Source organism: Clarias gariepinus, chromosome 10 (genome assembly GCF_024256425.1).
Source record: "Clarias gariepinus isolate MV-2021 ecotype Netherlands chromosome 10, CGAR_prim_01v2, whole genome shotgun sequence".
Lineage (NCBI taxonomy): Eukaryota > Metazoa > Chordata > Actinopteri > Siluriformes > Clariidae > Clarias > Clarias gariepinus.
Window position 1 is genome coordinate 14,235,732 of NC_071109.1, and position 144,179 is coordinate 14,379,910.

Consider the following 144,179-nt stretch of genomic DNA (forward strand, 5'->3'; position numbering starts at 1 on the left):
TGTGCAGGGATCTGAAGAAATACTAAAATGTGCATGGAAAGGAATACTTCAAAACCAGGGTTAAGAACCAATGGTTTAAGGAATAAAAAACAGGAATAAAAATTAAGCTTTGCCCTTCCCGCAATGTTTTGTGTGACTAATAGCCAACCTTACAATTATAATAAAAACACAATTGCCAGGGATTTGGACAATTCTTAGAATTTATTGTTATTTATTTAACATCTACCCAAGCAAGCAAGCCATGCAATCTAGCCATCATGTTACGATTATTTAAAAGTAAGTTAGTTATTATTTAAAGTTTAAAGATGGTAGATGATAGAGAAGGGTAATACACCTAAATAAGATATCATGATTAATATTAATTTCAAGAACTATCACAATATTTATTTTGTTTGCCCCATCCCCCAGCTCCCCAACGAACGTTGCACACAAATATTTAGTTAGACTGTATTTAGCTTTGATTGTGGCTTATATGTCATTGTTTTCACAACCCAGTGCAACATCAAATGTATTTTTATCCAGAGTTGCATTCATTTTGGGCCAGGATATTGTATTGATGGAAGAGTCAAACAACTCCATAAAAACTTCTCCAGCACATCCCAAAGACTTTCACTTTTTACCTACTTACTAGGGTTTACAGTCAGGACTCTGTGGTGCCCAGTTCATTTGGGAAAATAATTCCTCATGCTTCCACACCCACCAAGTTTGATCCTAAAGAATATTGGGATTCTTGTCTAATCCTCTCTAATATTCTAAAATATGCCTGTGCCACAATGGAAGAAAAAAAAGTCCATTAATGGGATAACGTGGTCATTTAGTACATTTAGGTATTTAGCTGACATCATTCTATTGCCACATAACTTTGCTGAGCCTAAATCTGAAGCAATGCATCTTGCATAGTAGCTACTGTACAAAGCCTTGGGAGGCAGCTCTTTTAGATCCAGATGGTCCTATATGCTTACTAATTTCCACTAGATGTGAGTACACTCACTCACTCGTCTATACCGCTTTATCCTGCATTTAGGGTTGCGCAAGGGGGCTGGAGCCTATCCCAGGAGACTTAGGGCACGAGGTGGGGTACATTTACATTTACATTTAAGCATTTGGCAGACGCTCTTATCCAGAGCGACTTACATTTTTATCTCATTACACATCTGAGCAGTTGAGGGTTAAGGGCCTTGCTCAAGGGCCCAACAGTGGCAACTTGGTGGTTGTGGGGTTTGAACCTGGAACCTTCCGAACCCTAGTCCTATGCCTTAACCACTGAGCTACCCCTGGCCCCACACACCCTGGACAGGGTGCCAATGCATCGCAGGGCACACACACATACACACACTAAGGGCAATTTGGGAACACTGATTAACCTAATCTGCATATCTTTGGACTGTGGGAGGAAACCCGGAGTACCTGGAGGAAACCCACTAAGCACAGGGAGAACATGCAAACTCCATACACACAGAGACAGGAATCAACCCTGGCCGGGGGGAAAAAAAAACAGGACCCTGGAGGTGCAAGGCGACAGTGCTAACCACTACACCACTGTGCCACCTGGTGTGAGTACAATGAACCCTTAAATAAAGCTTTATGAAATTAACCTTTTGGTGAAAATTGGCTGGAAAGCCTCGACACCTAAATAAGCTTCATCTCTCCATCACTAGCACCTGTATATCATAAAAATATCAGACGGTGATATATTCTCATATCCCTAAAGGCTTATGTAACTGAGAGGACAGGTAGAATGGCACCTATGCCGAATGAGTGAGAACTGGAAAAACGGTATTTTTGACTTGTAAGAGTGTGTGCCGAATGCCATCGCCTTACTCTTTTTTTCTCGGACTTCTGTTTGGGCAGCATTGCGTTAGGATTATGGTTGGTCTGACATACTTTGACAGTGTTTTCATGTGGAAAATTAGATGTGCTGCAGAAAACTTTACAAAGTGATTGACTTAACTGGGGGGGAATCCTAACTCTTTATAAAAAAAAATATTTTGTGACTTTGCATAAGGTTATCGTAACAATGAAACTGTAATTAAAGCTAAAAGAAGGTCGATACATTTGTGCGTGCGACTCTTTTGGACAGGCAGTGTAACGTTAACTTATGTATGACGGACAAAATGGCGTCTACACTTCTCATACAACTAGCTAGAGCTCGCCATTTAACATTAAAATGTGTTTATAGACTAACAAGAAAAATAGATACTGATCCCCACTTATCCGGCATAGACCTTAAGGTTCAAACTCGGGAATGACAGTAGGCCTTCACCCGTTAACGTCTAAAGGTTAACAGCAACGTCCTTAGCGACAGCGGACCGGCAGTCCAGGACTGCTAACACAGTTCATAGAATACATTAACTGCAGTGTTTTGTCGTTTAAAGGTAACTACTATTTCTAAATCCAGTGTATGTGTACTTAAATACTTTTAAAAAACACCTAAAGTCAAACTGCTTCTGTTCATCAAAACCAGATAACTAAATAGTTATTAATCCGTAAGACCTTGCTTGACATTCGTGTTGGTTCAATAGATTTGCAATCAAATAAGATCCATAAATATGATGTTTTTCAAAAATAAAATACCTCGTTTTCAAAATACAATGCACGTTACTAACTGTTAAGATAAATGGACCTGGAATGCAAGGAAAGGTTTTACCTTACCCTACTATTGACCGATTACGAGTCCCCTGCTTTTATCCTTGCGGCTGCTTTTTCTTCTTCCTTCGTTGTCGTCTTCTGTTTTTCTTCTTTGCAGTTTTTGGCGGCCGTCTAATATACGTATTACCGCCACCTGCTGTAATGGAGGGCAAGGCATTGGCCCAACACCCAATATTAGATTCTTCCTGTTTCGTTTAGATAATTAACCAGGCTAGAATATATTTTCAGGTCAATTTCTTCATGATGTTTTCTATTTTTATTTCTTGCATGGTTTCTTTAAGATCCTGTCTTTTCTTGTCATATCTTTTGCAGTTTATCAGTAGATGCAATTAATTCAAATTCAAATTGTATTTGTCACATACAAAGTCATACACAGTACGATATGCAGTGAAATGCTTGTACGACCGCCAGTGACCTTAAAAAGAAAATAAAAACTATATATAAGGAATAAATATTAATAAAAAGAAATACGAAAGAAAATAAATTTAATTATTAAAATAAACTGTACAAATAAGGGCATTATAAAAATATTACAAAATATAAAAATATAGGCATATGGGGGAAAGGGGGAAAAAGTATGTATAAAAATTTTAAAGTGGCAATGGCTGTGCAAATATGCATGAAAAGTGACTTAAGAACTTATCGCCTGCGGGAAGAAGCTCCTCCTCAGACTCTCTGTGTTGGCCTTCAGGGAGCGGAATCGCTTCCCAGACCGCAACAAAGAGAACAGTCCATTGCTGGGGTGGCTAAGGTCCTTCACGATCTTCCTGGCCTTGCCCACATGGAAAGAACCTATATGAGGATATATGCGCATATATGAAACCTATATGCAGTATATATATATATGCATATATATGATAATATATATGCTGCATATAGGCAAAATTGAGGTGCATATATGTGCATATACAGGCCATATAGGTCTCCTCTATTGCTTCTTTATATCCACATATAAGCCCTATATGTACATACAAGATATGTCTCCTTTATAGCTCATGGCAGGATCTGGTCATTTTAGCTCATATCTCACTTTGGCAACTGTCATACATAATGCGCTCATATTTTCTATTATCAAGGCAATAACTTAGAACTAAGTAAAAAAAATGCAAAAAACGTATGTGCGAACACGTGAAATTGGTATCACATGTAATTGTCATGTTATGGAATTTAACTATAGTTAAATTCCATAACAAATTTTTATGAATTTTTGTCCCACTTCATTATCTGCTAATAACCCGAGGCAGGACACGCTCACACGCCAATCACACGGAAATTAGTCCGGCTAATTTACATACTAGGCCACGCCCCCGGACAACCACGGGGGGCGCAATCCAGTGTCTTCTTGTGCCAGTCCCAAGTCTGAATAAATGCAGAGGGTTGTGTCAGGAAGGGCATCCGACGTAAAACATTTGCCAAATCAATGATGCGAATCAAGAATATAATTCCCATACCGGATCGGTCGTGGCCCGGGTTAACAACGACCGCCACTGGTGCTGTTGACCTACAGGGTGCTGGTGGAAATTGAGCTACTGTTGGTCGAAGAAGGAGAGGAGGAAGGCGTGTTCGTAAGCAGAGAGAGAAGAGGAAAGGCAAGAGTTTAGGAGTGATAGTAGGGACTTTGAATGTTGGGACCATGACAGGGAAGGGAAGAGAGTTAGTTGATATGATCCAGAGAAGAAAGGTGGATATACTGTGTGTACAGGAGACCAGGTGGAAAGGTAGCAAGGCTAGAAGCTTAGGATCAGGGTTCAAATTGTTTTACCATGGTGTGGATAGGAAGAGAAATGGAGTAGGAGTTATCCTAAAAGAGGAGTTTGTAAGGAATGTTCTAGAGGTGAAGAGAGTATCAGATAGGGTGATGAGTCTGAAGCTGGAAATTGAAGGGATAATGTTCAATGTTGTTAGTGGTTATGCCCCACAGGTAGGATGTGAGTTAAAAGAGAAGGAGAAATTCTGGAGTGAGTTAGATGAAGTGATGCAGAGCATCCCCAGAGGTGAAAGAGTGGTGATTGGTGCAGACTTCAATGGACATGTTGGGGAAGGGAACAGAGGTGATGAAAATGTGATGGGCAGGTTTGGTCTTCAGGACAGGAATGTGGAAGGACAGATGGTGGTGGACTTTGCAAAGAGGATGGAAATGGCAGTAGTAAATACTTTCTTCCAGAAGAGGCAGGAACATAGGGTGACATATAAGAGTGGAGGCAGAAGCACTCAGGTCGACTTCATCTTGTGTCGACGTTGTAACCTGAAAGAGACCAGTGACTGCAAAGTGTTGGTAGGGGAGAGTGTAGCCAGACAACACAGAATGGTGGTGTGTAAAATAACCCTGGTCGTGAGCAAGGCGAAGAGGACAAAGGCAGAGCAGAGGACAAAGTGGTGGAAGCTGAGAAAGGAAGAATGTTGTGAAGTCTTTAGGGAGGAGTTGAGACAGGCTATGGGTGGTCAGGAGGTGTTTTCAGTTGACTGGACAACTACAGCCAATGTGATCAGGGAGACAGGTAGGAGGGTAGTTGGTGTATCATCAGGTAAGGGGAAAGTGGACAAGGAGACTTGGTGGTGGAATGAGGAAGTCCAGGAGTGTATACAGGGAAAGAGGCTAGCTAAGAAGAAGTGGGACACTGAGAGGACTGAAGAGAGTAGACAGGAGTACAGGGAGATGCAGAGTAAGGTGAAGGTAGAGGTGGCAAAGGCCAAACAAAGAGCATACGAGGACTTGTATGCTAGGCTAGACAGTAAGGAGGGAGAGGGGGATCTGTACAGGTTGGCAAGGCAGAGAGATAGAGATGGGAAGGATGTGCAGCAGGTTAGAGTGATTAAAGATAGAGATGGAAATGTACTGACAGATGCCAGGAGGGTGATGGGAAGATGGAAGGAGTACTTTAAGGAGTTGATGAATGAGGAAAACGAAAGAGAACAAAGAGTAGAAGAGGTGACTGTTGTGCAACAGGAAGTAGCAAATATTGGTAGAAGTGAGGTGAGAAGGGCGTTGAAGAGGATGAAGAGTGGAAAGGCTGTTGGTCCTGATGACATACCTGTGGAGGTATGGAAGTGCTTAGGAGAGGTGGCAGTAGAGTTTTTGACAAGTTTGTTTAACAAGATCTTGGAGAGTGAGAGGATTCCAGAGGAATGGAGGAGAAGTGTATTGGTGCCAATTTTTAAGAACAAGGGAGATGTGCAAAGCTGTGGCAATTATAGAGGTATAAAGCTAATGAGCCAGACAATGAAGCTGTGGGAAAGAGTAGTAGAAGCTAGGTTAAGGGCAGAGGTGAGCATTTGTGAGCAGCAATATGGTTTTATGCCTAGAAAGAGTACATCAGATGCAGTATTTGCTTTGAGGATGCTGGCGGAGAAGTACAGAGAAGGTAACAGGGAGTTGCATTGTGTCTTTTTAGATTTAGAGAAAGCGTATAACAGGGTGCCAAGAGAGGAGCTGTGGTATTGTATGAGGAAGTCTGGAGTGGCAGAGAAGTATGTTAGAGTGGTGCAGGACATGTATGAGAGCTGTAAGACAGTGGTAAGATGTGCTGTAGGTGTGACAGAAGAGTTTAAGGTGGAGGTGGGTCTGCATCAAGGATCGGCTCTAAGCCCCTTTTTGTTTGCTCTGGTGATGGACAGGATGACAGATGACGTAAGACAGGAGTCCCCATGGACCATGATGTTTGCAGATGACATTGTGCTCTGTAGCGAGAGCAGGGAACAGGTGGAGGAAAATTTGGAGAGGTGGAGGTATGCTCTAGAAAGCAGAGGAATGAAGGTTAGCCGCAGCAAGACGGAATACATGTGTGTAAATGAGAGGGACCCAAGAGGATCGGTGAGGCTACAGGGAGCAGAGGTAAAGAAGGTGCAGGATTTTAAGTCCTTGGGGTCAACGGTCCAGAGCAACGAAGAGTGTGGAAAGGAGGTGAAGGGGGCGGGTACAGGCAGGTTGGAATGGGTGGAGAAAAGTGTCAGGTGTGTTGTGCGATAAAAGAGTATCAGCGAGAATGAAAGGAAAGGTATACAGGACAGTGGTGAGACCAGCGATGCTCTACAGCTTAGAGACAGTGGCGCTAAAGAAAAGCCAGAGGCAGAGTTGGAGGTAGCAGAGCTGAAGATGTTGAGGTTCTCCTTGGGAGTGACAAGGATAGATAGGATTAAGAATAAGTTTATCAGAGGGACAACCCACGTTAGATGTTTTGGAGATAAAGTCAGAGAGGCCAGATTGAGGTGGTTTGGGCATGTTCAGAGGAGAGATTGTGAATATATCGGTAGAAGGATGCTGAGGTTGGAACTGCCAGGCAGGAGGTCCAGAGGAAGACCAAAGAGAAGATTTATGGATGCAGTGAGAGAGGACATGAAGTTAGTTGGTGTGAGAGAAGAGGATGCAGAGGATAGGGTTAGATGGAGGCAGATGATTCGCTGTGGCGACCCCTGAAAGGGAACAGCCGAAAGACAAAGAAGAAGCCACGCCCCCGGACACCGGCATGAAAAACACACACACAAAGACAGGCTAGAGTTTACACACAGATTTAGTTTTCTGCACGTTTGGAAGATGACACGCGCTACTACACATCCGAGGAAACTCTTCAGAATGTTCTGGACAGTGGGAGGAGTTTACATTTACTTCAGAAGAAGACTGTGTGGCTCTGACGACGAACGGGAGCATTTTGAAGAGAGAAATCCAACAGAGGACACACTGGGTAAGCTATTAAGTCTTATATAACTCTTATCCTGATAATATTAAACTAATATTATTAAATATTTTTCTCACTTCAGCTAGCTCTTGTCAGCTTGTGTGACACATTGGCTTTCAATGCCATTTACACAGTTTAGGTAAATCATGCTAACATGCTGCCTTACTGTATGTAGCACAAACATGATATTTCCCGGTGGCTAAGCTAATGCCTTATGGAGTTTACAGATGTTTATAAATGTTCTAATGTATTTCACCTTGTTTTGGATAGTATTTAGATTATGGTTTGGTTAACTCTGTTTTGGTTAGCTTTTAACACTGTTTCATATCTTTATCATTAATCTGCATTTATACATAAAATCCTATTAACTATTGGGAAGCTAAGCAAGAATCAGTATGAAACATGAAAAAGTTTCTAAAAGTTGCCAATTAATTAATATTGTGATGTGAAATTATTTTTCAGATTGAAAGGGCTCTGGGGTGTTTTGCCAGGCAGAAGCGTGGAGAGCAGCCCGCGCTTCTGCCTGGCAGAAGCGTGGAGAGCAACCCGCCTTGCCACCTCTGCTACTGCCATGGTGCGGAATCTGCTGCTGGCACCTTCGACTCTGAGACTTTGCTGCAACCTGAATGGTACAAAACATGTCCCTACTCTCTTCTGTCCTTATTCTGTCAGTCATATTCTGTGGAATAAATTATGTTTGTGTACGGGCATACCATCGCTTTTTTACTTGGCATTTTTGTATTTTCTTGGACCTCAAGAAAACGTGATGTGTATATAAAAAAACTCTTGCTTTCTCCACCTTCATTTTACCCCCTTTTAATAATAATTTTGAAATATTACTTTAAGGTAGGAAGCCAACCAGAGGGGATGGGGAGCAGCTGGTCGCGTTTATTAGGCATCGGCGACTGCATAAGGTAGGGCACCCATTATTGTTACTGTATCTGCTTGGGACCTATATACTAATTCATCGCTTGCTCACATCTTAATCCTACCTTTCCTCTTCCAAAGTCACATTTCTGGGGTATTGCGCTGTAAGGTGTGTAGTCCTCTATTTTGTAGAACATATAGTGTTGCAAATAACCTCATGGCACTAATTGTTGTTGTCTGAAGTTTTAATAAATAATAATTTATTATTATTATACTGTCTTATTATTTTCGTCTTCTCTAGCTGCTACATTGAAGAAGTGGCCGGCAGCCACCCGTGGGCAGATAGGCACATCTATCAATTCAAAGCTCACGGAGCTGAGTAGGTCCTCAAAATATTTTTTTTTCTTCCTGTTCAGTTTTTTGTCTTATTTTTGTTCTTGTACTATATTTTTGTTCTTTTACTATTTGTTTGTTCTTAAGAAAATAAAATAATAAAATTTCTACATTTTGGGCTTTTATTTATGTTGTCTAGCAGCTATGGATTTTGATAATTTTACTAATATCTAGGTAAACATAGAGGTGCATATATGCACATAGGTACATGTATGCATGTATATGTGTGCATATATGCACCTATATGTTTACCTAGATTTTAGCAATGCGTACATATGTGTACATATATGCGTGCATACATGTACCTATATACATATAGGAAAACGGCCAATTTTATATATGTTACATATATGTCTACATAGGTACATATATGCACGCATATATGTACGCATATATGCACACATATATGTACGCATACATGTGCATATATGTACATATAATATAGAAAAAACGGCCAATTTTATATTTATATTATAGTATATAGTTTATGTCACATATATTAAAAACCTATATCAAAACCTATATTAAAACATATATGTTTATATAGGTTTTTTCCGTGTGGGCATGGTCCAGCACTGCTTGCTGTAGATCGAGTGCAGGTCGGGGAGCTCGGTGCGGATGATGCGCTCAGCTGATCGCACCACCCTCTGTAGAGCTCGTTTGTCCTGCATGGTGCTGTTTCCAAACCAGGTCGTGATGTTTCCCGTCAGGATGCTCTCTATAGTACAGGAGTAGAAATTCCTGAGCACCTTAGAGGGCAGTCTGAAGTCTCTCGAGTGTCTGCGGAGCTGCCGGGCCTTTTTCATTATGGTGTTCTTGTGACAGGACCATGACAGGTCTTGCGTGATGTGAACACCGAGGTATTTGAAGCTGTCCACTCTCTCCACTGGGCTCCTGTTGATGATGGGGGTCTGGTAGTTTCTCTCCTCCTTTGTATTAAAGTCCACTATCAGCTCCTTTGTCTTGCTGACGTTCAGGAGGAGATTGTTCCTCTGGCACCAGTTCTCCAGATTTCCAATCTCCTTTAGGTAGGCCGACTCATCATTGTTGGTGTTGGTGACAGTGTCGTCAGCAAACTTGATGATGGCGGTGGAGTTGGTAGTGGCCACGCAGTCGTGGGTGTACTAAGAGTACAGCAGGGGGCTCAGAACACAACCATGGGGGGGCTCCAGTGCTGAGAGTGAGGGAGGCTGAGACATGTCCGCCCATCCTTACTGCCTGTGGCCTGCCAGTCAGAAAATTAGAGATCCACTTACACATTGATGAGCTGAGTCCCAGGTGCTCCAGCATGGTGGTGAGTGTGGAGGGAATTATGGTATTAAATGCAGAGCTGTATTCAATGAAGAGCATTTTAACATAATTCCCTTTCCTAGTGTCCAGGTGAGTGAGCAATGTGTGAAGGAGATGTGAGATTGCATCGTCTGTGGAACGGTATGCAAACTGTAGTGGGTCGAGTGTGTCCGGTAGTGAAGAAATGATGAAGTCTCTGACCAGGCGTTCAAAGCACTTCATCACTACTGAGGTGAGGGCTACAGGGCGATAGTCATTAAGGGAAGCAGGATGAGGTTTCTTTGGGACAGAAACAATGATGGACTCTTTGAAGCATGTGGGGATCACCGACTGATCTAGTCCATTTGTTCAGAGAATTCGCATTTCCCAATTGGGTGTTTGCCCATGGCCCGGTGGTGCTGTTAGCACTGTCGCCTTGCACCTCCAGGGTCCGGGTTCGATTCCCATACAGGCTTAATTCCTGTCTCTGTGTGCTTGTTCTCCCCGTGCTTGGTGTGTTTCCTCCCACAGTCCAAAGATAGGCTAACTGACATTTTCAAATTTCCCGTAGTGTGTGAGTGTGTGTATGTGTGGAGTGCGATGGATGGGCACCCTGTCCAGGGTGTACCCCGCCTTGTGCCCTAAACCTCCTGGGATAGGCTCCAGGTCCCGATGACCCTGGATACAGGATTAAGTGGTATAATAGATGTGTGAGTGTTTGCCTATTATGCTTTAATCCAGTGTGCCCTATTTTTAAGCGTGCTATGATGATTTACTCTCTTCTGTTTCTGCTCCATACTTTCCCTTTTTGATTTGCTTCTGAATTTTATGCATCTGTCAACCTGTTTTTTTAATCCAATTTTTCTTTTTATATTTTATTCATGTGTTATTTAATTATTTTCTTGACTTCTGCTCTACTTACTGGGATTATATTTCATTTCCACTTTTGAGTGCTTGTTTAGTAAGTTTATCTGCTTCTTCATTTCCTTTTACTCTTACGTCTGCTGGTACCCATAGGAAATTGATCCTTACGCCCTTCTAGTATAATTCTGATACTATTTGTAAGATGTTAGCTAGAATGTCCTGTCTGCATGAATTTCCTGTTTATAGAGTTATGATGGCTGCCATGTTATCTGATGCTATTATCACATCTCCTTGACTATTCTTCTCCACCCATTCAAGTGCTATTTGTATACCTATGTTCAACAGTGTACAGTATACTTCTTCAGCTGCTGCAGCATCTTTTTCTTCTTTTGTATTTTTGGCAGTGTATGCAGTGCTTCTCAGAAAAAATGTACAGTGGGGCAAAAAGTATTTAGTCAGCACAAAATAAAATACATAATTTCCAAAATACAATGCACGTTACTAACTACTAAGTTAAATGGACCTGGGGTGCAAGGAAAGGTTTTACCCTACTGTTGACGATTATGAGAAAGGCCAAATAAGTAATCAAAATCTACCTCTAAAGTTTGGACTTCTCAACATTAGATCCCTTGCGCCTAAGCACTTATTGTTAATGAAATGATCTCAGGTTATTGCCTTGACGCACTCTGCCTCACTAAAACCTGGCTTAAACAAAATAAATATATTGGTCTGAATGAGTCTACTCCATCAGGATATTTCTATAAGCCTGAGCCCCGTCTAACTGGTCGCGGTGGTGGTGTCGCCACTATCTACTGTACAATGATGTGCTCACTGTTACTCAGAAAACAAGGCCCAGGTTAGACTAATTTAAAGTGCTCATAATTAATGTTGCACTTGATGAAATACATAATAAATCTTTGCTATATTTTACAATGGCCACCGTGTACAGACCCCCGGGGCCATATGTCGATTTTCTTAAAGAATTTGAACATCTGCTATCAGACCTATTGGTTAACTCTGACAAAGTGTTGATAGTAGGACACTTTAACATTCATGTAGATGATGCTAACGACGCTTTAGCCCTCGCATTTATGGATTTACTAAAATCCTTTGGGGTTAAACAAAACATAAATGGAGCAACTCTTTAATCATACGCTAGATTTAATTATATCCCATGCTATAGATGTCTCTAATATAGAGATCTTATCTCAAAGTGATGATACCACAGATCATCACTTTCTGATATATACTCTACCCATAGAACAGATTAGCTGTGTCTCCCCATGTTATCGATTTGTTAGAAATATGAATCCGACTACTAAAGACAGATTCACAAGTAATCTGCCGGATCTGTCCCAATTTCTTATTAGACCCCTAAACGCAGACGATCTACATGGAGTGACTAGCAGCATGGGCACTATTTTCACCCATACATTAGACACTGTTGCTCCCATCAGATTAAAAAAAGTCAGAGATAAAACGCTTGCACTATGGTACAACAGTCATATTCGCACCCTAAAGAGAGCAACCTGTAACCTCGAGCAAATATGGAGAAAAACTAAATTAGAAGTTTTTCGAATTGCGTATAAAGACAGTATGTGCAGCTATAGACAGGCTCTAAAAATTGCTAGGACCGAGCATCTTAGCCAACTGATGTTCTTGAAACCAAAACAATCCCAGGTTCTTATTTATTACAGTGGCTCGCATAACTAAACCTAAGATGCCCGCAGAGAGTATCCCATCACAGTTTAGAAGTGAAGACGTTATGGACTTCTTTAATGAAAAAATCGATAGTATCAGGAAGAAAATAACGGAGGTTCAACCCCTAATAGCATCTCATGATCCAGTTCAGCCTAAAGCTACACAAATAAAGGCTTTTCAGTCCTTTACAGGTATAGGACAGGAAGAGCTGTATAAACTTATCACCTCAGCTAAATCAACAACGTGCTCGTTAGATCCAATCCCAACCAGATTTTTAAAAGAAGTGATGCATATGGTTGGAGAGCCACTTCTAAATATTATTAATTCCTCATTACATCTAGGTCACGTCCCTAAACCTCTCAAGTTGGCAGTTATCAAGCCGCTTCTTAAAAAATTTTATTTGGAGCCAAATAAATAACAAATGTTCTCCCACTTAAAAAGATGAGAGAGTCCTGTAATTTTATCATAGGTATACCTCAACTATGAAAGACAAAATAAGAAAAAAAAATCCAGAAAATCACATTGTAGGATTTTTAAATAATTTGTTTGCAAATTATGGTGGAAAATAAGAATTTGGTCATTAATAAAATTTTATCTCAACACTTTGTTATATCCCCTTAGTTGGGAAAGACAGACGTCAAACGTCTTCACACACTGTTGCTGGTATTTTGGCCCATTCCTCCACGCAGATCTCCTCTAGAGCACTGAGGAGGCAGGCAACATGGACGCCAGGCAACACGGACTTTCAACTCCTTTCAAAGATTTTCTATGGGGTTGAGATCTGGAGACTGGCTACGCCACACCAGGACCTTGAAATGCTTCTTCGTTGCCCGGGCGACAGCCCCAAAGCATGATGTTTCCACCCCCATGCTTCACAGTAGGTACGGTGTTCGTTGGATGCAACTCAGCATTCTTTCTCCTCCAAATACGAAGTCCTATTTTAGTTTCATCTGACCATGTTACATTCTCCCAATCCACTTCTAGATTATACAAATACTCTCTAGCAAACTTCAGACGAGCCTTGACATGGACTGGCTTAAGCAGGGGGACACGTCTGGCACTACAGGATTTGGATTCCTGGTGGTGCAGTGTGTTACTGATGGTAGCCTTTGTTACTTTGGTCCCAGCTCTCTGCATGTCTTTCACTATAATGTGATTATTTGGATTTTTTTCTTATATTGTCTCTCATAGTTAAGGTATACCTTTGATGAAAATTACAGGCCTCTCTCATCTTTTTAAGTGGGAGAAGTTATGCATAATTGGTGGCTAACTAAATCCTTTTTTTGCCCCACTGTTGTTAGCTCAGTCTCAGTCTACTGTATATTTTTGCAAACAGCCATGTACCGTGTAATCGTTTTTGCAATCAGTTGGTAATTTCATCTTTGGCAAAGAAAGAGTTTTTGTTTGATGATTGTTTTCTTTCAATTTTGTATTTATCACATTCTAGGAAAACATGCTTGATTTTCAGGTTCGCTATACTTACACAGTCCAGTGGGATGTTTTCCAATTAGGTGTAGATACTGATTAAACCCACAGTTCTCTAGTCTCAATTTGGTTAATTTAAATGTATCTCTTCGGCTTTCTTAGACATGGCTTTATGCTGACTGTCGGATTTAATATTTTTAAACTGAGTGTTTAAATGACTGACTCATTCAAAGTAATAATGTATGTATATTGTTGCACTACTGCATTAAACATACATTCATGTCAATTACTGCACAGAGCTTTATCGGTAATCTCACAGAATTCTATGACTGGGTCATAAACTAACTCCACAAAACACAAAAAGGTGACTGAATGTTTAGAGTCTGAAACTACCCTTAACATTTGATTACAACCTGCAATAATAAAGCTGGAAAAAATGTGATGATAATAATGATAATAAATCAGCAAAATCAAAAACTTGTGCACTATATCTTGTACCTACACTTATTACCTTTAACCTATTTCAACAGCTATTGAACTGGTTTTTAAGAATAATTAATTATTCACTCTACAATGGCTATATACTGTACAGCAAGTTAATATTTTAAACTTAAAGTTATTAAAATTAATTAGTTATTAACTAATTATAAACCTGACCTAACACCTGTCATCTGTCCAGGCCAAAATCAAACCACAGATTGATCTCCAAAATCTTTGAAAATGTTGTAGCACAGCAGTTATGCTAGTACATAGGAATAACATTCATTAATGTATCAGAAAGGATTTAGGCCTCATTATAGCATAGAGACAGCACTGGTTAAAGCGGTAAATGACCTACTACTGGCCTCTGATCATGATTGTGTCTCTTGTGCTGTTGCTGCTTGACCTTAGTGCAGCTTCTGACATCATAGATTATGCTGTTCTCCGTGATAGATGAGAAAATGTTGTAGGAGCCTCTTCTGGCTCAGATCTTATTTGACTAATTGGTATAATGTTTGTAGACGTTTCAGTAAGCCCAGATGAGAAACACCAGCTTAATAAAGTCAAGGAATATGTAAAGGACAGTACTGCATGCCTAGTAACACCTTCTATTTGATTATGGCAAGGCAGATGAACTGGTACTAGTACTATATGCAGCTAGAAGCTTGTTGATCACATAGTAACTCTGGATACACTTTCTGTTTCCTCATGTGCAGCAGTGCTGATACTGTGACATACTGGTACTAGGACCATATGCAGCTAGAAGTACAGTAAGCTTTCTGATCACACAGTCAATTTGGATGGCCTTTCTGTTTCATCATGTGCAGCAATAAAAGACCTTGGTGTGATTTTTGAGTCTAATCTCTCATTTGAAGCACATTTAGATAATAATGTTTGGATAACCTTTGTTCACCTAGAAATATTGCCAAGACAAGAAATATAATGTCGCTATATGATCCAGAAGAACATACTTTTTTCTTTTACCTTACTGGGTTGGTCTTCTGTAATGTCTTACCGTCTGGGTATTCTCATTGGAGGAAACAAACAAGCTTTATTTAGTCCAGAATGCAGCAGCCAGAGTTCTTATTAGAATGAGAAGATACAGTATGAGCACATCACCCCTGTCCTATCCACACTGCATTGGGCCCCAGTGAAATTTCACTTTAATTTTAAAATACTGCTATTGACCTCAATGGTGTTGTGCCATGGTAGGTGAGAAGATATCCTTGTACTGGGGTGTTGTGGACAGTTTTACTGTGATGGCATGTGATCACAGTTGTTCAATTTACTAATAAAATAAACAAAAATAGTTTTGTACCAGAGTCTCCAACAATTAAATAAACTTCCTTGTTATACTGAACTTACAGCCTCATAGCATACAAATCAATCCCTGCTATACTTACTCTGTTTCCCTGTTGAGTCTGGTTCCTCTCAAGGTTTCTTCCTTTTGTCATCTCAGGCAGTTTTTCCTTGCTTCCATTGTCCCCGGCTTGCTAATCTGGAAGAACCTGATAATTCTATACCATTGTTCAAGGCACTATAAAACTAAAACTTTTTTTTTCTTCTTACAGAACATTTTTGAATAAACATAACATGTATGTTGCAACTAAAAACAGTCATCGCAATTAATATGATGCAGACATATAAAAGTTTTTTCCCCAAAAATGTATGCATTTGAAGATTTTGAACAAAAATGGAAGAATTGAAGAAATTGAAAGTGTATAAATATCATGTGAGCTTTCTGTAAGGTTTTCTGACATTGTGTTAATTTTTGTATGCCATGAAATAACCTTCTTGCTTTATTATTCTTTATATGGTAATATGAGGAATATTTTTGTATACAAGTGTTTCAATACAATAAGCATTGTCCTATTAGGAACTTTTGGGTGAAAGATAAATGCTTAGCAAAATCATAGATAAAGGTTTGCAGAAGGCACCAATCACTTATTGTCTATACTACTTTATCCTGTATACAGGGGGGCCGGAAACCTATCCCAGGAAACTTAGGGCATGAGGCGGAGTACACCCTGAACAGAGAACTAGTGTAAGTGAGGGAAAATAGTATAAGAACAAACTGACTTTAATTATGAGATTACAAAAAAAGAAATATACTAAAATAGTAGAGGATACTAAAAGTAACTCTCAACAAACTTGGAAAATAATTCATCACATTATTCGGGTAAGATACATCTAAATTTCCCAAATATTTTTTAAATGGTACTGATGTTATGTTCAAATGAAAGTTTTTTTTTATGACTATTTTGTTTGCTGTAGTTAGGCCAGCACTATAATAGTACCTGATTTATATATTATATAAATATATATATATATAATTAATATATATACAAATGTTTCTTTGTGGGGTAGATAAAACTGATATCACTTAATTTGTAAGAAAAAAAACTTGTAGAAACATGATTAATATGAAAATTGTAATAGAAGTAATTGAATTTATTGTCAAACATTTGATTATGTAATCATGTTTTTCCTAATGATACAGTATGAAATTAAAATATAATAATGCTAAAATTTATGTAAAATGAGTAAAATTCATTGTTGGTTTTCCAAATGATGGTCTGAAAAGCTATATTTAAGGGCTACAAATGTAAATCTATGATATGAAGAAATGTTTGTTTATGCCGTTCAACATGTTAATATTCTATTCTATTTTATTCTATTCTACTATGACTAAATAAATAAATAAACAATACTTCATATTGCTTTCTGGAACCCCCTTGTCTAACTGGAATATGCTAATGTAGCTTTTTAACTCCACTCTTATAGAAAATAACAAAAATAATCATAGATTTTTTTTAATACCGTAGCCAAAATAACCAGAAATAAGACCACTGCAAAAATCTCCACAACAACATTGTGCAGTGAGGACTCCATGAACTTTTTTTAATAATAAAATTGTAAATATTAGGCATAAAATTGAGGCTTTAAAACCAGACAATGAAATTGATGCAGATGTTAAACTAGCCATGTCAGATTGGAACCTAGAATACTTTACTTCCCTTAAAGAGAATAAGCTAATTACATTCATCTCTTCTGCAAATTTATCAACTGGTATATTAGATCCTATACCAACACGTTTTCTTAAACAGATAGTGCCAGAAATAACAGAACCTCACTCAGCATTTGGGTATGTTCCAAAATCTTTTAAATTTACAGTTATTAAACTGATAATTAAGAAGTCTGACCTCGACCCCTGTCAGATGCTTATACAGGCCTATATTCGATATATGTGTTCGAGACTCAGAAACATTCTTAGTGTTTAAGTCCAGGCTAAAAACCTATTTATTTAATCAAGCATTTTTGTAAATAGATTTGCCTTAGGTAAAGGAGCAGAACTGGGGGACGTAGAATATTATGGTGAACTGGTATGTTTGGATGCTGTCTTCCTCACTCTCATTGATCACTCGGGTTTGTTGACGGTGAGGTGATTGTTTGCTTTACATCTCAGGAAGCCCTCATGTCTGTGTTTCTTCTGGCTCTCCCTTTAAGTTATGCTGTTTTAGTTAGTCTTGCCGGAGTCTCTGCTTGTACTCTATACTAAATATACATTTACATTATACATTATATGACTGTGACCAGACCTAACTGTTATCACTTCTCTTCTGCTTTCTCTCCACCTCTTTCTCTTCCCTCTCTCCCCCTCTCTCTCCTTCCCTCTCTCTGTCAAGCTACACATGTCGTTCCTGAGCTGCCAGTGATCCAGACTCCCTCTTCCCTCCGGACCTGTCTGACCCATCCTGGTGCCCCGCTTCTGGTTGGAGATCTCATCACATGGATGCCCGATGTGTCCAGTGTCTGGGGACAGTTTCACTCTAACATGAAGAAAGTTCTGGCCTTGACTGATGTTGACAGCTGTTTTTCTGAGGACTTGACTTGGCTGCAGTTGCTCGATAGTTCAGGGCTGGAAATTCCTACAAGTCTACCTAAGCCTTCAATAACTACCTGGACTCCATATTAACATCAATTAACATCAACTGTTATACTGAACTGCCTGCCACCTAACACACTGTATGAATGCAGATCAATCCCTGCTATCCATTATCACCCAGATTAGGAGGGGTTCCCTGTTGAGTCTTGTTCCTCTCAAGGTTCCTTCCTATTGCCATCTCAGGAAGTTTGTCCTTGCCACTGTCGCCCTCGGCTTGCTCATTATGGACTATCTGACCATATCTGACCATTTTGATTTATACACATTTACATTTCATACAAAATTAAATAATTCTTTTGATTGTGTGAAGCTGCTTTGCGACAATGACAATTGTTAAAAGCGCTACAGAAATAAAAATAAAATTGAATTGAATTAATGTGCTTTCTATCATCTGTCTGTTTGCGGATCTCCAAACTCTATGTGCTTCTCAGAATATAATAATTACCTTTGTACCTTTATAATAGCTGTACATACTGTAACACAAAGCATGTAGATGTAAAACTTAAATACTTTGTCTATCCTCTTAATAAACCAGAGAGAACTTCAGACACATCATAGGTGCATGTACACATCAAGCAATAATTTTTCCTTTTATTAATTATAAATTTAACAATTGGTTTCATTTTTTTTCCTCCCAGGTAAGTGTTTCTTGCTATTTTACTCATTTCCTTGGTCATACAATTAAAATGTAAATAATACATTCGATGTTGAGAAATTATTGGAAAAAGAAGGGGAAAAAACATCTTTAATACACATATTTTGGGGGGGATTTGTTAAGATGTTGCCGCACAAGTTGAAGCTAGTTTTGTATGTTTAATGTTTATTAGTGCCTATCCATAATTGTGCAACCATGGAAGCCAATTTGGTAACATTTCTGTGGTCGGATGTGGTACTCTGCTTCAAGGTGCAATGCTCTCTCCCTCTACATATCAAACGTCAAGCACAACATAAACACCTGTCACCTCCAGAATCTTTTATGATATTCCAGTCATTGGATAGGTATCAGAGAAAAATAAATTGGAATATAGAAAGCTCCTCAACGACTTTGTGACTGGTGCTAGTGTAACCACCTGCACTTAAACACCAGTAAGATATTATTAAGGACATTTTATGACACAGTGGTGGTCTCTGCAACAGCGTGGTAAAAAAGTATTTGCCCCTTCCAGATTTTTCTTTTTACATGTGTCACACTTAAATGGCACTAACTGCAATCAAGCATAAGTGGCAATAAGTCTTTTACATCTATGTGGAGGAATTTTGGCTGTCTCTTCTCTGCAGAATTGTTTTAAATCAACCACAAGGATTTTCTAGTAGAATGCAGAATTCATTCTTCCAACAATTATAACAAGTTTTCCAGGTCTGGAAAATCCCAGCTTATTTATGATTTGGCAAGGCTGAAATAACTTTTTTGCATAGGGCCAGGTAGGTTTGGACAGCTTTTTTTTTCATGAATAAAATCGTCATTTAAAAACTGCATTTACTCGGGTTATCTTTTATGTAATATAAAAATTTGTTTGATGATCTGAATAACTTGACAAATATGCAAAAAAAAAAATTGAAAAGCTACTTTTTCACAACATTGTATCCTCTACATAGTGGTCTGCTAGGGACTGGTTAAGCGAGCCAGCTCGGTCCAGGTCTGCTCACTGGACTCCTTAATGAAGAGGGCTCAGAGAAGTATGTTGGTTAACCTGACATCAATAATGGACAATATATACCATCCTGTGCATGAGACTGTGGAGGCGTTGTAAGTTACTGTTTTCTATGTAAAATCATGTGTACACATATATTGTGTATATGTATGTATGTGTGTAGGCATGTACAGTGCTTTGCAAAAGTATTAATACCCCTTGAACTTTTCCACTTTTTGTCATGTTACAACAACAAACATAAATGTATTTTATTCAGATTTCATATAACCAACACAAAGTGGCCCATAATTGTAAAGTGGTAGGGAAATAAATGTTTTTTAATTTTTTTACAAATAAAGATCTGAAAAGTGTGGCATGCATTTATATGCTCTGATACCCCTAACTATAATCCAGTAGAAGCCTCCAGAAGCCACCTAGAAGCAGTTCCATGTGGCTTGTTGCAAACTTAAACCATGTGCAATATTATCTTTTATCCTTCTTCTATTCATTTTCTTATTTTTAATTTAAAAAAATACTTTTTTGTGTGTATTAAATATTTACTTTTACTTTTCTACCTCTATCTGTGAATTTCCCCACTGTGGGATTAATAAAGTTAATCTTTTTTATCTTAAATTGTTTTACCTATATAAACCTTTAATGATCATTTAATTGTTCAGTTGTTTAAATGATTATACAATTATTATTATTTTTAAGCAACAATATACAGTAAGCCAAATACTTTAACATATACACAGATACGCAAAGCGTATGCTATAGAATTGAGACAAATTGTGAGAAAATCCTGCACCACTGTCTGACAGTTTGAAGTTTGTCAACAGAACTGTGTTAATTAAATGGAAATATTTTTCTTTTTTTAAACTGAAATCCATTTTGGTTTCATTTAATTAAAATATGATTTTTACATACATTGTCTTTAAACTGTTTTTGGAAATATAGAAAGAAACTTTTAGATTATACAGAGAATTTTGGAAAATCATTTTAGTATTAGTATTTAGTCTATTAAAATGGTGTCCTTGTTTGGTAATGCTGTAAATGTTGATACTGTGTCTTAATTTATGTCTATAAAAATAAAAAAGCTATTATCAAAGTACATTAATAGGTATCTAACATAAATATAATATGAATATAAGTAATCATATTGGAAAATAAGTAATCATCAATTGCCTGTAAATTTCATAAAAGCAATAATGAGACATATTGGAATTAAAGTAAATTGTTATGTACTTTAAAATGTTTCTATATTGAAAATGCAGTGACACCCCAGTTAATGTTTTTCATGTGTTCTCACAGTCAGGACTGCCAAGACACTAGCATGTGCAGAAATCTCCAAATTTAGAAGAAATATGAAAATCGTCAATTGTGCCTTCCATAGCCGGAAAAACAGACCCACCTCCAGCTTGAGTGCTCCTCCCCAATAGCAGCACTCCACATCCTCTCCCACTTAAACAGTGTAGGTCAGTGCCTGGGGTCATGGAGGCTCACACACATGGAGCCAATCACAGTCATCTGGAGGATTTCCCTTTTTGCTTGCTATTAATATATGCTTGCCTCTTGCCTCATATAAGGTAAAAGAAAAGGTTTTGCTCCCCAAGTAATGCATGCTTCAAAAGAGAGGTTTTCTTGGAAAACTTTCTCAGTACAGACAGTAGACAGTAGGGTCGATTTGAAGTGAACAGCTGGCATGGTCTACTCTTTCACATACCTCCACTAATCTCACATTTGTCCAGGCAGCAGCTCCTTTCATCCTAGGCTTTGCATCGATGATAGAGCTTTATAAAATCCCTTCTCTGCCATGGAACAGTCTAAGGTAAGTTTTCTTATAAACATTACATTGTTATTACTTTTTACACAGTATGATAAATGTTGGTAAATGTATAAAATGTATATTTAAAATTTGACTTTGAGTATGTTAACAAATTGAATATGCCTCCAATCCTTTTTTAAATCTGGCATTGTGATCCATATCAGGTATGTCAAGCTTGCAAATGCACCTAAACGAAACTATTAATGCACTTGAAGTTGTGACCTCAGTTTTCTAATTTTCTAGATTTTTGTTGAAGAAATCAAAGATAAAGACATATTTAAATAAATTGTATTACAATATGAATAAAATATTAAACTTTTATAATGAAGAATTATATTAATATTATTCCCAGTTAAAACAAGGTCTCCACCCTATCTCAACCAGTCAAGGTTTAGAAAAGATTGAGGGCAACTAGTAGAGCAAAAACAGTGTTGGCATCATAGTGTGCAAACCAAAAAGGTACTGAACATTTGGAAAAGCAATTTTTTTAATAAATGGTTGCTGTCAAATAATGGGTAAATCATTGAGTGACAGTGTCATTTCTTGTATTTTATTGATAAAATATGTATTGTAAAAAGTGAGTGTTTATTTAACAGATTAATGTATTAGACAGTGAGTTGGATTTAGTTCATAAACTGAAAAGTATGAAGGAGAGAGAGGAAGCACATTATTTTTCTAGAAGTCTGGGATCCATCAGAGCCAAGTGCTTTCACATGACCCAAAAGCCCTGGTTTTCCCTGACTGTCACTTGCTTGCCCCCCCCCCCCAACCCCCTTCAGATCCCTGATCCCAGGGTCACTTTCACATGAACAAAAAGTGGGCTGGGGTTTTCATTTGGGACTTGGGATTGCCCAACATATAGCCCAAAATTTTTTTAATGGCTTATGCTTGTTCTCAGACTCTGAAGATGAGATTATGAGTGTAAGTTGTGTGTACATTTTGGAATGTTTCCACATGTATAAGTGACCCTTTTTTGTTTTGTTTTTTTTGTTTTTTTTTGGTGAATCACTGCTTACTACATAAACTTATTCTCCATATATGCATATAGAGAACAGTGACTCAAACAAATGGCTTTAGCTGGGTTTTAACAGACAGGATCACATATAGTCACAGCAAATTCTGATAATGTCCATTTAAGCAATCTTCTCAGGATTTTAACACTAACATCTTTTGTCATTTTGACATTACACCAATTACTTTGATGAAAATGTTTTACAAGCTACAGGTCTCTTATTTAAACCTAAGATACTGTGACCATATAAGTAGGGATATATAGACTTTCTAGCACTTTTAGTTAAAGACAGCTAAAGATCATTCAGAAACAGAACAGACCATAAGTGTAAATAAAGTACATTTAATAATGCAAAATAGAGTGAATAAGATCAGAACAGAACATCAGAAAACCAGCACTATGTACCCTTCATGGTTCTCATTATGACTATTTGAGGAGATGAAGAGAAATGAAAAAAATGACCTTAAAAGGCAATGTTTGCATGTGCAAGCGCTTTTGCTCTACATTATCACCACAGTGTCGGTGACTATGTAAACACTGCATTTCCCATGTTGGTGGACGTGAACCCTTTGCAGTAAATCTCATGTACTATATCTTTCATACTCTCTCTCTCTCTTGCTCACCCCCTCCCCACACACACACATATACATATATATATATATATATATATATATATATATATACATACAATATATATATATATATATATATATATATATATATATATATATATATATATATATATATATATATATTTGGATAACAGGTTGCTATGTAGATACTAGGTCTTTTATAATTATATGATTTAGCATATTCATATATTCTATTCTATATATTCTATAATCTATAAAAATTATGTGGTTATATGTGAATAAGAACTGGCTAAGTTAAATAAGATGTCATTACTAAATGGCCAGTGCTTACATACAAAATCATAATCTTTACTGCTGCATGCATGCCATGGTTTGTTAATGCTTATGGGCAAGTCACAAGTAAAACTCAGGTATAATTTTGTTTAGTAATGCCATTATATAGTATTTAGCCCTTTGTCAATGGCCATGACTTCATTTCTTGGCGTCTTCATTACCTTCGCTCCTTTTTGCCTTTTATGTCAGACTGCAGCAGACTGTGACTAGAAAAGGGAATGTATGCAGTCTGCACAAGGAGACAGAAGGGGAGGGACAGCTACGCTTAGCCGTGACAAATTATCTGCTCCCACAATCTCTAGCCATAAGAGGTTGAAAGACTGTTTATCACAACCACAGCTACATTTTCCATTATCCCAAAATAAGATTCCTTCAGAATTCCTTATATGGACTCAAAGAGACTCCAGATGTAGTAGCTGAGGCAATCAAAACCTCCTGTGTCTTGGAGAATACTCAAAAATGGCCCAGAACTTTTTTGTCCTTGTTGTTGCATTTTGCATAATTTTCTGCTCTTTAGATAGAGTAAATACTCTGCAGTTTCTACTAGGGGAGCTATGTGTATTATATAATCAAAATGTAGTTTAGGTTCATTTACAACATAAGTGAAATTACAAGTTTATGTCTTTGATATTACAAGTTTTTGAGTCCTTTTTCAATGCAGACATAAAAATTTCTTGTAGACCAATACAGGCAATGAAAAGACAAAATGATAAAATAATATGCTGCAACTGTAACCAGTCTGGGATATCAGAATATTCTCTCTCTCTCTCTCTGTTTTAAACACACACACACACACACAAATAGATTCATTTAATACATTTAACTTTATATTTTTATGGGTGACTTAAAGGTGGCAAGAAGATGTAGACCATGTCACTATAAACACGAGTATGAATAGGACAAATCAATGTAAAGTTTTCTGTTTTGTTTCACATTCTTGACTTGTGGTACTTTTGATTATGTAGCGTTGCTTGCTTGATGTTGGTTGTAATATATAACCAGCCTGGGTAAACTGTGACTACTCTCGACATGTGTTACCTGCACAGAAAATGAGTGTGAATGTGTCCTTAGGCCCAAGGTGCAGTGCTGCATCTCTGGTCAGTTGGGAGTCTGAGATGAAGCACTGTAGCACGGGAAGAGGAATACTGCTACTGTAAACACACATCAGCATTTGTAATTACTTTATAGTAGCCAGACAAAATGTAAAATTAAATTCTATTATAAAATGTAGACTGCAAAATGTAAGTAAATAAATTTTCAAAAAGATTTTAAAAGGTCGCTATGCAGTATGGAGAGGCAGTAGAAGCTTACTATTTAAGGATCTAAGCTACTAATCTGCAAATTCAGAGTTCAAATCCCAGCCTCGCCTGTTGTTATTCCATAATTAATTTTTAATAAAAAAAAAAATACAAACATTTTATAGCTATTGTATACTTATTGGTGGATTTTTTTTCTCTACTGCACACTTCCCTGTCCCCGGGGTCCAGTTTTCCCAGGAATCCCTTGGGAAATTATAAAGGGGATTCCTGGAAATACTGTTCTTGGGGGTGGGGTTAGACATCATGCGTGTCAGTTAAGTTAAATCATATATTTTACTGACTTAAAAAAAGAGAACAATAAGGTTAAATGACCCAAAATTTAAATATATGTTTTCATATGTTCTTATTGTACCCAACAAAGTATTTAATAAAACAAGTAATTATAAAATGTAATTATTTTTTATTTTATAATAATAATAATAAACATATAGTATTATGTATCTCTGAAATTGATGTCCAACCTGTCATTTTGGGGAAACTGCCCCCTTTGTAAAAATTACAATGTAATCATCAATGTCAACATCATGACCATCCTTTTGTGTTTTTTCTTAGATGGAGGTTGAAACAACTGCTGAAAGTACATTTACACTTATATTTCCTAATTTGTAACATATCATGCTTGTAGTTTAATGTTATCAAGGTTAACATGTCCACCCTATCATAGTAAATATTGAAAAATATAAAAACTTTTTAGAAATTCCAAACAGATTTAATAAACAGCACACAGTCACCTTCAAAAGTTTATCATTTCGATAACTGAGGGTCACCACTAGCTTTACACATTGATGACATGGTGGACATGTGCATTTCTATTGGTTTGATTATTATTATTATTATTATTATTATTTTTAACAGATATTTATTAAGAACAGGACAATATATATGTCTGAAAAAGCACATTTTATAATCACTAGGCTATGAAAATGTATTTAAACTATTTCTAATTTATCTATGACAGTGTGGACATATTTTGCAAATTGCTTGTCAATTGTTATTATGCAGTTAATTTATAAAAAAAAAAGTGCTGGAGCTTACAACATACATTTCTAACAGCTACAGCTGAGTTCATAATGTAAATATGAAGTTACAGTGAATGGAACGTCTTAGTTTTTAGTCAATGCATAAAGACCTTTTATAGTGATATTGATTCAAATAGTAATCGTCTATGCACATTGGCATAATTAGTAAACCCAAGAGTAAGTAGGCATTGAAGCCAAAAAAAAAATGTTATGCAGGGAGCACTATGTTGTACAATGCCTTGCAAAAGTATTCATATCCCTTGAAGTTTTGTCACGTTAACCTGAGAGCATTAATCAGAGGAGCCAAGAGGCCCATGGTAACTCTGGAGGAGCTTTAGAGATCCACAGCTCAGGTGTCCACAGGATAACTATTAGTTGTGTACTCCACAAATCTGGCCTGTTTAATAGAAGAGTGGCCATTGTTGATTGAAAGTCATAAGAAGTCCCATCTGCAGTTCCACATGGCTTCTCGCAAATTGCAAACAGAATTCTTATGGCTTTCTTTCAACAGTAAAAAGTCAGAGGGTTATGATTACTTTTGCAGGGCACTGTATATAGCAGAAGAGCCCCCAATCCATATTCCTATGGCAAAATAGAGAAGTGCTAAAAGTCTAATGGCTCTTTATATTTGTTAAATAAATAATTGGATATTTTGCCTAAAATATTTTAAAAATCAGCGTCAGTAAAAAAAAAATTGAAATCAAAGGAAAAGAACATGCATGCAATACTAAGTAACCCCTTACTTCTTCCACAGGATGTAAGAGTCTAAGTTAAAGCCAGGAGCTGCTATTCATAAGGTGTGCAGATGAGGAGACGTTTTGGCAGTTTGTTCGTCTGGAGCTTTTAAGTGTGTGTTAGCACAATGTCAAAAGGGAAAGACATAAGCAATGCTCTTAGAGAGGCAATTGTTGCTGCACATCAATCTGGAAAGAGTTATGAAAAAATTTGGAGTTCAACATTCTAAAGTGAAAACAATTATCCACAAGTGGAAATCATCCAAGACGGTCTTCCCAGGACTGGACAGCACAATCACCCCAAGGCCAGACCATAAAAAGCTAAGAAAAATACTAAAAAAGGGAAAGGTACATTTCAGATCCAGGCTACACTAAATATGTTAAAAGGTCATGGCAGCACAATTAAAACAAGTACATTTTGTTTAGAAGGGTAGCCAGTAGAAATCCTTTTCGTATAAAGAAGAACATAGAAGCATGCCTGGAAGTTTTACACACACAAAAAAAAAAATAATTAAAAGAGGGCCTCATTTTTGAACATGATTCTATTCTATTATATTCTATTTACAGGTGCAGCTGCCACAAAACCTTTTTGACAGCAACTCAAGATGAAATATACCAAAAATATATTGCAACTGTTTAATTTTCCCAAACTTAATTAAGCATTATTTATTTGCTACTTTCAATATATTTTTCAGTTGTTATGGTATTTTTAAAGTAATATCTAAGTTCTTTATACTGTATATAAGGTTTAAAACATGGTGAGCGTCCACCACTAACATGACTCTACCGAGATTACCCTTGTGGGCATCTTGTTGCTGAGAACATCTTTATCAGAAAGCTTATCTGACCCAACCATCCCCAAGAGACAAGGGCCTACATAAGAAGTTTGTTATTTGTAATTAATGATATATGACATTTATTCTGTTTTGTTGTCACCTCCATGAGACAACTCATTCATCTTCGATACAACCTGGCACACTGATTCTACAATTTTGTATTAGTGTCATGACCCATTCCTGCTCATCTCAAGCCATGTTATTCATTGCCACATTGTTTTTTTTATTATTTTTTTCTTTTTTCACTATTCCTGTGCCATCTTTGTACAACAATTAACAATAAACCTTTAAAATAATTACCTGGCGTTTCTTGCATTTGGGTCAATTCCAGCAGTTCCAAAACGGTTACATACCGTTCATACTTTTCAGATATTTGTTTTCCTTGAGAAATCATAACATATAATTTAATAACTTAATAATTTTCCAGGTACTGGTGGTGTAATCTCTCTGCTGGTACATTTAGCCATAACAGACATCAATGCACAATTCTTTTCATTGTGAATTGGGGCTGAACACAGAAATTGTTTATTTACAGGAATTTGATGGTATTTTTTTTAGCTGCACACAGAGAGGAAAGATAAAGACGGGCCTAATGGAAAGTACACCTTTTAAAAAAAGCATCTGTCAATGAATGATGTTGTTGTAATAAAACTTGCACCTTCTTTTTGACATCTAAACATTGATGTAATAAACACTGCATCTTGTTTTATGCAATGCTGGCAATTGCAGCAAGAAAAAATGTCAGTTAAACCCCACAGCATAACTAATCATTAAGATATTGTTTAGTATCGGCAAATGAATAACAACAAAAATATATCAACCTGGCTCTGTGAATATTACTGCCATTTTTGTGTTCCTATAGTACCCTGTGAAACAGCTGTGCAATATGTACATATTATTAAAAAAGGTATAAAAATTATAAACCTAATGTAGAATTAGCATACATAAGGCTGCAGATGGAAAAGACAAAAGACTGGACATATAACTTTTTGATCATCAGTTATATAATGTGCCCAGTGATTATTAATTTCACTTGTCTGGGGGCATAAACATAGTAACTACTGTACTACATTTGTACTTGGAGGATATAAAGAAGATTCTAAAAATAAAAATCTTAATTGTCTTTATTTGACACTAGGGAGGTGACGTGGAAAATACAGTGTCTCTTACTGTCCTTTATTTTATGCATCAGTAGGGTATTCAGGATCAGTATCAGTATGTTGTGGCCACTATAATGTCACAAAATCAATTGTGCAGAAACAGCAACAGTCAGATAAACACATTTAACATACAGTACATCACTCTTCTGAAAAGTTTGCAGATTTAATTGTAACAGTCTGTCTATGAAAAGGATACGCCAATGTCTGAAACTTCCTTCAATGTGCAGGTTTAGCTAGAGGGGAGGAAAAACTCAAGGTAAGTTTAAGTAAACCTATTAGCAAGTAGGTTATAGCTTCAGGACATTTGCAAACTTACTCCAGATTGATTTACTTTTCAACTACTTTTCTGCTAATTTTCATCTGGTAAGAACATTTTGCAATTTATGTAACCTGTTTTTGTGTAGCAGTTTATATTATAATGGTCTGTAGGTTTATAGACCACTGCTGCACAGCTGTGACCAAAACTGCACAATCATATCTCTATATATCTTAAGGGGCAACTCATGTTGGATGTTTTGGAGATGAAGTCAAAGAGGCCAGATTGAGGTGGTTTGAACATGTTCAGGGGAGAGATGGTGCATATACCGGCATATATCGGTAGAAAGATGTTGAGGTTGAAACTGCCAGGCAGGAGGTCTAGAGGAAGATTTATAGATGTAGTGAGAGAGGACATGAGGACGTTAGTTGGTGTGAGAGAAGAGGATGCAGAGAATAGGGTTAGAAGGAGGCAGATGATTCGCTGTGGCGACCCCTGAAAGGGAACAGCCAAAAGGGTTTATTCTAGAGTTGAACATATTAAATATACATTTTGCAATGGTATCAGTAGTGTGGAATTTCCACAGTAGCAGTAACAGATATCAGAGGTACATATATCACCAGGGTAACGGCACGGAGGAAGTGATGTCTGCGCTGATGACGTTGCAGGATGTTCCAAATGGAGAGATTTTGTCGAGGGACGTTCCCTAAACCGATTTACCCATTGAATTACACCGTGAAATGTAACACACGCTATGGCAACGTATTCCGTAAAGCTAGCCGGCTCATTAGCAGGTTTACTTAATGTTTTCCCTTTTAAAAATTAAAGATGATTTAAATAAATAAATCAGTTAAACAAATATGTTGAATTTAATCGCAGAATACAGTTTTATCATAAAGGTAGACTAAACAACAACATATTTGTTATTTTATTCTATTAGTATTTTATTAAAATATTTGAGTATTATATAGTGCTTTTTTTAAACTATACATATTTCACATCAACTGCAACAATTAATACTTCTACCGCCACTAGGGGGCAGCATAAGGGCGCGTTCCCAACGGTTTGAAGTTCCCTGCGAAGTAAATTAGATGGGGTTTTAGGCCATGTTGAGATCGATTCCAAACCACAAGAAGTGAAACTGCTAAATTCAAAGGGAATTGTGAATGGTGTAGGGAACAGGTGAACAATCTATAAGTGCGTTCCGATCGCCCTAGTAACTGTAGTAACTGTTAAACCATGTTAGGTGTGATTTCAAACCGTAAGGAGCAAAAATGCTCAGCTCAAAAGGACGAGTGAACAACAGGCCTTTACGTCACCGGAAAAAAGAATGAAAACATTTCCCTAAGTCTTTGCGGCTCGCTGGAGCGTAAAAAAAAATATGGAGCTCTAAAAAGGTTTTATATACTTATTATTATCGACATCATATTAAAAATGACAATTTTAATTTTATCAAGAAATCCTTGGTATCATACAGGCTAGTAATCGGTAAAAAAAAAAAAAAAAACTCTGTATATCTTTAATCAATTATTATTATTAATCAATATTTTATTTACAAGTTATATACATCTGAAAGTGTCTTTTTTTTTTCGGCAGGGCAAAAGGTACCCGAGGGTCTTGTGTCTAAAGCTCGGAGGAAGTGACGTCTGCGCTGGTGACTTCGCGGGGTGTTCCAAATAATGGCGTTTTGGCGACAACGACATTCCCTGCAAACGGTGCAGGGAGAACAGAGCACCATGTAGTACACTTTGAAATGGAACGCAGCTAATCTTTAACTAATCTTCACCTCCGAGGTGCTTATGTTACCAAGGTAATGCATGGTAACGTTGCAGGGTGTTTCGAATGGTTCCCTAAACTGACATTCCTGACGCAGGGAGCAGGGACCACACCTTAAAGTAGACTGTGGAATAGAACGCTGCCAGTCTAGACAGTGGCAAGTTTTCGAAGCCACACCCTTGGCCGTGGCCACACTACATGACTTTCATAATCATAAAAATTTTGAAAAGACAGGAAATATACACTGAGTGTATACACTGAGTGAGCTCTAAATGAGGGATCATAAACTATACTACACATCTCTAATCACAACTCTCGCGAGAACCACAATAAACATTCAAGAGGAGAAACAGTATAAAAAAAAATCTCTGGCTGTGTTATATTTTAGTGCACTTCGCAGGCAGCTATTAGCCAATCGGAAAGTAGCGTCTTTCTTTCTTTTGAAATATACAAGCAAGAGTAACCTACACATTACAGATATAGATAGATATAGATAGATAGAGAAAATCTAATTTTAAAACAATGACATGACGAGATTAAATATCTTTTTAATATATGGATTTAATATAATGTAAGTACAAGTTTATTTCTCCAAATAAAAAAGGAAAGGATTTGTGTCAGATTGTTGGACCATTCCAAAAGGATGCATAAAAAACTCCCAGGTCCTGTGACCACTCACAGGTCTCTAAACCACCAAGAGATGAGCGCATGAATACTCATACCAGTGTGCCAGGGCTTTCTTCACAAAAAGCGGGTTTAGGTAAAATTCAGTTACATGTGCTAGATCTCAAGAAATCTCTGGGAGAATGTAGTGCTTCTTTGGTTATCAGCACGGCTGTAATACAGTCATAGGCTGATTTGCTGGTAAGCAGCTGGTAATGAGCACTTATGCTTACGGCTGTATTACAGATGTGTGGATCCACACCAATGTTGTGTATAAGAAGGGGTTAAGCAGACTTTATTTCCAGAGAAAGCTCAGATCCTTCAACATATGGAGCAGAATGTTGGAGATGTTTTATCAATCTGTTGTGGCAAGTAACTTTTGTAGTGCTGTGGTCTGCTGGGGGAGCAGCATCAGTTCCAGGCATGCAGGCAAGTTACAGTAAATAAAATCAAGGCAATTTAAGAGGTTGGGGACAGTAAGGAACAACAGATCACTAAAAAAATGCCTGTCAATCATGAAAAAGAAAACATCCCACCCACTACATGATCCCATACAGAGATTCAGATTAAAGATTTTCATTCTTTAAGAGATCCAGCTTCACCTTTACAAATACCGGTTCAGGAAATTTTTCCTACCTTTCACAATTACACTGTACGACGACCTACATTTATGTAAAAGATGACAATAGCAGCTTATATATATATCCCATTATTTTGTCATTTAATGCACACATACATACACTGACAATTTGCATATTTAATTAATTTTTCTTATTTTTAATTGCCAGTTTGCACTCTGTTTTTACTATTGTTTGTGTAACCTGGCGCTGCTGCTGCAACAAAATCTTCCTCATGGGATCAATCAAGTCTCTCTGACTATTCATCTATTTAACCAGAACAGCAGCAGTCCCTCTCATGTGATATTGTTTAAACATCTTACATAGTAATTTGTGCTGTGGAAATAGCTGGACCCTTCCCTGTTTTTTCAGCAGAAGAAAAAAGGGCAGAAAGGTTTATTTACACCAAACGTTATGGGCATCCAACATCAGACATTATGGTACAAGCTTTACTATGGTACAACTCTATCAACCATCAAATTTACATCCCAAATAGGCCTCTCCGTCTTTCCTCTATGGAGTGATATCCCGGACAATATTCAAAAGGAACTGCAAATTGCATTTGCAATTGCGTTTCCCATATGTGGACGCACAGTGTGCCATAATTCAAATGCAATTGCAAACTTTGCATTACCGTTTGCTTTTTCGCCTTCGCGAACGCACACTGACTGCCAAATTTCAAATGAAAAGTCCATTTGCATTTCCCATGTCTTAAAACGCAATCGCTAATCCATTTGCAATTGCATTTCCAACACGTTACACGGGAACCTGTCAATCAGCGTCAGGGGCGGGTCTATACTGTTGGGCGGGATTGTGTGGGGAGTGACGTCACTCGCAGTCGCCGACCAAGAGTGGGGAAATTTGATTTTCAGTCCTATGACACTCTCCTCATGCCATCCCAGAAATCCATCTCTGGAACAAGGAAGATTCATCAAGTTGTAGCTCAAGGGAACGTCATCCATTGTAGAAACATTTCATGTTTTTGCAGTGAGCCACAGATTTGCCAGTGTTTCAGTCCTGTTACTTACACTTTGGATGGCATCCCTCAGGACCCAGATAAAGGACCCAGACAGAGTCCTCTGGCGATGCTGATGGAGGCCATGGAGAAAGAGCCTAGCAGAGAACACGAGGGCACAACAACTGGGATAAGCCCCGATGATACTCAGAGTGGAGACTGGCTTGTTGTCATGTACGAACAGAACTGGTGGTTGGCTAAAGCCTTAACAATTGACCCAGAATTTGAATTTTTTCACCCTCATGGACCAAATGTTTGTTTTAAGAAAAAACAAGGACAGCGGGATGTCTGCTTTGTGCCATTTACAGATATTCTAGTCAAGCTGAATAAGCCATCATCACCCGTCTGTACAAGCAGTACCAGGGAGATATACAGTATAACATATCATCAGAGGTCATGGATTTCATAGAAAAGGAACACTTGAATCGTCTGTTGCCTGGTGTTTAAACTCCATCGACTGCCTTGAAAAGTCAAATGTTAAGTTTTTTTTATTGACAGTTTAGCAATGTTTTAAAAGTTTAGCTGTTATTTTGACTATGGATGATTTTAATTGGTTTATATACTTTATAAGCAGCATATATTTAAAGATGCTGTGTACTTTACAAAGGGGGTTAATTTTTTTTCTATTGCCTGTAAAGTCTCTCAACTCCCATGAGATGAAAATTGGTTATATAATGTGTTTTGTTCATATCTTGCAATGTTACGATATTTGTGAGAGTTCAATGTTCCTTTTGAATTAAATATTTTTCTGTTTCTTACAAGCTTGTCACCACCGTCAGTTTAGTGTCAACACCGTTGATGCCTTGTCAACTCCGTCAGAATGATATATTGTTTTGTTTTGTTTTTTAAAGATGAGCTGTTTTGTTCCCTCAAGAATATTTGTTAATAAAATAATTTTTATGCTTCTAAGTATCACTGTTCATTATGGAAATTGAATGATAAATTGATTAGTCCATACAACCTAAACCGCAATCATTAAACATTGATTAATCTAGTGATATGATTCATTTAAAAACATTTTTATGTGATTAAGACAATAAAAAAATGCTAAGAGTCTAAATATCTGTGATAACAATTAAAAATAATTTTATAGACATTTCTATGTGTCTGTTAGTGTTGACAAAAATCCAGGGCTGATCCCACAAACCTCTAATTTATATAAAAAAAATTAAACTGGGAGATTGTTCCAAAACATGGTTACATAGCCAAACCCTCATTTAACATATATGTGTACACTGGTTTTTAAAATAATGAAGATTTTTTTTAGAAAATTAAAACCTGTTTTGTCCCTGATCTCACGAATCACTGAGTACTATAATCCACTCTATCACTGCTAATAACAACAACCTTTTTCTCATTCAGCTTGATTTCATTTTTATTTTCTTTTTTATTTTAAAAAATTAATAAAAAAATAAACTGAATTAATATCAAACTGAACATTGCAAAGAGAAGGTTGTAGTTATTAGCGAGGATAGAGTGCATTATAGTACAGTTTGTTTTTACATTTTCTAAATGCTAAATTTCTATAACAAAAAAGTTATTGAAGTTTTTTAAGCCAAGCCGTTTTGTAAATAAATTTGCCTTAGGTAAAGAAGCAGACTGGGAGACTCATGGACGTAGGGTATTATGATCAACTGTTATATTGAACTTCCAGCCTCCTAACACTCAGTACGACTGCAGACCAATCCCTGTTATCCGTTATCACCTAAATTAATCTGGGACCCCAGTTGAGTCTGATTCCTCTCAGGGAGTTTTTCCTTGCCACCATCACCCTCGGCTTGCTCATCAGGGAATATCTAATCATTTTGATTCAAACACATCTATCTTTCATACAAACTTCCATAATTCCTCGATTGTGTAAAGCTGCAAATACAAATACAGTTCTCACATTCGAATTTGCAAGCTCTCAGGTTTTGCTACTGTTTTACCTTCATAGAATTACAGCGCCCCATACTGGTCTGGCATATATACTACACCGTTTTCGGTGGTTTCATGTGTAAGCAAATATTTCTTGAGATGACGCCGTGTTCACGAAAAAAAATGATCGGATAGGGAAGGCACCGGCTTCGTGTGGACGGAGTCTTAGTTCATTTGCCCACCTCACATCCCCCACAACTAGAGAGTTCTGTTCTTTGTGTGCCAGTGTGCTCTCTGATTGCGCTTCTAACCAAGGAATCCTGTTGCCGATTCATGCAGCAAAATGCAATCAGAGGGCAATTGGCACTTTTGGCAGTGTTCCATTGCCATGGCATTGATGGCAGTATGGCAGATACTGTAATGCAATTTGGCCGGCTTTTTAAAACATATGAATGCTGTAGAGGTGGCCAAAAGGTGTGATGCTGTCCATTGTAACTGTATATGTAAGGGAGTGGCATTGCATAACTACAGCACAGTGCTGTGCATAAGGTAGACCAACCCAGGCGGTAGAATCATTTCTCAGCATTCTTTGAGAATCATTTCTCAGCATTTCTGAGAATGCACATCAGGATGGCCACTGTATCACTGCCACGCAGGAAGAACCTCTCCGCGCAGCAGGCTTTGGTCTGGCTTCAGGAAATGGACGAAGCAGACTCTGATAGAGGAGAGATTTCATTGGTCCAGCAGGCCACTGATACCTCCTCAGAAGAATCCGAAAAAAAAAAGGAACAAGAACCTAACATGCCTCCACAGAAGATGCACCATGGTACTGGGAAGCCCTGTCTGAGTCAGACGGCAAAAGACAGCACTGTGTGGGTAGAGGAGGACATTGAAGTGCCCAGTGCAGTGGCAAATCTGTGGGAATGCTGCAGACCATCAGGGAGTGTACGGCCCATCAAGCCCGCAGAACAAAGCCGGACTGGAATTTGGCAATTCATGAACTAAGGGTATTCATTTCAATTCTGTTTGTAAGAGAAATCATGTGTTCCATTGGTGCCATTGTGGATTGCAGGTCAGAAAACTTTCTGGTGCCAGTAATCAATGAGACAATGCCCCGAGATAGATTAATTTCAATTATGCAACACCTTTGATTTCATGACAAGGACACGCGGGCAGAACGGGTAAAAACAGACAAATTTGATGCAATCTTTGATATCTGGACACGCTGCAACAAGAACTGTGCTGAGAGTTTCACTCCAGGAGAACACATGACCATAGATGAACAGCGGTTCCTTTTGTCCATGTTTTGTTGTCCATTCACACAGTATATCGCAACCATGTCAGACAAATTTGGGAAGTTCTGGATGGCCACGGATTTGGAGACAAAATATGTCTCCTTCTTTGGGAAAGGACCCCAGTCATCAGAAGGGAGAGAGGCTGGCTGAGAACGTGGTCATGAATCTGATGGAGCCATTTTTGGATAATGGGAGAAATGCTACTGGACACGGTGAAAAAAGTCTGGCGTGAACTACCTCGACTTTCAAAAGATACTGCACAGCAAAAAAAAGCACATATACTCAGGACTCTCTCTCTCTCTCTGCTTTTACGGTGTGGTGAATGCCCACATTTTGTACAAGGCATGTACAGGGTGGACAGGCAAAAGAAGATTGTTTCTAAGTCTTCTAGCTAAGGAACTCCGTTGCCGATTCGTGCAGCACAAGGAAACATTGGCACAGAGGCAGGCTGTTCAAGCTGCTGCAGCTGCTGTGCCAGAGACTGTACAGACAACACAGTGCCAGGTGCAAGAGAGCTGCAACAGGAATCGCAGCAGGTTTACCTGTACAACATGTCAGAAATTCACCTGTGCCAAATGCAGGGATGATGGATACTGGGTCTGCAAACGCTGTAAAGTTTAAAACACTTTAAAATAAAACAGACTTGTGTATCCATATATTGTGAATGTGTGTTTTTGTATAAATACGGCAGGCATTTCTGAAGGTTTCCATGTCACACACAAAGGTTCGGCCTGCCTTGGTTTAAGCTAACAAATGCAAATGTGCCAGGCCTCACAGGTAATGGGTGTGTTTGCAGAACAGAAGCAAGAGAACAATGGAGCTAACGGCATGCTAAAAAACTCAGCAGGGGTGCTAGTAGGTGTGAGGTCCAGGAAATTTCGCAGGCCTAGTAAATCTAGGTTGCTGGTTTATACACGCGGATGAATGAATTTTAGATGAATTTTGAAGCATCTTTTTAGGACTTAATATTCATTTTTATTTATAACCAGGTGTATTACAAAGTGAAGACCTGTTGTTCAGTTGTTCCCTGCACGGTGTATCTGCACAGAGAGATTGTGTGTGTGTGCACGGAGAATTTGTGTGTGTGTTTGTGACGTTATCTTCTCCTTTAAACGTGTTTCCAACCAACCAACCCTGGCTTTCAAACTCTGAAGGCTACGTGGCATATCCGATAACTGCTCCTTTGATCTGCTGGTTACAGCGGGACGCCGACTGCTATACAGCGTATAATAGCCTGTACAGGCCAAACCCTTCCACCAAAAATAGTGTGAATGTCTGCAACAATGACTAACAATTAAAATGTTAAGAATGTAATTAAACACGAATATATAAATTATATTTTCTTTATACATATTTTCATTATATACTCAGCAAGAAAAAATGCTGTGTATTTCAACAATAATGTTGTAAAAATCCAAATAACTTTACAGATCTTCATTCTGAAGGGTTTAAAAAATGTTTTCCATGCATGTTCAATTAACCATAATCAATTAATTAACATGCACCTTTGGAATGGTTGTTAGGACCTTAACAGCTTACAGAAAGTAGGCATTTAAGGTCACAGTTCTAAAAACGCAGGACAATAAAGAGACCATAAATTGCCATGTCCGCACTGTGAGAGGAGACAGGAAGGACAGCTGATCCTCCTCGCAGTGGAAGACCACGTGTAACAACAACTGCACAGGATCGGTACATCCGAATATCACATCTGTGTGACAGGTACAGGATGGCCACAACAACTGCCCGAGTCACACCAGGAACTCACAATCCCTCAATCTTAGTGATTAGACTGTCCGCAATAGGCAGTCCATGAGGAGGAGATGCACTGCAGTACTTCAAGCAGCTGGTGGCCATACCAGATACTAACTGGTACTTTTGATTTTAAGCCTCCCTTCATTTAGGGACACATTGTAAAACATTTTTAGTTTATGTCTTATGGTGTTGACTCTTTTAGTGTTCATACAAATATTTACACATTAAGTTTACTGAAAGTAAAAACAGTTGAAAGTCAGAGGACGTTTATTTTTTTTGCTGAGTATATATATATATGTATTTAATTAAATTCCTAAATCGTGTTCACCCATGTGTTTACTGCATATACCCTGGAAGAAAAGGGAGGAAACAGAGAAGTTTCTTTTCCTTTTTTTGCATTGAGTTTAATAATGCAGCACTTTCAGGATTCATAGCAAAAGCAACCGAACAGTGTGAATAAAGTACCCAAAATAACACAGAATTTTGACCCAGCATAACAACCCAACGATGTGTTTACAGAAACCCAGCATTTTTTTTGTGTACTACTACAGTACTAATGAATAGAGGAAGCGCAGTCAAAGCCCAGGGATTCTGCGTGCTGTCGCGTTGTATTCAGCGAGTTGCATATATTTTTGTTTGTGTTTGATTTCATGTTTGTAGTTTTATCGATAAATCTGCTCATATCTGCGTTTATCAGCCTTTTGATCAAAAAGCCGCACGTGCAACTCACTTTCACTTTGCACCAGGCAGTGTTTATTGTTTAGTGTATATTTAAAGCGCATAAACACAATAAAACAATAATGTTTTAGGCTTACATATCATGCATCTTTGTAGTCTTTTTGCGCACATGCGCAGGTACGTTACAATAATAATAAGAATAATACCAATAATAAATTCAGAGCACTACTACTACTAATAATACTGAATAGAGAAAGCGCAGTCAAAGAAGTATCATTGAAGGATAGAAGAAAATGAAGAATAAATACATATCAGTATTTACAGTTTGAGCTTGACACGTTTATGAGCTCTGTCGCTTGCTGTCAATGGGCGCCTAAGAAACATAACACACTTTCGGTTTCAGTAGAGACACAATACTTAAGACTGAAACATGACTGCCCCCTACAGATAATGAACATTTTCACAGCTTGCCGCGCGCAGCAAGTAGCGGGATCCCTTTTTTCCATATATATATACACACACACAAATATATGTGTGTGTGTGTGTGTGTGTGTGTGTATATACATACATATCCCAAAGATGCTCTATTGAGTTGAGATCTGGTGACTGTGGGGGCCAATTCAGTACAGTGAACTCATTGTCATATTCAAGAAACCATTGACATGAAATACATGAAATTATTCAAGCTTTGTGACATGGTGCATTATCCTGCTGGAAGTAGCCATCAGAAGATGGGTACATGGTGGTCATAAAGGGATGGACATGGTCAGAAACAATGCTCAGGTAGCCCGTGGCATTTAAACGATGCCTAATTGGCACTAAGGGGCCTAAAGTGTGCCAAGAAAACATCCCCCACACCATTAAACCACCACCAGCAGCCTGCACAGTGGTAAGATGGCATAATGGTTTCATGTTCTCATTCTGTTTACGCCAAATTCTCTACTCTACCATTTGAATGTCTCAACAGAAATCAAGACTCATCAGACCAGGCAACATTTTTGAACAATTAAACTGAAACACTGTTTCCACCAAAACTGTTCGTCGGGAGCTACCACACGGTCAATGTACATAGCCAGGCTGCTATAGACAAACCTTTGGTCACTTGTGCCAATGCCAAACGTTATATAATAATGTTATATAAAAATGTTGTGTGCATTGCAATATTTTAAGTAAAACTTTGCTATTACTTTGCTAATTAAACCTTCACACACTGCTCTTAACGGCGGAATGTGCAATCAATGAAGATTGGGCACCAGGCTGGTCAAATTTAGCCATGAAATCTCCAACACTAAATTGGCCAGTGTTTTAGTTTCATTGTCCAACCCCTGTACATATATAACATTAAATTAAATAACTAACCTTTTATGTAGGCACATCTTCTGCGGTGGGGATCAGAACAATCTCCTCCTCTGCGAGTGGTGGTGGATTCACTTGCTTTTTGGGCCTCAGTCATTTTCACTTGGCTATAATAAAGGTCAAATTTGACACATCCAATAACTAGAAATGTGGAGACTTTAACATATAAAGAGCATTTAGGTGCTGCTTTCAAATAAATATACAAAAGTTACAATCATTTGTAAAAGTTAGTTCCCCGCTTTTAATTCTGTTTAAAAAAAACAAACAAAAATAAGCTCATCCTAGCACATCTTGGTATTAGACATATACAACCGCAGACGAACAATATTTAATTTTCATACCATGCCATTATTAGCCTCCAGAATACTCTGGTATTCAGAAGAATTTTTCAACTTATTGATTGCAAGGTGCCCACGACATCAACCCACTCAAATTAGAATAGGTTGTTTATGGTCTAGTTTCCCCCTCCGACACTGTCACCCTTGGCTTGGTCATCAGGGACAATGAGATAATTATGATTTATACAAATTTCACACTTTTTAAACTCAATTCTCTCTCTCTCTCTCTCTCTATATATATATATATATATATATATATATACACACACTCAACAAAAATATAAACACAACACCTTTGTTTCTGCTCCGATTTTTCATGAGATGGACTTAAAGATCTAAAATTCATTCCAGATACACAATATTACCATTTCTCTTAAACAGTGTTCACAAATCAGTCTAAATGTGTGATAGTGAGCACTTCTGCTTTGCTGAGATAATCCATCCCACCTCACAGGTGTGCCACATCAAGATACTGATCTGACATCATGAGTAGTGCACAGGTACAGGTGTACCTTATACTGCCCACAATAAAAGGCCACCCTGGAATGTGCAGTTTTTTGCTTTATTGGGGGTCTGGGGACTCAGAACTGGTCAGTATCTGGTCAGAGCTTCTTCCTGCAGGCGATAAGGTCTCTCAACCACACCACTATGCAAAACTATCACAATATTTTCACAATTCTCACAATCAATCATTGAATCATCATCTTTATACATCCATGGACACTATGGACAACTCCACGCACATCACATCTACACTACATGTTTACGTTACATTCTGGACCATTGCACAAAGACACTTTAATAACCATTGCACAAAGTCAATTTTTCTATGCATATTTGCACACCATTATAGTTCTATGTGTACAGTATATTTCTATTTTCAGGTTCTATTTTTTTCTAGTTAAATTTTATTTTAATTTTTTTATTAAAATTTTCTATCATATTTTATTGATATTTATTACTTATTATAAGTTTTAATTCTCTTTTTAAGGTCACTGGCGGTCGTGTAAGCATTTCACTACATTTCGTACTGTGTATGACTGTGTATGTGACAAATAAAATTTGAATTTGAGTATCTGGTGTGACCACCATTTGCCTCATGCAGTGCAACACATCTTCTTCGCATAGAGTTTATCAGATTGTCAATTGTGGCCTGTGGAATGTTGGTCCACTGCTCTTCAATGGCTGCGCGAAGTTGTTGGATATTTGTGGGAACTGGTACACGCTGTCGTATACGCCGGTCAAACACATCCCAAACATGCTCAACGGGTGACATGTCCGGTGAGTATGCTGGCCATGCAAGAACTGGGACATTTTCAGCTTCCAAGAACTGTGTACAGATCCTTGCAACATGGGGCCGTGCATTATCTTGCTTTAACATAAGGTGATGTTCATGGATGTATGGCACAAAAATGGGCCTCAGGATCTCATCACGGTATCTCTGTGCATTCAAAATGCCATCAATAAAATGTACCTGTGTTCTTCGTCCATAACAGATGCCTGCCCATCCCATAACCCCACCACCACCACCATGGGCCACTCGATCCACAACATTGACATCAGCAAAGCGCTCACCCACATGACGCCACACACGCTGTCTGCCATCTGCCCTGAACAATGTAAACCGAGATTCATCCGTGAAGAGAACACCTCTCCAACGTGCCAGACGCCATCGAATGTGAGCATTTGCCCACTCAAGTCTGTTACGGAGACGAGCTGGAGTCAGGTCAAGACCCCGATGAGGACGACGAGCATGCAGTTGAGCTTCCCTGAGACGGTTTCTGCAGAAATTGTTTGGTTATGCAAACCAATTGTTTCAGCAGCTGTCTGAGTGGCTGGTCTCAGATGATCTTGGAGGTGAACCTGCTGGATGTGGAGGTCCTGGGCTTGATGTGGTTACACGTGGTCTGCGGTTGTGAGGCCGGTTGGATGTACTGCCATATTCTCTGAAACGCCTTTGGAGACGGCTTATGGTGGAGAAATGAACATTCAATGCATGAGCAACAGATGTGGTTGACATTCCTGCTGTCAGCATGCCAATTGCACGCTCCCTCAATGCTTGTGGTATCTGTGGCATTTTGCTGTGAGACAAAACTGCACATTCCAGGGTGGCCTTTTATTGTGGGCAGTATAAGGTACTGTGTCAGATCAGCATCTTGATGTGGCACACCTGTGAGGTGGGATGGATTATCTCAGCAAAGCAGAAGTGCTCACTATCACACATTTAGACTGATTTGTGAACAATGTTTAAAAGAAATGGTAATATTGTGTATCTGGAATGAATTTTAGATCTTTAAGTCCATCTCATGAAAAATCGGAGCAGAAACAAAGGTGTTGTGTTGATATTTTTGTTGAGTGTATATAATAATTGTAACAATAATAGCTGCTTTGCAACAATGACCATTGTTAAAAGCGCTGTATTAATACAACTGAATATAAGTGTTTTTAGAATTATTTTTAGACAGAAGAGGCTTTCTCCTCGCAACCGTTTCAAGCAAACTGTACTTGTTCAATCATCTTCTATTTGTACAGTCATGGACTTTAACAGTAAAGCCTTAAAAATGTAACTTTTTTTCCCTATTTCTCCGAGTATTGTACTCTCACCTTATTCTGAATGTGCTTGGACATCAACTCCAGGAAAAATTGGCTTTCCAAAACCATGGCTCATGTTAAAAAACACCAGAATGCTCTAGTCTAGCCAATGGCTAATTTTATAAAGATCTGGACACCTGCTGATGATTAGTTAATCAAGTGCTGATGATTCGCTGCAAATGACCCTCTTAAAGCCTGTGGAAATAATAAGGTGGTGGGGGGAACATTTTTGGCTTCATTTGTGTTGTAATAAATAATGGCACAGGGGGAAAAAATGATGCATGTCTGAGGTTGTATTTGCCTGCGACCTGTTACAATTACTTTATTTTTCTCATGTTTTTGCATGAAAACAAAATTAAAAGAACATAAGTCTTGTGTAAAAGTTGATTCTTAAAGTTCCATCTGAGTAATCAGATTAGACGAGGTTCATTTTAGGAGTGGTGATAAACAGTGGTGATAGGCTGCAGCACTAGAATTTTTAAATTTGATTTCAACCAAAGTTATAAAAAAAAAAAAAAAAAAAAATCAAAGTTGTATATTTAAAAGTAAAGCTATGCATTCATAATTGACAGAAGACCGTTGACTCCTCTCCAAAACATGAGTCTCTTCACAAAATCTATGCCTTGTTCAATTAAACTTTATTTGAATAGCACTTTTAACAATGGGGATTGTTGCAAAACAAGTTTACAGAAACAATTCTAGATACAAATTAAAATGTATACATTTATAGCTCATCGGTTTGTCCCAAAAAAAGAAAGCCAGAAGTCATAGTGGCAAGGGAAAACTCCCTGAGACACCATAAGGTAGAAACCTTGAGAGGAGCCAGACTCATGAGAGAATCCACCCCAATTTGGGCAGTAGCAGAGGGCATGATTATACAATAAATCGCTTCTATAACTGTTTAAAAAGTGTAGCTGAATATCAGGAAATGCATTTCGGTTAACATCAATTTAACATTAACAGTTTACTGATTGAGACTTTGGTATATAAACTTGTGTCAATTACACTTAAAAAGTAGTCTAGTAACTAATTATTCTCCCATCTTGCTTTCCGTTCCCCCTTAATCATAATTAGTGACAACTATCAGTGTCAGTCTTATTCTGAATATTTGTGTTGTGCCAATTATGAACCAACCACCATGTCAGCCCTAAAATTGCAGTAGTTATTAGAATAGAATTAGAAATGTTTTCCCCCTATTACTGTTAAAGGATGGAGTTTTTTTTTTCTTCAGACCAGCTTATCCAATATTAATTATGAATTGTATTTTTATAGGTTTAGGGTTTTGAAATATATTCAATATTTACAGATTTTTGGCATTTTAACAGGTACAGAAGATTCTTGGTCATTTTTTTTGTTATTTTATTTCAACACTGTACATTTAAGCCATTTTATTTACATATATAAAACCTTAAAACATACACTACGTTGGCAAAAGTATTTGCTCACCTGCCTTTACATGCATATGAACTTGCATTACAACCGATTCTTAATCCATAGGGCTTAATATGGGTCATCCTTTTCAGCTATAACAGCTTCAACTCTTCTGGGAACGCTTTCCGCAAGATCTAGAAGTACGTTCATCAGAATTTTTAACCATTTTACCAGAAGCGCATTTGTGATGTCAGACCCAGTCATTGGACGAGAAGGTCTCGCAGTCTCCACTCTAATTTATTCCAAATGTGCTCTAATCGGGTTGAGGTCATGACTCGGGTGTGGAAGAACTTAACTGGTCTGCACAAACGGATGTTGGATCCATGTCCTTATAAATCTTGCTTTGTGCAGTCATGTTGGAACTGATGTGGGGGTGTTTTTCAGTTATTGAGCTCGACAACTTACTTCCAGTGAAAGGAATTAATGAACCTAATGTTTCAACATACCAAGACATTTTGGACAATTTCATGCTCCCAACTTTGTGGGAACAGTTAAGAGATGGCCCCTTCATATTTCAACATGACTGCACACCAGTGCACAAGTGAGGTCCATAAAGTCAAAAGAACACTTTGCTAATTAGAGTGGAGAGTGCAAGCAAGACAGTCTTGTCCAAAATCAGTGCCTGACCTCACAAATCTGCTTCTGGAAGAATGGTCAAAGATTCTCTTACCCACACTCTTAAATCTTGGGGAAAGCCTTCCCAGAAGAGTTGAAGCTGGTATAGCAGCAAAGGTTGGGCCAACATCATATTAAACTCTTTGGATTAAGAATCGGATGTTACTCAAGTTCATATGCATTTGTAGGTAGGAGAGCAAATACTTTTGGCAATATAGTGTATGAAAATTAACTAAACTAACATTGTGAAGTGGGTGTATTAAAAAATTGCAAATGACGCATTTTGAATTATAGTCTGGGTCAAAGTTTCTCAGAAGTCATTTATTCTGACATGCTAAAAGGGAATAAGTTACACTTCATAGAACATCCAGCAATAAAATACTTTAAGCTGGTCAGGAGAAAGGAAGAGTAGATTGGTGAAGAAAAACAAAAGCAGGATGTGGGGTGGGGGACAACCCTGAAAACCATATAACTGGTGCATTGTGGCTAAAATCAGAAATTCGAGCTGATCTTCCCTCAAAGGACCCAAAAATATACAAAAGAAAACCCAAAAAAAAAAAAAACCCTACAACATACTTTGAAATAAAGAAAAAAAAAAAAAGAGAGAAATACGACCACCAATATAAAAGAAATGCTGCTCATAGTCCCATGGGTGTTCTCCAACAGAATGAGCAACACCTCAAGGAGCAACAAAAACACCTTTTCCCCTAAACCAGTTTATTCAAAAGAAAGCTCTACAAAACATTTTTTTATTAAAAAAAAATAATAATAAACAAACCAAAAAAATTAACTGTGGCCATCAGTTGTTTTTAATGTAATGGAGGAAGAAAAAGGAGAAGAAAAAAAAAAAAACTTAGATCATTTATGCATACAATTTTTCTTCTAAGCACTTAACATACAAGTTTACTGAAGTGATGTCTAATTTATAATGAATATGCTTCTGTGGATTTCATTCTTTATTTTTATACTTCTGAATATCAAGTACAATAACTGTTAATGCAGCGTTCTAAAGAGAAATCTAGTAGTCACTAGAATTTTTCATCTTCACATTAGAAGCTCTTCTACAACATCACAGCAGACAGAACCTCATGTTTTCCTCATCTTTTAAAACAGATGCCTGCTTAGGTATAGCCAGGTTTCCTTTTATAACAAGAGTTAATTTTTATTTTAGGATACTGTTCAATCTGACAGTTTAAGCTCATGACAGCCAGTGATGTAAGACAAGAACATTTTCCTGAAAAAAGTTTTCCTGAACGAGAAAACTTGAGCAAACCTTCGTTTTGCACAGTTACACACTCAGAAAACCAATAATTTTCTGAAGTTTTTGAAAAGTCATTCTGGAATGAGGGAAGGCAGGGGCAGAAATACAATAGAAAAGATTACAACTTCAAAATCCATACCAAGCCTGCCCTCTTTATGGATATACTATATACATACCAATATATAGATATATGCAGAGCATGTTACCTATATATACTGATTGCATATGTAGTATATGAAACCAAGATCTTTCAAGAAGAAAAGAATGCCTGAAATGGTGAATTTGATTCTAAATGCTGGGATGTGATCTGAAGGCAAATCCTGCTAAGACCTTTCTTCTCTTCTTTGCTTTATTAAACTGCCTTAATGCTTAGAAACCTGAGAGAGAGAGAGAGAGAGAGAGAGAGAGAGAGAGAGAGAGAGAGAAAGGATTAAATTTTAAATTCAATTGCATGTGTACAGTCAAAATATCAATTCATCCTTGAAAAAAAAAGATAAAAAAAGTCATTGATAATTGAAATAAGCTTCTTTAATCCTTAACCCCTTGCTTGAGAAACGAAATGACTAGAAAAGCAAATCTTGTTTTGCCAGCCCTATGAATGCTATAAACTATTGGCCTCGACAAAGACAACCGAATTGAAAATTAAAATCTAAAAACAAGGTCTTATGAGCATTTCTGAGATATTCTATTAGTCTTAAAAGCTTAAAAGTTTTAAAAGCTATTTTGTAAAAAATATTTAAATGAACACTTTCATTTAAGATAAATTAGACCAGAACCACATTAGAAGTGCTCAAAATAGATAGCAGTTTAAGATGTACTTGGGAAAATAAATCTTCTATATAAATATACACATAACGACTGATCGTGTTTCTTGGCCCAAACAAGTCTCCTCTGTTCGTTGTTTTTGGAAGTAATGGATACTTTATGATATGACCATAAAAGCCTGAAAGAAATATATCTGCTGCTTGAACTTTAAGAAGCATCTATGTGGGCTCTAATCTAAGGTGCTATCAATCGTCAGTTTCTGACACTGGCCATTCTATTAAACTTATTCTCTGCAGCAGAGGTAGCTCGACCTTCATGAAAGCCAGTTTTATTAGAGTATTTTATGGTTTTGGCGACTGCACTTGAGTTAAGTTTTTAAAATTTTTTGGATTGAAAGGCCTTCACATTTCTTCAAGTAATACTAGACCGTTTTTTTTTCTTTACTCAAATAAGTTTTTTTTTTTTTTTTGCCATAATATGGAGTAATACAGTAGTTGTAGCATGGATTGGGCTATTGACTAGCCATCTTTCCTCTGCACAAGACAAATGATAGTCTAGAGCACAGAAAGATAAATGATTCACTAAATGATTCCATACAGGTTTTTTTTCATAGTTTGGATGTCTTCAGTATTAATGAAAATCAATAGAAAATGCAAATATAAAAAACAGTCACGCAATAGAGCTGCCAAAATAAAGAGCTTTGCTTCTTAAAATCAGTACTATATTGCAGTTAAAATCCAAGGCTCAAACCTAAAGCTGACATTCAGAGCTTATCATTGTTGAAACAATCAATCTAATAGGACAAAACTAGAAAAAAAAAAAAAAAGACCTGACAACTGACTGTTGAAATATTTGATCACTTGACAAATGTGTAGGTTTAAACAATAGGTGGCATGCTTTAACACAAGTAGATGAAAATTTCCACTAAAACAGCTTCAATCCTCAAGGAATGGACTCCGGAAGACACTCAACAATTGAACAGCAAATTGCTTAAATCAAAAGTATGACAAAGAAGAGAGTATGCCCCCACCGCCAACCAGTGGGCACAAAATTTTTCAACAATTGGTCATGTGTTGAACCAATTGTTTTTTGTCCTCAACAGGGAAAATGTGGTGCTGCAAATTGCTGTTTTGGTGTGTTGTTCCACACCACATGGTTTTGCTTTTGTTGCTAACTTGGTGTGCATTTCAATTTACCAGATTTCTTACATCAGAAAGGTTTCTGAACATCAGGAAAGCAACTACTTAAGACTTATAGCTTCATTTTCACACCACATCAGTGGTTTTATTTATTACACTGTAGAAAATTCAAATAGATACGTGTTAAATGAATTGGTCATGTATTGTTGCCCCAACTTCTTAGTGGTATTTAATGAGACAGCAGTTACTTTAAAGTAAAATACCAAATAAAATAATTAAAAAATAAATAAATCAAGTTTTCACAATAAATTTACTGTCACTGAGATGCAGTCATAGGACTTATTTAATTTGTGACGAAATGAAATAGTCACATGATTTATTTATTTAGTTTAAAGGATATAAAAACTGCCAGATTCCCTAATGCAAAGAGTTTGAATTTATTTTTGTTTTTACCAAATTAATTAAATACCCTGTTAATGTTAAACATGACTTCAAAATGTGAATAACAAAGTATAACCCTTGAAAATATTAAACCCTTCCGAAAATAAAACAATATGTAGCTTTAACACATCAGAATTCCAGTCTTTAACACACTGGTGGTATATAGCCTTATTCATATCTGATATGTACAGGGGTTAGACAGTAAAACTGAATCACTGGCAAATTTAATGTTGGAGGTTTCATGGTTAAATTTGACCAGTCTGGTGGCCAATCTTTACTGAATGCCCTTACTGGTGGAATGTGCAGAGTGTAAAGGTTTAATTAGCAAAATAATAAGCAGTTCTGCTTAAAATATTGCAATGCACAACATTATTGGTGACGTATCAAAGTTCAAAAGAGGACAAATTGTTGGTGTGCGTCTCGCTGGCGCTTCTGTGACCAAGACAGCAAGTGTTTGGAATGTATAAAGAGCCACGGTATCCTGGGTAATGTCAGCATACCACCAAGGACGAACCACATCCAACAGGAGTAACTGGACGCAAGAGGAAACTGTCTGAAAGGGATGTCCGGGCGCTAACTCTGATTGTATCCAAAAGCATAAAACCACAGCTGCCCAACTCACTGTAGAGTTAAATGTGCGCTGTGGAGGATTGGGTTAAAGCGTTGATGGGTAGCATTTAGGGGCTACTGGACTGTAGCCATGATGGGTGGCATTTAGGGGCTACTGGACTGTAGTCCATGATGTTTGGTCAGGACTGTTCTCTAAACATTGAATTCCAAAAGGACTGGACATGCATCTATGAAGCCATCCAAATGATTTCTAGAGGATCTGGACTCCCCTCAGACTCCCACATTGAGAAAAAAAATTTCATCTTTGCTAGTTAAAAAAATGGCTATGATATTGCAATAAAAAAAAATAGTTTTCAGTAAAAGAGCAGTGTCATCCAGGTATTTTATCGACCTTTAATCCAACTAGAACCTCCACCTAACCTGTTTTAGTTCTTTTCTATAGTTTTGAAAAAACAAAGGTTTTTTTTAAGTAATGTTTGAGTTCTAATTGTTAGGGCATTGGTAGGCCAAAAAAAAAAATCACTTGAACCTAATACATCAGCGGGCTACAATGCTTTTTGAGCAGATGAAAAGTTGGGCTTATGTCAACCCTAGACATATATAATTAATTGAGCCTTAATCCAACACTACTTGAGCTGCCAAAGATTTTAATTCCAATTTGAATCAACTTAAGATTTTAAAATTGGTACACATTGCGTCAATTAAACAGCAATGTGAAATATTTAGTTTGGCCAGCAAATTTCTCAGAAAGTTAAGTAAAAAAATAAAATAATTTTTTTTTTTTATGAAAATAAAAGTGTGCAACGTTAATATGGCTTATTTATTTATTTTTGCAGTGCATAATAAAAAGAAGAATAACAAGGGAAGAGGTAATTGTGCCAGTGAACTTGTATGACTCGAAAGGTAAGGTCATCAAACTCTACAGTGGTAGTATGCTGTCTCCGACTAGCAATCATTTTGCAACAAACTAGAAAAATTACCGCTTATAGGGAAAAACAGAGATGACTTCATCCTCCTTTAGTGTTTCACAGCAGCATGGCTGTGTGGAACTTTCAGATTCTGCACTGCAGATGACAAGCTTCCAATTTTTCTTACACACAACTTGTGAAGGTATTGGTTTTTACACAAACTATAACTAGTATGGCCAGGGCATTAAAGACATGGAACAGTGATGCGGTGGAGGATATTTATGAGTGCTTGGACTGTGAAGACTGATGTTTTAGAGCTTAATAAGTACACAGTGGCTAAGACATTCATCTTGTTCTGTGGTGACTGCAGTATACCAACAGATACGATAGCCCAACCATGAACTATGGTTTATACCTATAAGACAGCTAAGGTAAAAAGATGATTTCCCTGCAAAAACAGACATGTCTTAAGCCGTGAACCACTTTAACAATCTCCAATTTAAAAGATTAGAGATACGAACCAGCTGAACAGTGCTCGAGGATTAGAGGAAATGTGGTGCAGTGCGTGGTGTGATTAGAGCTGAGAGGCAAGTGGGTGCGGGCTGCCCAAGTATATTTGCCAACACTTCAAAAAAAAAAAAAAAAAAAAAAAAAAAAATCTGTCAATCTGCTGTCCACGATTGCTAAAGTAGTAGTGGACAGTCCCCTCTTGTGCTAGAAGAATAAGCAGGTAAAGGAGCGGTAGCATCCAGAACTGTGAACTGAGAGGCAGTAAATGCAGCGAATACCAGCTGCTGTAAAAAGTATAAGAATATTGAAGGTAGAACATGCTCTGCAAAGCATCTCACACCAAAACACATTATCTTATAAATCAGTGCCATTTCTGTGCCTATGCAACCCATTTTGTTCACAAGTATAAAATTAAGTCATGTTTATACACTTAGTTAAAATTAATTAAAATTCAGTTCATCATATTCCTATGTTGTGCTGGAAAAAAAAGATGCGTCACTCTGTACTGCATAATCCAAAGCCATATTTTATTTATATATATATATTATATATATACACACACACACACACACAGTTCAATAAGTATTTGATCACCCTGTGATTTTGCAAGTTCTCTTACTTAGAAATCATGGAGGGGTCTACAATTGTCAGCACATGTGCATTTTCAATGTAAGAGACAAAATCTGAAAAGAAAAATCCGGAAATCACATTGTATGATTTTTTTAACTATTTATTTGTGAATAATTAATATATAATATATTAATATTTGTGAATTAGTGTGTCAAATAAGTATTTGATCACTTGCTTGTCAGCCAGATTTCTAACCCTCAAAAGACCTGTCATTTTGCTTTTAAATAGTACAGCCACGCTCTGCTCATGATTCTAAATTAGTAGCACCTGTTTGAGGTTGTTAGCTATCATAAAGACACCTGTGCACCCCACAATTAGCCAAAGTCTAAGTAGACACATGGGGTATCAATGATGCTAATAATGGTGAAGAATTAGCCCAGAACTACACAGGAGGAGCTGGTCAATGCTGTGAAGAGAGCTGGCACCATTGTTTCCAAGACTACTATCAGTAATACACCAAGACGTCATGGTTTAAAATCTTGCATCGCACGGAAGGTTCCCCTGCTTAAGTCAGCCCATATCCACACCCGTCTATAGTTTACCATGGACCATCTGGATGATCCAGAGAAGTCATGGGAGAAAGTCCTGTGGTCAGATGAGACCAAAGTAGAACTTTTTGGTCTTAACTCCATTAGCTGTGTTTGGAGGAAGAATAATGATAAGTATCATCCCAATAATACCATACCTACAGTGAAGCACGGGGCTGGAAGCATCATGCTCTGGGGGTGTTTTTTTGCACAGGGGAGAGGACGACTGCACTGTGTGAAGGAGAGGATGAACAGGGCTATGTATTGTGACAAATTGGGCAAAAACCTCCTTCGCTCAGTCAGAGCATTAAAGATGGGTCGTGGCTGGGTCTTCCCACATGACAATGACCCAAAACACACAGCCTGGAAAACCAAGGAGTGGCTCTGTAAGAAGCATATGGACTATTTAAAAGCAAAATAACAGGTCTTTAAGGGGCAGAAATCTGGCTAATAAGCAAGTGATCAAACACTTATTAGACACAGTAATTCACAAAATTATGTGAAACAATGTGATTTCCGGATTTTTCTTTTTAGATTCTGTGTTTCACAGTGGAAATGCACCTATGCTGACAATTGTAGACCCCGCCATGATTTCTAAGTAAGAGAACTTGCAAAATCACAGGGTGATCAAATACTTATTGACCTCTTACACACACACATATACACACACGCATATAGACATTCAATTGTTAAGATATAAACAGCTAAAATAATGTAATTTTGTATAATAAAATGATATATGCATAACTAAAACTACAGTAAATTACGTTTGAAAACACATTCGCTAGTTAACAAGTTAACTTTGTAGTGGACTATAAAAAAAAAAAAAATAGAAATGCAAAAAGCTAATAGTCACAAATGTACTGTTATTTGCATTCGCTGAAAACCACAACAATCACTAAATGTAATATTCTACTGTTATTCGCACCATGTAATTTAAGATGATCTAAAGTAGCGCCATTAAATTAATCACTATTGCTCGTGAGGTGATTGCGCAATGTGATGCTAGCGATTAGCCCGTGAACAGATCTAGCGCGACTGTCCCGAAGTTAGCAAACAGTTTAAACAAAAGCACTTAAACTATACAACTTTTACACGATGAAGAGATACAGTTTTACTGACCCTGCTGAGGTTTCGCCATCCGTAACACCAACATATTTTCTTTTTAAGTGTTTGTGCATGACTGTGATACTGCCATGGCATGAAAGCTCGGTCTTGCATAGCGTGCAGGTTACCGTCTTCTTAGAGGTGTTTAATGTAAATTGCTATCAAACCTTGGAGGACTCGGGGCGTGCGCTTTTTCCTGCAGACGCCCCTGTAACATCCATTGCGCGAGCGGCTGTCTATCTTTGTGTATTTGTGCATCTTGTGGTCGCACTCCTCAGTGACGTGAGCAGCCCAACTAATCGATAACGGCATTCGTTGACGACGAATTTCATTATCAATAATTATCGATTTTATCGATTAGTTGTTGCAGCCCTATTAAGTATACATACACACACAGTGCATCCGGAAAGTATTCACAGTGCATCACTTTTTCCACATTTTATGTCATGTCACAGCCTTATTATAAAATGGATTAAATTCATTTTTTCCCCTCAGAATTCTACACAAAACACCCCATAATGACAACATGAAAACCGTTTACTTAAGGTTTTTGAAAATTTATTAAAAATAAAAACATTGAGAAAGCACATGTACATTAGTATTCACAGCCTTTGCCATAAAGCTCAAAATTAAGCTCAGGCGCATCCTGTTTCCACTGATCATCCTTTGGATGTTTCTGGCTTAATTGAAGTCCACCTGTGGTAAATTCAGTTGATTGGACATAATTTGGAAAGGCCCACAATCCAAGCATGAAGTCAAATAATTGTCTATAGACCTCCCAGACAGGATTCTCTCGAGGCACAAATCTGGGAAAGGTTACAAAAAAAATTTCTGCTGCTTAAGATCCCAATGAGCACAGTGGCTTTGATCATCCGTCAGTGGAAGAAGTTTAAAATCACTAGGACTCATCCTTGAGCTGGCCAGCCATTTAAACTGAGCGATCGGGGGAGAACGGCCTTAGTCAGGGAGGTGACCAAGAACCTGGTGGTCACTCTGTCAGAGCTCCAGAGGTCCTCTGTGGAGAGAGGATAACCTTTCAGAAGGACAACCATCTCTGCAGCAATCCACCAATCAGGCCTATATGGTAGAGTGGCCAGATGAAAGCCACTTAGTAAAAGGCACATGCCTGTCTGATGAGACAAAGATTGAACTCTCTGGTGTGAATGCCAGGTGTCACATTTGGAGGAAACCAGGCACCGCTCATTACCAGGCCAGTACCATCCCTACAGTGAAGCATAGTGATGGCAGCATCATGCTGTGAGGATGTTTTTCAGCAGCAGGAACTGGGAGACTAGTTAGGATAAAGGGGAGGATGACTGCAACAACGTACCGAGACATCCTGGATGAAAACCTGACCTCAGACTAGGGCGAGGATTCATCTTTCACCCTAAGCACACAGCCAAGATATCAAAGGAGTGGCTTCAGGACAACTCTGTGAATGTCCTTAAGTGGCCCAACCAGAGCCCAGATTTGAATCTGATCGAACATCTGTGGAGAGAGCTTCAAATGGCTGTACACCATCGCTTCCCATCCAACCTGATGGAGGTTGAGTGGTACTGCAAAGAGGAATGGACGAAACTGGCCAAGGATAGGTGTGCCAAGCTTGTGGCATCATATTCAAAAAGACTTGAGGCTGTAATTGCTGCCAAAGGAGCATCACATCGACAAAGTATTGAGCAAAGGCTGTGATACTTATGTACAGTCGGGGCCAAAAGTTTTGAGAATGACACAAATATTAGTTTTCACAAAGTTTGCTGCTAAACTGCTTTTAGATCTTTGTTTCAGTTGTTTCTGTGATGTACTGAAATATAATTACAAGCACTTCATATGATTTAAAGGCTTTTACCAACAATTACATGATATTTATGCAAAGAGTGAGTATTTGCAGTGTTGGCCCTTCTTTTTCAGGACCACTGCAATTCGACTGGGCATGCTCTCAATCAACTTCTGGGCCAAATCCTGACTGATAGCAACCCATTCTTTCATAATCACTTCTTGGAGTTTGTCAGATTTAGAGGGTTTTTGTTTGTCCACCCGCCTCTTGAGGATTGACCACAAGTTCTCAATGGGATTAAGATCTGGGAAGTTTCTAGGCCATGGACCCAAAATTTCAAAGTTTTGGTCCCTGAACCACTTAGTTATCACTTTTGCCTTATGGCACGGTGCTCCATCGTGCTGGAAAATGTATTGTTCTTCACCAAACTGTTGTTGGATTGTTGGAAGAAGTTGCTGTTGAAGGGTGTTTTGGTACCATTCTTTATTCATGGCTGTGTTTTTGGGCAAAATTGTGAGTGAGCCCACTCCCTTGGATGAGAAGCAACCCCACACATGAATGGTCTCAGGATGCTTTACTGTTGGCACTCACCTTTTCTTCTCCGGACAAGCCTTTTTCCAGATGCCCCAAACAATCAGAAAGAGGCTTCATTTGAGACTTTGCCCCAGTCCTCAGCAGTCTATTCACCATACTTTCTACAGAAGATTAATCTGTCCCTGATGTTTTGTTTGGAGAGAAGTGGCTTCTTTGCTGTCCTTCTTGACAACAGGCCATCTTCCAAAAGTCTTCGCCTTACTGTGCGTGCAGATGCGCTCACACCTGCCTGCTGCCACTCCTGAGCAAGCTCCGCACTGGTGGCACTCCGATCCCGCAGCTGAATCCTCTTTAGGAGACGATCCTGGCGCTTGCTGGACTTTCTTGGATGCCCTGAAGCCTTCTTGAGAATTGAACCTCTTTCCTTAAAAGTTCTTGATGATCCTATAAATTGTTAATTCAGGTGCAATCTTAGTAGCCACAATATCCTAGCCTGTAAAGCTATTTTTATGCAACGCAATGATGGCTGCACGCGTTTCTTTGCAGGTTACCATGGTTAACAATTAAAGAACAATGATTCTTCACAATGATTCTTCCCTTCTTTTAACATGTCAAGTCTGCCATTCTAACCCAATCAGCCTGACAATGATCTCCAGCCTTGTGCACGTCAACATTTTCACCCTATTTAACAAGACGATTACTGAAATGATCTCAGCAGGTCCTTTATTGACAGTGATGAAATGCAGTGAAAAGGTTTTTTTGGGATTAATGTAATTTTCATGGCAAAGAAGAACTATGCAATTCATCTGATTACTCTTCATAACATTCTGGAGTATATGCAAATTGCTATTATAAAAACTTAAGCAGCAACTTTTCCAATTTCCAATATTTATGTAATTCTTAAAACTTTAGGCCATGACTGTACGTAATTTCTCAGTTTTTAATTTTTTTTTAGTAAATTTGCAAAAACTTTAAGTAAACTTTTTTCACGTTGTCATTATGGGGTGTTGTGTGTAGAATTCTGAGAAAAAAAAAATAATTCAATCCATTTTGGAATAAGGATGTAACAAAATGTGGAAAAGGTGATGGGCTGTGAATACATTCCTGGATGCACTGTACATACATACACTGTAAATGCCAGAATAGTGAGGGCTACCACCACAAGTACATTTCGGACGTGAAAAACACTGAACACATTTAAATTAAATGGGGTTGCATTGAGTTATAAATTGTTTGACTGTAAGGCCTTGTTCACACGGGCGATAAGTTTTTGGATAAACGAACTTGCTCTGAACGTCCTAGACGCTTATGTTGCGTTTTGTAGTGGCGCTTGATTGACTTCTTCACCGGCGTTCATTCGTCTCTGTCTAACGTCAGCCTGCAGCCCAAATTGTTGTTTGTGTGTTAACCTGTGGGGGCAGTGTCGGGAACTGGATATGAAAGCCCGCCGCTAGCGAGTTCCCTCTGACTGTACTACGTCAGATTAAAGGAAGTTTTTTTTTGAAATGCGAACATTTCAGCGTAATTTTTTCAACAATTTTTTTTTTTTTTTTGCCCTTTTCGGCATTTCCCTATGTATAGCATGTAGGATCATGGGATATATCCGGTCCTTCAAAGCGTAAAATGAATGCAGAGAAAACATCATTGACTCCTACGTGTAGTAAACACTCGCCGCTTGATCCAACGCTCGATTTTAACGCCCATGTGAACAAGGCCTAAAACAACTGTTAAGCATTATTATAGTATTATAGGATATGGATATATATCCTATAATACTATAATAATGCTTTTGATATACACTTGCAATTAAAAATATTCAACCCCTAAAGAGTTTTAAGCATTTATAAATAAAAATTTTGTCAAAGTGTAGGATTCTGCTTTGGATGGCTTCTTAACGAGTTTAGTGATACATAAAATCAACACAGAAAATGTATGATGTAGTATTTGTGAGTAACAGTATATTTTGTTAAGATCGCCATGTCACAATTATTTAACTCCTATATAATATTGTTTTTGAAGCTTTCACAGGTTTTATGGCCTGAAGTGGAGATGTAACATCATTAAGCCTTTGGAAACTCTATAACGATCCTTCATTTGCTTCAGTTGTGATGCATATATAAACTCAGACCATGAAGGTGTTCAAGGTGAGTTGCAATCATGGGAAAGACAAAGGAGCTTCCACAAAAGCTGAGAGAGGAGATTATTTTATCACATCTGAAGGGCCTTGGGTATAAGAAGATTTCCAAAAGATTTAACATTCCAAGAGATACCATTGTGAGCATTATAAGATGGACTTAAGATGAAGCAAGATTTATGGAACAGCTGCAAACCTGCCTGGCCATAGAAGAAAATTCACAATTTTATCAAGGGCCCTTAGCAACTTAGTCAGAACAGCTAAGAAAAACCCAGTGTGACTTTAAGACAGCTACAAGATTACATGATGAAGGCTGGTACAAGTGCTTCAGTAGCAACTATAAGACATGCACTGAATAACCAAGGACTTCATGGCCGGACCCCAAGACACACTCCACTCTTGACCTCAAGGAATATCAGGAGTCGATTAGAATATGCCAGGAGGAATTTGGATAAAACTACAGAGTTCTGGGAGACAGTTCTTTGGATTGATGAAACCAAACTGAAACTTTTTGGACTTCTTTGGACCAGCAGTATGTCTGCCGTGCAAAAGGTCAGGCTTATGACCAGAAGAATACCATCCCCACGGTCAAACACGGAGGTGGGTCAATAATGATGTGGGGCTGTTTTTATGCGGCAGGAACTGGCAATCTTGATTGTGTACCTGGCATTATGGATTCCCAGAAATACCAGGTCATTTTAAAGAAGAACGTGATGCCTCCTGTTGACAAATTAAACCTTTGTGATCATTGAATTTTCCAGCAAGACAATGATCAAAAGCACACCTTCAAATCAACCAAAGCTTGGTTGGGGAAAGATGCTGGAGTGTCCTGGAGTGGCCTTCTCAGTCACCAGATTTAAATCCAATTTAAAATCTCTGATGGGATTTAAAGAAGGCAGTTGCAGCACGGAAGCCATCAAACGTCACTGAGTTAGTGACTTTTGCAATCGAAGAATGGGCCAAGATTCCAATTGAGAGATACAAGAAGCTTGTCAGCACTTATCGAAAACACTTGTTAGAAGTTATAAAAACTAAAGGGCGCGCCACAAGGTATTGAAGCTGGGAGTTGAATAATACTGTACATGCTCATGTGTTACAAGACTTAAAATTTTAATTTGAACTTCTGTCAACTTCTGTTGTCAAAATAAACATCAATAAATATTTTATTTCATGATTTTTTTTTTTTATTTATTTTCATTATCTTTCATCAACATCACATATATATATAAATAAACATATATCCTGGGAGAATAAACCAGAAAGTGGACTCAGTGGTCCATATAACCTTTTAGATGTAAATAAAAACATTTTACATAATTAAAGTCTCAGAGTCTGGAAGAAGAGGAACAGAATGGAAACTGGAGCAAAAACAAGCACAAGTCCGGCATATTTTTTCCACAGTGTGTAATGATTTGGGATGCTATTTCATCTGCTTGTGTTTTTATTAAGTCCAGTCAATACAATGCCTTCACATCGGCATCTACCAGAAGATTTTAGAGCACTTCATAGTTCCGTCTGTTGACCAGCTTCAAGTAGAAGCCCATTTCCTTCTCTAAGATAACTTTCCCAGTGCCAACTACCACTAACTGGCCTTTTGACTATGATATTACAGTGCTTAATTGGCCAGCCAACTTACCTAACCTGAACCCCATTAAGAAATTGTGGTGTATTGTCAAGAAGAATGTGAGAAACACCTCACCCAACACCACAGATGAGCTCAAGGCTGCTATCAAAGCTACCCGGTCTTCATAATTCTTCAGGTCTTTCGGTCTTCAGCAGCTCCACAGGCTGCTTGGCTTAATGCCATGACACATTAATGCAGTAATCGACACTTAATAAGCCAAATGAGCAAATCATGTATTAGTCATTATAGTCATTGATTTAAAAGGAAAAAAAAGCTTGAAATATTTCACTTAATGAGTAATGAATCTAAAATATGAGATTTTTTACTTGTGAATGAAATTGTATTAAAAGAAAAATCCATGATATTCTAATTTGTTATTTTTTCCTTATTTTTTTTGGCAGTAATGAAAAAAAATATATCAGATTTTAAACAAAGAAATCCCTGCACACACTGATCTTTAATTTACACTGGCAGTCTTAAATTAGATCATATTAAGTTTGTACACATTGATGTTCATAAGCAAATAAATACTTGTTCAGGTAGTACAAAGGAGATCTTAAAGTGAGCCAATGCTATTTCATCTACAAAAATCCAGAAACACTGAAACTACTCCATTTAAGAAAACAAAGATTATGCTTAAAAAAAAAAGGCATTTCTTTAAAATAAAATTTGGTCCCTTTATACCTTCATAATGATTTTGAAGTGACACAATTAAAATATGATTAACTAGTATGCATTCATCTTTAAGGGGTTTACCACATTATTTTATTCATAATTTATCAATTACGATTTAGAAATTAGACATTAAAGGGGTGTCTCATTTTTCTTTTGGTTGAAGGGGTAGGGGTAAGGGTAAGGGCCAGATAGCCCTCCAAACTAAGATTTTTCGGGACCTCATTCAAACGAAGGGCTAAGCGAAATTTTCAAAATGGCTGCTCACTCGAGCAAGCAGACCCATAAATCTAAATAAAAATAAAAGTAATGTAAAAAAACGTTTGCAAAAAAATCGCTAACGTTTGCTAGCGGACAGCACCGATTGCGCGATATTACAAAAATATATTTTTATGTCATACACTTTACTGCATGCTACAAACAAATATAAAAGTTCAGTAGCACGGTAGATTGCCGAGCATTTGATAACGCATTGTTTGTTTTGCTTACGGCCATATATGAACGTATAACAGTTAGTGGTGTCCCATTTCTTAGGGGAAATATTTTAACCCTTCCCCTTTCCACTTCGTTTTAAGGGACAAGGGGAAGGGGCGAGGGGTAGGGGAAGAAAATAGAATTGGGATTGGCCTCAAGTCTCCACAATTTTTACAGCCTCAAAGGTAATTGGGTAAAACTGACTAAGTGGTTTTTATAGTCAGGTTTGGCCTATTTCCTTATTTCATGATGAATTAAAAAGAGAAAAGGTCTGGCATCAATCAACTGTTAAATTTACATTTGGTAGCTGTTCATGGGACGTCTCAATATACAATTTAAAGAATTGCTGCTGAACAAAAGGAGGCCACGATAAGATTGAAAATACACATCTAATCAAAGTGAACAATCTTTAGAACTGTCCAGAATAATTTTGCACATTCTTAAAAAGAAATGCACTAACAAGCTCAGTCACAAGTACTTCAAAAGTTATAGCCAAATCAAGAATATCTTTAAGGAGCATTTCTGTGAATGCTAAGAAGAGAGGAAAAAGGGGGGGGGGCTTATGTTCCAAAGTATATCATATTATATTCCAAATACATTGGAACCTTGGATCGTAAGTAAGTTGGTGTGTGAGTGTTTTTGCAAGACAAGCCATATCTTAACTTTTTAAATGAGCAAGGTCTTGATATACATGTACTGTAGTATGTATACGCTCACACATGATCACACCTGAGCAAATAGTTCTTCTCGCTCGCGGATGTTGTAGGATTGCCTTAGCCTCCCATACTCCATTGCGGTGTCAACGTCCATGCGTACTGTTTACTATAACATTGTGACCGCAAGACTGGCCGCCGTGAAGAAAATAGTTAAAAGGCAGTATCAGTGGAAAGATGATTCTGTTTAAATGACATTGCAATGTAATTTCCGCGAAATTTTCAAAAGAAGACAATTAAAATCAGAAAGCGTTTTTGTTTACGCAAGATGATTATTCCTGTAACCAGAGACTGTCAGCACACACACACACACACACCAGTTTCCCAACAGAGACTCACTCAACCAAGTTTGGAGAGACACACACCCCCAGTAGCTTGCAGACAGCAAGCGCGCGGGGCGTCTCTATTCAGTAAACCGGTGTATCTAGGACAATTTTCTCACAGACGCGCACACAAAATAGAGGCTTTACATGTACACAGTGTTATCGTAAATGTGAGCACAGATGTTGACTATACAAGTAAGGCACGTGCACCGAGACCATGTCAATTACCCACAGTTCCGCAGCGCGCGCACGAGAGAGAGAGGAATAATTGTCTCAGTTGTGATCTCGTCCCGTCAAAACAAGAAACGCATGCTGCCACATGATACTCGATGATACTTAGTATTCGTACATCAAGACTTGCTTGTTTATTTAGTCAAAATTGATAAATTTTTGTTGTCTTGAGGAACGCTTGCAAACCGGGTTACTCGCAATCCAAAATTCCACTGTACAATGCTTCCTGGGTCCCGACTAGAACGCCGCCTCTCAGTTTATTTAGTCCATCCAGTTGACGTTTTTTTCTGAATACATGTTTAAACAACTGAACAGAAAAATTGCATAGTTTTTTGGCCTTTAATTTTTCTAAACGCAAAATAAAATTAAATTAATAATGATTAACTAAATCACTTCGACTGATGTGGCAATGATTACTTTACCATTCAAGTAAATTCTAAGATTAAGGACTAGTGATTAGGAGAAATGACAACTTAAGCATCTAAATTACAGTGAAAATTTATTTGCCCCCATCCTTTTTTCTTATTTATTTGTCATTGATTTTTTTTCACATATTTGTCATAATTTAATAGTTGAGTTCATCAAAAAGTTTTAATATTACACAAACAAAGATAACCTAAGTAAAAACAAAATGCACAGTTTTTAAATGATCATTTATTACGGGAAAAAAGCTTTCCAAACCTGCCTGGCCCTATAAATTGGAAGAATTTCCAACCTTCCCAGGTTGTGGACTGCCTACCAAAATTACTTCCAGAGCCCAATGACAACTCATCTAGGAGCTTTTAAAAGAACCCAGAACATATAAATAACTGCAGGCCTCACTTGACTGCTCATGACTTAACAATGAGAAAGAGACTGGGCAGAAATGACATTCATGGAAGAGTTCCAAGGTGAAAGCGTCTGCTGACAAACAAAAAATGGTTTATTTAAAAAAAGTTTTTTTTTTTTGTTTTTTTTTTTAAAGTCTAGATTATCCCAAAGACTTTTGGGAAATAGTTTGTGGACTGATGAAAGGTGTGCATCCTGTTATATCAGAGGTAAAACTAACAGCTTTTTAGAAGGGCATTATACCAAAAGTTAAAATTGGTGGTGGTGGTAGTAGTAGTAGTAGTAGTAGTAGTGTTATGGTCATCAGTGTATGGACCTAAATTATTTTTTCATAATAGATGGGACCATGAAATTAAGGTTTTGGAGCAGCCCCCTCAAAGTCCAGACTTAGGAATGAAATTATTTAACACTGCATTTTGTATTTACTTTGGTTATTTTCATGTAATATTAAAATTAGTTGTTTTTTTTTTTTTGTAATTTTAGTGAGGCAAATATGCCCCCAAAAATCAGGAAAGTGGCAAATACTTTTTCACAGCAGTGCATTTCATATATGATTATAATCTGACATTTACAGAAAGATAGAAGAAACCCTTAAGCCCAAAGAATAGAGACTTTGTCAAAGTTAGTAGTCAAATTTCCCAAGGACGTCTTTGCACCTGCAAGACTTTTTTTTTTTTAAAGCTGTGTGGGCCCTCCTTAAATTTACACCATATATTCATATTGGTGAATCTTTGAATGAACACAGAGTCTTCCAATTTTAATAATGTGTTTCTTTTTACACCTCCACTAAAAAAAACATGATTTAAACTATTGGTGTCTTACTTTGCACTGAAAACGTCACTTGGCTGTTTGCTACTAACCTTTCATGTTACTCTTGGGTTTGTCAGTTTGCTTGCCTGTGGGGGTCTGTGCCTGTTGCCCCTGTCCCCCTGTGGAGGCTGCTTGTTGTGCTGCTTTCTGCTTAAGCATGGTCCAGTCAAATGTGTAGTCATACTGGTGGTTCAGAGTCCTAGGGGAGAGCCAGTGACAGTGTCAAAATACCAGCTTGAAAGTAATAAGTGTAAGCGTAAAAATATAAATATTTTTTTAAAAAGTGAAATTTAAAAAAAAAATCAAATTAGGCACAACTTAACTTTGTATTTCTGAGGTAATCAACTGATTTGGGAAGAGAACCACTAAAAATTACATGCGCTCAGCATACAAATATGTAGATTGGTGTTCAAGTCGTACCCTCTGCTATTCAACGAACAGCTGGACTAGTACTGATAAGTACCTGAAAAGAATCCGGAAGAGTTGACGAAGGTACATGTAATCAGGGGCCTCCTCAAATCGTAGCCCACGACAGTAGTTCAGGTACATGGCAAACTCAGCTGGAAAACCCTAAACAAGGCAAAATGTTAACAGTAACAAAAAGGTTAACAGTGTGAATTAGCTGTTGATTTTTAAGACCAATGATGGGCCAGTTATCAAATTCACATATTCTCAGAAATCGTGTATGCATATAATTATTATTATTATTATTATTATTTTTATGTATTAGACAATACAATCAGCCCAATTGAAAACTGGAGTGTTATTTTTCTGAACTTAAAATCTCCATGAGCTCGCTCCACATACCTTACACAAGACCTCAACAGGAGTTGACATCTTTTTCTCACTAATCTTCTCATATTTCTGTTTCTTTGTGGCAGCCTGTGTAAAGTGCATGAACGTATGTGATTTATCACTAATTAAAAGCATTATAAATAAAAAAAACACATGTACCCTGGGTCAATCATGAAATTATCCAATCTGCCAGCAACGTGACAATATACATCATCCAGATACAGGAAAAGCTTAAGTTAAGATACTATAAATAGAGAGGGGGAGAGAGAGAGAGAAAACATGACTGTTGGTCTTAAATAGACTACTTTGGCCTAGTTGATCAAAGGTCAAATGGCACTATACAGACTGGTTCGGACTGACTGGATAATTACATTAATTATAACCATGGAGGTGGTGGTGATGTCATGGCCTCAACTCAACATGGGGCCAGTTATTTTGGTTTGGTTTTTACCAAAACAAACCCGATGGATTTTGATATACTCATCCTTGGCGATTTATATAATCGCCACCAAAACGGGCCGATGTGATCTAAAGACATTGTGGATGCCAAATTGTAGAGGGATTTTTGATATCTCAAATGGGCCAGCCATTACGATGCCTTAAACTTATGCCGAAAAGTTTTTTTTTTTCTCCCTAATTTAGTCATTGCCAATTCCTCCCCGTCACTATGGGGGTCCCACATTAAGGCTACTACTACCATTCAGCCGGGAGGGCCGAAGACTATCACGGGTTTCCTCCGAACCGCGTGACGCCAGCCGACCACATCTTTTCAAACACACTAACACACTAGCCGCTCCTTCCGCGTGCGCAAGCTCACAGACGCCCCTGATTGGCTGTAGAGCCGTGATTAATGTGGGTGCACAAAATACCTCTAAACCCCTTCCCTCTGAGAGAGCTCGGCCAATCAGCTCTCTTTAGACCTCCAGCTGTGAGAGGTAACAGCATCAGCCAGGGATCGAACCAGCGATCTCCGGATGACAGGGCAAGCACTTTACCACTGCGCCACTCGGACGTACTAAAAAGTAGTTAATAACTTTGTGCGACATTATATTGAGTGACACGTTTAGTGATATCACATTAAGTAACATCATAGTATGATGCTTTTTCGCCTAGCATCTGCGGCCTATTGTACACACGCACACAGTTGACGTGACAAATACTTGGGGCCCAAGCTGACATCAGCACTATTACGTATTGTGTGACATGGGCAAGTTGTGTGGTGCGCCCAGGTGGCAATGGCGCAAAATGCTTGGCCCACTCCTGCTTGCTTGCAATTTACAAGTTACAATAAAAACTATACCAATTACCACCTTTTTTGTGCATAAACAACTGTGTGCATACTAACTTTGTGGGATTTTTAAATGTGCCTGAAACAAAATCTCTTGCACTGAACAATGTCATTGCAGTTAAAGTGCATTTTAAAACTAACCAAGCACAAATCAAACTCCCACATCAAGTCTGAAAAAAATTATTTTAACCTCCAAACAGCGCATCTGTCTTTAGCTTACCTTCAGTCCCTGCCAGGGCAAACTGGTTCTGTTGAAGTACATTAGCACATAGCCTAGAGATTCCATGTCATCTCGACGACTGGTAAAAACAAAATAATTAAATTCAATGAGTGTATTTAATATGTATTGAATATAAGGATAGAATACATAAATATATATTTTAAAAGTTGCGTTTTCAAGTACAGCTAGTATGTGTCTGTAGGCTAGAAAGCCCAGAGAACCATAACCACAGTTTAAACATTTTTTGACTGAGTTATTTTAGCAAAACATAAACAGACCTATATAAACACGTGATAAAATACATAAAATCTTTAAAATCTACAAACTTTGATAAATTTCTAATTAGTTAAAGGTGCAGTAATTGATAAATAAGCAATATCAAAGCCTGTTTTGTGCACACGGGCATACAACATGCAGTCCACACACAGCAAATGAGAAACATCATTGTTCTCCTGGAACTGCAAGAGAGTGCTATCCTGTGCTAATGGACAGAATGGGAAGAAACATTTCATGTTTAGCTTTAATCCCCAAAACAGCCAGAAACAAAGGGGGAAAAATAAAATATATATATAAGGATACATAAATATAAATATGTAAACTCTCTTGACTCCACCATGTATCAACTTAAAGTACAATTTGGTGGCTGTGGCAATGTGCGTCCATGAGCTTGGGTGCAAAGCTTTTGGAAAGCACTCAAGTGTTTGGTGTGGTAAGGATTTATTTGTTTGGCCAGTGACCAACATTTATCGAGAATTAATTACACCAAATTTAAATCAAGCAGTTTTGGGGGCATATCTGCTTGCTGGCAGAAAACGCGTTCAAACTAACTAAATAACTATCCACTGTGATTAAATAATTATCTTAGAATTAACGCAATATTCAAATATTTTTCAAAAGACGAGCTAAATTCTGAAAATCCATACCTAGTAGTAAACAACTGAAGCATTTCTGTACTGCTGAGTATATTGATTTTAGATTTTCTTTTATTTTTACCCTATAATCTGGAAATTGCTAAATCGATCATCACATGTGGCACAGCCAAGACGGCCCAGAAAGCTGCTAAATATGAAGGGTTTGCAAAGGATAAAAAAAAAATAATAAATAAAACTCAAAACCTAGTATTAGTACTAAAATATTTAAGCTTGAGTAAACTATAAATACCAAGTATCTCAGTTTAGATTAGCACATGCACCATAATCACCGGGAGGACTGCTGACTTGACGGCATTCTGTAACAAGGAGGGTAAGCCACATGTCATAGCTAGCTATTCATAGAGGGCTGTAAAAAGCATATTCATGGAAAGTTGACTGGAAGGGGGGAAAATATCAGAGCAATAGGGCTAGGGTTGGGTACTGAAAACCTATATAACTTGTATGTACCGGACCGAAACAGAACGTGACTTTCGTTGCGTCATTTCGGTGCCACTTAAATGCCTGAACTGTCTATTGAAATATGTGTTCTCTGGACTTCTATATTTTTGTAGATTACTTGTTTATTAGATTAAATAAAAAAAAATTAAGTACGAATCATTAGGAAATGATACCATTCGAACGATCCACTCGCTCTGACGGGAGCAGGTGGTCTACCGCTATCTTAGCTTGTTGAATTAAACTTTCGTTAAAATGCCTAAAACTAAATGGTCAAAAGTGTGACCATATTTCTCAAGAAAGGATTCCGACACCGCGACGTGCAGCAAATGTTTACAGCAGTTGCGTGTAAAGGGGATAACGCGTTGAATCTAATGCAACATTTGAGAGCACATGGAATAAACTTAAAAGCAGATGGAGGCACCGTGTTTAACAGCCTGCAGACAACAGCTGGCACTATCAGTGTGGGTGAACCCCAGCACCCAGTCATCCCAACCATAGCAAAAAGAAGTCCACCGATTATGATGACGACAGCAGCCTTTTTGCAGGTTAGTGGTAGGGTAATGTAATGTTAATTATAAAATGCTGTTTTGCTTGTAGTACTACAACAGTGACCCCATTTATAATTGCAAAGAAGGCTGTGCATGTCCTGTGCAGGGCATGCAGTAAGTCAGGAAATATGGTGTATTTTGCCAGAAAAGGCAAATATGGTGAAATTTCTGCAAAAGAATTGCTAAAATCTGAAGCGGTTTAGTTATTGTAGTAGGGTTAGGTGGCTTATGTTTTTAATATATTGTTCAATTTTAAGCATTAAATGTTTTGTTTAATAAAAATGTATTCTAGAGTGAGCCACCATCATTTTGTGGCTTTTGTAAAGTATCGGTTCAGGCACCGTTTTGGCACCGGTACCGTTTTAAAAGTATCGATTTGGCACCGGTATTGAAAAAATATTGAAATGGGGGTGGTGGTGAAAGTGATTACTTTGTCAAAGAAGTTCAAATTAGTTAAAAGACAATTGATCAGGTGCTCAAGAAGTGAGAGGGCCCCAAAACACCACTGCAACACGGCTTGATTTTCGACCCCAAAGGGTTATCCTATTACTTTTCTCCCCCTCTTTAAATGTGTTTTTGTAAATAAAACTATATTGAATTTCTATATTGAAATTTTGTCCCAAAAAGGTAATATAAAAGGCAAATAAATGTTTGTTATTAAATTTATGTTAAAAATAAACAGATGTACATCAGATTCTCGCCTGCACACGCACACACACACACTGTGCATAGCGATCCATTCACATGCAAGATTTACGTAAATGACTCTACTGTATTCAGACATAATTAAATGCTAATTGTTTGGAGGGAGCGAGGTGCTGATACATGCCTGTGTCCAACAGAAATGGAAAATTCAATATTTTCACATAAATATTCTTAAATGCATGTAAAAAGCTTTCCCTGAAAAAATGACTTGTTGCATGAATCCACACAAAGTGCTTCTTTTTTCCTGTTTGTGTCCAGGGTTGAATAATTGGTTGACCATGAATGGCTGGAATGTGGCTGTACATGTGTATATAATAACTGAAATAAAGCTGCTCATATTGACATCGTTTTGAGTGAAGGAGAGTTAAATCCCTTACATCAAACCTAGCTAAAAGCGGCATGGACAATAAGCAGTACAGAGTCTGCTTGGCCCACCCAAGATACTTTGTTGGGTAGGACATACTGTATTCATTGTGAACATAGATTAGGTCACTAAATTGATGCATGTTTTATGCATCAATAGCCTTTACAGGTTTAATTATTTTTACAAATTCAAATAACTCTTAGGTGTCTGCGGTACTGCAGGCCGTATTTTTTTCTGGTAACCATAAAAAGGACTTAATGCATGGTTATTACTGATCTCACACACAAGTGTAATACATCAGTTTATGTACTGCACACTCACAATATCAAAACATTGTGCTGTTGTAAAATGAAAAACAGGGTGTGCTTTCAGCAGTCTTGGTCTCTGTAAACAGCTTTCTGAAACACGTCACTAAAATAAACTGAAACTCAGCGAATACTTGACACATCGCATAAGAAATAATGCATTTTACTGCATATCATACTGTGTATGACTCTGTATGTGACAAATAAAATTTTAATTTGATTTCTATAGAAAGCTTAAAGTGTCTACTATTAAATAAAGCAAGTTACACTGAAAAATATTCCCAGTTTATGTAATCTGTATGAATAGAAGGAGAGGTACAGTCTTTCTGCCATACTTCATTATCTGATAGTGCTGGGGGACGTTACTTTTTAAAGCAACTAATTACATAAAAAAAATACTGTCTTTAAAAAGTAATCAGTTACATTACAGCGTTACTTTCTGATAAAGGTAACTAGATAAAATAGAGTATTTTCCATTGCAGAAAATAAAACTCCTTTGTGATTCCTCATGCATGTTTTAATCAAAACCTTTATAATTATTCTACCATCATCACTCTGCGAAGTTTAGCCCATAAGCTGTTAACTACTAATACCCCTTCTCTCACCTACGTGGTTTCAAGCGGTGGCCGCAAGTACAGTTCTTTAAGATTCACCGCGAGTTTTGCCGCTGTGATTTGGTTTCCATCTTTCTCCGTGTCGGTCCTCGCATAGTTATACCACTATCTCACAGATTGCGGTTTAACAGGGGGGTGGTTATCGAGGTGGGGCTTGTAGGACAACTATCAATCACACACTCATACACACAATAAAAGGTTGGGAATGACTGCTGTCTGGCTCATGGATTACATAAATTGTCTAAATAATGGATTAAATTTTTGAAAAATAACAAAATAACAGTACTTAATGGCGGACCTAACGCGTTAGATTATTTGTCACAGCAAAAAAGTAATCCAAGTACTCTAACGCGTTACTTTGTAACTGATAATGACCTGAGACTGGATGTGCTCACAACACATTTGATGATCTGAAAAATTATTCGGTCTATGACTCAAAAGCCACACAATTTTGAATTGAGAGTTTTGTGATCCATTGCAAACCATTCTAAATGTCTGTTCTTGGGCAACGTTTTTAATGCAATAAAAGCATGTCTTCAAAGTCTATGAATAATTGTGTTAAATCAATTGTGTCAAATTAAGAAAGGAAATAAATGAATTAAAGAACCCATTATGACTAGTGCCCATTCTACAAGCCTGCCAGATGACGGGTAAGGACTGATCTGGCTCAAATTGTGAACTTCAGGTGCTTTAAATGTGAACAGGTGCTTGAGGGAGCATGAGACATTTTCACATATGCAATTACAGAGTCCAGATTTCAACCCCCTTTGAGAATCTATGAGATGTGCTGGAGAAGTCATTACAAAGCAGTCTACTCCCCCTTTCCCTCCCTCCATCAATAAAAGATTTTAGAGAGAAATTAATGCTGTGACATTTCATAAATTTACCAATGGAAACAAAGGGATGGAAAAACTAAAGCGGAAGTTCCACAATGAAAAGTTACAAATGTGTAACTTTTTTTTGGCCCGGCATTGCATAAGCAAAACACAGGCCAACCCTTCATTACTTAAATATACATTTATATTTTTATAAATATACATAGCTCATTACACACACATGCTCAGGCAATTGTTATTGAAACACCAAGTCTCAATCCAAAATGTTTTTAAACATGCTTTTAAAAAAACATGAATTTTTCCAGAAGTTTTGCAGGTCTGAAAGTTCCATGATTTTTATGACCATATGAACCTTGTAAAGATTTATGTCAATAATGTTTCCTAATCAATACTCTCTGACACTATATTCTCATTTAGACCATCATTGTACAATTGCTAAACAGCATGCATAGTACTAATCTCATTTAAACTGAAAATTTTACCTTACTTTTTTAATGACTACAAATGCTAATTAAAACACGGTACAACCATGTCTTTTAAAAATACGGATCTGAGTGAGTGTGTAGTGTCTTCGCACCTCTGTTCTATTCCCAAGTGTGCATTGATACTAGCATAGCGTGCTGTGCCTGTGAGGTTTTTGTCTTCTCTGTAGGGTATGTGCTGTCGTGTCCTGTTGTCCCGGTATTTTTTGGCCAGACCAAAGTCAATGAGGAACAACTGCAAAGAAACAATAAGAACAATGATGTTAAACAAACCCCTGAACATGAACTCCTATTTCACTTGCCTCTTTAAATATGAACAAGAGACACTGTAGGTAGTTTTGGGACTTGTAAAGTCTTAGGGAACATGTACAATGATTAAACAAAAACTGCGCATTAAATCAACTCCAAATTAAATAAAAGAAGGATAATACACAAAATGCCAAGTCAAAGTGTTTCAGTAAAGCAATACTCACAGGGGATATAAACAATGTTTTTCAAAAGCATGTAAAAACAATGTACAGTTAAACCTTGGACTGCGAGCATAAAATGCTTTACACGCACACACATAGCCACAATGTTGTGTAACAGTAAACAGTACATGAACATGGATGTTAACTATACGAGTGACGCACAGGCAGTAAGACTGAGCATTAGAGCAGATTATCCATAATCCTACAGCACAAGAGAGGAAAAACCATTGGCTCAGCTGTGATCAAGTGATGCTCAGCAGACAAAGCACATGCTAACTACTTGTATGTCAAGTCCTTGCTCACTTATCAAGTTAAAAATTATCATAAAATGTTGCTCATCTTGCTCATCATTTTATTCTAATATTTGCATTAGATCACCATGTACCAGAACTTTAAATTAATAAAATCTGCGTGTTCCAGTCAATTCATTAACATAGTGTAAGGGGAAATAAGATGCTTTAATTTAATATACACACTTTAAATTCACAATGTCTTTTGACTTTGTTTAAAATAAAAGTATTAACCAACATTAAACCTAGACTAAATCTGAATAAAAAAAAAATTTAAAAAAATAAATAAATACACAGCAAGGTTGTAATGCTGTTAGCAACTATTGATTTGTGAACATTTTCAACTTATTTTTCTTGACAAAGCGTCTTTAATTCCGCAACCTAACCTGCAAGACTTAATTTTAAAAGTCATCTTAAATTTTCATTGAGCTTCATCTGAAGGTCAAGGCCTACTTGTATTATTTTGTGTTTTTTATTAAGTATGTTTGGATGCCTTGCATTTTTACACCGCTCCTCTAACCTCAATTCCTGACTATTTAAAGTAAATTAATATGAACTGATAAATCTCTTAATGTAAGCTTTACAAAAAAGCAGCCTTTATTTTGATTTAATACAGGTCATAAAAATACCTTTTTTTTTATTTTTTTTTTTTAGATGAGCAGTGCTTATTTAGCAAGTTGTACATGCAACAAACTAAACATTTTACAGTTTGACTTGGAAACCTGAAAGACAAATTTACACAGCAACTGAGCATATGCAAATGCTATTATGTTGCCACAGTTTCTGAATGCACAAAGTACAAACCTGGCTACTCTTTATATCAGGTTTTAACACACCTCCCAGCACCAGAATAATTGACAAACAAGTGACTGCCTCCTTTTTTCTTGCGTTACAAATACATGTTTTTCACATATTGCAGAGTAATTCCATCTCAAATCAACCAATGAAAGAAATTTTCCACCATCACTTCAGATTTTGCTGATTTTTTTCACCAATTGTTGGTATTGCAATGAAAATTAAAACCCCCTAATTTTTTTTGTCCAACTTCCACTTGTTAAAAAAAAAATGGTAGCCATCTTAATTTTTGGCCTCAGAGTGCTTCAAGACATGCCACGCCCCTTTTTGAAATCCTCTTTTCCTTGATAACTCACTTGCTATACGTCATATGGAGATGAAACTGGGTATATTTATGTAATTTTTTATGTAGATTTAGATTCTGCAATCAGAATTTGGCTCTCTCTTGTGGTTATAAAGATATTTCTGAAAAAAAAAAATTGGGGGTACCCATTTTTGACCCCCCAGAACCCAAGGTCTGCAATGTATATATGTTACTCAAAAAAAAATGAGGGTTACTTCACATCACCTTGAAAATAAATAAAAACCAGGGGTGTGTTATGCCCTGTTTTATAGAAATCATAAAAAAATTTATTGTGCAGGTTTTGCAAATGTTTTACGATTTGATACACATTTTATATACAGAGAATGTACATGGATCTACACAATAGGCCTTATCTACCAGTAAATGTGTCATTTTATGGTGGTACATGTAAGATACATGTATCACCGTCAAACAGTATCCTGTAACTGAACCATTCAGGTTCATACTGATCAGAAAGTTGAATTCTCCAACCAACTCCATGAGTGACCTCGCACTCAAGGAACTTGGTGATGGCATCATCATCATCTTGGTACTAATTAAGTGCAGAAAAACAAAAGCAGGTGAGTGTATTTCATTTATGTTAATTTGTTAACTGAAGCTTTCCAATGTAGTTTGTTATCTTAATCACAATCTGATTACAAAGACTTTATGGCAAAGCTTGTCTGTTCTGTGCAACATATAGTCCGTTATAGAATCTAAAGGTGTGCTAATTCCACACCACTGAAGTTGCACAATTTTTACAAACCAATTCTGGTTCATCTGTTTCATTCAACGATCCGCTTTCGCCCTTCTTATTCTCCGCCGCCGCCATGCATTTTCCGCCATAAGCGTTTGGAAACAAAGGCACTGCACATGCATGTTTTACCCATATTTTATCGCGATATTTCATTTTCTTATCATTGCCCAACATTGTACCGGTATTACCGTAAAAGGTATAATATGGCCCAGCCCTAATCTTGATGGTATATTTGAAAATGCTGATTTGGACCCAGATGACATTGTTCAGTTCAAGCAGTGGATTTTATTATGAGACTTTGTGAAAAATGTGACTCCTGCACAGCTCATCACTATACAGCCAAGGCCCAAGCTGCTTATTTGAAAGAACTGAAAGAGAAACTTCCCATTGGAAAGGAGGCTGTTATCCTCATGGATTTTGCCGAATGCTATTCTTATTTGTCAGGATGCTGTCCAAGGCTTTCATTGGTATACATCCCAGGTGATTCTGCAACCCTTCGTGGTTTACTATAGGGATGGTAGTGAAAACGATGGTTCACTAAGTTGCAAAAGTTTGTGTTGTCAGTAATGAAAGGGAACACAATGCTATTGTTCACAAGTTTATTAAGGTTCTCATGAATCCACTGAAAGTTTTTCTACCAAATTTAAATTATGTGCATTACTTCTCAGATGGTGCAGCCAGCCAGTTCAAGAATTATAAATTTTTTTACAAATTTGTGGAGGCATTTCCTATCAAAATGACTTTGGTAGCTACAAAGTGCATGCCTTTCCTAGTTGATATTATTTGTGTCACTGCAACTTAACAGGTCTCGTACATGTACCTTTTTGTCTTATTCCATGAACTCATTTTTGTGAGCTTTGTTCTTCCAGAATCAGATACCCAGGGTAATGAAAAAAAACCTGTGATTAGTCCTTTCAGTGTAGAGAGATGAATAACGTCATTATCAGTCTTTGACTAGATATGCATTACAGAAGAATTTAAGGGTAACTTTTACTTTGAAAGCAGCAGATTTTATGAGTATGCATTAAGTATTCTACAGATATTGCAGTACATTTCTGTGTCAAATCATAAAATGTTGCAAAACCTGGACAATTAATTTTTTATGATTTCTATAAAACGGCATAACACACCCCTGGTTTTTATTTATTTTCAAGATGAGGTGATGTGAAGTAACCCCTATTTTTTTGAGTAACATATATACATGCAGACCTTGGGTTCTGGGGGGTCGAAAAGGGGTACCCCAAAAATGATTTTTTAGAAATATCTCCATAACCACAGGAGATAGCCAAATTCTGATTGCAGAATCTGAATCTACATAAAAATTACATAAATACCCAGTTTCATCTCCATATGACATATAGCAAGTAAGTTATCAAGGAAGGGGCGTGGCATGTCTCGAAGCGTGTCGAGACCAAAAATCAAGAAGGCTGCCATTTTTTTACGAGTGGGAGTTGAGACAAAAAAATTGGGAGGGGGGTATTTTCATGGCAATACCAACAATTGGTGAAAGAAATTTGCAAAATATGTGATCATGTGGTGGAACCCATGAGATGGAATCACCCTGCAATAACTTTACAGCATTCCGATATATTCTAAATCTGTAAAAGCTTGGGGTCAAAAAAAATCCATGAAGTCTATTTGGACATTTCAAATGAAACTAATTTTAATTAGCTGCATCATTCAGTATCATTCCACAGGAAAATGTTTGTCTATTGCACTTCCTCCACCACCGTACATGCAACAAACACTGCTTTATCGAAAAAAATTAACAAGAAATCTGACACTCAATTGTGGGACACACTAACGAAACCACTGCTGTAAAGTAAAAATAAAACAAAATTAACCTGCACTTTACTTTTGAAAAGAATTGCAATAGAGCAGAGAGAAAGTATGTGTGTATGCAAAGGCAAAAGTAGAAAGGATCTGTGTGTGGCAGGGTGTCCAATGACTGCGCGCACACAGACACAAAGAGCAGGCTGATAGAGAGAGAAAAAAAATGGATCTTTAGTTTGAGACTTGCTTTACACGTGCGCTGTACACACACATAATAAAATGTGCTTTCCACACACGGTCACAGTTTTATAGTAAACAGTACACGCATGCACGGATGTTGATTCTACCAGTAAGAGACAAGCACTAAGACCCAGCAGGGGAGACAATTACCCACAATTCCTCAGCGCAAGAGAGAGAAAATGTTGGCTCAGTTGTGATCATGTGACACGTAGTGTCAAAACAAGAAGCACATGCGTGATACATGATATTCGGTACTTGTAAACCAAGACTTGTTCGTTTTCCAAGTCAAAATTTATTAAACATCTTTGCTCGCAAACCGCGTTACTCGCAATCCGAGGTTTTACTGTATATATGTGTATGTACACACACAACATGTACGCCTTAAGGTACTAAGATCATTTATTGTATAAACACTATGCAAGTATAAACACCATGGGACCACACACTTATCATACCACTCAGGAAGTAGATGTGTACCGTCTCCTAGAGAAAATACAAATAACCCAGAGCAAAGGACCTTGTGATGACACTAGAGGTACAAAATTATCTACAAAGTAAAAATGTGTAGCCAAAGTGTTCAGCAAGGAAGAGGCCATTGCTCAAAAACTGGCCTTAAGAAAGGCACACTATGGTTTGCGGCTAAACGCAGATCTCAATTTTGGGAGAAATGTCCGCTTTGTTTCATCAAATGGTCTGATGAAACAAAAACTGAATATTTTTCTCATGTTGACCATTGCTATATATTGAGGGAAAAAAAATAAATGAAGGCTTGCAAGCCAAATAACACCATCCCTACTGTAAAGTATGGGGGTGGCAGCATAATGTTGTGATAGATAGGTGGCAAAATTAGGAACAATGATCAAGTGGCTATAGTAATTCAACCCAGAAGTTAAAGCTTGGTCATAATAAGCCAAGTGCATTAACACTGGAGTGGCATTCACATAGCCCTTACCTCAAGCCATAGCAAATTTGAGGGCAGAATTAAAAAATCGTGTGGGATTGGAGGCCAATAAAACTAACTCAGTTACAATTGTCAGAATAGGATAAAATTTCCATTCTGACAATAGTAATTGTAAGAAGCTCGTTTGACACAGGCAATGCTACCAAATACTGTGTAAACTTCTAACCCACTGGGAATGTGAATAAAAAATTAAAACCAAAAAAAAAAAAATTCTCTCTATTACTCTGACATTTTACATTCTTAAAATAGTGACCCTAACTGACCTAAGACAAAGAATGTTTACCAGGATTTAAAAACAAACAAATAAACAAGAGTTTTCCCGGCATTTAGCCAAGTTGTATTTAAATGTGTGACTTCAACTGTACAAGCTGCTCCAAAAATTAGAAAAAAATAATCATAAATTGTTGCAAGTTATTTGTAAATCAACAATGGTGAGCATTTTGCCATTTATTGTGACCTTTAGCAATGCATTCTCACTTTAATTAAGGTCGTGTGACTTGGTCATTGCAGACATTCGACTTTGTCTTGAACATTGAGTTGCTCTTCAAGTATGCTTTAGGTCATCTGCAATGAGTTGTTAAACATCTGGCTGTACAATTCTAAATTTAGCCAGCTTCTTTTCTTTCAGTAGGCAGATAATAAACACACAAAGTAACTTGTTCTTTGGCACCATATATGCCCCCTCAACATGAAATAACATGGTATACTTCGCTCACAGACAGCAAATTTGGACAAACTGCATACTTTAGTTTCCCTGTTTTTGAGGCATAATGGTTTACAGCTTGTGGAAACCACTTTTTCATCTGGCAAGCTTTCACTTGATTGCTTAGTAGCAAGATTAAGATTTTTTTATATTTTTTATTAAAGTGTGTGTAGTTGAAAAAATTTGATTACATCAGTCTAATTAGTTTAAGAGAATTCCTAAAAAACATTTTAAGATTTAAAAGACATCATAATCAAGGACTTAATTATGTCATGTAAGAATATTTTCACATTTCAGCTGTGTATTTGGTAGGAGTCTAATGTATTGGTAATCATAAGCAGTTTTTTTTTTCCCTATAAAAAAAAACAAAACAAAAAAAACATTCACAGCAGCTTGCTGGAGATGCCAAGGCTACTTATGGGTTTTGTGTGTAATTTACATGACTTAGAGGATCTACTACTCCCTTTTTCTGCAAGATACCACAGCACACCTTTAGATGCTAAGTGGAGTGCATCTCTTAACAGGTAAAAAGCATTTTGGTGACAAAATAATATGTACCATGCATGACAAAGGTTTGGACATACCTTCTAATTAAATGATTGTTTTTATCATCGTAAATGAACAATGATATTGAAATTGTGATAAAGAATGGTGTAGTTTTTTTAATATTATCGATTTTCCAAAGCCGCCACCTTTTGCTTCGATGACCTCAGTGCTTTCTTTCAGTTAGCCTACTCAAGAATCTTGAATGAATTCCCAGAGGTGTTGAGTACTTGTTGGCTGCTTTTTCTTTTTCGCTCTCATCTAATTTGTCCCAAAAATATCTCAAGATTTAGATCAGGTGATTGTGTAGGCAGGGTCATCTGACGCAGCGCTCAATCACTCTCCTTCTTGGACAAATAGCTTTCATAACCTATAGATCTGTTTGCGGTCATTGTCCTGTTGGGATCACCAAGTAAAAACCAGATGGAAGGGAATGTCACTGCAAAATGCTGTAGTAGCCATGTTGGTTAAGTGTGCCCACAATTTTGAAGTCACCAACAAAAGAACCCCACACCATCTTACACCATCAAGTCTCCTCCTCCATGCTTAACAGTAAGAACCACACATTCAGGAACCATCCGTTCACCCGTGTCTCGAACAAGGGCATGGTGGTAAGAGCCAAAAATGACAACTAATGAGACGAAAGGAAGGTTTTCTAAATGTCCATTCCTTGTGTTTGTTGGCCCAAGCAAGTCTCTTCTTTTGTTGATTTGTTGGTCATCCGAAGTAACAGCGTCTTTGACTCACAGTCTCCTCAGAACAATCGATGTTAAAATATGTCTGCAGCTTGAACTTCGAGAAGCATCTATGCGGGCTCCATTCTGAGGTGCTGTAAAGTGACAGTTTCTTAGGCTGGTCATTCCAATTAACTTATCGTACTTTCCTTGGAAAGCCCTCACAAGAGCCAGTTTCATCATAGAGTTTAATGGCTTTGATGACTACACTTGGGAGCACAATTAATATTATTAGGATTATTCAGACTGAAATACCTATATTATATTACTATACCTAATATTTCCTAAAGTAGTAATAGACTGTCTTGTCTTTACTTGTGTTTCTTGCCATAATAAGAATTTGTGCTATAGCTGTAGCAGCACTAACAGGCCTATTGACTCTGTGCCCACCCTTCCTTTTCAGAAGACAATGGAGTGGTCTGAAGCACATTAAGAAAACAAAAAAAAAGTCACAAATTAAGTCTTGAAAAGGCACATCTGTGAATTGAAAACTATTCTAAATGACTACCTTACGAATCTGATGAAAGAATGCCACGAGTATGCCAAAATCTTAAAGCTAAACATATTCTGGGTTGTATAACACTTTGTTTACGACAATTTGTTCGATACGTCTTATTTTATAGTTTAGTGGTCTTCAATAGTAATGGACAATGTTGAAAAAACAAGGGGAAAAAAAAAAATGCAAAGGTGTCCATTATGGCTGATGTGTTTTAAAGATAATAGATTTAACAACTGTCAGTGCCGACTTGCTGTGTACACACATGTATATAAAATTAATTTCAATAAAAAAAATTCTTAAAAAGCTTTGTAATTCAATTTTAAAAATGAGACTCATTTTTGATTGATTACACACAAAGCCTTTTTTGTTTTAATTGTATTACAGCTTAGAAATCATAAATCAAAAATCCAGCACCTTAAAAAAAATTAGATTTTTCCAAAGACCAATCAAAAAAAAATTACAATACAGACATGTTTAACTTCTGAAAAGTATGTGATTTATGCACATAATACTTAGTCAGCACTTCTTCCACATGAATTACGCATCCATGCCATGCTGCATTGATGCAGATCAGCCTGTGGCACTGCTAAGGCATTATTGCAGACCAGGTTGCTTTGAAGCCTTTAACCCCATCTTTATTTTTGGGTCAGACAAACAAAGTGCTCTAAAATCTCTTGGTAGATGTCAATCATGACATAAGATTTGTTAAAACTCAGTGGACCAACACCAACAGACGACATAGTATCCTTAACCATCACTAACTGTAAAAACGTCACACTGAACATTAGGCAACTTGGATTCTGTGCCTCTCCCTCTCCTTAAAGAATCTTGGCCCTTGATTTACAAATAAAAAGCAAAAACTTGATCTATAAAGATGACTTTGGATCACTTTTTGGATGTTTCTATTCTTTGCTTCCTTAGTCCAGATAAGAAGCTTCTGACATTGTCTCTGGCCGAGGAAGTGCTTGATACTAAAAAAGCAACAATTACAGCCCATTTCTGTGTGTTTGATGTGGCTCCATGTGAAGCTCACCCAAGTTCTTGACTTGGCCTTTTTGACAATCTTCTTAAGGCTGTAATTATTCCTTTTTCATTGTGCACCTTTTCATCTCATATTTTCCCTTTCCAGCCAAACATCCATAAATAAGCTTACAAATCTATGCAAAGATCCAGCATGTTCAGAAATAAACTTCTGTGAATTACCCTATTTGTTCAGGTTTTTGATCAACTTCTGGACTACAGTCAAATCAGCATTCTTCTCCATGACTGTTGTTGCATGCACCGAACTAAACCAAACAAATAGAAATTCACTAAAATTGAAGAAAAAAAAAATCTAATATTTAACTGTAGAGCCTGTAAACCATAACCTTGAAATGAAAAAGGCTCAAAATATTTCGCTTTAAATGTAAAGAGTCTAGAACATAGAAGTTGTCTTTTAAATTAATTTACAAAACAAAAATTCAACAAGTCTATTTTTTTAGATGAATTGTACACACATATGCACATACATTAACAAGTATACAACAGAAGTGAGTACACCCCTGTACAATATTAACTGCAACAGATCTATATGACTTCATCAGCATAAATTAGTCTTTTAAAAAGCCATTGTAAATTCAGTACCCAAAGTAAAAACTCAATGCAACAACAAGTGATTACACCTGTGATCACTGACACACAAGTTTAACTCTTACACAAACAGTACCCCGCAGACATCCAGTTTGCCTAGCTATAAAGTGTCATATGTCCTGAGATCACCAGAACATTCCTTAAATTTATCGTAAATTCAATGTAAAAATACATTTATTTTTATCTGCATATCAGTCATGGCTCAACAAGAGGAAAAAAGGCAGATATGTAATTAAAAAAAAGATATGGAACAAGCCATAGTACAATTTATCAAAATTATACCACAGACAGTGAGCTACAGTCACAATCTAAAAACAGATGCCAAAATGCTTTAAGCCCAGAGGTTATCAATGGAACTAAAAGCTTCAATAACAGCTCAGTGTTAAAAAAAAAAAAAAAAAAAAAAAAAAAAGGCTGACAAATATTAGGAGCACATTTTTTTTGTTAGATGTATACAATATAAACGTGGTCAGCTCAATTGAGGTCCAGCATGTTTGGGTATACCAAGACTGCCACAACAATTGCATAGTTCCAACAAAAAGCACAAAGACTAAGAGCGATGACATGGAGTGGCATAAAAGTGTGCTGACATTCATAGATGGGATTACAAACGCCTGTGAATATTTTAAAATACTGTCTGACAATAAGACTTCCTGGTTCCAGAAGCTTGGCAGAAGCGAAATGCTCAAGCATGAGAATGGTACAAAGCACCCTGAGCAACAGGCAAAAGTTTCTTAAAAAGAGAAGAAAAAAAAAAAAAAAAAAAAAAAAACGCCATGACTTGGCCAAGTATGTTGTCGTACTCAAAACCAATAACAGACCTTATGTACTTTATCCATTTCTTTAATTTGTTGCCATACGACTATAACTCTAGGAAGGAATCTAGTAAATTTTGCCAAAAAAGAAAAAGAACTAACAATCCCTGCAGCCAAAAGCAAATAAAATATTCTTTCTGAAGAATGCTAGATCATCTCTCTGGAAATTTGTCCAACACTGGTATCCTCTATACTGAGAGGGATTTAGTCTGCCGATAAAAAAAAAAAAAAAGTTGTAAATCTTAGCAATAAACGTTTTACCGACTTTGCTGATTTGAATTTGTACAACAGTATAACTAAACTAATTTTACATAGAGGCGATACCCTACTTTCCAACTAAAAAAAAAAAAAAAAAAAAAAAGGCAAATTTTAATCTTTTGACATTTAAATGATATTGCACAGGGGTGTACTCACTGCTGTTTTACACCGTATATATAAATATATATATAGGCAGCATTATTAGGCGTTTGTAGTTTCAGACCTGGTTTAATCCTGAGAAAGATGGGTCCTGAGAAGAACTAACAGCCAAGCTTCTTTTCCTCTTCCCCACTGGAGATTCTAAACACTAAACAGACAATAGAGGGTGCAGTACATCAAACAGTATTGCGGACAACCCCACATGGCCAACGCAGACAGGCAACAACAAGGCTAAGAAAAAGAACAGACGGGGAGCCTATTCCCATCCTTTATGAACCAGCAAGGCTTAGACATGAACCATTAACCTAGAAAACCGGAACAAGAGACAGCAAAACTGCGTAACAATAAAAACACATGGCGCACGGACTTCGTTTAAATAAGAAATAAATACACATAAGCCCGCAAGAGAACAAAACTAAATTTTTAACTACAAACTAAATATTTAACAAATTTTCCAAGCATAATTGTTTTGCACTGACCTTGTAAAGCTAAACTACACCAAGAATTATTAGGGGAAGCTCAGTGGATCTAAAGATGAGAACAAATCAAGCTCAGACAACTACCATTACAAAAGCAATTGCTGTGGTCATTTTTTTTTTTTTCAATTGAACATGACAAAAAAAAAATATAAAAAAAATTCTCATCATTTAAAAAAAAAGTGCAAGAAATATAAGAACCAATACCTTCAGTAAGGAAGAGGGTAGAAAACTTCTGTACTTAAATAATTTAAATGTGCAGGAAAGGTGGGTTAATGTTTAGCAGTTATGTGTAAACATTAATACATTTGCTTTAACCTGACTGAACGAATTGATTTTAGTTCAGCTAAAATTGCAGGACGATTCTACTGACCCTAGCATATATTTTTAATATCCAGTAAAAGAGACATGTAATAATCCAAACAAAAAAAAAATTAAATGAAATATAAAAACAATAAGTGTTATTTCGGTAAGAAACAAAACATGTATGCCAGAACAGGGTAAATGCTCAACATATTCATCCAACTTCTCCCAAACGCCTCCCAACGGTGCATGCAGTTTTCAGTGAGATTTATTCAAAAAATTCTTAGGTTGCTCCTGCTTAGCGAATCAGATTTCTGTATATTCTGAAATAAGTTGGCTGTATAATTGTGTAATAAAATCTTTCTACAAATAAAAGTATACAAACTCCAGCAACTACATGTGCCTCAACGGAACAAGCAAGACTACTAACTTTGGTCAAATTTGATAACGAACAATGTGGTGCACCAAAAGCAACATGACTCGGGAAGAAAATAAATAAATAAATAACAAGAAGAAGAGTAAGGATTATTATTATCATTATTATTATTATTATTCAGAAACAGGAGATGGGATTGCTATATTGCAAATCATATCACCCCATCTTTGAAAATATCTCACAATGACAAAATGTAGTGCCTGATAAAGTTTAGGGTTAAGCGCAAACATAAATAAAACTTAGGCCAGAATTAACAAAGACACACACTGGTATAAAACATTCATTTCAGAGAACATTGTCCTGGTAAAATCATTGCTAACTTAAAGTTTAGTAAAAAGGACCACCATTATGTTCGTCACTGGAACCTTTTGATCATACACTTTTAATTTGTTTAATTCACACCATGCTTTAAATTGGCCAAATGTTGCCTGTCTGCAAGGGCACAAACAATTTCAAACAGTAAACAGTCAGGCAACGTTAGGAAATCTTTTCTGCATATTTTACACACGCACATACACACCCACACACCCTGGGCAAAATGCAGTCACCATCCATATTTAATAAATATTTTATTCCACTGGTTACTTATAGCAAACAGTTTCTTAAGAAGTAAGAACTAAGATGAACACACATTTATATTCATATGAATGTAAGATCAAATGAATTACATTTCAAGGTGTTTTGAATTAAATGATTACAGCTTATAGCTTGTGAAAATCAAAAATGTAGCATCTCAATATTTCCTAAGATCACTTAAAAATTATTTGCAAAACAAATGTTAAAAATTTCTGGTTATTTATTTAAGCACAAATTATGGCATAAGTGCAACATGGCATGAAGGAAATCAGCCTGTGGTGCTGCTGAGATGCTACTGAAGATCAGGTTGATCATATTTGCTTTCAACTCCCCTGTATTGTTGGGTTGGAGGTTTCTCGTCTGCAAACCTGTTGTCAGAAGCTAGTAATTTACTCATACTATAAATAAATCAAATATTTTGAAATATTGGAATTTGATTTTCATGAGCTGTAAACACAAAAGGCTTGAAATATTTTACTTTACATATAATTACATAGACATGTACACCCAAGTGTGCGCACATGTTCAAAGATAGTTCCCTCTCTTCATTCTATATTTTTTTGTGTAAAAACAATCTGATCGTCTTGTTTTGGTATAAGGCAAACACAAGCTCAGACAATTTTTTTTCAGTGTGCCATTATTTATTAAAAATAAATGGATAAATTTTGAATGCCCATTACAACTTGACAACCAAACAAGTATGGTTTGCTTAGAAGGGTTGCCAGGAGAAATCTCTTCTATCTAAAAATAAATAAATAAATAGGCACAACTGAGGTTTGCAAAACTGCATCTAAAAGCACAAGGTTTCTGGAAGAATGTGCTCTGGAACGAAGTGGAGTTGTTCGGCCTTAATTCTCAACACACACACCTAAAAAAAAAAAAGCATTTCAGCAGCAGCATCTCAAACACTATCAAGCAGTAAATTAGGTGAAGAGATGTTTTGGGCTTGTCTTGGAGCTACAGGACTTTACAGGTAATTTGTGACCTCAATGAACTGAAGCAATGTTGTAAAGGAGAATGACTCACAAATCCTCTAATAAAAACAAATTATTTTATAAGTTTTTACTGCTAAAAGTTTTTTTTTTTTTTTGAGGGAGCTGGGGGGTTAAGAAATAATCGCATAGTGAAAAAAAAAGTAATATTTTGTTTGTCTGAGGTATGTATTTGCCTAATAAGATGATTAATATATATATTTTTTTACACAAAGAAATTTTTTTCTTTATATATACACACTTTTTTTTTCATTACATATACATATATATATATATATATATATATATATATATATATATATATATATACACACACACTTTTTTTTCATTATATATATATATATATATATATATATATATATATATACACACACACATACACACACATATACACAGACACACACAATTAATTGTATGTAAGCGTTGTCTGGCACTATCTGACACTCCTACAACACCTTCCTTAACTGAATCCGAGCACATATTTCACATGGTACTACTGCACATACCTGAGCAACTTAATTACCAAGAATTTGTGTAAGACATGCATAATACATTAATGGCTACTAAAAACCTGTACATGTTAAAACAAGTTACAAGCGCGCAAAAAAAAAAAATAATAAAAAAAATACACTTAGAAATATAAGTTAGTGTGCATGAAAATCATTTTCCAAAAATGTAAGTGTCTCTCTTAAGACAGTAAACACTTACCTTATTACAGTGCCGGCCAATGCCCATTAAAAAGTTGTCTGGCTTGATATCTCTGTGGATGAAGTTTTTTGTGTGTACATATTCGATTCTGCTGATCATCTAGAAAGATTAAAATGCTTTGATAAATATAATGCAGTGTTGAGAATACTAAATTACCTTTGTGACACAAAAAGGGAGCAGGGCATTTTCATGCAAAGGTTAAACATCCTTTAAAAAATAAATCAATAAAAGTTGTGCGCAAACAAATTACTTTTGTTAAAATGTTTACTTAGGCTTATATTTTGTTCTATGTAAAACCATTTAATTAAGTTTGCACACGATTTGTCCTATACAGAAACAACAGGTTAAGTTAAGCCTTTATTTGTGACACATACAGTCATGGTCAAAAGTTTTGAGAATTTGATAAATATTGGAAAAGTTGCTGCTTAAGTTTTTATAATAGCAATTTGCATATACTCCAAATTGAATTGCATAGTCCTTCTTTGCCATAAAAATAAACTTAATACCCAAAAAACCTTTCCACTGCATTTCATTGCTGTCATTAAAGGACCTGCTGAGATCATTTCAGAAAAAAAAAAAAAGCATTTCATCTTGTTAACTCAGACGAGAATGTTGACGAGCACAAGGCTGGAGATCATTATGTCAGGCTGATTGGGTTAGAATAGCAGACTTGACATGTTAAAAGGAGGGTGATGCTTGAAATTATTGTTCTTCCATTGTTAATTATGGTGACCAGAAAAGAAACATTGCGTTGCATAAAAATGGCTTCACAGGCAAGGATATTGTGGCTACTAAGATTGCACCTAAATCAACAATTTATAGGATCATTAAGAACTTCAGAGAAAGAGGTTTAATTCTTGTTAAGAAGGCTTCAGGGCGTCCAAGATAGTCCAGCAAGCGCCAGGATCGTCTCCTAAAGAGGATTCAGCTGCGGGATCGGAGTGCCACCAGTGCAGAGCTTGCTCAGGAATGAGCACATCTGCACGCACAGTGAGGTGTAGACTTTTGGGAGATGGCCTGATGTCAAGAAGGGCGGCAAAGAAGCCACTTCTCTCCAAAAAAAAAAAACATCAGGGACAGATTGATCTTTTGCAGAAAGTATGGTGAATGGACTGCTGAGGATTGGGGCAAGGTCATATTCTCCGATGAAGCCTCTTTCCGATTGTTTGAGGCATCTGGAAAAAAGCTTGTCCGGAGAAGAAAAAGTGAGCGCTACCATCAGTCCTGTCATGCCAACAGTAAAGCATCCTGAGACCATTCATGTGTGGGGTTGCTTTTCATCCAAAGGAATGGGCTCACTCACAATTTTGCCCAAAAACACAGCCATGAATAAAGAATGGTACCAAAAAACCAAACAGCAAATTCTTCCAACAATCCAACAATAGTTTGGTGAAGAACAATGCAATTTCCAACACGATGGAGCTCTGTGGCATAAGGCAAAAGTGATAACTAAGTGGTTCGGGGACCAAAATATTGAAATTTTGTATCCATGGCCTAGAAAGTTCCCAGATCTTAATCCCATTGAGAACTTGTGGTCAATCCTCAAGAGGCAGGTGGACAAACAAAAAAACACTAATTATGACTAACTCCAAGAAGTGATTATGAAAGAATGGGTTGCTATCAGTAGTGATTTGGCCCAGAAGTTGACAGAGCATTCCCAGTTGAATTGCAGAGGTCCTGAAAAAGAAGGGCCAACACCGCAAATACTGACTCTTTGCATAAATGTCATATAATTGTCAATAAAAGCCTTTAAAACGTATAAAGTGCTTGTAATTATATTTCAGTACATCACAGAAACAACTGAAAAAAAGATCTAAAAGCAGTTTAGCAGCAAACTTTGTAAAAACTAATATTTGTGTCATTCTCAAAACTTTTGGCCACGACTGTACATTACTACACAGTAAAGTTATTTCTTCACATATCCCAGCATAGATGGGGTCAGAGCGCAGGGTCAGTCATTAAACAGCACCCCTGGAGCAGATCAGTAACTCTGTGCCTTAACCCCAGACCCACCACTGCCACTCTGCTTCTTCCACTTGTGTGCACACACAGGCACCCGTGATTGGCTTATAGCACCCTTTGGTGTAATTGCTAGAGTGTCCCCTGTCCCTCACCTTTCAGAGAGCTCAGGGCAATTAGTTCTCTTTTAATATTACATAATATAATAGTACAGTGGAACCTCCGATTGTGAGTAATGTAATTTGTGTAATTTTGACTTGAAAAACGACCAGGTTTTGGTTTACGAGTACCGAGCATCATGCACCACGCATGCGCTTCTTGTTTTAATGCCGAGCGTCACGTGATCACAACTGAGCCAACGTTTTTTCGCTCTCTTGCACTGAAGTATTGTAGGTAACTATCTCCCCTGCTGGATCTTGGTTTGCGTCTCTCACTGGTATAATCAACATCCGTGCACGCATGTACTGTTTACTTTAACACTGATCACGTGTGTGTGTGTGGAAAACATTTTATTTTGTGCTTGTGTGCGTGTGTATGATGTGCACATACTATTTTTTTTACAAATGCAGACACATGCGTGCGTGTTAAGCGTCTCGCTCCCTCTTTGCATCAGCCTGCACTTTGTAATTGGACACTGTGCCCTTAACACATACAGCCTCCTCTTGCCTTTTCCCCTCCTCTCCTCGCTTTCTCTCTTACACACACACACACTTTCTCTCTCTCTCTCTCTCTAGTGGAAACACAGCTCTGTGGCAATTCTTTTAAAAGGTAAAGTGCAGTTTAATTTGTTGTATTTATACTTTACAGCAGTCATTCCATTAGTGTACGTGCGCAGGTGCAAGCATCATGGAACCTCTCTAATACCACTCTTGCGAGCACTAAGGGAATCTCTGCTTTCTTTAACAAGGAACCTGTCTAATGACACTGCTTTTGCTTTACATGTGCACACACTAGGGCTGCACGATTCTTGACAAAATGTGAATCACAATTCTTTCTCTCTGTTTTTTTTCTTCCAACAAAAAACATTGATTGCACTTGAAAAAAAAAAAAAAAAAGTGTTGTCGGCACAGTACTTTCAACTCGCTTGCATTAAAAAAAAAAAAAAAAAAAAAAAAAAAAAAAAAAAAATATATATATATATATATATATATATATATATATATATATCACCTGTCCCAATTTTAATATAAATAAAGTAAAAAGTTGTTAAACATGAATAAAATAACAATAGTAGATTAAGTAGCAATTATGCAGTTTGGACACTCCGACAACTACAGAACATCACGTGCGTTAGTTTATATTATTCTTTTTTTATCATCATAAGGTAAAATGTAACAGTATTCGGTAGTTTGTTATTAAATAAATAGTTTACAGTGTAGAATTTACTATTGTCAAAGGGATTTTTGCTTATTGTTTATTGGTTTATTATTATCTTCCAGTATATTCCTCTGTAGCTTTCGCTCTGTTCCCAGAGACCATGTGTAACAGCTCGAATCAACACAGCAGGTTCAAGTATCTAATACTTTAAGTTATAGCCCAATTAGAACTGCACGTCTCTGATCAGACAGTATTTTAGTTTTTAGCTAAATGTGAGGAGACATTTACCATATGCTAATAAAAATAACAGATGCATAATCAACTTATGTCATCATAAACGCAACAAGCGAAGACAGTTTAATATCACAATTCACCGCAAGTTTTGGTAGTGAATACGTTTTCAATCTTTCCGCGCAAAAAAAGTATAAAAATTTTCCAGTCCTTGTGGAAGCCCGCAGGCAGCCACTCACGGTGCCTGATGCCCAGCTCACCACGAGTAAAACTGCATAGGTGTTTGACACACACACGCATTGAGCGGACACAAAGCATTTAAAGGATTCAAACAGAAACAGGTTGTCATAATGTACAAAAACAAAGGGCTTACAATTGCTCTCTGAATTCCAGCCAGTGTTGTGATATTGAGCACATCAGGAAATACAATTTGACCACAACCCAAGTGTGGGTTTGATGGAGTAAGTAAGCGTTTAAGTAAACAAAAAGCAGTGCATAAGAGAGAAAAACCATTGGCTCAGTTGTGATCATGTGATGCTCGGCTGACAAAGCGCATGCGTACTATTCGTATATCAAGACCACGCTTGTTTATCAAGTTAAATTTTATTTTAAAAAATTGCTCATCTTGCAAAACATTTACAGACCAAGTTACTCGCAATCCATGGTTCTACTATACACATACAACATATGAATTGCAATTTTAAGAATTATATAAATAAACATTTGACATCCACATTTTTAAACAAAAGCACAGCTCAATAATGTAGGTCCAATTTATAAATCACCAAGATCCATGGCTAAGCCAAGTTTATGTAACAGTGTTGACGCAACAATGTTCATAGTATCTGTGCAAACTTGTTTGTGATAAATTGTGTTCCTTTATCATCTTTATAAATTGTAAACATGTTGCACAGTTGTGACAACACAATCCAAACGCTTTAATTTTTCCATTACAGTACGAGTTAAAAAGCTACATAAAAAAATAATACAATACTGAATTACTTCTCAGACATGATAAACTTGACAATAGAACGATATAAACGCCTATTTAATAACGATTTATAGGATTCTTACTACACCATTCTAAATGCTAAGGTAGGCCTTAAGCCAATTTATCCCATACGATTTATTGCAAAGACATTTTCAAAGGTACACAATTTTGAGTTATTCCAAAATAACAAAATTAAAATTAGCAAAAAAACACCATATTCTATCATGAAAATGTATCCATTTAAAAAAATATTTTTCCAGATTTTCTCCCTAATTTAGTAGGGCACTCCCCCATCAAGACTACCAGTCAATAAAAGGACAAAGACCAAAATTTTTTTTTTTTCTCCAAACCCCGTGATGCCAGCCAACCGCATTAACCAAACTACTTGCTCACGCACCATTGAGAGCATTGAAACACTCAATGGGTGGCTCTACCCACTCCCTTCACTTGTGTCCACTCACAGGCGCCCATGATTGGCTTAGAGCCACCTTTGGTGGAAGCGCCTCACATCCCTCCCCGAGTGCCAGGCTAATTAGCTCAATAAAATTTGCTTCTAGAACCACTTCAACTTTACTTTAGTAACCACCTCAAAATAAAAAAAAAATAGTTGAAAAGTTTTGCTCATGGTCTCTGCAGACTGAAAAAAAAAAAGAAAAAACCTGTAATAAAAATTTGAAAAGATGGAAAGTGAGAAATACATTTAGAATCTACTGCTGTGTTTTAAAAACAGAAGCAGATAACATTAATCCAACTACACATTGAGCACACTGTTTAGACGTGTTACCGCCTGTGTTAGAAGTCACAGAACAGATAACACCTGTGTGTCTATTTTGTAACCTTAATTTAATTTAAATGCTATCTAATCCAAAACCAGGCTTGAAGTAAAACTGATGAGAAATTATTTATAAACAAACAAATTAATGAATAAATAAATAGCACTAAATTCCAACATTTTAGCACCTGTACACTGAATAATATTTTGAGGAAAGGGGGATACTTTTTATGTTGCAGCTTACCTGATCTGCAAGCATAAGGACAGTTTTCATTGTAAATCTGCGGGAACAGAAGTTAAAGAGGTCCTCTAGACTGGGCCCCAGGAGATCCATGACCAGGACATTATAGTCTTTTTCTTGCCCATACCACCTACAAAACAAAGAAGTCAAAATGCCAAAGGGTTTAGGGTAACGTATATATGATGTTTTAAACAATAGCCTATCATCATACAATGCAAATCCATTCTTGGTCAAGGACACTAATATCAGTTTATTACATTGTACACTGACAAAATATGACTAATATTATATGCATTGCATGCACTGTATGCATTTACATTACCAGTCAAGAAAATTGACGCACCTTCAAGGTTTTTTTTTTTTTTTTCTCCATTGTACTTTGTAAATTAATACTGAAGACATCCAAACTATGAAGGAACACATACGGAATTATGGAGTAAACCACAAAAGGTGTTAAAAAAAAAATTCATGCTTTATATTTTAGATTGTCAACAGTGGCTACATTTAGCATTGATGAGAGCTTAGCACACTCATTGCATTCTCTCATCAGATCTGTGAGGTAATTAACTGTAATGGTTTTCAATTTACGTGTGCCTTGTGAAAAGTGAATTTTTTGGACATTTCTTGCCTTCTTAAAGTACTTTAGACATCAGTTGTCTTGGGCAGAAAGATGAAGAGTACTAACACACAATATGGAATATTTGTAAAGTAGTTGCAGGAGCACTATTAATGCTTTTTGGTGAATTAAGCTCACTCTCCAGGTTGGTCGGGGGGGTCCCTGAAGTTTGGAGAACAAAAAAAAAAAAAAAAAAAAAAAAAACTGCAAGAACGTATCACCAAGTGAAGTCGCCAAAACTATCAAACGCTATGATGAAACTAGCTTGTCCTAGAAAAGGACGACCAAGAGGTATTTCTGCTGCAAAGAATATACACAGGGAGGTGTGGCGGGGGAGGTTTACTTTACTCATGACCCTGTGTGACTGCGGGCACACTTAACCAGCATTGTGCGGTGACAGGACAATGACCCCCAAACACATACCTAGATCATATATGAGCTATTTGTACAAAAGGAGGGCAATCACCCAATCCAAATACATTTGAGATGGTTTGGGATGAGTTGAACCAGAAAGCGAAGAAAAAGCTAACAATTATACTCAATACTTAAATATTGTTAAAAAAAATCAGTCCAGGTGACCAGCTTTCTTGTTTCTTTTAGACAGAAAAGGTTTTCTACTGGCAACCCTTCAAAACAAATTGTACTTGTTCAGTCTTCTTCCAATTGTGCAGTCATAGACCAACATTTAACATGCTTAGCGAGATCTGTAGGGCTCGAGATATTTTTATTTCTCTGAGTGCTGTATGATCTAATCTTAGGGTGAATGTGCTGGGATGTCCTGGCAAGATTTGCAACTGTATAGAATGTTTGTCAAAACAGAAAGACATGAAAATTTTTTGCTGCACATCAATCTGTAAAGGGTTATAAAATTATTTCCAACCAATTTAGAGTTCAGTGTCCTACAGTACAAAAGATCATACAAAATGGTTCAGATGAAACTTCTGCTTTATAGATATCTGCACACCTTTAAAAAATTTTTTGATTATAAGCAAAACCTGGCCACAACCTGCCCTCTTAAATCCTGTGGAAGCAGTAAGAGGGTACACGCACAATATTGCAGTAACATCGAATTCTTAATTCACAGGGTTAAATTCGATGTTGGTCCATCCTTTCCGGCTAGAACAGCTTCAGGAAGGCTTTTCACAAGATTTAGGGATGCGTTTATGTGAACTTTTGACCATTCTTACAAAAGCGCAATTGTGAGCTTAGACACTGATGTTGGACAAGAAGACCTGCTCACTGTCTCCGCTCTAATTCATCACAAAAGTGTACTATCAGATTGAGGTGCAGGCCAGTCAAGTTCCTTTTTTTAACAGCCCACGAAGTTCTGCAAGGTTTACGAGTGCCGGCAAAAAAATTAAACGTTTAATTTTTCGCGCGGAAAGATGAAAAAAGTAATCACAAAACTTGCGGTAAATCATGATGAACCGTACTTACAGCCACCACGCGAAACCACGTAGGTTTGATAGGGGGTATTAGCAACTACACCAAGCTCCTGCATAAAATTTGTTTCATTATTTTTCTACAAACAAACAAACATTGATATAATGTGGTCCTAAATCATGATAAATCTAGTTTCATCAGAATGTTTTCACGGTCTTTCAAATTAGAGGTTTCAACATAGTTACCATTATTTTCTACCCTATAGAAGGCTACCGACACTTAATCTAAAAGGGACAATATTAAACAGTATCAAAATTTGAAATGGTTTTGATATTGAAAGATGTTGGCATCATAAAAAAACACTTGAGTACAGTACAATAATACAACAACATGGATATTATGTTTAACATCATAAATGGAAAACTGGTGGTTATCAATTCAAAATTAGTTTCCTGAGTGTGCTCACTGGAAAGATAAACAACTCTAAACCTTTAAAACATCTTTCAACCCAGACTATCTAAATAAATAAAGTAACAGTAGCACTGCTATCTTTTTGCTGAAATTAGGGGAAAAATAAATAAACAAAAACAGACAATTCCCAGCTAAATTGCAAAGTAAGGGTGCAACAATGCACTGCTTTTCCTGGGCAAAACATTAAAAACACTTTTTTGACCATGTGGGAGTTACAGATGTTTAAATCTTTTGTCCCTTGGTGGTGTTAGAAAAGGCAGAATGAAGAGTTCTCTCCAGCTCAAGGTGACAAGCTCATGGGGACACCAGGGCAGGGTGTTCTCCCCAGGCCCAACGCTCTACCCAACTGCAAAGTTTGTTGTTCATGGGTAGGATTGTTTAAGAATTACAAAGTTAAAAATAGGTTTTGCCTTTTAGGAGCACCAGAGTAAAAAATATGGCAACTTACTACCACGACCAAGGGATCCTACTTGGCTGCAAAGTCTGCCAATTAAAGGTCCCGTATAGGAGTTACAGAACTTTTTTCTCATTAGCGGTCAAATGAGCGGTCATTTCTCTTTAGCGGTCAAATGAGAGAGGTTTTTCTCATTTGACCGCTAAAGCTTATAATAGTAATAGAACAACTAGCATGGTGGGCAAAGACTAAGGCCTGCACTCTTAACCCAATTCTTAATTAATGAATTTGGGGGAAAAAAAAATTTTTTTTTGGAAAACTGCAGATTTTTATCCTAATAGCATTTCCAAGTTACCCACATTTTCCTCCAAATTTGGACTGATAAAATGGAACAATAACTATATATAAATTGGGAAGTAATGTTAACACCATAAACATATTATTCTGTACACTTCCTCTGATTCATGTGCGAGTCGAGAAGCTGTGACTTGGTCCACTCGCTGCAGCCACCAATCCCTCTTTCACATGAAACTCAAGAGGCAAATAATGCAACAAGCTTTAACTTCAAAGCCAATGGCACTCCAGTGATGGCAAGATCGTTTTTTATTTACTTTAGTTTGTAGCTTCACCATCCCTTTCGTAGTATATAGAATAATAAAAAAAAAAAATCACCACTTCAACAATGGTCCTGAATTTTTATATTAAACATGATTCGATAGAATTTTTGAAACACCTCGATGTGCCATGCCCCATTTTCTGCTCAGACCAAAAATGAGCAAACTAGGAAAATGCTAAGTAATGCTGTTTGCTAGGGGTAATAAACTATTGGAAATTATTTAAAAACAATGCATTCTGCACCGAGGATTCCAGATTCCAATCACAACCCTGAGAATGACACAAATTATTCGCCAAGGTGAAGTTAAGTTTTACATAAAAATAGCAGGGACGCCATCAGGGCTTTCAACCTGTACATAAATAGTTTCCATCACCTACTAACAGAAATGATAGTGGTCCATACCAACAACAACAACAACAACAGAATTCCTAGAGAAACTGTGAAGAAGGGGCAGAAAGGAAATAGCAAGATTATGAAAACAGTTAGTTTCTAGGCCATAGGTGTTTTAAGATCTGGCCATTTACCCACAGTGTGCGCGTGTGGAGGTGGCATGATTTTCCAGGTTGTCTGGGCAACAAGCGCTCTCTGCATGGCTCTCACACTCACACACAAAATGTAACCTGGCAAACTGGCCCCAGCATGAGAATTTTCTGTAACAGTGATGTTTTAGGGCCTATGAGTGGCGCAATGGTGAAGTGCTCGCCCTATCATTTGGAAAACGCAATTTCGATTCCTAGATGATGCTGTAACCTCTCGCAGCATTTTAAGGGCAACGCGAATAAGGGACTTTAAACATTTATTTTCAAATGATATTGCCCATTCATAAGGGTCTCATTCTAACACTAAAACTATAAGCAAATAATTGATAGAGCTAAAATAAAAAATATAACAGGCTATAGTTCTAGGGGTGGGCGATATACCGGTAGACACGGTTAACCGGTAGAAATTTGTCAACCGATAGAGATTTTGGTCTATCGTCTTAATCGCGGTTGAGATCACGTGACGTTGCACGTTACGTAACCACGCAATACACATTCACTTCTATGGGAAGCCAAACACATCTAAAGTGGGACGAAACCGTGGCACCCCATTGAGGTGGTGTGGGCAGACCAAATATGAAGACCCGGTGGATCACACAGCGTTGCTCGAATTACAAACCTGCGCGACTCTGATAGAAATAGACCGCACCGACTATCAAAATACATTTTACTCCAGGCATGGCAAAGCGGAAACAATATTTAACAGTCCTGACATAAAAAAAATTGTTTAAAAAAAAAAAAAAAAAAGTGGGTCGCGCAGGTTTGTGATTCGAGCAGCGCTGCTCAACTTAGTCCACAGTGCGCGATCCACCGGGCTGCGCAAATAAACCAGATAATTTCTGCGCTACCCAGATAGCCGCGCTGCGCTGTCCACTGGGCCGCGCAGATATTTGGTTCAATCAGGTGTAGCAACAGTGAGTTTCCTTACATGTGACAAAACCAACAAGGAGATTGTAAAGAAAAAAGGTGCACTGTTTTAACAAGTGGTGGAAACACGTCAAACCTTTCTATCATCTGAAATCCAAGCATCCAAACGAATATGGCCAAAGTAAAAAAAAAATTACATTATGTAAACAGTTTCTTTGTTTGAATTTTGTATTCATGCATTTTCAGATACAAATTGCTATATTTAAATATATCGTTATCAATGTAAAGAATTGCTTCTACCGTGATAGAAGCTTTTGGTTATATCGCCAACCCCTTTATAGTTAATTTGAAAAACAGACATTGACATTATATTTTGACCATTCTTATGCTTTGACTAAGACTATTTAAACAGACACTCTTTAATTTCACACTATTTACTAATCATTTTGATATGTACTTCTCTACTAATAAACATAGTTATCATTCACCAAACAGCATCTGTGATTTTTAAATACAGCCAATCATTATTTTAGCATTATTAGCAGCAGCATAAGGCAAATGTAACAGTTTGTTAGATAGCTTGAAATGTTTAATTTACAGTATTGAAATGATTGTCATCCAAAGTTTTATTGCTGAATCTGAACATATGATTATTTAACGAACAGTAAGTTATAGATAAATTAGAACTATACATTTGTCTTTGTTCAGACAGGCCTGTGTAATGTAATTATATATATTGTGTGTGTCTGTATTCATTCATTCAACTTTTGCTAGCAAAAATAACACCGATAAACTAACGCATGCGATGACAAAAGCAACATCAAGATAACGTTATGGTTTGAGCTAGTGATGGGTCGTTCATAAACGATTCGTTCTTTTTGAACGAATCTTTAACGTGACTCAGAAGAACGAGTAGTCTCGGAGAGTGATTCGTTCATTTTCTACTGGGCACGCATGCGCAAATCATCGCAAAACCCGTAGGTTATGTACAGGAAACAGAATTGAGCTATTCTTTCTCAATGACTCTTCTACTCAGAGTCGTTCGTTCTTTAGTCATGTGCCTCCCATAGACGCTTTGCAATGCAGTACACAGGAAAACAGAACAGTTGTCCTCAATGAGTCTTTAAGCCACGAGTCATTCGTTCCTTTGTCACGTGACTCTCAAACGCTATGCAGTGCAATAGACTCAAAAAAACGATTGGAAAATATGATGGTGAACTATTCTGTTTATTATAATATGTCCTTATCTGCATTGCAATATATATTTATTTAATATTTAATACTAGAACTATAGCCAAAATTAGTGTATGTATTGGGGGTCTTTTTTATTGAAAATGCAACATTTTTATTTCTGATTATTTTTAAGAACAAAATTAACTAAATGCCTCAAAAAAAGATTTGTTCATTTTGATAAACGAGATTTAAAGAACCAAGTCACTAGAATGGTTCAAACTTCCCATCACTAGTTTAAGCACTGAGGGACACAGATACCATGCAAAGCAGCCAATCAGAAACAGGTCATCAGAATGTACCCACCTCCAGCTTCTGATTGGCTGGTATTGTCCCTCCTCTAGCCTCTGACTGGCTGGAATATCGCAGCATTGTGCTATTGAGCACGTGCAGCAGAGAGTACAGAAACACAATTTAAAAGCGCAAGAGTTACAGTTCAAGCAAAAAAAAAAAGGCACACTACTACAACCCCACTAAGTAAACTGATTCAACTGTTTAGGTCTGACTTCATGTTAGACATCACAATACCGTAAATGAGGAGGACATGAGAGAAGCAATCAAGTTCTACGACTGAATTCTACACTGTGCGAGTGTGACCAATGAGCGTGAAGTATGCAGCAATGTGTCCAACGCTAGCAAGCGGGACGGTCCGGCATTCCCTGCTGGTACAAAAGTAGTGTACGATATACAACAAATACATTACCTTTAAACACAAGATCTCTATTAATTTCACATTTTAAAGATCCCACATACGAACGCTTCCCTCCATCTACCCATACGTGAAGTGTAAGAAAAAAAAAAACATGAAGTACTAAACACTCTTTGGTATTCAAAGACGGCAGTGTTTTTTCAGAGCACATAGTCTTTAAAAACCAAAGCATTTTAGCCATTTTTGCAGTACTGCATTTTAATAAATAAATATCCACGACAAGCCAGAAATTATTTATACACCTGGCAAATTCTAACAAAGTTACTTCTTTTCAACCAGCAAGTTTTTTTAAACAGAAATGAAACGGGCTTTTCCCAAAAGATAGTGAATAAGAATATGATGTACAAGAAGAATAAGAGTGAGAAAAAAATATATTTGTCAACTTTTATTCACATTTAAACAAAAAGTGGCATATCCAAAATTATTCATACCCTTTGCAAACTGTCAGAGTCTATGGAAAAATCCAAAGATCCAAAGTTGAATTTAAATTTATTTGAATTTGAAGTTCCATAGCATTTCAAATAGTCCAAGCTGTTTTAAATCCTAATAACCCTGATTCATTGGGAAAAGCTGTTTTAATCAACTCAAATGGTGAAAAACAAGCTCTTTGCTGTTCATTTGTAGGATGATAAGACGATATCTAAATGTTTTGAAGTTGGAGTGACTACAGTGCAAAGTATTATTAAAAAATATGAGACATTCTGCACTGTGAAAAATCTCAGAGGACATGGTCAGAAGCCAAAAGTGACACCTGTGCTGGCTAGGAGGACAGTAAGAGGTTAACAAAAAATAAATAAAAAAATCCAAGAATCACTACCAAGTCCATTCAGATGAATCTGGGCTCTGCTGGTGGCAACATTTTAAGGCAGACAGTTCAACGGACACTGCACACCGCTGGGTTCCACGGACGCAGGCCAAGAAAGACACTACTTTTCCAGATAAGGCACACAAAAGCCTGCTTGGCCTTTGCAAATGCTCATCTGGACAAAGAAGACTTCTGATCTTTTGTTTTATGATGAAATACAAATTTAATTGTTTGGCCACAATAATGTAGCCTTCATTTGGCGTAAAAAAGGAGAAGCCTTCAATCCTAAGAACACCATCCCTGAACACTGTCAGACATTGTGGTGGGAACCTATTGTTTTGCGGGTGTTTATCTGGTGAATCAGGGAACCTAATCACAGTAAACAGCACCATGTAAAAGGAGCAATACATCTAAGTTCTTAACAACTCCAGGCAGCCTTAAGAGAAACTTGCCTTAGGCACCAGTGGACATTTCTGCGACCCAGAACACAACGACCCAAAACACACAGCAAGAGTGGTAAAGAAAAGGTTAGCAGACAAAAACATTAACGTTTTGCAGTGGCCCAGCCAGAAATTCTAACTTAAAATCAAATAAGAATCTGTGGAGAGGGCTAAAGGTCAGGTTGATGGCAAGGACACCCTATAACCTGAAAGAGTTGGAGCTCCTTGCCAAAGATGGATGGGCAAAAATACCAGTGGAGACATGCAAAAAGCTGGTCAGCAATTATATGAAGCATTTGATTGCTGTAATGGCCAATAATCAGACTTAGAAAACTTTATTGACAATATTAAATAAAAGTAAATAAAATAGAATAAATCTAAATAAGATCTGAATAAAATCCGTAAAAAGAAAACCACAATATAATATATAGACTATGCTACACACAATATCTATCTATCTGTAAGTCCCGCAGCTGAGTGAAAAACTACTGCGTCCACATTGTGGAGTGGGTGATCTACATTGTCCATGATCGAAGTCTCGACAATGTTCTCCTTTCAGCCTCAGTTTCCATGTTGTCCAGTTCCTCATCCACCACAGAGCCAGCTTTCCTGATCAGTTTGTTAAATCTCTTCATATCTGAAACTTTCATGTTACCACTCCAGCACACCACAGAATAGAAAATGGCACTGGCCACTACAGACTCATAGAACATCCGCAACATGGTGTTACAGACTCCAAAAGATCGGAGTCTACGTAGGAAGTACAGCCAACTTTGACCCCTCTTGTATGTGACCAGAGAGTTCTTGGACTAGTCCAGCTTATTGTCAATGTGCACACCCAAGTATTTGTAATCCTGATCTTGTGATCTTCGCAAGTCCACCACCAGTTTTTTGGTCTTTTGGATGTTGAGCTTCAGCAGATTCAGCTCACACCAGTCCACAAACCTGTCCACAGCCATCCTGTATTCCAGGTCATCCCCACGTTGACAGAACAGTTCCCTGAGGTGCTCCAGTGCTACACAGTACAGTGTCAGACTTACTTCCCTGTAGCCGTACGTACTGTGGCCTATCAGTCAGGTAGTCCATAATCCACGCAACTAAGGGAGCATGAACCTGCATAGCAGACAGTTTGCTCCCCAGCGGGCTGGCTGAATAGTATTAAAGGCACTGGAGAAGTCGAAGGATGTAATCCTCAGGGATGCACTCAACTTGTCAAGATGGCTGTAGGCACGGTGTAACAGATAAATGATGGCGTCATCCACTCCAATCTTGGCCTGGTAGGCGAACTGAAGGCACTCTTGCGCTGGCCACAATAGGGGGCGGAGAGTGTCCAGGACCAGCCTCTTAAAAATACCTAATTTCCACTAGACTGGTGCCAGGTGCCGGCCCGCATTTACACTAGACAGGAGCTCTGCAGGAGCTGCCTGATAATACGTCACAGGCCACGCCCAGTAAACAGAAATGACCATGGCCAAAGTCAGTTTACTGGTTATTCTCCGCCTAGTATGAAAATGTATTCCAGTATCCATAGGCAGCTTATTCGACGTGTTATAACCTCTGAAAGTCTTTCTTCAGTTTTTTTTTTTAGCTTATTCACTATTTGGTCGGTTGTTCGTGTGAAGCCTATGACTATTTGTTCTTCTCTTATTTCCTCATACACTTTTTTTTCCCTTAAAGCACTTTTCAATTTCTGCTGAATCTCGGTGAATGTCCAAAATGCCAAAAGTGCTTGTTTCGTCCGCGCTCCACATTAACAGACTTTGGCCATTTTTTTTTAACGCTCCCTATAACTCCGCCCACCGCTTGTGACGTCACTGGTTCTCGCTAGACCAACAGAGTTTAGGGGCTGGTTCGGTGCTTATTTTAGGGCACCAGCATCAATTTTTTTCTGTGGAAAAGCACGGCACTGGATCCAAAATTGGGAACCGGCACGGGAACCAGAGCAGTGGAAAAGGGGTAAAAGACCTTCATGCTGTGTGAGGTAAGTGCAACTGGCCTTAAAGGCTTTTCTTTTGATTATTTAGAAGGGTATGAATAATTTTGGACATGCCACATTTTGTTCAAATGTAAATAAAAGACGAGTTACATTTTTTTTTTACACCGTGATGCACATCGTCTTATTATTTGCTGGGAGACACCAATGCCATTTCTAATCAAGAAAGAACTTGCTGGTTGAATAAAAATAACCAAGTCAAAATTTGCCAGGGGTATGTATATTTCGGGCTTGACTGTATATAGGTTCAAGATTGTGCAATATTGAGTGACATTTCTTTAGGGGCAAGTTTTGTGTGTTTAAAAAGCAATTACAACTTTAATTCTACATAACTCCTGAAAACCCAAATGCACCTTTTCATGACTAAAGCCTCCCTGGTTGACGCACACCGACAAGACTTCTGTGTAAACAGGTTTTTTTTTTTTTTCCGTTGTTGGTTCTTGGCCAATGCTTTGTTATTCTTTTAACAGCAGCTGGCATCCATTGGATTTACTGCCTTTCAGTAAACCACTCTCATGGAAGTAAAATGCTCAGCTAAAGGAGCAGTAGCACAAGAGGGAACTGTCCAAAAATCACCTGATATAAATTCAATGGGGATTGTTTGGGATTAGTTGAACCAGAAAGTGTATGAAAACCAGCCAACATGTACCTCCAAAAACTCTATCAAGATTGTTGGAAAACCTTTCTAAGTGATTAACTTCATGAGACTGACTGAGAGAATGCCAAGTGTGTGCAAAGCTGTCACCAACGCAAAAGGTAGCTACTTTGAAGAACCGCAATTATACTTTAGAAAATCATTTTTATAAACTTCCAGGTTCCAGGGTTGAACCCTAAATAGTGTTAAATGAAAATCTAGTGCGCCAGAGCGTACAACCAATTGTCACACACTCACTAGTATTGAAGCGATTTGGAGGCTTGTGTTAAAGAGCTAGTTACCTTCGTAGTTATAAAAACACGAATAATTCAGATATAAAGAAGAAATTAAGAAGTCAATGTAATTTTTAATGAGTCAAAGTGACACTTTTTAAGATGACAGATTTTTTTTTTCTTGCTGAAAGTGCTTGACTGCTTAAGAACATGTATTGTCAGACAATTGCTCTTTCCTCATTACTGACTCTTGTACTAACTTGTATCTACATAGAGAGGACATACCAACATACACAAACATACATAAAAGAGAATATAAAATATAACGCATTCTGAAACCATTTACGTGTGCGGTTGCTTCTCAGCTAAGAGAGTCAAAACTGGTAGCTACAGCTGTAGAATTCCTAAAGCTCTTTTTTTGAGAGGAACAATAGATTTAGTAGCTATCCTAAAAAATATTCACTAGAATAATGGTATTGTATTATAAGATACATAAAAATTTGAAAAAATCTAAGATTCCTAATTTCTTTGTTGTTTTTAAGAGGTGATTATGAGTGTTTGTTGACTGGACAGAAGCATTCTATGAGTGGGGATATCAAACTCGAAGGACATGGCTTCACATCAAATGAAACGAAGTAATTTCTTCAAAATAACTCAGGAAATATGGCCGCTAAAGATACATAGTCAACGCCTGTGAACGAAAAGTAAACAAAATTTATCAAGTTTGGGAAAACATGCACAGATTTACCACTATGACGTTGTTGCTTTCATAAGAAAAGTGGTTGTTTATTTCAAAATATAGAAAACTAAGAAATTGCTAATGAACCATATAGCCTTCTCTATAGGGAGAAAGAGCACACAGACAACCCACTCTCCTAGTGCAATATAAAGACGTGCAATAAAACAGTATACAGCCAACATTCTGTGTAAATACAATATGAGGTGACAAAACTGCGATATATGCATTTGCAGAAAGCGATTGCACCAAAACATAAACCGGGAAACATCTAAAATTGTGTCCCCATCAATACATTGTGAAAAGCTGTGTAAAAGCCAACATAGAAACTCTTAGGCCTTGTTCACACGGGCGTTAAAATCGAACGATTTTCTGGCGTTCGCAGCATCTGGTGAGCGCAGATCAAGCGTTCACACGGGCTTTGGTGACGTGCGTTTGTCCGGCCGTGCGTTTATACGGAGTCGAAAAAAGGGTGCATGCAGCTTTCTCTTGCGTTCAAATCCCAACGAACGCAAGGAAGATGGCCTTTATTGCATTTTCTTCACAAAAAAAATATTTTTTTACATTTTACGCTTCGGAGGACTGGATATATCCCCTGATTCTACATGCTATACATAGGGAAATGCGAAAAAAAGCCAAATAAAATGTCGGAGGAAGTTGATCCAGCACCAGCTACAGCAGAATCAAAATTGGAAACTGACATCCGACAGTAATTAAAATACTTGCGCGGAAATTTTCGCATTTCTTCATAAACCACAAAAAAATAACTTCTTTTAACCAGACGGTGTGCAGTCAGAGGGTGAACCCAGTAGCGGTGGCAATTTTTCTCTCCGTGCGTCGCTGTATTACAAGAATTTTTAAAACAAGAAGATTAATGTCAAATATAACAAAATAGTCCGTATTAAAATGAGGCACGCTTAAATAAAATGACAAGGGGTTTCAGATCCAGTTCCAGACACTGCCACAGGTTAACACACAAACTACAATTTGGGCTACAGGCTGGCGTTAGACAGAGGCAAATGAACGCCAGTGTAAAAGTCAATCGAGTGCTACTACAAAACGCAACAAACGTTTAGAAAGCGTTCGTTTATCCAAAAATTTAACGCCTGTGTGAACAAGGCCTTAATGCTCCTAAACCTTTAATGCATTCAGAAGGTAACCTGATTATACAGGTTAAAGCATAATTAAAAGGCTGTTACTTAGCCACTGACACTGTAGTTGACTGAAGCAGGTGGAAAAGTACAACACTGCAACCAGCTTTCTAGCCCAGCACAACTGGTTGTTAAGGAGGAAGGGCTGCATTCATTGCATCATCACATGGTATCACGTTCTAAGCGGGGGTTGGGAAGAGACCCCTTAGGAATCGGTCTGGGTCCTGTCATGAACCAGCCAGGCGTTTAAAAACAGTATGAGAGCATGTGGCTCAGACCTACACCGCTTCAACAAGCTGCAGGTTATTACACTAACCTTACATTTATAGCATTGTCAAGCAATTATATGTGCTTTATCTATCTTTAAAACATTTTCTGACCTCACAGTGATCATTTCTATCTTAGGAAATAAAAATTGTGAATTTTGCCACTCGCTCTCACATTCGCAGATGCATACACTATTTTAGAGAACATATGGAACTGCTTTGGGTTACTCTTTCAGCAACAGAGCCATTTAATTGTCTCCACATGTCCTGTTTCAATTATGCCTTGTGTATGTTTATAGGGGCAATACAAGGACAATGCTCAACAGCCCAACAGAGTGTGGACTGTGTGGGCAGAAGTACATAGTCATGCAAGATTACAAAAGGCTTGGATAGCAGTCTTCTGCATTTAATCCAAAGTTTAGGCTTAAGCTCTTCATTAGGTATCTCACTGGGACAAGCAAGTCAGCTGCGAAGTGGTTGACTGTCAAACCTTCTTCCTGATAATGTTGCAATACTGATCCTTGAGAATCTCAGAGAACTGTAAGCATCGATTTTTCAGCTGATGGTCTACTTCTGAATTAATTTTTATTTTTTGGTCAGTGAGTGAGGAATTTTCATACTCTGCCATTTACTCTCAGACTCAGTCAAATCCAAATCTCGTCACCAGTGCTGATTCTCTTTAAAGGTCCTACACATTATATTTTTCATTAAATTTTAATATGATCTTTAGGGTCCTAATGAAAAGTTTGTATTATACGTTAATTAAAAATTCAAAAGGATTGTGTAAAAAAAACACTACTTTTACCTGGTAAAAGCTAGGTCTGTTCTCAGCAACCTGTTTCAGTACATGCTAATTTAAATGCTCATGACCTCTGCTGAGCCCGCCCCCCCCGTTCTGTGGGGCGTGACACGTCGGGTATAGCGACGGAAGTGTAGTCACAACGCAGTGCTTTGTGGGTAATGCAGTCCAAACTGGAAAACTATGGATTATAGAGCCCGAGCCTGTTTTCTTCAGTCGTTTTTGGTTTGATTTAAGTACGGAACCTACGCGGAAGTTTGTAATATCGCCTGACAATGCAGAAATTAAAAGAATGGACATGCATCGACCCGTTTGTCTTTCTCATCACTGCATGTGCATGAATTAACGGGCTGTTGCGCTGCCGCGAGCAACAACAAGAAAAGCGGAGAAACTTACCGAGAGAGATACGGACGCGATGTGTTTACTGATGTGTTTACATGACTTCTTAATCTTCGGCAGACATCGTTATAAACCATCTAACGTAACAAAGGTAAGCATAATATAGTTTTCCGACTACGTACACAGTTTACAACTAGACAATCACCTCAATGCATTGTTTATTATAAACGGGCGATTAGGGATATGTACACAGAGAAGAAGCCATAACCATGTTCTATGAAAGTATAAGTTAACTTACACTCCGCATTCATCGTGATTATTTGAAAAGGCGATCTGCAAAGACTTATAGTAAAATAAATTACACTCACCGAGCCTGGTGAAGATGAAGCAGGAACACGAAGCGTTAGTACAGATCCGATTTTTAGGAGCAGCTTCCTAGTAAAACCTGCTTTATATTGACCGGCATTTATAAGGCAGTCTGGTGAAAAATGATTATCGCAAACATGAACGCATTTAGGTAAATCGGCGGGGACGTTAGCTTTAAAAACTAAATTCAGCCACTGCGTCCTCAGTGGCTCAGATACCTAACCCTAGGTAGGTACCCTAGGTCACTAACCCTAGGTAGTGAATGACGACTGCTGTGTTCGCTATTACACCCAACAACTGTACACAACACTCGCTTAGGCGTCATTTTGCTCCAGCGGCGAAAAAACAATGGCCGACAGCTTCTTCTCTCTCGGGGCGGGTCTTTGCTAAAACACCAGTGTCAATCAACTTGTGTAGGAACGCCCTCTTGTGATGTGGCGTCACAAGGCAAGGCTTTTGCGATTGGCCTGATTTCAGAAGGGGGATGTTACTGTAATAAACGAAAAGAAAACCACTGTGCGGCTCTTTATCATCGTAGAGTGGTTGTGTACGCACTCTCCTAACACACAGTTTAGTCCAAACAGCTTAAAATAGTGCATGTAGTGCTGTATGACCCCTTTAAGAAAGTTTCACCTTTCTAAGACTATCAGAATAATTTAGTTTGCAGATATCCAAACGCTTTGCACCAGATGATAAGCACTGATAAGACAATGCGACCAAGAGAAGGTTTAATATAACTGGAGCGTAGATCATTTTTGATACTACCTTGTGTTTGTACACTTTAGGAAAAGAAAAATAGTATGTATATTATATTAACATTATCATAATAATAAGATAAAGATAACATCATGGCAACATATAATGTACTATAAATAGGAATAAATTTGGTATTACAAAATTTACATTTTTACAAACATTTGTAAAACAAGGGGTCGCTCTCAGGAGCACAGTAAATTACAACATTGTACCGTGTTAGGGTGCCACCTGTCTATTCACCTGAAATTTAACAGTCGTTAAATTTCCACACTACCAAGTATTCCACAGTCAACTGCCAGCGGTGTTATGACAAAGTGGAAGCGATCGGGAATAACAGCAAGTCAGCAGCGAAGTGGTAGGCCATGTAAAATAGCAGACCAGGGTCACCAGATGCTAAGACTGGTGACCCTGGTCTGCACAGAGGTTGTCAACTTTCTGCAGAGTCAATACCTACAGACCTGCAGAGTCAATACCTACAGACCTGCAGAGTCAATACCTACAGACCTGCAGAGTCAATACCTACAGACCTGCAGAGTCAATACCTACAGACCTCCAACTTCATGTGGCCTTCAGATTAGCTCAAGAATAATGCAATGAAAGCTACATGAAATGGGTTCTTATGGCCATGCAGCCGCATCCAAAGATTACATTAAGTGCAATGCAAAGCATCGGATGCAGTGGCGTAAAGCATGCCGCCACTGGACTCTAGAGTACTTTGGAGTGATGAATCTCTGACTGGCAATCCGATGGACGAGTCTGGGTTTGGCGGTTGCCAGGAATACGGTACTTGTCTGACATACGCATGTTTGGTGGAGTGGGGATTACGATGTCGAGTTGTTTTTCAAGAGTTGGGCTCGGGCCACTCCTAATGCTTTAGCATACCAAGACATTAGGACAATTTCATTCTTCCAACTTTGTGCAACAGTTTGGGGGTGGCCCCTTCCTTTTCCATCATGACTGCACACCAGTGCACATAGACATGGATGTACAATTAATAAAATTTTAATCACAATTTTGCCTTCCTACAGTAAAACGAATATGATCTGACACTGAAAATACATGCTCCACCAAAAGAACAAAAGTATGATGCTAGAATTATGCCAAAACCCACAAAATGGTAAATTGTGCAAATAGGATACACCTGCAAGAATTATGACTGCACATGCAAACCAAACAGCTACTTGCACATTAATTTGAGAGTGCAATATTGCAGGCTGTGTTTGGCATTGCATCAAAATTAAAACACACAGGGCCCCCCGAGTGACGCAGTGGTAAAGTGCTCGCCCTATCACCCGGAGATCGCTGGTTCGGTTCCCAGTGCTGTTATCTCTCAAAGCCGGAGGTTCAGAGAGAGCTGATTGGCTGAGCTCTCTCAGAGGGGAGGGATGAGGGGTACTTTGTGTTCCCACATTAATCACGGCTCTATAGCCACTCAGCGGCGTCTGCGAGCTTGCGCACGCGGAAGAAGCGGCTAGCGCTTTCCTCAGAGTGTGTTACTCCGCCCCCAACGGTGCGTGATCAAGCAATTCGAAAAGATGCGGTCGGCTGGCGTCACGCAGTTTAGAGGAAACACGTGATAGTCTACTGCCCTCCCGGCTAAATGGTAGTAGTAGCCTTAATGTGGGAGCCCCCTATTGACGAGGAGGAATTGGCAACGACTTAATTAGGGAGAAAATCGGGAAAAAATTAAAACACAAGTGAAAAAAAAAAAAAGCACATTGTCACATTTGTCTTAAATCTTGTCAAAAACATGTACCGATGTTCATGCACATGTACATACAGTTCAACCAAATAAAAAAAAAACTTTTTTCTGCTCAAGTATACAAATATAACAGACAGTTTTGTGCTTTTAGCTCTGGTATATTGTACACATTTCTGCACATTGCAGTGTTTTTGCGCCAGGAGACTTAAGTTCCATTATCTTAACTGCAAAAATGAAGAGACTGACGCATGGCATAGGAACAGACATAAGGTTATTTAACATTAACTGGAAAAAAAAAAAAAAAAAAAAAAAACGACAGGATCAATGGCAAAAAACTAAGAAAACCACAAAAACCCACGGAGAAAGCAATAGGTTAATTGATAATTTTCTCCAGAGTCTTGCATTAGGGTTATGACTAAAACCAAACTATCAAGGTTCAAGTCTGCACTAATCCAAGAGAAGTTATATAGTGAAGAGGAGAGACTTTTTTATCAGATATGGCAATTCAAGCACAAACACTCTTATCATACTCAAATATTTTCTGTGTATCTGTACTTTAAAGTAGTATTTCTGATCCTTTATGGAAAAACCCTTTTCTTTTAAAAAGAGACTTGTTACTTTTTTTAGCTGAAGGCACAATTTTTCTACTTTTTCTTTTAGATTTTTCTACTTTAAACATATGCATTGACACTTTCACTCACATCATGACTAATCTACACGAGATATTAGGTGAAGATTTGATGAAAATAGAAGATTGGTTAGCGTCCCAAAATGATCGACAGTTATCTTGATAATGGAGCTCACAGCTTGGGTCTGTGGGTCACAGATTCTTCTGGCTTTCTTTTCAAACCTCCCGAAAGGGCACACATATGAGAAGATCATACTGGATCTGGCTAACTAGCATAGTAACTCAGTGCAAGGATCTGTTTAATGATGGAAACTTAGGGCTCTGCAATTCATTAAATTTCGATTTCGGGTCTCAACGATCACAAAAATGGTGTAATCGGAAAAAAATATTAGTTATTTTGACCTGTGTTCTGACGCGCGTGCACATCCGCACTTTCGCCCTTCCAGAAGTCTGAACTCTCTTACTCTATACTGTCAGCAAAGAAGTTGTGTATGTGGTATCTAATCGCATTTAAAAATCAACGCGAGTGAAGATGGCAGAAAAAGAGACAGAAGTCTTTGGTTAACAAAAAAGGTAGAAGCAATTCTGTTGATTGGGAACAGTTTGGATTCGAAGAAGCGGACAAGGATCAAAAACATTAAGTGCAAGATTTGCTACGCGGTTGTATCGGCACCGGTTGGTAACACCACAAATCTTTTTATCCATTTAAAATTTAAACACAGACCGATATATGACCAACTAATAAAGAAACAGAAAGAACGATGAACAACCCCCACAACATCCTCCACAGAACAAGACACGCTCTTCAGTGCAACTCCGTATCCATCCAGCTCAGAAAGGCAGAAAAAAAATAACATGCCGTTGCATACTTTTTAGCCAAAGACATGTGCCCTATTAGCACAGTTGTGAACGAAGGATTCAGGAAAATGATAAATACTCTGGACAAGCGTTATGCTTTGCCATCGACACCATTGATAATTTATTTTTTATAATTTATTAATTTTATTTAATTTATATTTTATTTATTACTTGTTTTCAAAAAAATGTGGAAGTGCACTACATTGTTGATCTTGTTTGCCTTTATCTGTTTTATCTGTCCCCACCCCCCCAACTCAGTGGACGAATTATTCACAAACCCCCATGCTTACATAAGCCTTAAAACACTGGTCACTTGAGGTATTTGGGGACATAACAGTCACCATTTCTTTATAATTCTACAGGAAGTGCACTCTGAACTATTTACACATTTTCATCTCAAATGGTAGAAGTGAATTGTTCGCTGTTTGTTTAGAAATAATTATGGTAAAAGACTGATAATATATGCTATTCGGTAAAAATATTGCTTTTTTTAAGTCGAATGTTAACCTCTTACGTTAGTTTGCATTGTTCAATGCTGTCCTTGTTTTTTTACGCGGTAACTTAATTACTTAAAACTTTTTTCAAAATCAGGAAGAAATACAATATCCAATCAGGATATTTATAAAATTGTGGTACTTATAAAACTGTCATAAACAGTGTGACAAAAGAACGAACGACTCGGAGTAGAAGAGTCGCTCAATTCTCTTTCCTGTACATAACCTACAAAGGTTTCGCAAGGATTTGCGCATGCGCGCCCAGTAGAAAATGTATGAATCACTTAGAAGCTACTCGTTCTTCTGAGTCATGTTAAAGAATTGTTTAAAAAGAACGAATCGTTCATGAACGGCCCATCACTATTAACCTCATAGAATAATAAAAATTCTGTATGCTTGCAGTATACCCATGTTTAATTGCGTAGAACGCATGCACTATATAGGACAGCAATGATAGCAACTAGTAGGATAAGCTATACCAGAGTAATGAGGCTAAAAATGCTTACCACAATTTGTTTAATTAATGGCAAATCTTAATGGAAATCAATCTTTCCTAGATTTGCATATTAATGTTATCGACAGGATTATTTTTAAATGTGTTTAAAGTACTTTTAAGTATTGTTTAGAAGCAACTCAGCTAGATAAACAAATCAGTTAACTTGGAGATCTTGTACTTTTGTACTTAAAGTACATTGTAGAGCATGTACTTTAAGACTAAAACTTTTGAGAGGTAGTTTTACTTGTAGTGGATGACATTTTGGACAAATACTTGTACACAAGCTTGTTTGTTATGTGTTCCTTCATATTCCACAATAATAACGTTATATTCTGCCTTATCCTTAAAAACCTTCTCTCTTACTGTATGCTTTTAATCTACAACATGTCATATCAGTATTTAAAAAACAAATTAAAAAAATCTACACCAGTATGGGTGTCAGTTTGAAGGAAATAATAATAATAATAATAATACATATCTAACCCAAAATTGTGTGTGTGTGTGTGCTTGTATTGTCATTATTTTCAATAGCACATACACATTTTGTAAGACCTCTTGGCTAGCTGCAAAATATGAAGACCAATGTTTAGCCAATTACATTTGTGGAGCGTCACACAGACATTTATAATTATTTATTTAAATATTTACCAGTCTATAAAAAGTGCACACACTCGCAACACAGTGAACATACCAGACACTGTGACAAACACCATTACTATATCCGGAAACTAGCTTTCGACCGCCTTCAGCCGCCATTTTCTATCCGAAAGGGAGGACATGTTGAACAAACAACAAAAGAAGGGCGGCCATTTGCAACTGGCGCAGATGTAGACTTTGTCATTTGAACATGTGCCGCATTATTTTATATTAAATTATATCTTACCTGATGTGTGGAATGCCAACTCCCCCTTGAAGTATTTTATACAGCTTGCTTTCATACAGAAGCTGAGGGTGTCTTGCTTTCTGCGACTCCAGTTTTACAGCGACCTCCTAAATAAATATAGGGCGAAGTATACATTTTAAGAGTACTGAAGAACCTTTGGTAGACGGAGCTTATATCCTATTCAGTTACTTCCTTCATTGTTTGATAGAAAACAACATTGGAAACATGAAGGGGCGATTTATGTACAAATATTTAATTAAAATTACGTATAGCTTAGCTATCGAGTTATGAAAGTGAGTCAGCACAAACATCGGGATTTCAGTTTGATTCCATGTTTACAAATGATATATGGAATTTATATTATTAGCACTGTTCGCTGATGGACTTTAACCTTACCTCTCCATTTGTGATGTTGATTGCCAAATAAATGTCACCAAATGATCCAGATCCAATTTTCCGGACAAGCTTGTATTTTCCACCGACAATAAATTCGGCTTTAGAACCGCTGCTACTCGCCATGACTTTTGTGCTTCGTAGAAACTATTCAATGATGGCGTTTTAAAACGGGATATCTGCGTCTCTTTGATCTACTAGTAGCTAACTACCTTTCGGTTCTTTTCTCTTGTCCGAATCCGATCTTTTGAAGAACGCTCGCTAGAACGCACACTAAAAGCCTATCGTCTCTCACGAAGATGAATATTTCATAATTATGATCATATATAGTTGCTCGCCCTTACGTGTTTTCCTATATATATCCAGCTTAGTGATCAATTTTCCAGCAGCGCTGTTACAACGCCGAAAACAATCTAGCTAACCTCTTACATAGGAAGGACGCTGTACGGACCCGTGTTCGACGCTTTCTCTAAACCACCTCAATTAGAGGGGCAATTTTACACTTTTAACCTTATCTTACAGTGAAACGCATACACAAACGAATTAACTTTGTCTGTTGTAATATTAACAAATTGTAGACGCTACTTTTTTCCCAAGAGCGCAACCCACTCAATCCGCCATCTTGTTCAGCCGTTCGTCTCGAGCAGATTAACTGGTTCTCTTCTAAAGAATGATAGCATACTCCTGCAGGCAGGGGAGAGGTTGTGTGATGTCACGGAAACGAATACAATGAATTCGGGAACGTACATGGGGACGTGGCCTTATACGTTTTGCCTGAGGAACTCACGTTTAAACTTTAATTATTAGTATAAAAGAATATTACCATGATGAACACATTTTTATTCCTCTCACTGCAAACATGTGTCTTTTACGAAGCGCATAACCCTTGGGGCTTTGTGTTATTTGCGTTCCTTCATGTTACGGAATAGCAAGTTTATCATTTTCTCAAATGATCAAGTATATTAACATGATAACTAATTGTGTTCCAAGTTTAAAATAAGCCCTACTTTATGTCCTAATCATACACAAAAAAAATCAGAATAGGTTTTTCAGGCAATTTTATGCCATTTCAAAACTTAACATCATAAAGTAATGGCAGACGTTTTGCACAAAGACCTTTTATATTTTACATTTGATGTTTGACTGCTAATCAGAAGGGCCGGTCTTCAACACCAGCACTGCCAAGTTCCCACTGCTGGGCCCTTGACGAAGGCCCTTAACCCTCAACTGCTCTGGGACACATTCACCATAAATGTTACTCTGGAAAATGGCAACCGCTAAATGCCATATATGTAAAAGTATTGCCAAAAATCTCTGTCACTTTAAGAAAAAACTAAATATCCAAACTGCCTGATCCGTAATTTAAGTTTCGTGAATATTGGTCACTTGGGGGTGCTAGTCAGTTTTGGTATCTGTATGTTACATAATTTGTCTGTGGTGCATTTAAAAATTTGGTAGCAAGTACTTTGACAACTGAAAAATTATGCCAACTTTGTCCAGCTTGTATTCTGAAGAAGTGATGAAACAATGGTTATAATTCATTTGCAGTATAGTTTTTTTTATTTATTTAAAGTGTTCTGACATTTTTTCACGAAGTTACATATGAGTTATGAACAAGGGGAATAATTTAAAAAGTTGTTTTGCATCAATACTGAAGCTCAAGAGTGGATCTATTCCGACAGTTAGATAAGTTCATTATAATCACTTTTGCCTAATGTATCCAGGAGTTTGTTCAAACCAGCTGTGGGATTTGACATCTATAATTATATTTTTCACTTTTTTTCTTTAAAAAAAAAACATAATAATTATGTTCATCTTCATACATTATTTAGTGTTTTTAATTTTCAATTTCATGAAGTACAAGTCAGTCATATTTTATTAAAAAATAATAATCAAACTCATCAAATAGAAGCAAAAGGAAAGCAAATATGTTCTTATAAACCTAACGATGTTTTAAATGTTGAAACTTCAAACTTATTTTTGAAAAAAATCCTCAAGAATATATGGGAAAGCAAATGTTTTAAACCCTAGCAAAATAAATAATGATTAAACTGCATCCAGCTATTGCGGATGCAGAAAAGTTAGTCCATGCATTTTTTTTTTACCTCCAGGCTGGACTTTTGCAATGCATTCCTTAGTGGGAGTTCTGGAAAAAGCATTCAAAAGCTGAAGTATATTTAAAACTGTGCTGCTAGGATCCTGATGAGAATGCCTAAATGACCATATTATGCACATTCTTAAATCTCTTCATTGGCTCCCTGTTTCATTTAGAATTGAATACAAGGTTGCCCTTCTTACCCACCAATGCATCTATGGAGATGCCCCTCCCTATCTCAAAGATCTTATTACCTCACATACATCTACACGCAACTCCGCTCTGTGTCAGGTCTTCTAAAACTTTCTAAGACCAAGCTTCATACAGTATGGGAAATCTGACTTTTTGCTTAGTTGTCCCTAGACTGTGGAATGCCCTCCCAGAGTATCTGAGGATGACACAGACTTTTGATGATTTTAAGTCTGGTCTTAAAGAGTCTTATCTTTTTGTTAGAGCTTTTGAGTTAAAATAATTTGTAGCACTTTGGAAATTTCCTTTAAATACAAAGTGCATTATAAATAAAAACATTATTATTATTTTTATTATTATTAATGACTAATACATTATTTAAGTTACAACATCAAGTTACACTTACTGTTATTTGTTTTACATACATCGTTTAAATAGATAACCATGTACATTCCTGAACAGTCCTTTCATATAGTGGTAAAAGTGTCATATGCTGTTAGTCATCTTAGAACTTGCTGTTAGAACATTAACAATTAAAATATATAAATTTATGTTAATAATTACCCATTAAAAGCAATTGACCATTTAAAAGTATTTTTCTATAGAGGACATCACAGTTTTTACTTCCAGAAAATTAAAGGTGCAATTTTTCTGGACATTGATTTTTGGTTTCCCTGTAAACAATAGATATTAATGAGTTAGTTTTGAGTGTAACTTTGTTTTCTTTGTGAATATATTGAGATATATTCACAAATCTGGTGTTTTCAAGTTTTTTTTTCAAGCTGTATTCAATATATACAAAATGTATGCAAAAACATCCTGACTTTAGATGCTGAAGCTTGAGTGTTGCAATTTTTTAAAGTAACATTAAGTTTTGCATGGTAAGTTTATTTATCTAGACTAATCTCCTAGCCTGTCTGTTTCTTAATAGCTAAAGAACTTCAGCTATCAGTTTTGTTTTCACATTAAAAATGTCACATAATCAAACACATAAGTTGCTACTAAAAAATGTTATTTTTGTCTTATTTTATAATTATTTTTCCCTGGAGTCTGTTGTGTACAGATGGTACTCAAGCGGTATACTAGTTTTACTGCTGCGCCTCACGGCGGCATTTGGGTTTGTGCGTTTGCTGGCTTTTACCACTGAGTGGCGCTATTATAACTAATATCTTCTATCTATACATATAATTAAACTGTAAAGTTGGCTTGTCTGTTTGGCCTGAAGATATTTGGGAAAAAATAAATAGGAATATGTAAAAAAGGTAATAAAATCAATCAACACATCACACCAATTTTTTTTTTGTCTGCATGTTTGTTTGTGCACGCATCACATAAAAAGTACAAAATTAATTTTAATGGGGTTTTCACAGGTGTCTTTGGTCGGCTTGAGGTAAGATATAGACTTTGTTTCATTGCAATCAGCCAACAGGAGGAAAAAATAAAAAAATTGAAATTGAAAAATGCCCAGGCTACACTCGATGCTGCGTGAAAACGCTATGGGAACATCTTGTCATGTTGCCGGTTGTGAAGCATGTGTGTACCAAACACGCCAAATTTTTGGCTTTTATAACCTCGGTCAGGTGACGTCATCTGATAGGACGCACCTGCAGGTTATAAATAGGACTGAACTGGAAACATTCCTCAGATTCTTGTCTTCACCTAGTTGTAAGCGTGTGTGTCTAACCAGCAAAATAAGTGTTTAACTCACCAATAATGGCAGAGTTTTAAACGAGATGTCCCTCCGTGTGTATAATCCATATCGGAGGGCGATCTCTACACTTTACTGCTTCGATTAAGTGCTACGCGCGCGCCTCGCATTCCGAGCCGCCGCGCATTCCTGGGGCTTAAACTCGTGCATCCGGCAGAGCAGTGAGAGACGGACTTAAAACTCCTTTCTTTCGCGTTCTCATCGGATCATGAAATCCCTCTGTCCGCTCGCAAGCGCGCACTGCGCTTCTTGTGAATGGGCAAGGATAAACATCCTGTCTTGCTTCCTTGGAGATGGAAATAGGCTCTAAGCACTTAAAAATAAATAAATAAAAATAAAAACATAGACGTCGGGTGGCCAGGGGCGGAGCCTCAACGACGCTCTCTCCCCTTTTCTTAGCAATCTCCATATAAGTTAACCCTTTCATGGAGTAAGCTGTATTCATCCCGTGTTTTCCTGCCATCAACTTATTTATTTATTTAAATATAATTGAGGTAGAAACGCGGAGTTATATGATGACACCCAGATAGAAGAGACGCTTCCAGGCTATCTCTCTTCTGGGACATCATCCTTCCTGAAAAACTATTACTTCCTTTCAAGCTGTGTAGACTTTTTATCTTCCCTGGAGGGAAAAGCTTTTCAGGCAGCAGGTCAGGTTGGCGCATTGCACACCATAGCGGTTTTGCACGCCTACCAGGCTGACCTGCTGAGAGACTTGAGTACTGGCGGGGCTCTGCAAGGTAAGGCGTATTGAATTTACGCCGGGTCACAGACTTGTCTCTTCGTGCAACAAAGCAGACGGCTTGTGCTATCGGCCGTTTTATGGCTGCTATGGTCTCCGCGGAGAGGCACTTGTGGTTGAATCTCAGGGGCATTAAGGAGAAGGATCGTGTATTCCTCCTTGATGCCCCGTCTCGCCTCCCGGCCTACTTGGCGATGTCGTTAACTCGGTCGCCACTAGGTTCATGAGGCGAAGTTATATAACAAGCCTTCGGGAAATTCCTTCCCCGCCTTGCTCAAGAGTCGGGACTGTCGGCCACCCAGTCTCGACCGGGTCTGACTGTTGCGAGGCATGAAACATACAAGGAGAGTGTTTTTGAGCTGGGCACCCCCTCACAAGATTGGGGTGCGTCACGCAATCCGCCTGAGGTTCATGTGCCCAGGACAGTGAGGGGTGGCCCCCCAATGGGGAGAGGCACGCAGAATTCCTTTTAAAGAATGAAGTGTTCTCCCTGGCACCCCCAGGAGGTTGGTGTTCTTGCTCCGCCACCACTGGTGTTTCGGGCAACTCCAGTCTCCAATAAAATGTTAGTTCTTCGGGTTTTTCCTGCCGTGTTTCAGGATGCCGAACATCTAACATCCCCCCCGTTTAACCAAGCCGCTGAGCTTTGCCCCTTTCTGAGAAACTGGCAGCGTGGAAGCTACTGCCAAGTATATCTCCTTGGGCACTAAGCACTGTACAGAGAAACTACAGGATTCAGTTCTCACATCACCCTCTGCGTTTCAATGGCGTGGTCTCCACTTCCATGAAACCGGAAAGTGCAAGAGGAACGGGGGGCTGCGTCCAATTTTTTAGATTTTGCGGGCTTTACCGCTATCTAAAAATAAATCAATGGAAATATTGCCACAACACAGGAGGTTCCTGAGGTTCGCTTTCGGGGGCGAAGCTTACCAGTATCGGGTCCTTCCATTTGGTCTAGCTTTTTTACCCGTACATACACAAAATACATGGATGTAGTTCTGGCTCTTACGACTCCAGAGCATCCGTATTGAATTACATGACTGGCTGGCCCAGTCTCAGTAGCTAGCGCTTCAACATCAGCATGTCGTTCTAGCCAATCTTTGTTTCCTAGGATTGAGATCCAATGCCATGAAAGCATGCTCTTTTCTGTTTAGAGGACAACATTTTTGGGTGTCACATGGAATTTGAGCGTAAGCGGGCACAGCTGTCTCCCGCTCGTGTCGAATCCATTCTCAACACCGTCAAGGAAATCAAGCTAGACCAGAAAGTGACCATCACTTTCAGAGATCTTGGCTCTCATGGCAGCTGTATCCACGGTGACACCTTTGGACCTTCTGCACATGAGAGCATTTCAGTTGTGGCTAAGAACCAGGGGATTTTACTCTAGGGCCAATCCCCAATAAGGCCTACGCGCCAGGTGCTTCGTACCCTTCCTATGTGGTTCAGACCCCGGTTTCTGACTCTGGGTCCCACTCTAAGTTCGTCTTGTCGTCGCAGATGCTAACGACAGACGCTTCCCTTATGGGCTGGGGTGCGGTCTTAAATGACCGTCCAGCCCAAGGGAGCTGGAGAGGCCATCTTTTTGCGCGGCACATCAATTGCCTCAAAATCATGGCTCTATTTCAGGCCCTAAAGCACTTCCTCCAGCAGTTGAGACTACCATGTCCTAGTGCGGGTGGACAACACTATGGCAGTCTCATATATTAATCGCCAGGGCGGACTGTGCTCGCGCCGCTAAATAGCTAGCGCACCAGATTCCTGTCCCTCAGGGCGATTGACATTCTGGGAAAATTTCATGTAGCGTAGGTGGACCTCTTTGCCTCGCAAGATCAGCAAATGTCCCCTTTACTCTCTGACTCTAAGTCAAGCTGGTCTTCCAGCCAGCGTAATTATGTGCCTCCCCTCAAATAGAATGTATTTGAAAGTTGGTGCATGACGAAGCAGGTAGACCCAGTCCACTGCCGAATTGTTTCAGTGCTGAAAAGTTTCTGCAGAAAAAATTTGTCCTCTGGCTTGTGCCCCTTGTTAAACCACTAGAGTCAGCGCCTCAGGTTTCTGACCCTTAAGATGGTTTTTCTAAATGGTGTTACCTCTCTAAGAGGATCGGACAGCTATTGCCCTCTCTTATGAGGCGCGTGGGCTCACTTCGCCTCTAGGAATCAGGGCTCATTCAACCAGGGGAATCGCCTCATCAATTGCACTAGCAAGAGGTATTCCCTTGCAGCATGTGTATGTGACGCCGAGGGTTGGTCCTCTCCGCACACATTTGACAACATGCATCCTATTGTTTTGAAGCCTTCTGTCCTCCGCCTTTACAGTTTCGGAGCCGGAGAGACTTCAATCACTGTGTTCAGTACGTGCTCTTCAGATTTACGTCCACCGCATCAGCCAGTGGCGTAAGTCAGAACAGCTTTTACATGTTTCGGGGCCACAAGCTGCGTGAGAGATGCTATTGCCCTCTCCTATGAGACGCGTAAGCTCACTTCGCCTCTAGGAATCAAGGCTCATTCAACCAGGGGAATCGCCTCATCTATTGCACTAGCAAGAGGTATTCCCCTGCAGCAAGTGTGTGACACGGAGGGTTGTCCTCTCCGAACACATTTATTACATTTATAGTTTGGATGTTCATGCTACTCCGGGCCCACGGGTCCTTGAGTCAGCTACCCAGACATAGTTCTGAGACCTTCTCGGCCTTGTGCGCACACGCTACACAACCTTGGAGTCCAGACACTTGCAGTGCGGCGGCGTTGGCACTCTCGTTCCCATAGCGTTTTCACGCAGCATCGAGTGTAGCCTTTGAAAGGGAACGTCTCGGGTTACTTTGCTGTAACCCTGTTCCCTGAAAAGGCAGGAACGAGATGCTGCGTCCCAATGCCACACTGCCTATGTGACCGGACGTCCGTTCAGACAAATCAATCTGAGGAATGTTTCCGGTTCACTCCTATTTATAACCTGCAGGTGCGTCCTATCAGGTGACGTCACCTGACCGAGGTTATAAAAGCCAAAAATTTGGCGTGTTTGGTACACACATGCTTCACAACCGGCAACATGACAAGATGTTCCCATAGCGTTTTCACGCAGCATCTCGTTCACGCCTTTTCAGGGAACAGGGTTACAGCAAAGTAACCCGAGACGATTTTCGCTAAAGAGCAAGCCAAGGACAACAGTCAATTACCCAAATGAGACAATCCATTCTTATTTGGGTAATAACGGATAGCAGAAATTGACTGCAGTCATACTGTGTTAGGCATGTGGAAGTTCAGTTTAACAGGAGAGGTGTTTAAAATAGAGTCCAGTTCTTAGAGGGAGACTCGGGTACAAAACTGTAGGAAATTCCTGTCCTGACCTATTAGGCGACTGAGGTCACAAGTCCTCTAAGAACAGCTGTTTACTATCAGCAAAAGTCAAGACTGCATACAATTCAACTAACTCAGCTAACAGTTAATAATTTTACTTAATCATTATAATAGATGTACAGTATGTTTGTTATTTAAGCACTCAGTACAGTAGAGCAGATACCTAACGAAGCTCTTTGGGATACTGCAGTGTGTTTAATATGTTTAATAGTATGTTGTTTAATAACCATTTGTATCACTTTCGAAGCAATACTTATCCTTTGCCTTTTGCTGCTTTTATCTCTAGCACTAGTTTAGCTCTGCTTGCAAATCTGTCCTAAACATGCTGTACTGAATGCATACAACAAGCCGGGTCTAAAAATTTTGTCATCAAAAACTTCAAAACATATGCCCATATTCCCTTGAAAAATTTTATTTTATGATATTACTGATAGATATTACCTGGACTCAATCACACACACACACACACACACACCAATGCATAGTATATAAGGACTTTTCAGTTGTCTACTTTGGTTAAGTTGTTGGTGTAATTTAATGTGTGTTTGTTTTGATAGGTAAGGTTACATTAAAGTAAGTCACTCCTTGATAGAGCCACGATGCATACACATGCTGTGTGTAAAGGATGCTCATATATCAAATTCAAATTCACCGAATTCACCTGAACACCAAGGTATTTGAAGCTGTCCACTCTCTCCACTGGGCTCCTGTTGATGATGGGGGTCTGGTAGTTCCTCACCTGCTTTGTACTGAAGTCCACTATCAGCTCCTTTGTCTTGCTGACGTTCAGGAGGAGATTGTTTCTCTGGCACCAGTTCTCCAGATTTCCAACCTCCTCCAGGTAGGCCGTCTCATCGCTGTTGGTGATCAGGCCCACCACAACAGTGTCGTCAGCAAACTTGATGACGGTGGTGGAGTTGGTAGTGGCCACGCAGTCAGAGGTGTACAGAGAGTACAGCAGGGGGCTCAGAACACAACCTTGGGGGGCTCCAGTACTGAGAGTGATGGAGGCTGAGACATGTCCGCCCATCCTTACTGCCTGTGGTCTGCCAGTCAGAAAATTGGAGATCCACTGACACATGGATGAGCTGAGTCCCAGGTGCTCCAGCTTGGTGGTGAGTGTGGAGGGAATTATGGTATTAAATGCAGAGCTGTAGTCGATGAAGAGCATTTTCACATAATTCCCCCTCCGAGTGTCCAGGTGACTGAGAGATGTATGGAGGAGATGTGAGATTGCATCGTCCGTGGAATGGTTTGGACGGTATGCAAACTGTAGTGGGTCCAGTGTGTCTGGTAGTGAAGAAATGATGAAGTCTCTGACCAGGCAAAGCACTTCATCACTACTGAGGTGAGGGCTACAGGGCGATAGTCATTGAGAGAAGCAGGATGTGGTTTCTTTGGGAAAGGAACAATAATGGACTCTTTGAAGCATGTGGGGATCACCGACTGAGATAAAGAGATGTTGAATATCTCAGTGAACACAGGTGCTAGCTGGTCTGCGCAGGCTCTGAAAATACGACCTGAGATGCCGTCTGGTCCTGCTACTTTCCTGGTGTTCACTCTCTTGAAGGCTCTCCTCACGTCATGCTCGGTAATGATGAACACGCTTCCGGTGCTGGCATACCGTCCGTCTGCGTTCGTCATACCGGTTGTTGGTGCTTTATAGTTCGTAATTGTCCTTAATCCCTGCCACAGGCTCCTAGAGTCACTCTGTTGGAGTTGTGACTCTAGTTTCCTCCCGTAGTGCTGCTTTGCCTCTTTCACCGCCTTCCGGACGCTGTATGACGCAGCCTTGTACGGTTCCATGTCCCCCGACGCGAGTCCCGTGTTGTAGGCAGCGGTGCGAGATCTCACAGCGTCGCGGATGGTTTTATCCACCCACGGCTTCTGGTTGGGAAACGTTTAATAGTCTTTTTCTCCACGGTATCATCCGCTAGTTTCCCGATAAATCCCACAACCGCTTCCGTAAACACGCTGACGTCATCATCGGAGCTGTTCCTGAACATGTCCCAGTCTGTGTCATCGAGTACGTCCTGTAACGCGGCCACCGTTTGGTCCGTCCAGCGCGCGACCTCCCTCTGAACCGGAACTTCCTGTTTCAGCCTTTGTTTGTATTTTGGCATGAGGAAGATGGCGGCGTGGTCGGATTTACCAAACGGAGGGCGAGATTGGGCCTTGTAGCCGTCCTTGACTGTAGTGTAACAGTGGTCCAGTGTCCTTTCGCCCCTGGTGGGGCAGGTGATATGCTGATAAAAGTTGGGTGCTGCGCGTTTGAGGTTGGCACTGTTAAAGTCCCCCGCCACAATAAGCGCAGTGTCCCGGTGTTGTGTCTGGTGCTGTGTGAGTGCCTCATGCAGCTCGCATGAGGCAGCGTTCGTGTCCGCTTGTGGTGGAATATAAACGGCACTGATTATGACCGACATTCCACTGTCTGATCAGGATTTCGAAATATTTTTATAAAATCATCAAATGTAATGCAGTCTGATGTGTGGTTGGATGTTAAGCAGCACAAGTAATGTGAATAAATGCTAATATTCTGTTGTTTTAAGGGTATATTTGCAGCCTGGGTTTGGGGTCATTCTTTAGCATTTTTCTGAACATTATTTTCTTGTTAAGAAGTCATTAAAAATAATTTTAGAGATTGAGTATGCATCCTGTACTTAAGTAAAAGTAGAGCGTCCCTAGGGTTAATATTACTCAGGTAAAAGTAGAAGTCCTCTATTTACCTGTGTACCTGAGTAAAAGTACAGAAATGCACACTTTTTAGTTTACTTAAACAAATTTAGAGGGCTTGAATTAGTTTAAAGTTGGTTTTTCACAGTAAAAAGTCTCTCTCTCCCTCTCTCTTTCTTTCTCTCTCTCTGCTTCTCCACTGTTTATACAGTATGTGTGTGTGTGTGTGTGTGTGTGTGTATATATATATATATATATATATATATATATATATATATATATATATATATAAATATGTATATATATATATATATATATATACACACACACACACTACCGTTCAAAAGTTTGGGGTCACTTTCTAACTCCATTGTCGTTCCTGATTTTTATTTCCTTCTACATTGTAAAAGAATGCTGAATGGGTCCAAAAAAATGCAATAATCCCCTTTGAACAGTTAATGGTAAGATGTGTCTGCTACCTATGGTCTGTAAAGACTTCATAACGCCTCTAATCTGAGGTGCTGTTAATTGGTCATTTTTCAGGCTGATAACTCTAAATTAACTTTTCGTCTGCGGCAGAGGTAGGTTTTGGTCTCGCCCTCCTGGGATGGCCTTCATGAGAGCCAGTTTCATTATGGTGCTTGACGGATTTTGCAAATGTACTTGACAATACTGTTCTTACAAGAACTATTACAGAAAGGCAAACCACTGTGTCTTATAATAACAACTAACTGTTGTTTTTGTTGTTGTTACGTAAATTCCTAAATCCATATGTGTTATTTTATAATTTTGAAATTCAATTCAATTCAATTTTATTTATATAGCGCTTTTAACAATGGTCATTGTCTCAAAGCAGCTTCACAAAGATGAAAGAAATTCAAATAATAATAATTATAATAATAAAATATTAATAATAATAATAAATTGTGTATGTGTGAGAAAAATGTGTCTAGATAATAACGAGATGAATAAATGAAATTTCTCTGATGAGCAAGCCAAGGGTGACGGCGACAGTGGCAAGGAAAAACTCCCTGAGATGGCAATAGGAAGAAACCTTGAGAGGAACCAGACTCAACAGGGAACCCATCCTCATTTGGGTGATAACAGATAGAGATGATATAACACCATGTGTATTATGCAGCTGTTATACAATATAACAGAAATTCTTTAAATTAACATGAAGTCCAGTTCAGCATAGGGATGAGTCAGTAGGTGCAGAGGGCAGATGGGGTCTGGATCACTGGGAGCACAGGAGCAGGATGTGTAGCTCCAATCATAATAAGGCAGAATTCAGCTGAAGCTGGTCCTTCTCTGGATGCCTCAGGATCCTCACAGGGTTGGCCTTTATCTACTGAAGCTGGTACAATCTCCAGATGCCTCGGGATGGGTAGAAAAGTACAGAACAGATGGAGAGAATTAGCGTAGTTGCCATTCAGAATAGATGTACTGAGGTATGAAGTTATGGGATGAGTTACGCGTATGCCAGATTAAAGAGATGCGTCTTGAGTCTACTTTTAAACTGGGAAACTGTGTCTGAGCCCCGAACACTGTCTGGAAGGCTATTCCAAAGTTTTGGAGCTAAATATGAAAAAGCCCTACCCCCTTTTGTAGATTTTGAAATTCTGGGAACTACCAGAAGTTTTGTGATCTTAAGGAGCGTGGCGGATTATAGCGTTTCAGAAGACTGGTTAGGTATGTGGGAGCTAAACCATTTAAAGCCTTGTATGTAAGTAATACTATTTTGTAATTAATTATAAACTGAACAGGTAGCCAGTGCAGGGATGATAATATTGGGGTTATATGATCATATTTTCTGGATCTGGTGAGAACCCTGGCGGCTGCATTTTGGACTAACTAAAGCTTGTTTATTGAGGATGCAGGACAACCACCTAGTAATGCATTACAATAGTCCAGTCTGGAGGTCATGAATGCATGAACTAGCTTTTCTGCATCAGATACGGATAAGATGCTCCTAAGTTTGGCGATATTTCTAAGATGGAAAAAGGCTGTTTTTGTGATATTAGAAATATAATTTTCAAAAGTTACTGTCTAATATTACGCCCAGGTCTTTTACTGTTGAGCTAGTAGTAACAGTACATCCTTCTAAACGCAGGCTGAATTGTGAAAGCTGTTGTGTGCTGGTTTTTGGGCCGATGAGTAATATCTCTGTCTTGTCTGAGTTTAGTAAAAGGAAGTTATTGGTCATCCAATCTTTTATGTCCTGGACACACTCGGTTAATCTAGACAATTTAGGTATTTCGTCTGGTTTTGTTGAGATATATAATTGGGTATCATCAGCATAACAATGGAAACTAATCCCATGTCTTCTAATGATGTTACCAAGGGGAAGCATGTATATTGAAAACAGCAAAGGTCCTAAAACCTTACACCAGACAGTTCTCCGTTTAGGTCTACAAAATGGTATCGATCAGACAGGTATGATCTAAACCATTTTAATGCCTGTCCCTGAATACCTATGTGATTTTGTAAGCGATCTATGAGAATGTTATGATCTACAGTATAGTGTCGAATGCAGCACTAAGATCAAGCAAGACCAGAATTGAGGTGCAGCCTTTGTCCGAAGCTAAAAACAAGTAAATCCCCGTATTGTTGTAGAATGTAGAAAATAAATCACTAAACAAAAACAAAGAAATTTGCAAGTGCAAACTTTTGAACTATATATAGTGAGGTAAATAAGTATTTGATCACACTGTGATTTTAAAGGTCTCTTAATTAGAAATCATGGAGGGGTCTACAAAAGTCTGCAAAGGTGCATTTCCACTGTGAGAGACAGAATCTAAAAAGAAAAATCTGGAAATCACATTGATTCAAATAAGTATTTGATCACTTGCTTATCAGCATGTTATTTTGCTTTTAAATAGTCCAGCTACACTCTGCTCATGATTCAAAATTAGTAGCACCTGTTTGAGGTCTTTAGCTGTCATAAAGACACCTGTGCATAAAGCTTAGCAATGTTCTGAAGTGGCCTAGCCAGTCTCCAGACCTAAATCTAATAGAAAATTTTTGGAGGGATCTGAAACTCCGTGCTGCTCAGCGACAGCCCCGAAACCTGACAGATCTAGAAAAGATCTTTATGGAGGAGTGGGCCAAAATCCCTCCTGCAGTGTGTGCAAACCTGGTGAAGAATTACAGGAACCGTTTGACCTTTGTAATTGTTAACAAAGGCTTCTGTACCAAATATTAAAAATCTTTGACTCAAGTGATCAAATACGTATTTGACACAGTAATTCACAAATAAAAAATAAAAAAAAACATACAATGTAATTTCCGGATTTTTCTTTTTAGATTCTGTCTCTCACAGTGGAAATGCACCTATTCTGAAAATTGTAGACCCCTCCATGTTTTCTAAGTAAAAAAATTTGCAAAATCACAGGGTAATCAAATGATCAAAAACTTATTGACCCCACTGTAATGGAGATGAGTTATGAGGGCAACCACCTAAAATATATTTTAGACTTTTCGGAAACACTGCACACAATAGTCAGCTGGTGGTGACATTCACCTTCATTTTGCTTTGATTATCCGATTTTATATATTTTCGTACCCCAATCTCCATTCCAATCTCAGGGCCAGTGTAGCATCAAGGGAATGGCAGCATTTCCTTCCTGGGACCTCGTTCTGTGAAGGTTGATGTCCTTAGCCTTTGCCGTCCATTCCAGAGGATCATCTGAAGTGCCAGCAAGGTAATATTTAAGTTTCTCAATGGCCCATTTAATGGCAAGGGCCTCTCGTTCTATTGTGGCATATTACTGCTTTGTTGGAGTAAGTTTCCTGACCATGTTCTTCTACTGGGTCAATCACTGATGATTTCTTGGGACAGCACAGCGCCCTGGCCTGTAGAGGCATCGGTATGAACCAGGAAAGTGCAGGTTGGATCAAATTCTGGATTGCAGAGGACTTGGGCTGGTGAGGCACATCTTTAGTTCTTACAAAGCTTTCTCAGAGGCTGGAATGGGCTACAAGACCATCAGCAAGAAGATCTGTAAGAAGGAGACGACTGTTGAAAGGATTTTTCGCGAATGAAAGAAATACAAAATAATCATCAATCTCCTTCGGTCTGGAGCTCTATGCAAGATCTCACCTCATAAGGAAGTCATCATAAGAAAAGTGAGGGATCATTCCAAAACTACACAGGGAAGCGCTTGTGAATTATCTCAAGGCAGTTGATATCACAGTCACCAACAAACTATTTGTAACGCAATAAGCTGCCATGGATTGAAATCATGAAGACACATGTAAAGACCTGAAGTTTGCCAATGAACAGAGGAGGATTGTGCTGTGGTTAGATGAGACTAAAATTAATTTTTTTAGCATCAACTTGACTCGTGTTTGGAGGAAGAAAAATGCTGACTACGGCCATAAAAACACAATCCCTACAGTCAAGCACGGAAGTGGAAACATCATGCTTTGGCACTGTTTATCTGCTAAAGGTACAGGTCGACTTTGCTGCTTTGCTGGGGGGAGGGCGGGGGGGATTAATGGAGGTAGCCATGTAATGTTAAATTTTGAATGAGAACCTCTTAAAGATGAGTCATAGATGGGTCTTCCAGCATGACAATAACCCAAAACATACCACTAAGGCAACAAAGGAGTGGCTCAAGAAAAGGTCATGGAGTGGCCTAGCCAGTCTCCCAATCCTATAGAAAATTTGTGTAGAGAGCTTAAAATTCGAGTTGCCAAGCAACAGTCAAGAAACCTTAAGGAGGACAAGAACCCTTTAGAAAAAAAATAGTGGACCGAAATCCTTTCTGAGATGCAAACCTGATATCCAACTATAAGAAACATCTTACCTTTGTGCTTGCCAACAAGGGTTTCTCCACCAAGTACTAAGTCATGTTGTGTTAGGGATTAAATACCTTTTTTTACCGTATTGAAATGCAACTGAATTTTTAACCTTTATATATCAGCACATGTCTGCCTGTCACCTTATTGCTCAGCCAATTATGTATAATTTACTTTTACATCATTCTCATAAGCATCCGGTGGATGCATGTTCACATAAAAAAATGAGAAATATAATCCCCACCCTTTTTTTCTTTTTTCATTTATGCATAATATATATACTGCGATCTGCCATAACATTAACGAATTAACAATTATTTTTGTGCATATGACATTATGACATTAAGCTGGTGACACAATCATATCTGGGCTTTTTTTTGGAGATTTTTGAGCACTGTCACTATTCTTTACAAAAAATTATAGCAAAAATTATAGACTCTTAATTTCTTAAAGTTGGCAAACTTACAAAATCTGCAGATCAAATATATACAGGTCCATCTCAATAAATTAGAGTATCATCAAAAGTTGATTTATTTCAGTAAGTCAATTCTAAAAGTAAAACTGTTATATACATTCATTACACACATACTGATATCTTTCACTTTTACCTATTACAATTCAATATTTTAGAAATTAGAATATTATTTAATACCAATAAAAAATATTTTTAACACAGAAATATTGGACTAAAAGTATGAACATGTACAGCACTTAAAGTGGGCTCCCTTTGCATGAATTACTGCAGCAATGTGGTCATCAGTCCGTGGCACATCAGGGTGTTGTGTAAGTAAAATCCTTAAGTTTATATTATGTGCAAAAACATAGAAATTTTTATTTAATCTTCTACAACCGTTATTTTACAGATTTTTCCTAAATTTATACGATTAAAAATCTTCAATAAAGCAACAAAGCTATAAGTTTAGCAGATGATAAAAAAATTATTTTAAGGAGATTTCCTAGATTTATACAATTAAACATCTTCATTAAAGCAATAGCACTTGAAGAAGTTTAGCAGTGAAACACCGTTATTTTATAGATTTTTGCTAAATTTATACAATTTAACACCTTCATTAAAACGGCACCAGACATGTAGCAGCACAATGTTTTTATTTTACAGTTTTTGCTAGAATTATTACAATCAAACAAACAAACAAAAAAATTACAATAAAGCAACAGCATTAGACAGATTTTTCCTAAATTTAGGATCAAACACCTTCAAATAAAGCAACAACACAAAACATCCTGTTATTTCACAAATTATTTATACATTCCTATGAACACACATATTCAATAAAGTGTTAACACAAACTCAAAATCATAATATTTGTAAAATAGCCTGTAGAACTATGACACAGTATAATAGAAGTATGATGCAAAATACAATAAAAAGAAGTACAGTTTTGTAGCAATATAGTAAAATCCTAAAATGAAAAACAAAAAGAAATATTTAGACTAATATGCTATAACAGTGGAACATTCTCTCTCTCTCACACAAACTTAAACATTGCTGTAAATTATCTTGACTAAAAACATTTGAAGAAATTTCAAACCAGATTTTCAATATTTCAATTATATTTGAATTGGAAACTTTACTGAAAATAAAGTACAATGTGGTCCCTTTTTTTACTCTATAGTTCTTATAATGTATGTGTACAAATAACTTTAACTTTTAGTTCAGAATCCTAATGCCTTAGGGCAAGTAAGTCGAATCTAAAACATACCAAAATGGCAAAATCCAGCGTATCCAAGAAAGAATGATCCTCTTCCAAACAGCCAGTTAACAGCCAGGTGGATTGAAAGAGAGAAGAAAAGAACACATTAAGATCTTGGATAAAAAAAAATAATAATAATTTTCTCTGTTGCCCAAGAAACAGATTAACAAAGTACTCGATATCATATTTAATACTAGATATGTTAAAAGGAAACTCAAGAACGTTTCAACAGGGCCCTTTTTTTTTTTTTTGTATGAGAGAACATAATCGTAATCAGTCCAGTATCAAGTTTAAACGCTACAACCAGCATTCACAAAAAGGCTATGCAATGTAAACTCATTTTCACTACTGACAGATTCATAAAGGGTATAAGTGAGACGATACAGAAAGGATCTCTACACAGTAAGAAATTGGACTCAAAATGATCCAAGGTTACCTTTTAATCACTATGAAAAGATTCAAAGTAGTCATATAGCCCCATTGAACTCCTTACTAGTAAAGGACTTGTAAAGGATGCCTCTTTTTCCACATTCCAATGTTTGATCTAAAAATGTAAGCAAGTTTCATTATTACTGGCAGTAATCACAGTTGAAAATAGTTAATGTAAATATCACACAGAAACAGGCAGCTACATATAAATAAACGTTTTCAACATGTTGATCTCTACGGAACTAGAATAAGATGTGTCAATGAATACAGTATTATATATGTGAGAATACTGTATTTACATGAATATACATTTATTTTGACTACTGTTTACTGACATTTATTTACTGAATGGAATGAGTCGTTTAAAAGTAGAAATACACAATGAAGTTTACATTTTGGAGAGTAAAAGCATCTGTTAATGTAAAATAAGTCATCTCTGACCCTGTCAGACTAAGTGTCAGAAACTAATACTTACTGCATATAGGTTTCAGAGTAAAGTAAACCCATTCTCTCTTGAAATTCTTAATGCGCATGCTCCTAAATAGCTCGCTAACCCTCACTGTTCATCTGACTCCTTTACCCTTATAGGTGTAAGTGAATTCCTGCAGCTTCCAGGGGTCACATGGCGAAGTTATGTTAACGGTACTAGTATCATGAATCATTTTAGTGACTCGGTTCTTTGAATCTCGTTCATCAAAACGAACAAATCTTGGTTATAGTTCCAGTATTTAAAATATTACAGTGCGGCTAAGGACATATTATAATAAACAGAATGAGTAGCTCACCTCATATCTTTTAGTCTTTTGTTATTTTAGTTGTTTGTTATTTTAAATCTATTGCACCGCGTAGCGTCTATGGGACTCACGTGAAAAAAGTATGAACGATTCGGAAAAGAAGAGTCATTGAGACAGAATCGCTCAATTTTGTTTCTTGTACATAACCTAAGGAGGTTTTGCGATGATTTGCGCATTAGAAAATGTAGGAATCACTCTCCAAGACTATTTCTTCTGAGTCACGTTAAAGATTTATTTTAAAAAAATGAATCATTCATGAACGACCGATCATTAAACAGTACCTGAGATTTGTCTGAGATTTGCGATAGATGAACGTGGTAGTGTAAAAGTAATAAACAAGCTTTGTTTACAGCAACAATAGGAAATTTTAATAACAATCTCTTAAAATAAAAATATTTAAATAAAACAAATCTCCTACCGTCATTGTCTCTTGAGCTTGCACGTATTTGTTCTCGCACTAAAACATAATGACAAAATTTTTTTTGAAAGAGAACTCACCACAATCATCCTGAACATTTGAACATTGCACAGAACTGCAGTACACAGGACAAATATTTTGTGCATCTCTGCTTTTGCTTACATAAATGAGAACTACAATTGCATTATTGCACTTTCAAAGATGGACAATACCACTGCTGCTTATCATTTCATTTCACACTCATGACCACCCATACTGCTGCTGTTTACACCTTGCACATTTTATATACTTTATGTATTTTATTAATACAGTTTATACACATTTTATATTTTTCTAATTTCTACTTTATTTTATTTTATTGTAACAAAATTACTACATATTGTAGATTTTATATGTTATTCTTTTCTATTGGCATTTGCCTCTTTTTTTTTAGGTCACAGTAATGTAAGCATTTCTCTGCATATAAAGTTTGAATGTAAAGTTTAAATTTGATAGAATTTTGACACCTTTTTTTTTGTGTATTTACCGCCGTTGTTGTTAGCTCATACGAACTCAAAACATGGTGGAATAAGACGCTTATTTTTGTGAGGAGAGCTGGCAGATTCGATAGATTGGGCGAGTAGTATTCATTTTTTTTGTGTTGATCTTCGCCAAATTGGATTGTGGCCTAATTGGATCAAGCTGTGGCCTTTGGGATCACGGGGCCAATCGTTTGGGGGATCGTGAACTGAGACAGTGCCCTGCCAGCTGGACATCCTTTAGCACTCCATCCATGACTCAAGAGTGGTGATATGATACAGTGTGTTCATTCATTTTCTATTGCTTCTATTTCTTAACTCTGGTAAGCGGATAATTCTTTTCTTCTCAAGGAGTTTAAGAACTGATCTGTTGTTTGTGGAATAGAGAACTGAGGATTTGTCTCTAAAGGAATTTATATACCATTTTTTATATCCATGAACAGTTTGGTACATTCATGGGCAGTTTTTTCACTCTATGCTGAGCTGGACAATTAAGTTACTGGACTCTTTGAACTGATGTTTTTTTGTTTTTCAGTGTGTTAAAAGGAAAAGCACTGATTATATTTGATGTTTAACTAAGAGGTTGTCACATGCTTAAAATTACTTTTTTATGTTTGTTTAATGGTATTGTGAATATATGCTGTATATTGAGGTTTAAAATAATTCTATTTTACCTGTGAAGAAACCAAAGATAATTCATTTATTTCATCAATAAGTTAAGAAGATACTAATAATAATATCTACTGAAATAAATATTCTTGATTAAACAATGTATAAAAATGGATTCACTTTCCTAAGGAGTTGGGGCGTCTCACCTATCCTGTTAGATGTGGGAAGAGTGGGTTTTGCAGAACAGCATTCACCTTCCAGGTTATCTGCATAGATATACTCCAGGGGTCATGTGCACAGATTAAGTTCCTGGAGCCCACCTCATCTTTTGCATTATCACCCAGCAACATGATAGGCACCAACATATAACCACCTGTTATACAAAGACTTAAAGCATTGGATGGGGAGGACTAGGATCCTGATTCTCACTCAGTTTTCCTTAGCCAAGTGTGTAATATTTCCCCCACAAGGCGGTGACAAAATTCCCTCCGCCACATATTGGCATCACGAACAGGATAGTTCCCAATCCCAGATCTAGCTAACATTCCTAGTCTTTGAGCTGATATTATGGCCGTACTGGAGGACTTAAAGAAGCAGTTTGCAGTGATGCAAAGACAGTTCAATGAGCAGGCTGGGATGTTAGAACAAGCCAGGGCTGAACAGAGGGAAGCACTTTCCCTTGCTAAGAGTGTAATCGAACATCGAACACCATCCGCCATCCGCCATTTACATCCCTAGAGATCGTAAGCTCCCAGAGTTTAGTGGATGTCGATCCAGACCTGGTGAGTTGAGTGTGGAGGAATGGATAAGTTCAATGAAGTCTGCCCTTAAGGTGATGAAAATTTCTGAAGAAGACAAAATTGAGTTTGTTAAGCACCTTTTTTTGTGTATTTTACCGCCGTTTTTGTTAGTTCATACGAACTCAAAACGTGGTGGATTAAGACGCTTATTTTTGTGTGGAGAGCTGGCAGATACGTTAGATTGGGCGAGTATTAATTTTTTTGTGTTGATCTTCGCCAAATTGGATTGAGGCCTCATTGGAGCAAGCTGACAAAGACTCAAAGCATTGGGTGGGGGACTAGGATCCTGATTCTCACTCAGTCTTCAAAATAGTCTTCCACCACACATACTATTTGGACTAATATGTATCATACAGATCAACAAGAGGGGTTTTCAAATGAAACAGGGAATTGTCAAGAAAATTATTTTGATAACATTACAGTTTTTTTCGATTGCTAAGACATTCCTGGAAAGCTGCTCTCCTTTTCCCCAAACTGTGAACACAAAACCCAATTTTCAAGCTACATTCACAGAACCTCTGACTCTTCTTGCAAAACCAGACTTTCACCCCACAACAGTTCAATCTGTGTTCAAAACTGAACTATGCTGTTAAATCATGCCTCAAGTCAATTTAAATTAAATACTCGATTGAGTAGTCACTAAACACTACTTAGAAAAAAGGAAAACACACTGCTCAGGACATAAAGTGGTAGAAATAAATGTTTATTTAGGCAAAATGCATGTTGCAAAACATGGGCATTTTTAATACTTGTACATAGAAAAAAGAATTAGCAAAAAAAACAGAAATCTTGTGCATTTACATGTAGCACTTGTACGTAGAAATAAAGCACAAAGAAAAGAAGTACAAAGAAAAGAAGTGCATTACTTCGCCACAGCATAATTTGTCCGTACTCGGTCAGGCCACAGGACTTTATCTACATCACAGGCCTCATTTTCTCTGGCCAGGCAACGGGGGAAAAAAACCCTGGCATGTCACCACAGGCCAGTTCCATGGCTTGCAGGAGATTTACCCTGGTGTAAGGTTGCCGTTCATATACCTTCCACCGCCATGAGGAGAAGAATTCTTTAATGGGGTTCAGGAAAAGGGAGTATGGTGGAAGGCAAAGATTGATAAAACCTTGGTTTATATTGAACCACTCTCTAACCTGGAGGCCTCTGTGAAAACTCACATTGTCCTGTTGGGAACTTTTTCATCACGTTGGGATATCATTCAAGCAGAAGTTACTCTTTAGTGAGAACTCGCTGAGCGTCGCTGTAGTCATCCAAGTCTTGACTAAATACTCAGCTCTGGAGAGTTTATACTTTACAAGAGGAAGGGATACAATAAGGTGGAGACAATCTAAACAAAGCATAGTGTAGTACAGGAATCAGCCTGGTAATGGAAGTTCCCCAGCCCTGATCTCATCAGCATAACAGTGACTTTCAAATGCATAGGTGCTAATCTAATCAGCCTGACAGTATCACCCAAACCTTTACATTATCATAGAGACAAAGGCCTTGAGATTAGCATTCACCTTGACTTTGGGACCCTACCCAGTGGTCAGGAAGTACATAAAAACAAAAGATTAATGTCTCTGACACCTGGGGTACCAGGCTTGATCTTCTTAGAATGCCACCATCTTTACCCTAAAATGTAAAACCCAATGTACATAACGTGTTAAGTTTATATACTATTACGTTAAAAGCTAAATTTAACATTTTATAAATTTGTAATCCTACAGTCTCAAACAACAACATAGATGGGCTGCTCATCTTGCTACCCTAACAGAGCATCTCGCATGTGATTGAGGAAAATGAGGAGCTGGTGAGTGTTGTAGAGCCCTAGGTTTGCCTGATGGTGGACAACACCATGACTGCTGATGGCAGCACACAATATGACATTGCCATCACGCTGCCCAGGGACACCAACAATGACACGCCAATCACACTACGGCCTCTCCTTCTCCTTTTGGTGAGACTAAACCCAGCTTCATCCATGTACATATATTCATAGTTTTTCCATTGCATCCAGTTCAAAAACTCTCTGTAGAAATATATATTTTTTTTGTAAGTGATTTTGAAGTAAATCACTAATTACAGTAACCAACATTTATTTATTATTATATAACCAACCTGTCCATACTGGAATCTTTCCGCTTTGCGTTCAAAGAGCACTCTGAACAGCTGTTTCATGCACAGTCTATTGCGCTTGAGGACACGGTCAACAGTAGAGAGGCTGACAATGGTGCACATGGTCCTCAGTTATCCTCAGCTGAATTTCACACTGTTTAATGGTGTTGTTCTCACGGACCATGTCGACAATTAGGGTGTCTTGTTGTGGGGAGAACATAGATGTCCTACCACCCCCATGTGGTATTCTTTCAATTCCACAAAAAGAGAACATGCACTTACAAAAATACATACATGGAATAGGCCTACAACCAGTCAGACTAACCCTCCATTACATTAAACAGGCACAGTGATGTACGGTAACGTGTTTACTGTGGTACAGTATATAGTACAGTAATTGTACATATGTAATTGTTGTCAACATTTACATACTATAATGTCAAAAAAGGTAACTACCTTTTCTCTTCTCTAAATCTTCGGATTATGGTGGACACAATGAATCTACTGATGTTTGCTTACATTTACATTTAGTCATTTGGCAGACGCTCTTATCCAGAGCGACTTACATTATTATCTCATTACACATCTGAGCAGTTGAGGGTTAAGGGCCTTGCTCAAGGGCCCAACAGTGGCAACTTGGTGGTTGTGGGGTTTGAACCTGGGATCTTCCGAACCGTAGTCCAATGCCTTAACCACTGAGCTACCCCTGACCCCCTGCTTGTACCCTTAGTCCGGCCTCCTTCATTGTCACACCATGGACAAGAACATGGTCAATCACAGTAGCTCTGATTTCATCTGATGTTACTGTTCTTTGTCCTCGCTGACCACCTCGACCACCTTGACCTGCTCAACCTCCTCTCACACGAACTCCTCTTCTAAGATTTCTATCCATTGTAGTGCCTCACAAACCAGTGCTCTGGCTTATATGTACCCTTACATCATTAGCCACAAATGTGATAAATTTTGAGTTGTTGTGTTCAACCTGTGACACCTGAGCTTTAATTGTGTTTGACTTTTGACACCTGTGCTCACCATTATGCAACACAGGTGCATCACAATGACAATGTGTTAACCAGATGTGTCTAAACAGGTGAAAATAGGGTTTAGTGTTTTATCATTTGAGAAAAACTGTAACTGTGGAAGATTTTAACCACAGTACAGTGATGAGACCATAAACACGCAGTAAAACATCTGAATGGTGAAAACGTGTTGAAGTAGTCCGTGAATGATGACATAGCTCAGGGCCCATTGCAGTCATTCCAGTTAACATTCCAGTGGAATTCTCTTAGGAAAAAACGAACTGGTTTTATTACCAAGACTTCTCTCCAAGTACAGTATGTTTGGGCCATGAAAAGAGATCAACGTTTTTAGATGTGAAGCAGGCCGTCCAATCATGGCCTTGCTGTACAGAGAAAACTTTCTACCTTGATGGTAGCAGAGGATTATATAAAGAAATAAAGAAGGATTTTACAGTGGCTGAGAAGTGTTATTACAAAATAACAAATAAAAATAAATAAATTAAAAAATAAACTGAAAACAAAACAAAAACAAAAATAACATAAATCAGAAAACACAACGACATATCCAAATACATAATACGAAATGAGAAAACACAATGACAATTCAGTCAAACCGGTGTTGTGTTGAAGTCCGTTTCCCCCATGGAGATGAGTTTTCTAAGCCCCAATCCCGTGAAAACGGCGCAGGGACCGTGCATTCAGAGCAAGGCTCGCCCACAAGAGGTTATGCGTGTACCACCATCCCCACCCAATTCTCTCCCTAATTTAGTCATGTCCAATTCCTTCCCGTCACTGGGGGGTGCTCCCACATTACATTTTTTCTCGATTGCTTAAACACATTTCTTGGAACTATGCCTTGTATTCTTAAAACAGTAAACACAAATCCATAACGTCTCAACCAATTTTACAAACATTGTATTTTCAGGTCAAAATTAAGCTTTACACTCAAAACCATTCAGTTTTGCTAAAAAAAACTTTGCCAACAGACATCATATACAAGGCCTCAAAAACACAAACACTACAACATAGTCTTACACATTGGTACAATAAATTAAAAACCATATTTCAAAGACTGGCAAGTTATGTTGCTTGTGGTTTTTCCCCTCAAAAACCTTTTCACACGATGAACACAAAAGATGCAACCAATGTATATACAGTGGCACATTTTTATTCATGTACTATATAGTACAACACACATAAAAACATTATTCCGCCTCAGCATCCTGTCTTTAGTCTGGGTCAGGCCAAAGAATCTCATTCACAACACAGGCTATAGTGGCCCTAGCCAGGCAGTGAAAGTAAAATCCTCTTGCATGCCTTATCCAACCCTGACATGCATCTACTAATATGTCTAGACAGGCTTCTTGGAGGAGGTGAACACGAACATAAGGTTCTCTGTTGTACACTTTCCACCAACATGCCAAAAACAATTCCTCTATCGGGTTTAGAAAGGGAGAGTATGAAGGCAGAAAAATGTTAGAAAACCTTGGGTTATTGGTAAACCAGTCATGAACCAGAGCAGCGCAATGGAAGCTGCCGTTATCCCAAACAACAACGTAGTTAGGCTGCTTTGGCTGTGCTGGTTCCCTGTAGTCCAGCTGGAACATATGTTGTCTTAGACCATCAAGAAAAACAAGGAAAAGCATAGTTTTACAGGGTCCTAGAATGGCATGGTAGTGAAGTACCCGTCGTTGGCTGATGCTAACGATCCACTCGTTAGTTTTTCACTCTGTCAGAGTTTCGTTTAAGAAGGACGCGGTATGCCTGTTTTATCCGGAATTGGTTCTTTTGGAGGATGTGGTCAATTGTGGAGAGGCTGTAGGCATTTATCCCTCGAAAATGATGATCATCCTCACTCACTCTCCTTTGAATCTCTCGCAGGCAGATTACATTATTGGAGGAGAATTTTGAAGAGTTGATGAATGAGGAAAATGAAAGAGAACAAAGAGAAGAGGAAGTAGCAAAAATCAGTAAGAGATACGTGAGAAGGGGGTTAAAGAGGATGAAGAGTGGAAAGGCAGTTGGTCCTGATGACATACCTATGGAGGTATGGAAGTGCTTAGGAGAGATTGCAATAGAGTTTCTGACAAGTCTGTTTAACAAGATTTTGGAGAGTGAGAGAATCCCAGAGGAATGAAGGAGAAGTGTATTAGTGCCGATCTTCAAGAACAAGGGGGGTGTGCAGAGTTTTGGCAACTACAGAGGAATGAAGTTGATAAGCCATACAATGACGCTTTGGGAAAGAGTAGTGGAAGCTAGGTTAGGGGCAGAGGTGAGCATTTGTGAGCAGCAATATAGTTTCAATCCTAGAAAGAGTACAACGGATGCAGTATTTTCTTTAAGGATGCTGATGGAGAAGTACAGAGAAGGTAACAGGGAGATGCATTGTGTCTTTGTAGATTTAGAGAAAGAGTATGACAGAGTGCAGAGCGAGGAGCTGTGGTATTGTATGAGGAAGTCTGAAGTGGCAGAGAAATATGTAAGACTGGAGCAGGACATGTATGAGAGCTGTAAGACAGTGATGAGATGTGCTGTAAGTGTGACAAAAGAGTTCAACCTGGTGGTGGATCTGCATCAAGGATTGGCTCTGAGCCCCTTCTTGTTTGCTATAGTGATGGACATGGAAGTGTTATTACAAAATAACAAATAAAAATAAATAAATTAAAAAATAAACTGAAAACAAAACAAAAACAAAAATAACATAAATCAGAAAACACAACGACATATCCAAATACATAATACGAAATGAGAAAACACAATGACAATTCAGTCAAACCGGTGTTGTGTTGAAGTCCGTTTCCCCCATGGAGATGAGTTTTCTAAGCCCCAATCCCGTGAAAACGGCGCAGGGACCGTGCATTCAGAGCAAGGCTCGCCCACAAGAGGTTATGCGTGTACCACCATCCCCACCCAATTCTCTCCCTAATTTAGTCATGTCCAATTCCTTCCCGTCACTGGGGGGTGCTCCCACATTACATTTTTTCTCGATTGCTTAAACACATTTCTTGGAACTATGCCTTGTATTCTTAAAACAGTAAACACAAATCCATAACGTCTCAACCAATTTTACAAACATTGTATTTTCAGGTCAAAATTAAGCTTTACACTCAAAACCATTCAGTTTTGCTAAAAAAAACTTTGCCAACAGACATCATATACAAGGCCTCAAAAACACAAACACTACAACATAGTCTTACACATTGGTACAATAAATTAAAAACCATATTTCAAAGACTGGCAAGTTATGTTGCTTGTGGTTTTTCCCCTCAAAAACCTTTTCACACGATGAACACAAAAGATGCAACCAATGTATATACAGTGGCACATTTTTATTCATGTACTATATAGTACAACACACATAAAAACATTATTCCGCCTCAGCATCCTGTCTTTAGTCTGGGTCAGGCCAAAGAATCTCATTCACAACACAGGCTATAGTGGCCCTAGCCAGGCAGTGAAAGTAAAATCCTCTTGCATGCCTTATCCAACCCTGACATGCATCTACTAATATGTCTAGACAGGCTTCTTGGAGGAGGTGAACACGAACATAAGGTTCTCTGTTGTACACTTTCCACCAACATGCCAAAAACAATTCCTCTATCGGGTTTAGAAAGGGAGAGTATGAAGGCAGAAAAATGTTAGAAAACCTTGGGTTATTGGTAAACCAGTCATGAACCAGAGCAGCGCAATGGAAGCTGCCGTTATCCCAAACAACAACGTAGTTAGGCTGCTTTGGCTGTGCTGGTTCCCTGTAGTCCAGCTGGAACATATGTTGTCTTAGACCATCAAGAAAAACAAGGAAAAGCATAGTTTTACAGGGTCCTAGAATGGCATGGTAGTGAAGTACCCGTCGTTGGCTGATGCTAACGATCCACTCGTTAGTTTTTCACTCTGTCAGAGTTTCGTTTAAGAAGGACGCGGTATGCCTGTTTTATCCGGAATTGGTTCTTTTGGAGGATGTGGTCAATTGTGGAGAGGCTGTAGGCATTTATCCCTCGAAAATGATGATCATCCTCACTCACTCTCCTTTGAATCTCTCGCAGGCAGATTACATTATTGGAGGAGAATTTTGAAGAGTTGATGAATGAGGAAAATGAAAGAGAACAAAGAGAAGAGGAAGTAGCAAAAATCAGTAAGAGATACGTGAGAAGGGGGTTAAAGAGGATGAAGAGTGGAAAGGCAGTTGGTCCTGATGACATACCTATGGAGGTATGGAAGTGCTTAGGAGAGATTGCAATAGAGTTTCTGACAAGTCTGTTTAACAAGATTTTGGAGAGTGAGAGAATCCCAGAGGAATGAAGGAGAAGTGTATTAGTGCCGATCTTCAAGAACAAGGGGGGTGTGCAGAGTTTTGGCAACTACAGAGGAATGAAGTTGATAAGCCATACAATGACGCTTTGGGAAAGAGTAGTGGAAGCTAGGTTAGGGGCAGAGGTGAGCATTTGTGAGCAGCAATATAGTTTCAATCCTAGAAAGAGTACAACGGATGCAGTATTTTCTTTAAGGATGCTGATGGAGAAGTACAGAGAAGGTAACAGGGAGATGCATTGTGTCTTTGTAGATTTAGAGAAAGAGTATGACAGAGTGCAGAGCGAGGAGCTGTGGTATTGTATGAGGAAGTCTGAAGTGGCAGAGAAATATGTAAGACTGGAGCAGGACATGTATGAGAGCTGTAAGACAGTGATGAGATGTGCTGTAAGTGTGACAAAAGAGTTCAACCTGGTGGTGGATCTGCATCAAGGATTGGCTCTGAGCCCCTTCTTGTTTGCTATAGTGATGGACAGGCTGACAGATGAGGGTAGACAGGAGTTTCCATGGACAATGATGTTTGCAGATGACATTGTACTTTGTAGCGAGAGCAGGGAACAGGTGGTGGAAAATCTAGAGAGATGGGGGTACGCTCTAGAACAGAGGAATGAAGGTTAGCTGTAGCAAGACAGAATACATGTGTGTGAATGAGAGGAGCCTAAGTGGAATGGTAAGGCTACAGGGAGCAGAGGTAAAGAGGGTAAAGAGCAGCACAGAGTGTGTAAAGGAGGTGAAGAGATGGGTACAGGCAGGTTGGAATGGGTGGAGAAAAGTGTCGGAAAAAAGAATATCAGCGAGAGTGAAAGGAAAGGTGTTTAAGACAGTGGTGAGACCAGCAATGATCTACGGCTTAGAGACAGTGGCACTGAAGAAAAGACAGGAGGCATAGTTAGAGGTAGCAAAGATGAAGTAGTTGCGGTTCTCTTTGGGAGTGACAAAGATAAATAGGATCAAGAATGAGTTCATTTGAGGGACAATCTATGTTAAATGTTTTGGAGATAAAGTCAGAGAGGCCAAAGTGAGGCGGTTTGGACATGTTCAGAGAAGAGATCAAATTCAAATTCAAATTTTATTTGTCACATACACAGTCATACACAGTACGAAATTTAGTGAAATGCTTATACGACTGCCAGTGACCCTAAAAGAGAATTAAAGTTTACAATAAGAAATAAATATGAATAAAAGAAATACAATAGAAAAATTAAATAGAAAAATTAAAATAAACTAGGAAAAATAGAACTAAAAATAAAAATAGAAATATGCTAGGAAAAATAGAACTAAAAATAAAAATAGAAATATACTGTACAAATTGAAATATACTGTACTGAGAAATATACTGTACAAATTGAAATATACTGTACTGGGTGTGCAAATATGCATAGAACAAAGTGTCTTTGTGCAAAGGTTATTAAATTGTCTTTGTGCACTGGTCCAGGATGTAAACGTAAACATGTAGTGTAGTTGTGAAGGTAGGTGTGCAAAGTTATTAAAGTGTCTTTGTGCAATGGTCCAGGATGTAAACGCACAACATGTAGTGTAGATATGAAGGAAGGTGTGCGTGTAATTGTCCATAGTGTCCATGGATGTAAAAAGATTGATTGATTGATCAATTATGAAAAGATTGTGTTAGTTCTGCATGGTGTTGTGGTTGAGAGACCTTATCGCCTGCGGGAAGAAGCTCCTCCTCAGTCTCTTCCCAGACCGCAACAGAGTAAACAGTCCGTTGTTGGGGTGGCTGAGGTCCTTCACGATCTTCCTGGCCTTGGTCCAGCACCGCTTGCTGTAGATCGAGTGCAGGTCAGGGAGCTCAATGCGGGTGATGCGCTCAGCTGATTGCACCACCCTCTGTAGAGCTCGTCTGTCCTGCATGGTGCTGTTCCCGAACCAGGTCGTGATATTTCCCGTCAGGATGCTCTCTATGGTGCAGGAGTAGAAATTCCTGAGCACCTTGGAGGGCAGTCTAAAGTCTCTCAAGCGTCTGAGGTGGTAGAGACGCTGCCGGGCCTTTTTTACCACGGTGTTGATGTGACAGGACCATGCCAGGTCCTGCGTGATGTGAACACTGAGGTATCTGAAGCTGTCCACTCTCTCCACTGGGCTCCTGTTGATGATGGGGGTCTGGTAGTTCCTCACCTGCTTTGTACTGAAGTCCACTATCAGCTCCTTTGTCTTACTGACGTTCAGGAGGAGATTGTTCCTCTGGCACCAGTTCTCCAGATTTCCAACCTCCTCCAGGTAGGCCGTCTCATCGTTGTTCGTGATCAGGCCCACCACAACAGTGTCGTCAGCAAACTTGATGATGGTGGTGGAGTTGGTAGTGGCCACGCAGTCGTGGATGTACAGAGAGTACAGCAGGGGGCTCAGAACACAACCCTGGGGGGCTCCAGTGCTGAGAGTGAGGGAGGCTGAGACATGTCCGCCCATCCTTACTGCCTGTGGTCTGCCAGTCAGAAAATTGGAGATCCACTGACACATGGATGAGCTGAGTCCCAGGTGCTCCAGCTTGGTGGTAAGTGTGGAGGGAATTATGGTATTAAATGCAGAGCTGTAGTCGATGAAGAGCATTTTCACATAATTCCCCCTCCGAGTGTCCAGGTGAGTGAGAGATGTATGGAGGAGATGAGAGATTGCATCGTCCGTGGAACGGTTTGGACGATAAGCGAACTGTAGTGGGTCCAGTGTGTCTGGTAGTGAAGAAATGATGAAGTCTCTGACCAGGCGTTCAAAGCACTTCATCCTTACTGAGGTGAGGGCTACAGGACAATAATCATTGATAGAAGCAGGATGAGGTTTCTTTGGGACAGGAACAATGATGGACTCTTTGAAGCATGTGGGGATAACCGACTGAGATAAAAAGATGTTAAATATTTCAGTGAACACAGGTGCTAGCTGGTCTGTGCAGGCTCTGAGAATATGGCCTGAGATGCCGTCTGGTCCTGCTGCTTTCCTGGTGTTCACTCTCTTGAAGGCTCTCCTCACGTCATGCTCGGTGATGATGAACGCGCTTCCGGTGCTGGCAGTGACTTCCTGTCTGCAGCCGTTAGCGCCGCTAGCATTAGCATCGCTAGCGTCTTTAGCTGCAGCCTCGAAGCGAGCATAGAAAGTGTTCAGCTCGTCTGCCAGAGTCACGTCTGCATTCATCATACCGGATGTTGGTGCTTTATAATCCGTTATTGTCCTTAGTCCCTGCCACAGGCTCCTAGAGTCACTCTGTTGGAGTTGTGACTCTAGTTTCCTCCCGTAGGACTCTAGTGTCCTTCCGGACGCTGTATGACGCAGCCTTGTACGGTTCCATGTCCCCCGATGCGAGTCCCGTGTTGTAGGCAGTGGTGCGAGATTTCAGAGCGTCGCGGATGGTTTTATCCACCCACGGCTGACGTCATCATCAGAGCTGTTTCTGAACATGTCCCAGTCTGCATCATCGAGTGCGTCCTGTAACGCGGCCACCGATTGGTCCGTCCAGCGTGCGACCTCCCTTTGACCCGGAACTTCCTGTTTCAGCCTTTGTTTGTATTTTGGCATGAGGAAGATGGCGGCGTGGTCGGATTTACCAAACGGTGGACAAGATTGTGCCTTGTAGCCGTCCTTGACAGTTGTATAACAATGATCCAGTGTCCTTTCGCCCCTGGTGGGGCAGGTGATATGCTGATAAAAGTTCGGCGCTGCGCGTTTGAGGTTGGCACTGTTAAAGTCCCCCGCTACAATAAGCGCAGCGTCCCAGTGTTGTGATTGTTGCTGTGTGAGTACCTCATGCAGCTCGCATAAGGCAGTGTCCGTGTCCGCTTGTGGTGGAATATAAACGGCACTGATTATGTCCGATGTAAACTCCCGTGTTCCTTTAAATGCTTATGATCCCTGCTGAGCCTGCCCCCCCAGTTCTGTGGGGCGTGTCTTCACAACACACGTAGGGTATAGCCACGGGAGTGTAGTCCAGTGCGGGCAATGCTTTGGACTGCATTACCCACAAAGCATTGCCCCAAACTAAAAACCGCTGGAATATAGAGCCTGAGCCTGTTTTCTTAAGTTGTTTTTGGTTTAATTTAAGTACGGAACCTACGCGGAAGTTTGTAATATTGCCTGACAACGCAAAAATTAAAAGAATGGACATGCATCGACTCGATTTGTCTTTCTCATCACTGCATTGGCATGAATTAACGGGCTGTTACGCTGCCGCGAGCAACAACAACAAAAGCGGAGAAGCTTACTGAGAGAGATACGGACGCGATGTGTTTACTGATGTGTTTACATGACTTCCTAATCATTGACAGACATCGTTATAAACTATCTAACGTTACAAAGGTAAGCATAATATAGTTTTCCGAGTACAAACACAAGTTTGCAACTAGACAATCACCTTAATGCATTGTTTATTATAAACGGGCGATTAGGAATTATATAGAGATGGATGTACACAGAGAAGAAGCCATAACCATGTTCTATGAGAGTATAAGTTAACTTACATTCCGCATTCATCGTGATTATTAAAAAGGCGATCTGCAAAGATTCATAGAAAAAGGAATTACACTCACTGAGCCTGGTGAAGATGAAGCAGGAACACGAAGTTAGTACAGATCCATTTTTAGGAGCAGCTTCGTAGCAAAACCTGCTTTATATTGACCCGCGTTTATAAAGCAGTCTGGTGAAAAATTATTAGTG

General features: G+C 38.2%; 2 protein-coding genes and 1 long non-coding RNA gene across 8 annotated transcripts in view; 1 reads left to right on the forward strand and 2 right to left on the reverse strand.

The window, feature by feature from the left end:
* The window catches only part of LOC128532034 (cytochrome b-c1 complex subunit 8), a 4,308-nt gene extending 1,559 nt beyond the window's left edge, over nt 1–2,749 (reverse strand). Inside the window, exon 1 of the mRNA XM_053506252.1 lies at nt 2,653–2,749. The gene's annotated coding sequence lies outside the window, so the exon portion shown is untranslated. The remainder of the gene's footprint in view (nt 1–2,652) is intronic.
* An 18,634-nt stretch (nt 2,750–21,383) lies between these two features.
* Nucleotides 21,384–27,868, forward strand: LOC128532037 (uncharacterized). 3 transcript variants are annotated; one of them, XR_008361253.1, is made up of 3 exons: nt 21,384–21,484; nt 21,647–21,726; nt 23,851–27,868. It is a non-coding gene; the product is annotated as an uncharacterized LOC128532037 (long non-coding RNA). The 3 variants fall into 3 exon arrangements; XR_008361251.1 differs by lacking the exon at nt 21,384–21,484 and having other exon boundaries at nt 21,491–21,726; XR_008361252.1 differs by lacking the exon at nt 21,384–21,484 and having other exon boundaries at nt 21,491–21,726; nt 25,533–27,868.
* Nucleotides 27,869–43,543: 15,675 nt separating this feature from the next.
* Nucleotides 43,544–111,908, reverse strand: csnk1a1 (casein kinase 1, alpha 1). Of its 4 annotated transcripts, none has more exons than XM_053506249.1 (11): nt 111,244–111,908; nt 110,848–110,954; nt 90,447–90,573; nt 84,933–85,031; nt 81,506–81,589; nt 70,568–70,707; nt 65,249–65,327; nt 63,753–63,827; nt 63,409–63,515; nt 63,032–63,144; nt 43,544–46,608 (listed from the first exon to the last, which is right to left on the reverse strand). In XM_053506249.1, exons 1-11 carry the CDS (start codon nt 111,364–111,366, stop codon nt 46,601–46,603), a joined length of 1,062 nt encoding a protein of 353 aa, XP_053362224.1. In that variant the 5' UTR covers nt 111,367–111,908; the 3' UTR covers nt 43,544–46,600. The 4 variants fall into 4 exon arrangements, with proteins under 4 accessions (XP_053362224.1, XP_053362222.1, XP_053362225.1 ...); XM_053506247.1 differs by having other exon boundaries at nt 62,996–63,144; nt 111,244–111,907; XM_053506250.1 differs by lacking the exon at nt 81,506–81,589 and having other exon boundaries at nt 62,996–63,144; nt 111,244–111,905.
* Between the last annotated feature and the right edge of the window lie 32,271 nt (nt 111,909–144,179).

What these genes read in the sequence shown, in the direction of transcription:
- csnk1a1 (XM_053506247.1), bottom strand. Translation starts at nt 111,366, where the DNA reads ATGGCGAGTAGCAGCGGTTCTAAAGCCGAATTTATTGTCGGTGGAAAA. An exon ending in TCCTTATGCTTGCAGATCAG is followed by an intron (nt 85,032 to 90,446) that starts GTAAGCTGCAAC and finishes TAATCTTTCTAG; the next exon opens with ATGATCAGCAGAATCGAATA. An exon ending in CTCTTCCGGATTCTTTTCAG is followed by an intron (nt 63,145 to 63,408) that starts GTACTTATCAGT and finishes GCTCTCCCCTAG; the next exon opens with GACTCTGAACCACCAGTATG.